The sequence below is a fragment of the Eleutherodactylus coqui genome, chromosome 4, assembly GCF_035609145.1.
Source record: "Eleutherodactylus coqui strain aEleCoq1 chromosome 4, aEleCoq1.hap1, whole genome shotgun sequence".
In the NCBI taxonomy this organism is placed as follows: domain Eukaryota; kingdom Metazoa; phylum Chordata; class Amphibia; order Anura; family Eleutherodactylidae; genus Eleutherodactylus; species Eleutherodactylus coqui.
The window spans coordinates 135398643-135542821 of NC_089840.1; the positions used below are offsets into that span (position 1 = coordinate 135398643).

A 144179-nucleotide genomic window follows, 5' to 3' on the forward strand; every position below is an offset into this window, starting at 1 on the left:
GATACAACTACTTTAATGATTTCCCTTTCGTAGGATGAAAGAAGTAAATTTAGCCAGAGGATTTCTTTATGGAATGATAAATTAAATGACTGTCAGTTCATTGTATAATGAAGTTCTGCAAATTTCTCATTTTAATTCCTGCCAATTTTCAAGATCTCTGCTTGCTATCAGTGAATAGCAACACCCCCACAAACCTGTAGAGACTTAAGATTTCTCACATCTGGGTGTCTGCTGCAGTTGTATCCAGTCTAAACAATCCTCTGTGAACCGCAAAAATCAGTATTTTATATTATTTCTATTAGACCTGATTAACATGGCCGTGGTTTGTGCTTATTTCTCCACGCAAAATTTGTACACGTATTATGCAGTGAATAGAACCCATTGATTTCAATGGGTTCATTCACAAGTGCGTATTTTGCATGTGCAATTCTGTGGCGCAACAAATTATGCAGCATGTTGCATTTTATAGAACATATGGAACTAATTAGACTAATTGGCCATTCCAAAGGCTGGAACTACGGTTGGGTGTTTCTTTGCGTGTGCAAATGTGCACGATTTGCACATGCAAAAACGCAATGCAGGTACACACATATACATATACCTGTGTGAATCTGGCCTTACACATACGCTAGCAGCTACCACTGATGCATTTTTCTGGTGGTTGATGGGCTGCACCTACAAGCGCAGTTAGCACTATCACACTAGTGTTAACTGCATTAATGCAATAGCGCACTTATGGTCTCATGTCCATGGCACTAGCGGATTCCAAGTGTGGAATCCACCCATGCCTGCAGCCGTAGACATGTTCTTACCTGTCCGGATACGGTGCAGTTCTTCTCCGTCCCGGATGGATCTTCTTTCTTCTGCACGGCGGAAGCTTGGCCGGCACGCACATGCAGTGCTGTTTTTTTCTTTAATCCCCTCCTTTCCCGCGGATCCACGGCACGTCCACAGTGTCAGCTGCGACTGTGGGAATCCACAGAAAATAGAGCATGCTGCGATTTTCTTACCCATATGTCATCCACAAATCGGAAAAAGGACATTTAATTACCTACGGATGCCGAATGATTGTCTATGGGCTGATTGAACTGTGGATCGCTCGTGTGGGTGACCCGCACAGATTCTGCAATTCAATTATGCCCGTGGACATGAGGGCTATGCCTTTTATCTACCCTGATACATTGTATCAAATGCAATCAGAGGACAGATGTTTGTGCTCCACAGGTATTTAGCTGATAGAGGATTATCTAGACTGGATACAACTATAGAAAACACTGAGAATTGTTGGGTTTCAGAAGATTTCATGCCTCTGCAGATAAACAAGATGATTCCCATTCACTGACAAGAAGCAGTTATGTTGAAAGCTGTGAGAATTTAAAACACAAAGTATATTAGAAAGTTGCAGAACTTTTCCTTATATAATGATTACACATTATTTACATTAAACTAGAAAACTATTTAAAGACTATGTGGTGAGATTTCCTGCACTCCTCTGTTGTTAGCTGCAGCTTACACCTTGTGATATCACAATGACTTGTGCTAAATTACTAACATGCGAAAAAGAAACTCCATCTGTAGACTGCAACATGAAATAACTTGCTGTTGCGCAATGCATATGGTATAGAGCATATGCTAATCCCTGTTATTCGATGACACTACAGGACAGCATCTACATTTATCTACAGTATAATGTACCAGTGCAAGGAAGCCTGGCACAGCTTGTGCATCTGCCAATGTGTCTGTGCTCCTGCCCTCTCAGGGAGGACTCTGGAGGGAAAGGGAGGGAGTTAGAGAGAGACAGAGAGAAAAGGGAGGGAGTGAAGAAGAGAAGAGTGAGAGAAGGAGAGAGAGGAGGCGCCTATACTGATGCAGTCAGCTTGCAGTATCCTGATACACACACATATATATATCCACAGCACTGAACCTGCACCCTCCCTCCTTGCTGCAGATTTCTGTATGTGATGTGAAGAGAACGAAAGAAGTACCCGCTGCTGTGGCACTGCAACCTGCCTTTAGAATTCAGGTAGGGCTTATGGTTCACCAGTAAATAAGGTTGGCGTTAGATTATATGTTTATACTTGACTTCGCTTTTCATGATTATTATCAGTCATGTGCACATAGCATTGCAGAGCACCTAGTTTGTTAGTAGATTTTGTCCTGAAATTCTGGCTTTTACATACATTAAAATGAAAATGTTTTAATTCAAAAGGCTAAATGACTGGAGGTGTTGAGGAATGCCTATCTTGGCATTGGCAGCAAGGAGGCACAGACTGCTGAGTCTATAGCTTAGCCTTAGTATATATGCTGAAGACTTAGGGTCTTCAGCATGGCCTTAAGAGAAGCATCTGCAAGGCAGGACAGTTCAGATATAATGGTGGTAGTGTTGCACAGAAATCTAAACTAGTGTTCGGGTGACTTCATATTATGACAGCAGTTTTACAAAGCTGGGAACTAAGTCATATCCAGAAAATCTGCAGGAAATGCCATGCAGGACCATAGCACCCAAGTGAGTCTTGGCACTGATTACTATACGCCTGGTTCAGTAGCTGGTTTCAGTTCTAAAAGTGGAAGATGCTAGGCAGAGAAGGAAATTTTGGTCTGCAGGTTTTTTAGGATCAGTAGGAGACGGGAAGTCTACAAATGAAGAAATTAACTTAACATTAAGTAGTGTGTGCAGCGTGATGTAACGGATTCATACTGCAGCTCAGTATAAAATATGTGCTTGTGTTGCTGTCTTAAAGCTTCCATACAAACTATGTACTGTATTGAGTAGGCCAAGAAGTCAATACTGAGTGCATCATGAAGAAAGATAGAAAAGCACAAGAAGAAGTTGAAGACAAACTTAAGAGATCTAGCAAACTACAATAAGAAGAAAATAATCTACCGGCTAGTATACAGGAGTCACAGCCTGAATTTTGACCACATAACATGTTTGAGAGATGCTTGGTTTAGTTTGCAGTAGTGTAGATGGTTTATGGCCCTATTAACCTAAATGCATAGATTGTCTTCCTCTATGCTCACCCAAAATGCCTACTGTGGAACTGTAGTGGTTGTTGTTGCTCTAATGGCACACATGGCCATTTGGTAAAGGAATGTATGAGGTTGGTTATTAAATACTATTGTATTATTCATTTCTAAAGTGAAGGCCTAAAGCATTAGATGAATGTTGGCAACTGTTCTATAGAGTGGCAAAAGCTGGGATGTGCTTTTTAGATTTGAATATTTGAGAGAGTCTATTGTTAGTGGTGGACGAATTACGCGATAGTAAATAAGCATATCTTTCAAATTTCGTGCTTACTAATGTGAAGGCAAGAAAGTTGAATTGAAGTTGGACCAGTCTATTCACTGTCCTGTACTTGGAGCTTCTCCCGACCATTCACCTGCTTATCGTGAAACAATTTTTGAACATTTCTTTCTAAACTAACCATTTTATAGCATAAGGTCTTTCTGAGAAGTATTCAATCTTCAGAAGTTAGCCAGGTGGTGCTTTCTTTTCACTTTAAAAAATCAGTCCTCATAATGAATACAAACTACTACCTGTGGATCCCGGAGACCTCCAAGCCCAGCTTTTTTATACAGATGTCATATGCATTCATAGGAGGGCATTCTCTCTCTCCTTTGTATGAGATGTTTCCTTCAGTATTTTTTCTTTGAAGTGCCTACAGTTAGGGCCCATCTACATTGAACTGGTGGTACACACACTCATGTCTACACAAACGTTCCCAATTAGACTTTTGTATTGTAACAAACATTCAAATTTGAAGTTTTGCCTAATTGTGAATACATGTCATTGTTCTTTTGAAGCATGAGAAAATCATAAGTAGAAAGATGTGATCATTTCTAGTATTTCATCTGTAGACAGTCCAGTCCTGCCATCCCAGCCTCCATTAGTCTTCATCATAAGATATATTTTTGCAAAAATATTGCTGAACTTTGAATATGATAAAAGTAACAGGTTTAGCTTGTTAAACAGATGCTTGATTATTTTTGTCCAAAGTAAGGCATTTGTCACAATATTACACATCATTGGCCTCTCCATTATGTTATATTTAGCGGCCTGATATTTTCAGCCTATTTTTTTCTAATTCGAAATTCATTTTCAAGTGATTAAATGCACTTGAGATGCACATTTCATCTGAGCACAACACATTCATTCAGTTCATTTGCTCTTTTGGCCCTTGATAGTTTTTGACCCATCTGTTGCTGCAAACTCTGAGTATGAGTAGCCTGGGGTGATAGATGCCATATTAAAAGCAGCTTAAGAAATGGACAAGTGGAGCTGGCAACGGAACAAGTCCTGCAGCAGACCACACACATCTGTATGTCCAATATGTTTCTTCTGTTATTTACTATGCTTCGCCAGACTACAAAATATACTTGTGTATTAATCCTATATAGTCTCCAAATGGAGTTGCAGTATATTATAACAAGTGTAGACTAAAGTAGGTATGAGACTTTAATCATGGCTGAAAATGGCATTAATGAGAGACAATACAGTTTATTATAAAGCAAGGTGACCCGTACAACTTGATATGTGTTCATTTTGAATAGGAATTTACATGGTGCGACTGTGGCTTATATTGAAAATAAGATGAATGAAACTCGAGTACAGAGTAGTAGCAGCAGGATGTTAAAAAGTAATGAACCGTGTTTTACAATTTCAAGTTCGTAAGTTTTAGTGCCGAGTCACAAGTAAAAGATGCATTTTGAATTCTGAAAATGTAAACTTATTCTCATGAGTAGGGATACATGGAATGAAACCAACAAAGCTGTAGCAAATGTTCAATTCAATCAAAGAGCAAACTAAATTCAAAGACTATTTACATTTTGATGGCAGGATGCATATGACGATGACGATAGAAATTTGTAGTAAATGCCCTACAACCCTCAACATTCAAGTGACAGAAAATGTTGTTTAAGCTTCTGTACAGTTATGGATGGTATTATTTTGTGACTACACACAATCTGACAATGGGGTCCATGGACCACGTATAGTGGTCAGATGTGTTGGCAATTACAGATATTACAATGAGCTAGCAATCTTCTGGATGTTATGTGATCCTTCCCTTTTCTCTTGGAAAGGGGTAAGATTGGATTCTGGCCATAGCTGTTGGTGAGACGTTTATGGAAAGCTTTTGACAAAGCCTTTTTTAAATTTAATACTATGAACAGGACTTTCAAATAAGAACCTGTTCAATGCCTGATCAGACCATTAAAGAAGATGTATCGTGGTGACCATTTAAAATGAGAACATTTACTAGATGGCGAAATGAAACAAACCAATGGGTGCTACTGCTTAAAGGGAATCTGTCACCTTCTTTTAGCTGTATGAGCTATGCTTATAAGCTAAAAGTAGGTGACCCACTCAATCATGTAGGTTTTATACTTACCTTCCCCATTGTCCCACCCGGTGTCAGCGCTGGAAGCCGCTGCTCAGTGCATTGAGCGCCCCTCTTTGTTTCAAAAATGTTATTGAAAGTTTGTAGAAGAACATAAAATACAGCTTTTATAAGTTCCCCACGTAGGGGGCATCTAAATGTCATTGAAGATACAGATAAAGAGTAAACGGGGAAGGAAAAAATAAATAAAAAAATAAAATAAAAACAGGAAATTACACAAATATAGAAACGTAAAACCACTAGCAGCATCGAGATTGAGCGCCCCTCTTAAGTAGTCTGTCCGTTCTAATTTCATAACTAGCGGGCTTCTTAGCTCAATGCATTAAGCAGCAGCTTCCAGAACTGACACTTGGAGAGCGACAGGGAAGGTAAGTATAATGCTTACATCCCCAGACTCAGCAGGTCACCTACCTTTAGTCCCTAGGTCAGCTTATAGGGTGGAAAAGTAGGTGTCAGAATCTCTTTAAGGGCCCTCAGAAACATGCCTTAGGTTTGACTGTGGGATTCCTCTGGGTTAGTCAGTAGAGAGGACAGCATTAATTAACATATAATGCGTACTTCTTCCTGCTAGACCTTATATAATTTCCTACAAATGTTGGTCTGATCAGAGAAACAACTTGGCTTTATAGATGGGATGACTGTGGGGGACCTGACAGTCTGCTCAACAACTACTGATCCTGTGCTTTCACACAGGAGCGATAGCCGCTTAGTGAATGGAGGGGGAGTCCACCAGAGATCTTTTCCAGCCACCTACCGGCATTCACTGTGGACAGGCAGTCTTTCAAAGACAAACTGCCTGCTTATACTGCCGCTTACTAGTTATTTCATTTTAGTGAGCTAAAACAAAACAACTAGCGACTATTGAGCAAATGTTCACTCAGTACCCTGTTGAGGCCCCCTTTTACATGGAATAACTATTGGTCAAAATCACTCATTTACACTAAAGTTGGCCATACACTGCAGAGAGCTGTTAATCGCCAAACAGCTATCTCCCCGTACTCCATCATATACAATACATGCTCCTTTAGCTCAGCTGAGCATGCATGTGCACTGCTGCTACCAGACATCTGTGGTAGCAGCTTATCTCTCTGAGAACAATAGGATTGAGCATGCTGAAATCCAACTGCCCCATCCTTTTCTTCTCCAACATCCGCAGTTGTGGGGGGTCAAGGAGTTCTCATATACATTAGATGGTCGCTCAGTTCAGCTATCTAATATAGGGACCTCCTCACGATCTCCTAACTGTTGATCCCAATACACATTAGACGGTTGTTTGGTCCCATTAAAATCAGCAGGTTCAGCTCACTTTGATCTGATGTGTATGGGCAGATTTACACAATGGGATCCAAAGACAATCTTTATGATGCTTGCTCAATTGTCCCCAGGTGTCTGGCACTGGTTAGCTACTGGGCATACACCACAGATATAACGATAACAGTTTAAAAAAAAATCTATACTTACCTATTTCTCTCCCGTCAGTCTCCTTATCAGATCTTCGCCTCACCGATCTTCTCCTGGCTCCTACAGTCCCCCCCCCCCCCCCCCAGTCATATCACCTCCAGCAGGCCGGATCCTCTTCTTCCCTTGACAAAGCATACATTGCCATCATTCTGCTTCCTGCAGGGCAATGTACCCGGTCATAGCACTCAGCCGTAGCAGGGAATATTGAATCCTTGGCAGCCTGCTTTAGCGTGACTGCGCATGCGCGGTCTCACCACTAGTGATTCATATACTATATGAAGCACTAGCGGTAAGATATCGCGCATTGCGCGCTAAGGCAGGCTGTCAAGGATTCGGCATTCCCTGCTAAGCAGTGAATGCTATGTCACTCGTAGCATTTACTGACATGCAGGAAGTGAACTGCAGCTAATGGATGCTCCAAAGCAGGCAGAAGAGGATCCGGACGGCTGGAGGTGAGGTGACCCGGGGGACTTGAGGAGCCAGAAGAAGATCGGCGGGGAGAAGATGCGGTAATAAGACTGTCTGTGGAGGGATAGGTAAGTATTGATTTTTGTTTCTAATAACAAAACCCCTTTAATGGCCTAATACCAAATTTATAGGTATAAATAAGGTTCTGGAGGGAAGTGTATTTATTAGGAAGCTAAACACTAAAACAAGGGTCACAATCTCAGATTAGTTGGGGGAAAAATCATAAGCAACATTAGGAAGTTTATTTTACTGAAAGAGTAATAGATGCTTGGAACGAACATCAGCAGACGAGGTTGGAAAATAATAAATGAATTCAAGCTGCATGGGAGTATACATCTATCCTATGAGAGAGATCATATAGGGACAGACTACATGGACCCAGGAGGCTTCCTCTGACATCAAATTTCTGTGTCAAGTTTCTATGTTTCTATAATGGGACAAGTTTCTTCCAAAAATCTGTAAAGATTGTGATTATATATTTTTAAATTGAGTATGTAAGAGCAAGTATCATAAATATTAGAAGCTGAAAAGCTTGTCTATATCATAAATACCATGTGCTACAATGCATGTTACACTTCATGATTAGAGATGAGCGAGCGTACTCGGAAAAGCACTACTCGCTCGAGTAATTTGCTTTATCCAAGTATCGCTGTGCTCGTCCCTGAAGATTCGGGTGCCGCTGCGGCTGACAGGTGAGTCGCAGCGGGGAGCAGGGGAGAGCGGGCGGGAGAGAGGGAGAGAAAGATCTCCCCTTCGTTCCTCCCCGCTCTCCCCTGCAGCTCCCCGCTCCGTGCCGGCACCCGAATCTTCAGGGACGAGCACAGCGATACTCGGATAAAGCAAATTACTCGAGCGAGTAGTGCTTTTCCGAGTACGCTCGCTCATCTCTATTCATGATACCATCACACTACCACACGTGTCAATCTGAAACAAGTGTAATGGGAAATCCTGAGTGCAAAAAGTACTTGACAAGTAGGGTCAGAGCACAAATTTTCCAGCTGATTTCTCATTTATTGATGAGTAGGTACTAATGAAAAAAACGATTCAAGTCCAAAAAAATCAATTGCTTGTTCTGTATTTTTATTGATCAGTATGTACTCTGTAAGCACATACAGTATATCCAAGAATCAATAGTTCACCAATGACCATTGAATCAGAGAAGGAAAACTTCAAGCGACAACAGTGATAGAGTCTTTGATACTAATCATCTCCTCCCATCTTCCCTATAATGCCAAGGCTCATAAATGATGGATGATTATGGATGATTATATATAATATAACTGTATGTTTGTATAGCCATCCGATCACTATACAGCATTTCTAGTAATACTAAATACTATTCTTAGATCCTGATAAAAGTATCATGTCTGGTCCTACCTATATAATTATTGCAATGCATGCAAGTCAAAAGGAACATTCAGTATCATCTTTTGTATTCTATCCAGGGGCGTAACTATAGGGGATGCGGTTGCACCAGGGCCCAGAAACCCATAAGGCCTCTCTTCTTTATATAGGGAGCCTAGTACTATGAATAAAGCATTATATTTGGGGGCCTGTTACAGATTTTGCATTGGGGAGCAAGAGCTTCAAGTTACCCCTCTGATTTTATCATACTGTATGCACAAAAATTCAGGGAAAGCTCTCATCTAATGTGTTTCCGAATATTTCCACATTGAACATATAATATTTTAATATTCATCAAGTAATATTACCCACAAATTCATCACTAAAGCGCTTTCCCGAGCTATAATCCAATAAATTAGCATTACTATATTACATATGCTGCAGTTTCTTTAATAAATATCAGTGATTGGCCACAAACCCCAAGTGCAAAATGAAGGCACTCACTCTGCCTTATCTTAATTATGTTAAAAGGATACTTTGAAATGTGTCCTATGATGGGATTGACTATAATGGAAGGGGGGCACTTTCTGTAGTGTTTGACAGAGAAGATACAAGGTCGAATGTCATCTATAACTTCAACAAACACTAATGGAAAACCATAAGTCAGATCTCCTCAGCCTTCTCATTATACACTAAGTAACATCTCGTAATCTCAGATGAGATCATAGAAATTAATTAGGGATGCGCCTTAATGAGATGATGTATGGTGGCTAAGTTATAGGTCCGACTAAACCGCAGCTGATATCTTTTATACTGTTCATTAATGCGGAACCATTTAATATTTTTAATCACTCAGAGATATTTCATGTCAATTCAGAAATATCCATTTTTACTGCAGGTCAAGGTTTTTGAAGCTTAATTTGGCAAAGAATGGATTGATTCTTAAGCAGATGACAGCAAAGAATTTAATCTTCTTTATCACTTTTATAAAGAGCAATTAGATTGGCAGATAAAATTTCTATCAAACTATGGGTCTAAGCAGACATGCACTAGCTTGGAAGGACTACTATTGCTAGGTAAATTATCTTGCTATCATTAAAGTGGACAACTTAAAATGACCATTTAATCAATGAAATCAGAACAATATATAAAAATGTCAGTGTATCCTTCAGAAGACCGAATGTATCATTCTGAGCTCAACTGAATTCAAAAACGATTCCCACTACTTAATCATAGGGTAGAGATGGTTTAAAATAGTCATTTTTGATATGTCTTGTAGTTTATATAGAACCAAGATACTGAGTAGCACTATACAGAGAATGCCATCACTCACGGCAGCTCTGTTCCTAAGAGGGGCTCATAATCTAATTTCCCTATCTCAAACACAAACACATTAGAATCAATTTCATAAGAAGGTAATTAACCTATTAAGTTTTCAGATGGTAAGAGAATAGCGGAGAACACAAAGGAAACCTACGCAAACATTGGGAGAACATAGATCCTCAATCGCACACAGAAAAAGTCTAATTAGTGGGTTTCCAGCTGCTTGGACTTTCACTGCTCTCGAGATCAGATTACTTTTGGTGCCAGCCATAATTGCTTAGGCATTGTCCATTGTATTCACTGTGTGGATCCCTTAAAATATAACTTTTATTAAATAATTTCTAAAAATGTAATGCCTCACAGACACAAGAAGGAACAAAAGGACAAAAAAGAGGACAAGATGAAATGAAGACAGAAAACTAAAGCCCACTAAGTGGCAGCCCTTAACCCGACTGGGTGAGCGAAACAAGGGGTATTGAGTTACTAAATTCTCCTGACCACCAAAATCTTTAATGTCACCGTAATGGATGTATGTTACACTTTTGGAGACCGATTGGGGGGAGAAATTGCAATATATACCCTTAATTATGCGGTTCGGGGTTTGTGACCCAATAATGGTCCCCTAAAGGGGCTAATTCACAACAATGACTGACTTGTAGTTAGTCGGTTGGGGCTTTAGTGTTAAGTTCAATTACGGTTAGTACCCAGACTGTAAAAATATGAATGGTTCGATGACTAGTATGCTGTTGATCAGTAAGAACTGATCAACAACCTGACTGTTCAATGAAAGTAGGTTTAGTTGGTTCAACGCGTTTCTGTCAAATAATGACTCATCAGGAACCCAGATACAAAGTGACTGTCATCTAATAAATTCGGTAAAAAACACCATAGATAGGCATGTGGCTGTTACACGTCAACTGAAAGGTGCCCTTCAGTATCGATATAGATGCGTCCCCGACAACAGATATTTATGAATTGGTCGCCTATAACTAAGAGACCTCATAAGCAACTTAAAAATGCCCTTTGGTATCAGTATAAAGGCGCCCCAAATAACCAATGTTTTGAATTGGTCGCCTTTAACTAAGAGCTCTCATATATGACCTCCAAGGTGCTATTCTAGCCTCAAGATACAAGCTTGCTGGCTATAGAAATAGAATCAGACCTGGAAGGGTCCCAAGCTACACTGAGGCAATACCCAGATAGAGCCAATGGTAAATGCTAGGCTAACTAATGGGGATGAGCCCCGGTTAGACCCTAACTCATTCTAGCTTGTTGGGAGAGAGAAGACGAGACAGCATCTCCACTCTGGATGGTAGACTGGAGACTAATGTAATCCATGTATGGATGTATCTCTTAAATAAGGCAAACTGGCTACCACCCCTACGGTCTTTAATTGAACTTAACACTAAAGCCCCAACTGATTAACTACAAGTCAGTCATTGTTGTGAATTAGCCCCTTTAGGTGACCATTATTGGGTCACAAACCCCGAACCGCATAATTAAGGGTATATATTGCAATTTCTCCCCCCAATCGGTCTCCAAAAGTGTAACATACATCCGTTACAGTGACATTAAAGATTTTGGTGGTCAGGAGAATTTAGTAACTCAATACCCCTTGTTTCGCTCACCCAGTCGGGTTAAGGGCTGCCACTTAGTGGGCTTTAGTTTTTTTGTTTTCATTTAATCTTGTCCTCTTTTTTGTCCTTTTGTTCCTTGTTGTGTCTGTGAGGCATTACATTTTTAGAAATTATTTAATAAAAGTTATATTTTAAGAGATCCACACAGTGAATAAATTGCGATACTCTGAATCCCTCTGCCTCAGTGATTTAGGCATTGTCCATTGAAATGAACAGAAATGTAGGAAACCTCGAAGTGTAAGCACTCGCTGTGCATTTATGGTCTGGGTTGACCATTGGCTGCAAGTCTCTTTAAAGGGAGGATAAGCACACGTGTGGCCATCTCTGCATTATAAAAAAGAGTGGAACAGGACTTCATTCTCAAGAGTAGTGATGCTCTGAGACATCACTCATGATTACTACTTCTGTGATAGAAATGCCCTAAAAGGGTTGTCCAATATTAAGATGACCTATTATCAGAATAGGTTTTCAACATCAGATCAATGGGGTCTGCCGATGGAGACCCCCACCAATCAGATGTCAGAAATAGCCGTAACGTTTGAGTGAGCATTATGGCCACTTTGTTGCATACCAGGCACAGCGTCATACATATAATAGTAGCTTACCGGGTATAGCAGCTCAGTCCCATCCACTTGAATGGGATTGAAATGGTGTTAAGGCATGTGGCCAATAAAAGTAACGTCACAGGCTGTAGAAAAAGCTACGGCACTCACCCAGTTAACTGATTAGCGGGTTGGCGGACTTTCATAGACTTGATATTGATGACCAACCCTGAAGATAAGTTATAATTATCTTAGTTTCAGAAAACCCCTCTTAAATTCATAGTCCCTTTAATACATGCTTACTATGAATGTTAACATTTTGGTCCATTAATCCCAATTCTGTATGTACATATCTTTGTAGCAGTTTTTTTCACATACAGTTTCTGTTAATACCTTTATATAGTTATAGGGGTTATTTGAGTTATACCAACCATTAGACTGCTTAGTAGTATAAGACAGTCATTAGGCTGCCATTATGTTCAAGGAGCAGTTGTTAAAGTATTGGGCAAACTAATCAGCTATATAATTGACAGGCTTTCAGAGATTCTGCTACAGTAACTGACCAGATCTACACTTTCTCTATTGCATTTCTACGTGGAGCTCAGCTAGCATTGCTGCCAATACATTGTGACAGCCATTACCCAAACTCCATGCACTTATTACTAAATAAAACATTATATTTGCACAAGGAGCGGTTAATGTATGAAGAAAAGCATAGGGAAATTGTAAAGCTTGCTGATTTGCATACCAAAAGACTGCCTAATATGCTTACGCTCGATACTTACTCTCTATATAGTGAAGCTTGACCTCTTATATTCCCTAGAGTTGCCCTGAAACTGCAGACTATGGAGATTTATCAGTAGTGTCCTAGGATACATGCATTCATGGGTTGGCAGTGGTGCAAATGTATCAAAATGGAACTAATGGAATGATAAATTTGTCCTGACTCACTAGGCACGGTACACATGTATTTCTTTCCTAAGCTACTTTATGACTTAAATACATTTCCTTATAAAGGGGTTTCCCATCAAATAAAGTGATGATATATTGCTACAATTGGTGGAAACTTGACCCATATGACCCTAATCAATCCTAATAATGAAGGATATGCAGCATTGGTCTAGTGCTGCAGTCCCTAAGTTTTTGCTGTGCGACAACATCCTGGCCACCCAGCTGTGCTGCAGTTGCCTGGTGGCCAGTGATGTGCATTGAAAAAACTGTGGATACTCTGTGTTAAATTAGTGCTGTGGCCCCTTCATTTATGAAATGGTGGGGGTCCCCAGAGCTTGAACCCCACTAATCATAAGCTTATAGCATATTCTTGTGATATGGCATCCCTTTATAAGATGGGAATAACCCTAAATATATTGTAAAAATGGTGTATGCCTTTGTGCATTTGGTGCAATTAATCCCTTGATGATGCAGCCCTTTTTTTTCCATTTTCGTTTTTTCCTTCCCCCTTTTAAAAAAATTGTAACTCCTTTATGTGTCTATCAACGTCGCTGTATGAGGGCTTGTTTTTTTGCGGGACAAGTTGTATTTTTCAATGGTGCTGTTTAATGTACCATATAATGTACTGAAAAACTTTAAAAACTTGTCACCGAAAGGACCAAAAATAATAAAACTTAGCTTTTATTGATTTTTAAATAGTAAAAAGGCGTCCTTATATTTTCTCATATGTGCTAAAAGTCACACAATAATTAAAAACAGTAGGGCTTAGATATATAGATGAACACTGCTCTGTCCCAACAATCTAGGTGCATTGGCCGGGAATCAAACCCGGGCCTCCCGCGTGGCAGGCAAGAATTCTACCACTTCTACCACTTTTGTATTCCCTGATGTCTTTTTCTATCCAGGGTTACTCAGATTTCTATTTGTCAATGACTTGCACCGCCAGATGTTTATTAAAGTGTGGTGAAGCACTCACTGTCAGTGACCTTGAACACTTTTAGTTCTCTATCACAGGGTAGGCCTGATGTCCTCTGATTAGTCACGGTACAGTGATGTCTGTTAATTTACAGTCAGTAATATTGTACCTGACACACATTTACTAGTACTGTCGTCCCATTTATAACAGTTGCTCATTAATATTGCTTGGGTCGTATTTGTTCTTATTATTTCTAGAACAATATCGCGGTGATTGATTTATATAGAAATCACCCCGATATGTCACCATTAGGTGTTAAGTCCGGAGTATGTTTTTGTATAACGCAGACCCAAGCTTATATTGGCTTGATACTCTATGGTATTCCCTTATGCCTATGACTGATCGCATGCGCCATTCATTTCTTATGGCTCATGTGATTATATACCAAGGTTAATTGCAACCAGACGACAGTTTCAGTGATTATCAAGGATAGAGATAAGTTGTTCCAAATAATAATGGGTTTTCAATATGTTCTCTCTCCTACTTATACATAGGCTCTATTCCGGAGAGATGATGCTCCCACTTGTATAAGTGATTATTACAGGTAGAACGTATATAAGATGAATAAAGACAGTGGCTGCATTAAATGGAACAGCTGCAGTATTCTCCTTCAGGATTTAAATAGCTGCAATAAAATGCTCTGTCCCAACAATCTAGGTGCATTGGCCGGGAATCGAACCCGGGCCTCCCACGTGGCAGGTGAGAATTCTACCGCTTCTACCACTTTTGTATTCCCTGATGTCTTTTTCTATCCAGGGTTACTCAGATTTCTATTTGTCAATATGTTCTCTCTCCTACTTATACATAGGCTCTATTCCGGAGAGATGATGCTCCCACTTGTATAAGTGATTATTACAGGTAGAACATATATAAGATGAATAAAGACAGTGGCTGCATTAAATGGAACAGCTGCAGTATTCATCTATGAGCTACTCATCCTTCAGGATTTAAATAGCTGCAATAAAATGCACATAGATAGTTTGGTGGTAGCCCAGAATGAATTCTAGGCTATCACCTATATCCAATGCCCTTTTGGATAAATCTCTGTCTCTGTATATGCAGTCTGCTGTGATGCACCAACAGCTGCTGACTAGAGTGATAATGATAGACTCTGTCTGTTATAGTTGTAGTTGTATATGTCTACGTGGGTTGCATTATGATGAACATACAACCCCCACATAGATTAGTTCTTATGGAGAGAATCGGCCCATGGAACCTATCCCTCCCTCTCCATCTACGCGTTTCCACAACCTTGGAGATGGTTGCTTCCTCAGGATGGAGCTAACCTAACATGACCAGCCTCTCAGGCTGTCAGGATGTAAAATGAGCAGAGATGATCTCCATCCTGAGGAAGCAACCATCTCCAAGGTTGTGGAAACGCGTAGATGGAGAGGGAGGGATAGGTTCCATGGGCCGATTCTCTCCATAAGAACTAATCTATGTGGGGGTTGTATGTTCATCATAATGCAACCCACGTAGACATATACAACTACAACTATAACAGACAGAGTCTATCATTATCACTCTAGTCAGCAGCTGTTGGTGCATCACAGCAGACTGCATATACAGAGACAGAGATTTATCCAAAAGGGCATTGGATATAGGTGATAGCCTAGAATTCATTCTGGGCTACCACCAAACTATCTATGTGCATTTTATTGCAGCTATTTAAATCCTGAAGGATGAGTAGCTCATAGATGAATACTGCAGCTGTTCCATTTAATGCAGCCACTGTCTTTATTCATCTTATATATGTTCTACCTGTAATAATCACTTATACAAGTGGGAGCATCATCTCTCCGGAATAGAGCCTATGTATAAGTAGGAGAGAGAACATATTGACAAATAGAAATCTGAGTAACCCTGGATAGAAAAAGACATCAGGGAATACAAAAGTGGTAGAAGCGGTAGAATTCTCACCTGCCACGTGGGAGGCCCGGGTTCGATTCCCGGCCAATGCACCTAGATTGTTGGGACAGAGCATTTTATTGCAGCTATTTAAATCCTGAAGGAGAATACTGCAGCTGTTCCATTTAATGCAGCCACTGTCTTTATTCATCTTATATACGTTCTACCTGTAATAATCACTTATACAAGTGGGAGCATCATCTCTCCGGAATAGAGCCTATGTATAAGTAGGAGAGAGAACATATTGAAAACCCATTATTATTTGGAACAACTTATCTCTATCCTTGATAATCACTGAAACTGTCGTCTGGTTGCAATTAACCTTGGTATATAATCACATGAGCCATAAGAAATGAATGGCGCATGCGATCAGTCATAGGCATAAGGGAATACCATAGAGTATCAAGCCAATATAAGCTTGGGTCTGCGTTATACAAAAACATACTCCGGACTTAACACCTAATGGTGACATATCGGGGTGATTTCTATATAAATCAATCACCGCGATATTGTTCTAGAAATAATAAGAACAAATACGACCCAAGCAATATTAATGAGCAACTGTTATAAATGGGACGACAGTACTAGTAAATGTGTGTGTCAGGTACAATATTACTGACTGTAGATTAACAGACATCACTGTACCGTGACTAATCAGAGGACATCAGGCCTACCCTGTGATAGAGAACTAAAAGTGTTCAAGGTCACTGACAGTGAGTGCTTCACCACACTTTAATAAACATCTGGCGGTGCAAGTCATTGACAAATAGAAATCTGAGTAACCCTGGATAGAAAAAGACATCAGGGAATACAAAAGTGGTAGAAGTGGTAGAATTCTTGCCTGCCACGCGGGAGGCCCGGGTTTGATTCCCGGCCAATGCACCTAGATTGTTGGGACAGAGCAGTGTTCATCTATATATCTAAGCCCTACTGTTTTTAATTATTGTGTGACTTTTAGCACATATTCGAAAATATAAGGACGCCTTTTTACTATTTAAAAATCAATAAAAGCTAAGTTTTATTATTTTTGGTCCTTTCGGTGACAAGTTTCATTAAAGTTGAAAAAGGATTTCATTGCTACGGTGACAAAAGAAAAACTTTAAAAAAATTCCAAGTGGAGTAAAATGAAAAAAAAAATGACATCTTTCAGTGTGTCTTGTTTCTACAGCCACAAACTGCAACAAAAATAACATAACTTTATTCTATGGGTCAGTACTATTACTACGATCTCAAACTTGTATAGTTTTTTTTTTTGCTGTACTTCTTTTATTTTTTTTCAAAGACATTTAATTTTTAAAAATTATTTTCTGCCGTCATCTTCTGTGCGCAGTAACTTTTTTATTTTTCTTTTCGACATAGCTGTGCGAGGGCTCATTTTTTGTGAGACATCCTGTAGTTTACGTTGGTACATTTTGATCACGTTTTATTGCATTTTATCTGGGAGAGAGAGTGACTAAATGAGTGCATTTTTGGTGCTCTTTATTGTTTTTTTTGTCGAAAGATGTTCACCGTGCAGGGTAAGTAATGCACTATTTGATAAATCGGACTTTTACGGACATGGCGATACCAAATATGTATTTTTCTTTTATGAGTTAGATTTTTTATTATAGATATGGCAAAAGGGGGTGATTTTAACTTTTATTACTTTTTTTTTTTTACAATTAGTAAAACTTTATTGATCTGATTTTTACTTTTTTTTAGCCCCCCCTAGGGGAGCACAACAAGTGATGCTTTGATAGCTCCTACAGTACAATCTGATAGGCAGTCTATCAAGCCACCTCACGGGGATGTCTTGATAGGCAGTCTGCCGAGACAGCTCTGGGGCCTTTCAGGAGGACCCCGGCTGCCATGACACCCTCACAGCTCCCTACAGTCTTATTGTACAGGGAATTTAGATGCCGCTGTCAGAATTGACAGAACCTTCTAAAGGGTTAATGGCTGCAATCGGCCGCATGGCTGATTGCAGCTATTGCCCGTGGGTGTCAGCTGATCTCTCCTCATACATACTCCGACGCTGCATGACATAAACATACTTAAAGGAGTAGGCCAGGCTTTTTGAACTGTTGACCTATCCTCTAGTAAGTCATCAGTAGTTGATGGACGGGGTTCAGACAGTCGGGATCCCTGTCCATCAGCTGATTGTCTGGCTTGCTGTCAGTGCAACAAGACATCACATCCTAACCTGATCGTAAGAGAAGCAGGAAGTGTAAGAGACGTGCGGTGCTCCCATGGGAATTTAACGGTAATGAAGCCGCCACTTGCACTACCTGCTGTGACCACTCACTGATGCCGACTTCCACGACAGCTCATCAGTTCAAAAATCCCGGAATACCCCTTCAGCAACATCCATACAGGATCTCTTAAACATTTTTTTTAAGTGTTGAAGTTGGAGTAACAGTTGTCTAGAGTGCTAGATTTTCAGCTTAAACCCAATAGTTCATTTTCTGTGGTACTAAGTGATAGAATTCTGTTGCATTTTACTTACTTTCCCAGTACGTATGGCAGCTCATTTCTGGTGCTTGTGTTTTGCTATGGTGGGTCATAAGGATCAGGGGGTAACAGACAGTTTTTACTACATGTGCCTTGTGGTCCAATGTGGCTTTTATGCTCCATCAGCCTGCTACCCCACATACTACAGAGTTGCACACTTTGCCTATACTGGTTGTCACACTAGTTGGGAGAAATAATTCTAGCTCTGCACCATAAAGCTCTAGTGTGATCTGCAGATGTCCTTATTCTACAATAAAGAAATATGTGTCTTCTTCCTTTGATGCTGTTGGTTGCTTGCTGTGTTTGAAAATTCTTCAAACTAATCCATCCTGCATGCACAAAGGTGAACTCAATGTAAAACAAAATCCATTCCCTAGAAGGAGTTGTCGGGAAAATAATGAAACTTTCTTTGCATGATTGTAATGTTGACATAAATAAGTGATTACAATATTAGAGCAAAAGCAGAATTTATTGTGGAAAACTGACCCCTGGAAGGGGGGATTTAATACAATGTTGTACTGCCTCTATCTCGGATACAAGATGGAATACAGGCAGGCATGAAGGCATACAGGTTCTGTATGTTGTCCTGCCGCAAATTGCTCCCCATTTGCTGTAACTGAGCCTCTAGATCATGCAAACTTATAGGCTGTCAAAGTTGGCATCCCAGATGGTCCCATACATGTTTTATTGGCGATAAATCTGGCAAACGGGCAGGTCACAGAAATATGGCAATTTTGTGGAGACATTCCTGTGACAACCTTGTTGTGTATAGCTGAGCATTATCCTGCTGGAAGCCTCTTGGAAGCCACCATGAGAGGAACACATGTGGCTGCAGGATGTCCTGAACATATCGCTGAGCTGTCATTGTCCCTTGTACCACCACCAGGGGTAACTGTTATATGCGATAGCCCCCCAAACCATCATACCAGCAGTGGGGGCAGTGTGCTGCTCTAGGACAAAGGCCGGTTGGAGGCGCTCACCCTGAGGTCTCCAGACATGAACACAGCTGTCAGCAGTGCCTAAACTAAACCTGGATTCATCGATGAAGACAACCCGGTTCCACATCATAGCAGTCCAGTTTTGTTGTTCACGACACCACAGCAAATGGAGGCGACGGTTGGTGGGTGTCAAAGGCTGTACACATAATGGGTGCTGTGAAACCAAATGTCCTTTGGCTAAGTGCCTGGAAATGGTTCCAACAGACACAGGGGCCTGTAACGATGGTGCCACCTGTATCTGGATGGTGGACAGCAAAACAGGGAGATGTTCATGCTTGTCGGACAATCTACTGGTGGTCTGTTGAGGGCATCTTGAGCTCAGTCACCTTGTGTGCCCTCACACATCCACTGTTCCCAATGCCTCCTAACAGTCTGGACAGAATGGCCCAGGTGGTGGCAATTCGTCGATACGATCATGAAGCTTCTCACATTTCAATAATGCGCCCCTTTCAAACTCTGGTAACAGGGTGAAATCTCTTCTCCGCGTTGCAGAGGCGTCTAGCGGTAAACAAGCTCTACACAAGTGGAAGAAGAGGTCACTGCACACAAGAAGCCTCCGAGAGCCTTTTATAGGCCAAGTGGGGAACCACTTTTAGGGCCACAGGTGGAGAGACCGTTAACCTAATCACACACAGCTCTCATCATTTGTATATCTGCCTGAGATGGAACTGGATGCCAAGTTTTACAGCAAAACGACAACCTCTTGTAGGTGCTTGATTTTATTTTTTACAAAGAGTGAATTAAGAATAAAGTACTCATGTGAGAACACAATTTCCTGACTTCTTCCTCTGCAGCCGTTTTATGACTTTTCTTGGCATCTTAAACTATACTATTACTGGAAAGCTACTTTATCTTCTATGTGTCTGATACATATTACTGGTAATTAAAATGCGTGTATAAATAGCTGTCAGTGGATCCGCATAGATTATGACATTAATTGAACCACATACAAGATTCAATTTAGCCATAAGTTTTCAAAAGTCTTGCATCTAGAGACTTGTCTCCATGCATGTGCAGTTGGGTATACAATAGTGTTCTTCAATGAGATTATTGCTAGGGAGTTCAGAACAAAATCTGTTCCCATTATCGGGGCTTTATTATATATCTCTAGTTCTGAGAATCTCCAAATTCCATTATTTACATCCGTTTGTGCTGTACTTTAATATGTCCTGGACATAACGTTCAGTGTAAAAAACTTACTTCATCAGCATGTGACACAGGTGCAAGCAGAGCCCATGCAGGCTTCAAGAGGCAAGAGACAGGGCAGTGTGGCCAGCAGTGAATCGCGTGCTGCTCGCAAATGATTACCATACCGATGCCGTAATTTCTAGACCTTTTTTTGAGCAGACAAAGGAAAGGCGACATTTCTTTTTGCATTAGGTTTCTTTTATTGTCATGTTAATTAAAAATCAAAATCCCTTAAATCCTTATTATTGCTTTTACAAGTCAGTTTTCTTCTAATAAGAAAGGCATGTGAGTGATATATCATTTCCTGAAATATGTCACAGCTTTAACTTTTCTTCTACAACTATTCTATCCCACGCCAGTGTTATCTGTGCCAAATATTGTAGAATTTTTGTATTCTTAGAACTAGAAAGGTAAGTGATCACCACATGTGAGGACAAGGTTGTCATGCCAAAAATATGGAGAATGTGGAGGACTGGACATCTTATACATCAATAAATTGAAATGCTGTGTCCATATACTACATGAACCCCAATTTAGTATTTCATTTTGATGTGTGTTGTTGTTCTATAGCTAGATGATGACGCTGTGGATACATTATGCCCCCATCTTCTAAGAGCTTATAAATGAGCTTGCGTACTATCCCATAAGGAGCCTTTGGCAAAATGAGTCCATTAAGTATAAGAGGGGTAAAAAGGCGACAGACAGTCAGTGTAGTGGAAGACGGGGGTCCAGATTTTACTGTTGTAAGAAGAACACTCTGTGACCTACTGTAATGGATTCAGTGACCTCTCAAGGGAGCAATGATAAGGGATTAACAACAAGGAGGAGGGAGTGTATGGCTCAACATCAATACCCCCATCATATCACTCCAGGGAGATGGTCATTAGAAACAAATTTATTAGTGGAGTCCTTTTAGTCTGGCAGCTTGTGCTTGTCCTATTGAGAGACCAGTCATTATATTATAAGGGCTGAAATTAAATAAAACGGTTTCCTGGTAAATTACCTATAATGTATACTCATACATACAGTCCTATAAAATGTATGTATTAGGTAAACCCTAAACCCAGTTTATATACCGTACTATAGGAAGAAACTGGAAGACAGTGAAGAATGATTTTCAAGGGGTCATGTAAGGCGGACAGCGGTAGCAGTCTAGTCAATGATAATTATTTGTGAAATCAACTAGTACCATCATGAGAATTTTGTATTCTAAACACTGTTTATGTTTTCTGGATGTTCTCGTTAAATTGCTCAATGGATATGCAGAAGAAACGTGAGCCAAAGCTTGAAATATTAGCCTTTTTGGAAAATTGTTTTCTTACTGTCTTGCATCCAAGCAAGTCAGTCTTCACAACGAAGACAACATTGAGGGATTCCAGTATGTTCAGTATGTTGTGATGAAAGGTGATAAACCTATTTGGCTGGGAGTTATTAACCTTAATATGTACAATTTTCAGAATATACTCTTGCTAGAATCAAGTGAATCAACTTAAAGCAATTGTAAAGGGTTAAACGCCATCTCCAACTGCTCATACGTTGGCAAAAACGGGAATAAACAGTATTTAATTATTCCCGAGAGTTATGAGGGTCTGAAGCATCACAGATTTGGCTTTTATACCTGACTGAAATATCACAATCTCTATGGAAATTAGTGGAAGATTAGGCCTGTTGATTTCCGGAAGAGAGTGACCTCATATGCATGACCATCCCTGCATTCTTGAGACTGGTGGGGGTCCCAGGAACCACACCCCAACTGACAAGACATAAGAATCAAAATTTGGAAAAATCATATAATTTTAATGGATCCACATAACATAGCTCAGAGAACGATCCCTGCTACAGTGACATATAGCTTACTAGGTGTTTCTAAGTGACTTCAGATTTGGCTAATGGAGGGCAGGCCATAAGGGTAAAACCCCTTATTAGCTAAACATGTTCCTACAAAAAATATTTTTGTAGAGATTGTCTAATACTGGATCTTTAAAATTGATTAGAAATTCAAGCATGAATTGTTGCCGTTACAACAGAAAAATGTATCCACAAAATAAAGTACTTTATATGATAATTTAAGGATTTTCAGCTATGATGGTTATGTACTGCAAGTAGAGACAAGTCACACGGAATCTAACTTATCAATCCTTTTGCCTGCAGATTAAACGTAACGGTAGAAGGTGACAACTCAACTGGAGTCCATTTGGCTGGAACTAAGTGGGATGTGGAATATTTAGGCTGGGTCCACATGGGGGCTAATTTATAGTGGAATGTCCGCAGCAGGAATTCCGGTGCAGATCAGCTGTGGAAAGCCTGCTTGCCTCCAAACCCGCACTGTTTGGTGCAGATTTTGAAGCATGTTTTATTGTGTATTCTTGTACAGAATTCCACATCTCATGTCAATTTTCACACAGGTTTTGTGCAGTTGATTTCCGCAGTTTATGGGTGAGATTTTCTACAAATACCGCGGAGTTTCTGTGCAGAGGGTCTGCACAGAAATCCTGCTGCAAATCGGCCCCATCTGGACCCCTTCTTAGAGTGTTCTATTTTAACAGCCCTAATGCCATCTTCATGCAGAGATGATTGATTACATGAATATTTGAAAAATAACATGAAAAACAATTACATATTTTGAAACTAGGCAGAAGATCAATTCCTTAATGTTGTGTCTTGTTCCTACAAATGTCTACAGATGTCCCTTATATATTGGGAGCCTAGCATAATACTTTGCCTTCTATCTACACAGTAACATCTAAAAATGGTCTTTCATTTATATGGCAGTGTGTGTATTGCTTACCCGGGCAAGGGATGGCTTCAGGATGCTTTATAATAATAATCTTTATTCATATAGCGCCAACATACTTCGCAGCGCTTACAAGGCAGGAGAAATAAACAAGACCACAGTTACATGAGGTAATCAAATAATGGAAACAGTAGGGGTGAGGGTCCTGCTCCAACTAGCTTACATACTACAGCATTATGGGAAGGAGGTAAGCTGGCAGAGGCAGTGTGATGCTATGGGCAATGTTATCTTCTGGGATTCATGCGGAGGATACTTTAAAATGTACCTCCTTGTAAACACTCTTGTAGACCTAGTACATCCCTTTATGACAGTAATATTTCCTAGCAGGAAGGGTCTATTTCAGCAAGATAATGGACCCGGCCACACTGCAAAAATTGTTCAAGAATGGTTTGAGACACATAACAAATGGTTCATGGTGTTGACTTGGCCTCAAAACTCCCCAAATCTCATTCATAGCCTCTATGAAATGAGCTAGAAAAGCAAATCTGATCCATGCAATCCGCATATCGCAATTTACAGGAGTTAGAAGGATCTGCTGCTAAAATCTTCTTAAAGGGTCTTTCCAGGCAACCCCGGCTGTCAGTACTGGAATACTCCGACCTATGTGTAGTCGCCGCCACTCGTAATTGTAGTTCTCATTGAAATCAATGGGACCCCAGCCTGCAATAACAAGTGCAGCCTTATTGATTTCCATGAAAACTGCGCCTGCAATTATGAGTGCCATGCACTATACAGGTTGGAGCTGTGGCTTCCACTTCAACCCCAGCGTATCATGGCACTGACAGCAAAACCCCTTTAAGCCTAGATATCCCTGGACACCTTCAGAGGCTTGTGCAGTCCATATATTGATGGGTCAAAGTAGTTTTGGCAGCACGAAGGGTAACTATGTAATATTAGACATTTGATTTTCTATATAATTAGACCTTTCGTATAAGACTAGACTATATTTGTCAAATTGGAAATGGTGCGGCTTCTTGAATGTTGCTTATAGTATAAAATCAATGTATCTTTGCTTGTGAGAATCAGCTCCCCGTGCACTGATGTCCTGATGGACTTGGGGTGTCAATGTGGACTTGTGTCTGAGCTGTAGTGTAAAGAATGGGGTAGAATGACAGAGCATTAGCCTGAGCCTCTAATGAGATAGGAGATGGATTAAAAGAATGCAGCTAAAATACAGTTACTGCCCAGCTTTCTGCTGTAACCGAGCCAAAATGAAAAGCAGACACTGCTACAGCAAATAGTAGGTATGCCTTAGTGAACAAAACTGGGTAATCACTTTAATAAATTTGTTTAATAGGTTTTTCTATGTTGTTGTAGCAACACAAGAAAGCAAGGTAAGGAGCTTGTCTGTGACTTTCCATTTTACTTTTCAAGGACACCATATCATTAGGCATATTGCCTAGAAATTGTGAAAAATGCAACCATTAAGGACAATGGCAAAGATCACAACCTGTAATTACTGAACAGCGTGTTGGACATCGATGTACAAGCTGTATTTTAAATGCTGGTGTAAAATCTGCCAAAAACATTTATACTGAATGTGAAATGACATTGTACATGCATACGTTAAAGCAAGCAGGAAGCCTTGACTTTTGCCTCTCAAAGGGGACATCTCTATTGGCAGGAAGCCACCAAGCTCCATGTTGTATGCTTCCCAGACCATCCACAATGTTACATCTTTCCTCCAATATTATAACAATTGATTGGATAGAACCTGTTAAAAGGTTGCAAGATATCTCAGAAATGTTCAGAAAATTTCATACTAGTTAGGCTGCCTGTCCACGGTCGGGTTTTCATTGTGTTCCCCGTGGTGATAATCCGGCCGCGGGGAACGCAGTGAAAGCTCTCCATAGCGTTGCTATGGAGAGCGCTTCCTCCCTGTCTACGAGCGGAGAATCATTGCGATTCTCCACTCGCGGCCAGCAAATCGCAGCATGCTGCGATTTACCGTGATTCTCCGCGGTCAGCCCATCTATCCAGATAGGCTGACAGCAGAGATCCGCCTGCTGGCTCCTGCTCCCGGGCAGCGGTATCCCGCGGCAGAGATCCGCTGCAGAATACCACTACGCTTGTGGACAGGCAGCCTTAAGGTTGCAAACAGATGAACAAATGTTCAAAAGAAAAACTAGATTTAAAGGTTTTTTTCGTTTTTTAAATTCTAAATGCAATAATGCGTGTGATAATGTTTGCTCTATATTTTATAAAATGAAGCTTGAAAAGTTAATTTTGGAGTCAGATATCACAGTTGAAATGTAATTTTCTGATACTTCAGAAGAAGACTTTAAAGGTGGCTTCCCATGGGCGTATGCGCAATTGTGCGCACTTCAGCACGACGTATGTATGCTGTAAATAAGTCTTTTTTGCGCACGAATCTGTGTATTTTACTGCACTTTTTTCACGTGCAAGGTGTGTTTTTTTGTGAACAGGACATTTAGCCTAATGAGTTCTTTCTGCATATCTCCTTGTGTATTGCGCATGCATTTGAGCACCCACCCCAAAGACGACTTTGGAGACCTTCAGTGTGCAAATGCATGCAAAATTAGAGCATGCTGCGTTTTTTTGAGTGCAAAAAGAGTAAATGTGAGCAAACCCATTAAAATCAATGGGTTCTATTCTCTGTGTATTGCACAGGCAAATTTTGAGCATGCAAATACACCCGTGTGAAGCCGCCCTAATAGACATCTATGCATCCATCTTCTGCTTCGAAGAGGAGTGGACAGGCAACAAAGACAGCCAAAGAGCTACAGCACAGATGATCACAGAAGCCCTTTCATTTCAGCGATCGCAGGGATCTCAGAACCTGGACCCCCACTGATCACAATTTTAGACTTGTCACTTTGACATGTTAAATGTTTTTAAAAAGTGCAGTTACTCTTTAGATATGTTTCAGGTATAAATAAGGTTCAGGAGGGAAGTATTTTTATTTGGAAACTAAGCACTAGAACAAGGTGGATAATCTGAGATTAGTTGGGGCAGTCCTGGAAGGGTCTTTCAAGTTGGTGAACAGTGCTGTTCTACCCGTGTTGCACCACAATCCCATGTTGTACCATGCCTCATGTTTATTATGAGTTTTGTATGACATTTTATTGTACTGTGGAAGCAAACTAGAAATGTCTTTAGTGGCAAATGGTTATGAAGTTGGTGGTAGAGTGTAGCGGTCAAGTACTATGAAGGAAATGATACGATGCATTATCACTTCTATGTCTTTGTCTACACTTGGGGATATGCTGTGAAGGCACATTCCTTCGATGGCATTGTACAGTCCAAGGTCAAGGTCAATGCAAGATCAGAAGTAATATCAGATAGTACAGATTACTCATGGGCATCCCTTGAGGTTGCATCCATCTGCAATATTCATAATGGATATTTGCAATAACACTAATAGGTTGTCATACCGCAGATGGAAAGTTGGGTAAGGAAGATTTCAGCAATAAATGATCAAGCGGGAAGGCATTCACTAAGTGGTAGGGGTCTGTCTACATGGAGTCTCTAGTTATGTGATTACTAGTTATGGTCTTCATATGTTTTCACATTTCGAAAATCATCCATGAACATAAAGGAGTATTCCTAGAATTAACATTTATCACCTATCCACAGGATAAATGTCTGATCATCAGGGGGAAACACCAGGGGACCCCCGCTGATCATGAGGGGGTCCTGTGTCAGCTTTCACTGGACCCCCACCCACAGTGAGGAGGAGCTTGAATGGAGCAGTTGCCGAGCATGCATGCTGTCAGCCCATTCATCTCTATGGGACTGCCAAAGAGAAGAATGGGGACCCCCAGAATTCAAATATTTATCACTTAACCTGTGGATAGGTACGCACCAAATATCTGACTGTGTACCTTCTGGAGATGGAGGGTCCATTTGAATCGATTGCATGTGTCTCCCTTTATGTTTACTTTCACTCTCTATTGCACTGACTATTACACTTAGAGAAGAGGGACATAAGGAAATTACAAACCTGTCACAGAAAGATCTGTTCTAGATCAGGAGTGATCTGCTCAAAGAGGTAAATAGGGGATTTATTAAGACAGGCGTTTCATGTGTCATTTTTACTTTGCAGCTTGCTGGAGGAAGATGTGCCAAATGTATTAGGAAGTGCAAGTTAGGTCGTTTGTGTGCCCAAAACTGAAACCTGTGCCAGCTGTGAGCTGGGATAGATGTTTGCTATGATTTACACTGGTTTGTGGTGAAAATTATAGTAAATCTATCAGGTCATGATCAGCCACACCACCGCCCATTAAAAAAATGATGGGGGCTACATAGAAAAGTTTCAGGTTTTTGTTAATGTATAACTTTCTCAAAAATTAGCAGACTTTTTTTTCTCTTGAATTGTGGCACAGAATAATGATAAATCTGTGGTGTTCTGGAGTGGTATCAGTGTACTAAAAAATAGTTGTCTGTGGATGCAGTTTATTTCTACATTTGCTGCCTCTGTCTTTCCTGTTTGCATTTACGAATCTATTCTCTCCCTGTGCAGAAGCACCATGCTGCCTCCTTCCTCTGCCTTCTTCCTGTTCTTTGTACTTCTCTGCTGTTCAGGTAAGTCGATGATCATCAGCTATATTTTCATTTTTCTATTCCTTGCTCTGCTTTTTCTTCATAAGACACTTGCTGTACATAGTTCCTTATTTGTACTGTGTATTATCTTTCTAAAGCTTCTTGCATGTGGCGGTCATGTTCAAGAGGCTGAACAGATGCACACAGAGTTCCTGCGGCTCCATAGTAAGGAGGAGAAAGAAATCTGTGTATATGAGGCCTTATACCAAAACAGAATCGGATTATGTTCTTCTTTGCCAAGAGATGTGATTGGTCAGAGGCAAAAAGTAATTGGATGGAGTGTGAAATATTTAACAAACTGGAAAACCACACATATGCAAAGATTTTTTTCCCAATGGGATTATTTTTTTTGCTCATTTTTTTGTTCATTTAACATTTGACTTGCTCTAAATTGGAAACAATATTCTGCTTGTGACATACAATAGGTCCATATTCCTTATGACTGGCATTTCTATTGTCAGTCAGAAAAAAAAGTTCTTTGAAGTAAATTGTGGTGAGGTGCACACTAGAGATGAGCGAGCGTACTCAGAAAAGCACTACTCGCTCGAGTAATTTGCTTTATCCGAGTATCGCTGTGCTCGTCCCTGAAGATTCGGGTGCCAGCACGGAGCGGGGAGCTGCAGGGGAGAGCGGGGAGGAACAGAGGGGAGATCTTTCTCTCCCGCCCGCTCTCCCCTGCTCCCCGCTGCGACTCACCTGTCAGCCGCAGCGGCACCCGAATCTTCAGGGACGAGCACTGCGATACTCGGATAAAGCAAATTACTCAAGCGAGTAGTGCTTTTCCGAGTACGCTCGCTCATCTCTAGTGCACACCTCTTAATAAATGTAGTGCCCTTTGGACTGTTCAAGAGTCAGAAAATGAAATCTATGCCTGGGCTTACAAGGTTCTGCTTTAATATTCCTAGTGAAGCACACTAACTCCATGTAATTTTCAAATTATGCTGAGTGAGCCTAAAAAAGAGACATTTTATGCAACTTTGGCAAGTTTCATGATTTGCATAAGTTTTTGGTGCACTTTACAACAAAAAACTGGCTTCCTAATAATGAGCACGTGAGAATGTATAAAGAGAACTTCCATTCAAAATATAATATTCTCCATTTAAAGGGGTTTTTCCAGAGTTATAAATTATTCCTGATCCACAGGATAGGGGATAACTTGCTGATTGGTGGGCATCTCACCGCTGAGATCTCCACCAATCCCGAAAATGGGACTAATGTCCCTCTCTGCCTGTCACTGCCTGTTAACTCTCTGCAGTGACATCAGAATGAATGGAGTGCTGGCCAAACATGCGCAGCCACCTCTGTTCATTTCAGTGGGGCTGATGGAAATACCAGAGTGCTTGCTGCTCGGCTAACTCCAGCAGTCCCATTGAAAGTGAATGAAGCGGCAGCAGGTTTGCACAATCAGCACTCCATTTAGTTTCTTTTTCACTGTGAGGTGTGCAGTAAGTCTGCAATGAGGAGGACAGGGGGCAAAGGACTCCATTTTTGGGATTGCTGGGACTCTCAAAGGTGAGACTCTCAATGATTAGCAAGTTATCCCCTATACTGTGGATAGGGAATACCTTGTGATTCTGGTACAACCCCTTTCAGATTAAGGCTCCATTTACACAGGCATACACGAGTTGCACACAAGATTCTTGGATGCATATTGCATCAGACAGCATATGGATATGCGTCCGTGTGCTGTCAGCACAGGGATATGGACTAGAATAGAACATGCTGTGATTTTTTTTGGTTCGTGTGACAATACGCCTGTGTGAATAGCCTAATTGGCTACAGTGGATCCATGTGTTGTCTGTGAAATATAGAGAAAGCACACAGACAGGTAAGGCCACATGTACACGGGCGGGTCGGACCCCGCATGCGGGATTCCTGCAGGGGAGTTCAACCCAATGCCCGGCCAGTGACCCCTGCGTACCTGTCCAGTGGCATTTTCTGTGCTGCGGATATGCCGACCGGCACTCCGTCACGCGTGCATGAGTAGGCGCCGGCGCTCGGTGATGACGCGGATCCCGCAATACTTCCGCAGTGCTCACTGCAGAAGTGCCACGGGACGGACGGCTTCCGCTGACTTCAATGGAAGCCGTCTGTGTGTAGCCCACACAGAATCGCAGCATGCTGCGATTTTCCCCCCGCACTTGGAAAATTGCAATTGATTTCCGTTCATGGCCAGAAAATTATGTTTTCTCATAGCATGCTATGGGCTGGATTTGCTGCAGAATCTGGAGGCGGAATCCCACTCTGGTTTTCGCAGGAGGCCTTACATGACCATGTGAAAGGGCACTAAATCAGAAGTTATTGTGTTTATTTTATATACAGAGGTATTACCATTCTTTAGTTTTGATGTGGTGGTCATTTTTGTGAAAATGACAACTGGGCATGCAGTCATATTGGTTGTGGCAGGTGAACAAGCTGCTCTGAAACTTATATAAAATGATCATGATATACAACCAATAGCAAAGTTTCACCGTCAGTTATGGAGAAGTAAATTCAAAGGTGACAAACAATATGGCTGCACTTCACGGTGTTACGTTTGCAAAAATGGGCACTTAAAAAAAAGTAAATTATCTCTGTATATATCTAGTTTTTTTTAAATCTAGTATCATTTTGGGTGAAAATCCGTTTAAAGCAGGTTCAATTGGTGTTGGCACCGATTATCATGTTGTACAATATTAGCCATATTGACTAAATTTTTAAGCTCTTCGATAATGTTAATAACTGAAATATATACATTCTGTATTTTCAAATACTTTTTTATGTTCTATACAGGCTTAAATTCTATAAAATAATGATATTTTACAGAGCACATTTACTTCCTGTGTGGTTCAGTGCACTATGCAATTCTTTCCACAGCATGCTCTTATTCTAGAAATTTAGGACCCGTGATTATAAATAGTTGAAAGTACATTCATAATGGAAGGACATGTATTTTAAGCACTGATGGATCTTAATGGAACAAGAAGCTTTTGTGATCTATTGGAGGCGTGTTCCCTTCTCTACCGGAACTACAGTCCTTATAGTGATGGCTATTCTGACGTCTGTTACAAAAGCTAGAACCCCATCAGAATAGAATGTTGCTAATTGAAACCCCTTATAATACATACCATGGAGATTCTTGTACATTACAGATTTGTACAATAAAGTTCAATATAACTGTTGCTGTTCTCCGGTAAAATAATTTCTTTTTTCAATTAGCCTTTAATCCAATCAAAGGACCAAGTGGAGGGTATGGCCCAGTATTGGAGGAGCAGCCACAGAACACATTGTTTCCAGAAGGGTCCGAAGAGCCACTCACCCTTGCTTGCCGTGCCAGGGCCATCCCTTCTGCCACTTACAGGTATTAACAAGAGACCATGTGTTAAGAGTTAGGGTTAGTGAGTTAGGGTTAGTGGGTTAGGGTTAGTAGGTTAGGGTTAACCATTTTGTACAGAAAGTGAAGCTAATATGAATATGAACATTGTCCATAACTTCAAGCATCTAAATATGTTCCTCATTGGCATACCTGCAGGTGGAAACTGAATGGCACAGACCTCAATCTTTCAGCAAACTCCAGCTACCAACTAGTAGGAGGGAATCTGGCCGTCTCTAATCCAATACCTTCTAAACATACAGGAACTTATCAATGTGTAGCCTCTAATGAAAGGGGTACAGTGCTCAGTAATGAAGCCTCGCTGCGCTTTGGATGTGAGTGTCCAGAAGTAATCCTTCATATTTTTTCAGTGTATTGGTTGGTTTGTTAATCAAACAATAATCTTTTGTACTTTTTTTATATATATCAGATTTGCATGAGTTTCCATCGGAAGAGAGAGATACAGTTAAAACAACAGAAGGATGGGGAGTAATCTTGCCATGTAATCCTCCACAGCACTACCCGGGTAAGCCACCTATCAGAATTGATCTCCTGTCTGTCCGTCCATGTGTATTGCCACCAACTCATCATGTCCTGTTTCTTAAATTGTGGTACATTTATTTTGGATTCGGTGAAATCAATGAATTCTTAGCTTTATCAGCAATAAAATAGGGGATATTTCTGAGTATAGTCATTAGGACATATGAGATATGGATGAGGCACAGCTTGGAAACGAACGTGGCAGAAATTACCAAACCCTTGCCCTTGTGTATTAACAATCTAAAGGCGTCTAGATCTTATTATATTCTCCCAGACGTGACACTTCATTTACTGTCGTTTTGACTGTAGCCCTCTTGCTATGCCCTTCAATTTGATATAAAATAAATGCAGATAGCAGGAGCTTAGGGAACCAAATAAAGTGTTAGAACAAAGAGTAAAGCAGAGAGAAAGCACTAGTCACCTGCTAATCCTTGCAGCCACATAGCCGGTGTCACATCCCATGCTGTGAGGTGCATCCCTGAACATCTGCTGACCCTAGAGTCCTATCACTGGAAGCCTCAAATATGCCAATGGGTAAATTATGTCTCTGGATTAATGCTCTGCCCTCTAAGAAGTAAATAAAATAATTATTAAAATGTGAAAATAGATATTCATAGGCTTAAGTTACTTAACATTTTTTATGCTTTATGTTAAAAAAAACATCTGTTGTGCCTTTGTCATCTATTAGATATAAAATAATTAGCGAGAATCCCTTTGCTAGCTAGAAAAGAATGAATGTCGGGTTTAATTACAACAAAAGTAAGATCTAGCCGGCACAGTTGGGTATATTTCTGTGATTTTACCAGCAGAACTCGGCAACATTCATTGTAGTACAGGATAACTGGTCACCCTGCCAGTCATTAATGGACAGATTGTTTACTATATAGTTAGTAGATTTGCAGCTCAAAATACAGAGGAAATTACTATCTAGGATGCAACTTCGAAGCCCAAGGGCAAAAGTTATGGCATAGACCAACTTACTCTCTTCCTGTTGTGATACAGGATCTATATATGCTACAGAAATAAATATTCGCTACTGTCATCAGCATGGCATTCTAGCAGGGATAATGTACATCATTATACTTCTTAATAACACATAGTAGGGTTGGATTAGCCAACCAGAGTACCAAACGATCTCAGGCTCCGATGCAATAACAGGCTTCACTTGTCTAGCAAAAGATAACCACATTTGGAGCTGACTTTGGAGTCAATCACTTGCCACTATGGGCCTATTAATTGAATAACAAATAATCCTATTGTACCTTATTGGTGATATACCCTTTGTGGGCATTAATAACAGCGGCATTTATGGTAGGATTGGGCATTTGCAACAGATGTTTAAATAAAGAGGGACCTCAGAATCATTTCCTCTAGTGGACCCATAGAACCCTAACATTGACCCTAGTCTCTTGCATCCTGACCCAAGATTGACCCTAGTCTCTTGTGTCCTGCCTGCCCCCCTATAGATACCCCCATGGGTCAGGAAGCATGACCTGGGTACAAGAAGGAGGAAGGATGGAGGGCATTGATGGCTGACTGTCAGTAGGAGACAATCAGCTGCCCTTTGGATTGCACATTGTGTGCCAGAGTCAGTTACATAACACAGCTGATTGCGTCTGACAGATGTGCCCTGTGTTTCGGGCAGCTGTTGCAGCAAACAGCTGCTTTGATAGACAGAGGAGGTATAAGACATAGATGGCCCTCATGAGCAAAGAACCTGCCATGACATCACGAGCATGTCACTAGTCATATGTAGAGGAGGAGCCAAGCTCAGGGCTATACTGCTGGAGAAATTGTGTGGAAGGAGTCATCTTTCTATAGTTCCCTATCCAGGACAGAATATTTAAAAAGTCTTCACGAGCAGTTAAAATAGATTTATCACTGTGTGGGGCACAAAGGAGGGCAATATTACTGTGTGGGGCACATAGGAGGGCACTATCACTGTGTGGTGTGCATAGGAGTGAACTATCAGTGTGTAGGGGGCATAGGAGCGCACTATCACTGTGTTGGACACAGAAGAGCACTATCACTGTGTGTAGCACATAGGAGGGCATTATCACTGTGTGGGGCAAATAGGAGGGTACTATCACTATGTGGGGTGCATAGGAGGGCACTATTGCTGTGTAGGGGCTGGGCACTATCACTGTGTAGGGGCACAAAGGTCTGCAATTGGCTGCAGCAACCTGTAAACAAGTCACAGGGCAGACCCGCTGGTGGAAATTAATAAAGCAGAAGGAATGTTGTATCATGAAGTATGTGTGCTTTTCCCTACTGTATACCTGTTTTCATGTAAACCAAACCGAGCAGTTATGTATATGGGGGATTTGAGAGAAATATCTTTCTTGGCACCTTTATGGGAGCAGGGACAACTTCTTTCTATGCGTACTATTTAATCTAGCTGTATTCTCTCTAGAGATGGATTCTATCAGTGAATTCAGTGTAAGTGAGCAATTAGGCGGGGAGGACAAATGGCTGATAAATCGGGGAAGTGGACTTTTGTTCTCTAATAAGATTACATTAGAGATTACAATGTTTCTTACTGCTTATTTTGAAAAAAGCAATAATAAGCAATGTAATCTGCACAGAACAACCAACTCCACCATTGCTGCAATGTTAGCAAACAATCGCTAGCAACTAGCACAGACCTATACTGTCCCTGGATGATGCTGTGCTAATTTTGCTTAGGGGGCCACCTTTGCTGCATGTACATCACTGCCTGCAACACCTATTTCTATTCCACTTACTTAATTTCCATACTCTCATTAAAATCTCCACAAAAACCTGAAATATCTTCAGTAAAATCAAGAAAGCAAAACCTTCAGACAATGACTGTAGATCATGTTTTCCACTTATTAGTTAAAGCATCAGGTATTATTTTGTTTCTAGTTGGCTGGAAATAAGAGTGCGGATGACACATCTAGTGGCATACTATGCCTGTATCATGTTATTTTAGAGTATGAATACAAGATTGATCATATTCTGTTTACAGTCAAAGCTGTAAATCATGATGTCATTCAGGGGCTTCAGAGTTTCTGTTAATTATTACATTCTATTTTAAACTATTTCAACCCAAATAGTCATATATTGTATTATTAATACCAAAAACTATGCAGTTACCTTATTTGTTTACAAGCCAATCATGGATTTATATTCCTAGTTCTCAGCTGTGATTTCTCTAATTTCTTTCCTGTCTTACAGGTTTGTCATACAGATGGCTACTAGATGAGTTTCCAGTGTTTCTGCCCACTGATAGCAGGAGATTTGTATCTCAAGTGACAGGCAACTTGTACATTGCGCGTACAGATGTCCAGGATGAAGGAGGATATTCCTGTTTGACAACCAGCCACATCGCTTTTACAACCAAAAGTGTCTACAGTAGCTTTACTCAGCTTAGTATCACTCCAGAAGGTTAGTTACGTCTTAACCAAGAGTTTTAACTTAGTATAAAAAATAGTCAATCATGAAGTAGAATTAAAGGGATCTTATCATTAGATATATTAAAGGGATTATTTCACGAATTGAAAAAGAAAAAAAACTGGGTAGTATTGCACTATATAATTTTAACCATATCAATGCAAAAAGTACCTCTTTTTAGTGTGATGTTTACCTTCTTAAAGGGGTTGTCCTGCGCCGAAACTGGTTTTTTTTTTTTCAATAGCCCCCCCGTTCGGCGCGAGACAAACCCGATGCATGTGTTGAAAAAAAAAAACGGATAGTACTTACCCGAATCCCCGCGCTCCGGTGACTTCTTACTTACCTTGCGAAGATGGCCGCCGGGATCTTCACCCTCGGTGGACCGCAGGTCTTCTGTACGGTCCATTGCCGATTCCAGCCTCCTGATTGGCTGGAATCGGCACACGTGACGGGGCGGAGCTACGAGGAGCAGCTCTCCAGCACGAGCGGCCCCATTTAACACGGAGAAGACCGGACTGCGCAAGTGCGTCTAATCGTGCGATTAGACGCTGAAAATTAGACGGCACCATGGAGACGAGGACGCTAGCAACGGAACAGGTAAGTGAATAACTTCTGTATGGCTCATAATTAATGCACAATGTACATTACAAAGTGCATTAATATGGCCATACAGAAGTGTATACCCCAACTTTGTTTCGCGGGACAACCCCTTTAACTCTGCACCCTCTGCTATTCCATCTCTGCAGTTTCTGTGGACGGGCAGCAGTTCTTTCTCTGTGACCATCAAGCTTTATCATATTTTGCCCATAACATATAAAATAATACACATTCCACCGGTAACACTAAGGACTTAAACAGATGGTTGTTATTTTGTCGAGTTTTGCGGGCGTGAAAATCATGCCTGCAAAACGGGACGAAATTAAACCATTGATTTCACTGATTTCCTTTCGACTAGTGGGATTATCGCGCTTTAATACTATGCACAAGAAAAGATAGGACTTGCCCTGTCTTTCTCGTTTGTAGTTTTTCTACATGCAAGAAAAGACAGGGCCGGACCTATCTTCCTTTTTTTTTTTCTTCAAACTCACACACAATAGCGCAGAGTTTTAGTAGTCAAAAAGTAAATTAAAAATCACCGTTTCATGTGGTAATACGCTCCATAGCGGCAAGTGTATTTGTACATGCGCCAGTCTGACACCACCCCAGTTCACATTCCGCAATATCCTGTTCACTTGGCAGATTATGAAGCAGATTTGACAATGAATTAATAATAATAATAATAATAATCTTTATTTGTATAGCGCCAACATATTCCGCAGCGCTTACATAGACAGGGGGAATACAGAAAGACAAAATACAAACATTACAGAACCACGGTTACATATAGTAATCAGTTGATGGAAACAATAGGGGTGAGGGTCCTGCTCCAACGAGCTTACATACTCCAAGTAATGGGGTGATACAGAGGGTAAAGGGGCTGGAGATGTGCACAGTATGGCGAGGTGGAGAGTGAGCGATGCTATACACATAGACAATGGTCAGACATTTAGCCGTGTGACGGCAGAAACGGTGTGACTGCAGGAGCGGTTTATGATGGCTAGCAGGGATTGCAGTCAGTAGGTCAGGGAGCATGTTATCAGGCGGAGTACAGAGAGGTTTGTTTAGGGAATGCGGTATGCCTCCCTGAAGAGGTGCGTTTTTAGAGCACGCCTGAAGTTCTGCGAGTCCTGGATTGCTCGGGTAGCCTTTGGTAGTGCGTTCCAGAGGACCGGTGCTGCTCTGGAGAAGTCTTGGAGGCGGGAATGAGAAGTTCGAATTAAAGGGGCGCTCAGTCTGGTTTCGTTAGCAGAGCGGAGAGCCCGGGCTGGTTGATGGATTGAGATGAGGGAGGCGATATAGGGTGGCGCTGTACTGTGGAGGGCTTTGTGGATGAAGGTAGCGAGTTTGAATTGAATTCTGTATTTAACGGGCAGCCAGTGCAGTGACCGGCACAGGACAGAGGCGTCCGAGTAGCGGCTGGACAGGAATATGAGCCTGGCTGCTGCATTCAGGATGGATTGGAGAGGGTAGAGTCTGGTACAGGGGAGGCCGATCAGCAACGAGTTGCAATAATCGAGCCGGGAGTGGATGAGGGCGACAATAAGCGTTTTTAACGTCTCCACAGTGAGAAAAGAGCGGATTCTTGCGATGTTCTTGAGGTGCAGCTGACATGTTCGGGCCAGAGATTGGATGTAGGGGGCAAAAGAGAGATCAGAGTCAAATATGACCCCAAGGCAGCGGGCGTGTTGTCTAGGAGTTATGGTGGCGCCACACACTGAGATGGAGATGTCAGGATGAGGTCGGTTAGTGGAGGGTGGAAATACCAGTAAGTCAGTTTTAGAGAGGTTTAGTTTTAGGTAGAGAGAGGACATGGTGTTAGAGACAGCGGACAGACAGTTAGTGATGTTTTGGAGGAAGGGTGCAGAGATGTCACGGGCAGAGGTGTATAGCTGGGTGTCATCAGCGTACAGGTGGTATTTGAGGCCAAAACTCCTGATGGTTTGTCCAATAGGGGCTGTGTAGATAGAGAAGAGAAGGGGGCCAAGGACCGAGCCCTGGGGGACCCCAACAGCAAGGGGAAGAGGAGGGGAGGTAGAGCCAGCAAAGGAGACACTGAAAGAGCGGTCAGATAGGTAAGAGGAGAACCAGGAGAGGGCAGTGTCCTTTAGGCCAATGGAGCGTAGCATACTGAGGAGGAGTTTGTGGTCAACAGTGTCAAACGCTGCAGAAAGGTCAAGGAGGATCAGTAGGGAGTAATCGCCCCTCGATTTGGCTGACAGTAGGTCATTGGATACCCTAGTAAGGGCAGTTTCTGTCGAGTGTTGAGGTCGGAAGCCAGACTGTAGGGGGTCTAGGAGAGAGTTCTCTGATAAATAGCTTACAAGGCGGGAGTAAACTAGGCGTTCTAGTAGTTTGGAGATGAAGGGGAGGTTTGAGATGGGTCTGTAGTTGGCAGCATCAGTCGCGTCCAGAGTCGGTTTCTTTAGCAGTGGGGATATGATGGCGTGTTTGAAAGAAGAGGGAAAGATGCCAGAGGTCAGAGAGAGGTTGAATATAGTGGTGAGATGGGAGATGACCACTGGGGAGAAGGAACGGAGGAGGTGTGAGGGGAGAGGGTCGCTAGCGCAGGTGGTGGGGCGAGCAGAGAAGAGCAATTTGGAGACTTCTTCCTCTGTCGCTGGTCTGAGTACAGACAGTGAGCAGGAGCTAGATGCAGTGCTGACAGGACTAGGGTCAGGGCTAGTCTGGGATTGGGAAGTTATTTCCTGACGGATGTCGTCTATTTTCTTTTTGAAGTAAGCAGCCAACTCTTCAGCACTGAGATCCGTCACTGGGGGCTGCGGTTTTGGGCTGAGAAGGGAGTGAAAAGTATCAAAGAGCCGTTTAGGGTTGTGCGATAATGAGGAGACTAGAGAGGTGAAGTAGACTTGTTTGGCGTGGTGGAGGGCGAGGTTGTAGGTTCTGAGCATGAATTTGTAGTGGAGGAAGTCTGGTGCCGTTTGCGATTTCCTCCACAGCCGTTCAGCACTTCTAGAGCACCGCCGGATGAAGCGTGTATGAGGTGTGAGCCAGGGTTGCCGTGTTCTACATCGAATGGCTCGGGTTCTGGGGGGCGCTGCTTCATCCAGGGCATGTTTGAGAGCGGTGTTGTAGTGAGCGGCAGCCAGGTTGGGACAGGAGAGGAGAGAGATGGGGGACAGAGAGGACTGTAGGGATTCAGCAAAGTCCTGGGTGTGAATGGCCTTAAGGTTCCTGTAGGTACTGTAGGTAGGTGGGTCTGGAGAGATGGTAGGGAGCGTGACAGAGAAAGAGAGGAAGTTATGATCCGAGAGTGGGAGAGGGGAGTTAGTGAAGTTGGAAACAGAGCAGAGACGGAAGAAGACCAGATCAAGAGTGTTGCCATCCCTGTGAGTGGGAGAGGCTGTGAGTTGAGAGAGACCAAGGGAGGAGGTGAGCGAAAGAAGCTTAGAGGCAGAAGGGGACATAGGGTCATTAGTGGGGATGTTAAAATCACCTAAGATGAGGGTTGGAATTTCACAGGATAGGAAGTGGGGGAGCCAGGCAGCAAAGTGGTCCAAAAACAGGCGAGGAGCGCCTGGGGGGCGATAGATAACTGCTACTCGCATGGACAGCGGGCGGAAAAGCCGTAGCATATGTACCTCAAATGATGGAAAAGTGAGTGAGGGTACAGGGGGGATGACCTGGTAGGTGCATTTCGGGGAAAGAAGAGCACCTACTCCTCCGCCACGCCTGTCATCTGGTCTCGGGGTATGGGAGAACTGCAGGCCATTGTAAGACAATGCAGCAGGGGAGGCCGTGTCAGACTGCTGTATCCACGTTTCTGTTAGAGCTAGCAGGTTTAAAGATTTAGCAGTAAAAAAGTCATGGATGATGGGCAGTTTATTACATGCTGACTGGCAGTTCCAGAGGGCACATTTAAAGGAGTCAGGGGAGGCTATGCATGGGCTATCAGTTGGGCTTGGGGATTTTATTAGTGAGCCCGGTAGGGGGTAATAGCTAGGAGCAGTGGAGGGTGGGCCAGGATTGGGAGAGATATCCCCAGCAGCTAGTAGCAGCAGGATAGAGAGGGTTAGCAGATGGCTAGGAGATTTATGAGGGCGGCTGTTATTTTTGTTAGTGGCACTAGGGGGTTTGAGGCTAAGCAAGAAGGTAAAGAGTGCATGAGAGCTGTGCATAGGCGAGGACAGGAGAGAGGGGCTAATGTGTATAGAGTGCCCCAGAGGTGGGCACTTGAAAGAAGTTCTGAAACTGAGAGCAAGAATGAGAACAGAGGTGACAGCATTAGCGATAGCTTTGAAGTGCAAAGTATTTAGGCAGAGTTTGTGGCCTACCTGTCTCCTACCATGTCGAACTGCCATGGTCAAACTGTCTCATACTTTCATTGGCCCGGTTCCCACATAAACACTGTGGCAAACCTTCAACAAGAAAATGTTCTATATATTCTAATGGAAATCCGCTTTGCAGTCTATATGGCACATCTTTCTTAGGCGGGCTTCACACAAAATCATGTGAGATCTGTGCGTTGTGAAATGTACAACTATGAACCCCATTCTTTTGAATAGGGTCATGCATATGAGTGATGTTTTTTCCCGTATCACACCGCCGACCCCATTGAAAGCAATGGGAGAAACTCTGCGATCCTCTGGTGCGGCTGTGACAGGCCCACCTGAGAGTCCCTTCATCCCCCAAGTGATGCACAGCTATTTTCTCATGAAAACTCTTCGCATCTACGAGGATTTCACATGTTGGGGAGAATGATATGGTGGCGAGATTCACAGCCCCAGATCGCGCTTGTCTATGTGAAGTTATCCTTATGCATGCAGTTTTGAAATTAGAGTGTGGATATAAGGCTATGTTCACATGGCTGTCCACGGCAGACTTTAATTGTGGATTTCTGCTAAGGATTTGCATTGGCGCAGTCACAGATTACACTGCAGTAAACGATCAGGGTACCATATCAAAAAGTTATGTGTCACTTTTTTTTTCACAAAGTGGATTTAAAATCTTTGCATGGAAAAATCCATGCCATAAAGACTGTGGCATGAATTCCCATGCAAATGAATGGGACACTTTTTCATGCAGATTTCGTTTCAGTGTAATTACGAAATCGGTGCAAATTTCACAGCAAATTTGCAGCAAAATCGACCTTACTTCTTGATGCAGAGTCTATGTTGAATTTTTCCACAAGCAAAATAACCCCATTAAAATGAGGCTAATCTGTGTGCAATCCTTAGCTGAATTATTGTATACATGCAGATTTTCTGCTGCGGTTTTAATTGAAATCCCTGTGAGGTTTTTCCAATACAGATTTCAATAGTGTAGACATACCGTAACACATTCCCCAATGCTAATCCCTTTTCCCTAACCCTAATCTACATACCCTAGTCCACATTCATCAATGCTAACCCTAATTCACATTCCCTAAATTTTGTTGGTTTATGTGTTTATTATATGTCAACTGTGCAAACTAAGCATTTGTAAAGTTTACTTAAAGTGACAAAAAGTGGACATACATACAAAATATCGAAAGATATAGTTGAATAGGATATTTTCTAGTAAAAAATGTACAGAATAGGCAAATGAAACAAATATCACAAATGCTTATAATTTCCTACTCTGTACATAAAAAATGTAAATGGAGGTTACACAATGTGGAAACCAAAGTGTTGAAGGACTTTTTGCTCAGGTTCATTACTCTTCTGCAGGTTACATTTTTGGCCTATTTGAAGAAGCCTAGAATGAATTGCAAGTAGAGATGAGCGAGCATACTCGTTAAGGCGATTTACTCGAGAGAGCATCACCTTTTTCGAGTACCTGCTAGCTCGTCCCTGAAGATTCGGGGGGGTGCGGGGGGTTGCGAAGTGGATCGGGAGGGAGAGAGATCTTTCTCACTCTCCACCCCGTGCTGCCCACCACAGCCCCCCCTTTTTATGGGTTGTCTCTGAAACCACAAAATAATCTATTCAATGTTCACTGAACGACCTCATATGACACCCCTATTTTGCTATAATACAATATATGCATCTGGGGATGCGTGTGCAGCAGCCTGTTCCAGTGCTAAAATAACCAAAGGGAATCAATTTAAGATGAATTAGCATAACAAACAATTTGTGACTGTAAAAGGATCAAGAAAATCATGAGATTTGAAACAAAAAAGTGAGTTTTATCTTATTTGACAGAAAATGCTTAAAACGACTGCTGTCAGCAGTTGTGCATAAATGTATACAGCTGACCATGGTGGAATGGACAGCATGCAGGATTCTGAGGGTCATGGTTTAAATGCCACTTGTATTTGTCATCATGAGATGCTACTGGGACAGCTGCCTAAATGGTGTTGTACCAAGATTAAAGTTTAGCAACTGTTCAAATTTTGATCATTAAGACCCCACTGATTCTGAGAACAGTGATTCTGTTTCCCTGACCCTCTCATTGCAGGCTTGCTGCACCCCATCGCTGTGAGAAGCAGATTGAATGGAGCTATGTCCACACAAGTGCGTTGGCACTCCATTCATTTTCAATTAGACTGTTAGACTGCTGGAGATAGCTGGGCACAAGTGATTAAGCCCCACTGAAATGACTCGAGCGGCAGTTGCACTTGCGCAGCCACAACTCCATTTATTCTGACGTCACTGCGGGTGGAATATATGCAAATAAGGAAGATGGAACAATTCCTCTGCAACACCACCTATTGGATGGCAGCATTCCTTCAAATCAATGTATGACTCTTTAAACAAGTCTTTAAAACAATGATTGGGAATAGGAAACCAAGCCAGACAGCTGTTTCGAGTTGTTTGCCCCTCACCATTGTGCAGTAGGTTTCTGGCTTGGCTAGTGAGAGGACTGTGATATGGGTCAGGAGGTGTATCATCTCTCCATAAGGAGAGCTCTCAGAAGGTGTGTGGAGACACCTAGGAGATATGGACGAAGCATCCGCACAGTGACAAGAAGAGCGGGCACATGCGACCCCTTTATCTCTGTATTAGTATGGGTCTCAGCAGTGAGATTCCCACCAGTCAGATTTCTATCATCTATCCTATGGTTAGGTGCTAACATTTATCTTTGGAAAACCCCTTTAAGGTGACCTGGCCTAGGAAAATTAAAGCTAGAATCTGATTTTACGGACAGCTCCTCGCCTTTGTAGACCCTTTAGTTGACTAATTTATTTTATTTCACCGATTGCATTAATTCATTGGTGGCATTTTTTAAATTGCTACTAATGAATAAATGCATTACTAAGCTAATTGTCTTAAATTGATTCCCTTCAGTTATTTTGCTCTGGAACAAGCATGCTCCACACACATCCCCTCCTGCAATGTTGGAAAGACCTCTTTTGTCCATGGATAGGTATTTCTGTGGCACTCTGTATATCTTTTTACCCCCATTCATAAATATTGCAAGCCAAACATTAACTCCACAAACCAATCAATACGATGAATTAATTCATTAGATGATATCTATTTATCTTGCAGCGGAGCCACGATTATATGCCCCCAGCATTAAAGTACGTTTCCCAGCGGAGACATATACTCTTTCCAGGCAATCGGTTACATTGGAATGTTTTGCCTTTGGAAAGTAAGTACATTCAATTTTTATGTTTGCTAATTTAGGGATCTGTGACTATATGCAGTAGACTGTAAAAGTCTAGTCTGGTATTATTATCACATGTGGGGAATCTGCTATCATAACTACCTAATGTCATGTTACCTGTGCACCGTTCTACATAATACTGTCCCATAAATATTGACTTAGAATTATATACTTGATTAGATAATGATATATTGTGGTAAGGTTGACAACCAAACTTCTACTAGCCTGGACTGGCTGTATATAGTATTCATTAAACTATGTGGAATATCATTTACAGCCCTGTGCCTCGTATTCGATGGAGGAAAGTAGATACATCACAGTCCCCCCAGTGGTTTGCATCAGACCCCGTGCTGCATATTGAAAGTGTCAACTTTGAAGATGATGGAACATATGAGTGTGAAGCTGAAAATTCTAAAGGCAGGGATACCTACCAAGGTCGTGTGATAGTGCAAGGTAAGAAGTCATTGTATGCTGCCCGTTTATTCTTGCAATGTCTAAACCATTCTCAGAATGAGAGTCAAGTTTTTGAGATTTCTAGCCAGACAGCCAAACTTTTACAAGCCCTTTCATGAGCTGCACCAAGTCCTCTGAAGAGAGTCAACCTGACTTAGTTAACCTATTCATCAATATCCACAGTTTTAAGTGAGCCTTAAAAACACATGACTTTAAGAAGATTGATCACATTTGCAAATCTAAGTCTTCTCTGTTTATCCCCCTTCTAAACTCTCCCTCAGAACCTAATTCCCTTGTCCATTAGTAACCCCGCACTCCATACAATCAAAGGCACTTCATAAAGCACTTTATACAGAGACACCGGATGGTGACCGGCTCATGCAGATTTACGTATGCTACTCTATTTAGAAAAAGATGGCTGGACCATTGTACAGAACAAGCAGTTATACCTCTTGTATCACCCCTATTTCCTCATAGTTTGCACACAGTACCCTCACTTCTACTGTAAAGATCCCCTGCATATAGGGTTACAGGAGTTTACACATTAAATACATTTATCCCGGGGAATAAAATCCTAGAATGGTAGAGTTGGGAGGGATCTTCAGGGTCACCAGCCGGCCCGATATTGTGCTGGCCTGGGGCTATGTAAGGTATACATTGGCCATTGAGTCCTGTAGGGGCTGTAAAGAAGGGTACATTACACAGTGACCCCACTGAGGGATTTCTGACAGAGGACATCTCAGGGACCTTCTGCAGTGACGGGAAGAAGGCAGCATTGGAAGTTCATGTGAGTCTTCCACACAGGGAAGTGTCATCTATGGAAGCATGTATGTTACTTTTTATTACATTCACTCTAATTCAGTGCTGAGTGTAATGCCGGTCTTAAATAGGGCATTTTCAGACTCTGTGCCTCGGGCAGCAGCGCCACCTATAAATACAGCTCTGTGTATAGACTTGACCAATCTCTGCCAGGCAGTATTAATACATACAGCTTTTGGCAGCTAGTCTGCTGTCATAGGTCACATTTTCCCAGAATCACCCATTCCCAATAGATCAGGGGTCTGTCAGCCATTCAGGTACTTGCAACTTTCAGGAAGAGCAGAATAGGCCAATTAGATTCCAGCGTTGCCAGTATGGCTGTCCAGTGTGGATTTGTAGCCTTGTATGTGGTTACTTGCATCCTTTTCTCTTTAATTGACAGCACAGCCAGAGTGGCTGCAAATTATCTCCGACACGGAGGCCAAGATTGGTTCAGATCTTCTATGGAACTGTGCAGCATCTGGAAAACCCCGTCCTACCATTCGCTGGTTGAAAAATGGAAAATCGTTAACATCACAGGTGATGAAAATGAGGCCAAAAACATATATGACTTTTTTTGTTGCCCTCAGGCAATCGTCCATGTGGGAATATGTAGTATGTATGTAGTGAGTACATGTAGCAGGCTCACGTTCAGCAAATCAGAGAAGGCAGGCAATCATTTGGCACAAAAGATATATATTTTTTAAACCTTATTTTTGTTTTCCATAAAGATTAGTCAAACCTAGACGAGAGAATGGTTTGTGGAGTATTGGAGGAGGAGCTCAAAAAACGTATTTGTCTTCCATTTGTTTCATTGTATTTTCATTGCATGCAGGACTTTTACTTCCGGTAAAATGCTGGACAGCTGAGCAAAACCTAAACGGACCCAATTATAGCCATAGGGGTCTATTCGGCGCTGTTCAGTTCCAGCACAAGACGGATCCGCTCAGCCAGGAGTTTCCCTCCCTTGCTCCCATAGAAGGAAAACAGAACCCCCGACAGATGTGAAAGCAGTATTAGGGCTCCTTTTAAGGGCATTGCACACGCTTCAGTGCAGCGTATTTGCGCTATGAGCAAGGTGTCTGCGCATTGTACCATACATTTTGCGCACACAGGGCCTATTCATATTTATGTCCACCCCCCTACCCGACCTATTTAAAAGGCTGCTTAGTCTAATGAGGTCAAGATGTGTTCTTTTTCCAGTGGAATTGCGTAGCGTATTGCACATTGCTGCACACATTGAGCATGTCCTATTTTTTTGTGTGCACTAGAAATCCACACGTGAAAACGAAAAATGTGTACAGATCCATTTATATCAATGCATTCTACTCTGCATATTGCGTGTGCAGATATGCCCGTGTGGAGGGGACCCTTACTGGGTGAAAAAGTCCTGCATACATGGAATTTTGTACTTAATCTGTGTCGGAACCTCCGAACAGAGGGTCCATCGCAGATGTGGAAATAACCTTATTCAACTTTGTATATGCATAGCTTATAGGAGAATTGAGCTCTTCAGCAATTAATTAATACCGTTAATGTCACTTATAAGAAATATGTTTCCGTTCTGGAGCAGGCACGAAATGAAGTGAGCAACGGGCAGCTGAAAATCACCAATTTGAATCTAGAAGACTCAGGCATGTACCAGTGTGTAGCAGGAAACAAGCATGGCACCATTTACACAAGTGCAGAGCTCAATGTCCAAGGTAAGAAATCTCAGAAGGACAGAATGCTGTCTGGGTGCTCACCAGCACTGCCATGTTGAAAACCTTTATCCCCTGCATGATTAGTTTCTTTGTATTATTTTTATCTTCCCAAAGACCACATACTGAAAAGGAAAGTATGAGAAACACCTTGATATAAGTCTAGGCTCAATATTAACATTCAGGAAACTGAAAAAAAAAAGTACAGTTATAGCATCGCCATTGTCTAAGTATATATATTTGCTTTGCAAATAAAATTGGATTACTTATCATGCAACATTGATTTTTTGCCACAAGATGGCACTGCAATATGCCACTGTCCATACTCCTGCAGCAGAGTTTATTTGCTGTTCTTTAGAGATGAGCGAGCATACTCGCTAAGGGCAAATACTCAAGCGAGTATTGTCCTTAGCGAGTACCTGCCCACCCATGAGAAAAGATTCGGGTGCCAGTGGGGGTGAGCAGTGTGTTGCGGTAATGAGCGAGGCGAGAGAGATTCCCCTCCCCCCCCCCCGTTCCCCCCTGCCGCTCCCCGCCGGCACCCGAATCTTTTCTCACGAGCAGGCAGGTACTCGCTAAGGACAATACTTGCTCGAGGGGGAGGTGGACGCTTGTATACACAGTGCAGCACAAATGACACGATGAACTCACATTGAGTGGCTGTCATTGGTTCACCAAGCGTTGCAGTAATTGGTTGAGCCGTGCTTGAGAACCAATCAGAGCCAGCGCCTCCTGGAGGCTGGGTTTTTGACAGTGCCTCTCAGGTGATGTATTTTTTTTTATTTTTGTTTTTTTAAATGTAGCTAGGGGTAATTTTAGGGACAAACGGTAGGACTTCCTACTGTAAAAGTTGCATCGCACTGCACGAAAACTGCGTTTTCATGTGATGCTATGTAACACATTGCAAGGCTCCATAGGGAACCATGGGCTACAAAACATCGCAAATCGCGGCTGTATAGAGCGTGCAGCGATTTTTTTTTTCTCGCAATGTAGAAGCCTACAAACATCCTGATGTGAAGGAACCCATAGGATAGCATGGGCTTCACATACATGTGATTTTTATCGCTGTTGCACCGCGAGAAAATCACACTATTTTGCTGCCGATGTGAAACTGGCCTATTTGTCAGTTTATGTTAGTTCACATATTGTAAACTTGGGTCACATTTTCTGCTGATTCTGAAGAAAGAGTGTAAGAACATTGTGTGGATAGGAGCTCAGCAGACACTGAAGGCAGTCAGTAGATACTTCACTGGACAACACGCTTCTAAAGGCGCCTTGTGTGATTGTTGCCAGGGAGACAAACCAAGTAATCTTGTAGATATGATACCTTTTAATAGCTAACAAAAATACATGATGTTACAGAGAGCTTTCGGATATATCTCGCCCCCTTCGTCAGGCTATCACACATTGCTCTACTGTACCAAACCTTTTTTTCGTTTTACCTAAGGGGCGCCTGCACACAGGCGTATTTTTCATCAGCATTTTGTGAGCAGGAATGGGTCAAAATATGGAAGAAATGCAAATCTTTCCATTCTACTTTCTTTCTCTACGTTCCACTTCTGGTTTTGGCTCACAAAATACTGATGAAAAATACACCCGTGTGAAGGAGCCCTAAGTGGGATTCAGGTCCACATACACTGGTGCATGGACATTAGGATTTAAATAAGTAGGACTGACCCAGAAGCCTTTCAGGGGTTACATAGTGGACATTAGTAAAGATTACAGAGAAATGTGAAACTCTTAGGACTCTCTCTACCGTTTTGCAAGCGTGATATGCAGTACTGATCTTGTATTCACTTCCAATTATGCCTCTCACACACCGCACGCAAAATGGGTACACAAAACAGATTACAGCATGCATTATCTTGGCGCATATTATGCGCGCATACATGCCAATATAGTGTATGTGGATTGTTGGCACACAGCAAGTACGAATGTCATTGTGTTCTTGCTGCGTGTACCCCGCGCAGGAGATGCGCTACAAAAAAACGCTTGTGTTAGAGAACCCTTAGGCTAGTTTCACAGAAAGTTGCACAAATCTCGCAATAATGTGAACCCCATTCTTTTGAATGGGGTCATACACCTGAGTGATTTTTTCCAAACAAATCGCGGCTCGTCCTATCGTTCTGCGTGCTCTCGCATTGCATCTCCCATTGTATTCAATGGACTGGCGGCAACATCGGACCAAGTGCAAGGTACACTTGACGCGATTTTGGACTGTGCATGACAGTATATCTCACGTACGCTGTTTTCACAGTCTTCCTGGTTTATGTTATTTTTAATCACCTGCTGTGTGAGAGCAATGGGATCTATCACGCATATATACGCGCAAAATAGAACATGCTGCGTGCTTTTTTGCACTCGCCCTATTTTCATTTTCGCTTTTATCTCCCCACTTTCAGAAAATCCAACACAATTCCGACACACTAATGTGAGTGGAATTGCGTAAGGCAATGTAAATAATTGCCTGAGAATTACCGCTTATCACTCTGATGTACAGCACCCGTTCATGTGAGCCCTGCCTAAATTACACACGTATGAGAGAACCCTTACAGTAAATGAATTGTAGTAAAGATTAACAAGATAAAAATATTGAAAATCAGTTTTTTTTACTGTTTACTATAATTACTTAAGGCGCAATGTCCATGGGCGGATTTGAATTGCGGAATCCGTAGTTCAAGCTGCCCATAGGGAACCATGGACGTCCGCACTTGAAATTTGACATGTGGATTTGTTTTCCGGTTTCTGCATGGAAAAAATAAATTACAGCAAGCTCAATTTTTAGTGTGGTTAAAGTCAATGGTAGTCAATGAAAGCCGTCCGATCCGCGGGCCGTCTGCAATGTTAATTACATGGGAAAGCAGAAGTTTAAAAAAAAACAAACAACTGTACTGTGCATGTCCACCGGCGCTTCCGCACACATCTGCAGTACAGACCTGAACAGGTCCGCAGGGTGGCTGGCCGCGGGCAGGGTCAGATTCCGCTGCGGGCTCCTGCATGCGGAATCCAACATGCCCATAGACAAGAGGCCTTATGGCTGGGTTACACGGGGCGTAAAGCCTGCGGAAATCTTGCAGAATGTCCGTAGTTGGACTGTACGGAAATTCCACAAGATTTCTGCAGCGGAAAGGCAGCTTCAAAAGCGAGTTTGAAGAGACTTGTCCGCGTGTATTCCACAGCGAGAATCTCTCCCCATAGAGAAAAGAGAGCCCGCAGCAGAAATAGCAATACAATTGGCATGCCGATTTTACTTCCGCGCTGCTTATCAGTTTCACTGACTTGTCAGGATTTTCAAATATCTCGTCCACTTTGCTGCTTAGTCTCGGGTTTAAGATTGCAGGCAGAATTTCCGTACAGAAAGAATGCAAAGAAATTCCGCGGCAATTCCACCCCATGTGAATCCACTTTCACATTTGTTTGTAATCTTTATTACTGATTGTATAAACATGTTCACCACATAACCCCTGAATGGCTTCCGGGTCAGTGAGACTTATTTAAGGTGTGATATCCATTTGCGAGTGTATACGGGCCTTAAAAAGAAATGCATCCCCAATTAAACTATACACAACCAGTCCAGGGACGCACGGTGTCACCTTCCTTTCCTTTAAACATTCCTGATGGATTCATACACAGATGCTCTCATTTTCTTTATTCTTGCTTTTGCTGATTGTAAGGCCTCTCTCACCGGGGTGTAATTAGCTTATGTGCTGCCAATTCATATAACTTTGGTGTGTGAGCGTGCATATTACGGGACAAGGTAGGACATGCCGTGATTTTTTTCTCATGCGTATTTCTCATGCAGTTTGAGAGGCACAATTAAAGTCTATGGGAGATTGGTATTGAATATTATGCATGCAAAAACGGCACATGTAATGCGTAGTGAGCATACACTCGTGTGAGAGAGGCCTAAGGGCTCCCACACACTTGAGTTTTTTATTAACGCAATTGTCAATGGGACTTTCTAATGTTAAAAACGCAAACGCAAGTGTGTGGGAGCCCCAACACAGAATATTTGTTGTTACATAAAAATTGTTATTAGGCTGCTTTCACACTAGCGTTAGGGTCACTTCGGGGTTTTCGTCTCTGTGCTCCATTTTTGGAGGAGAGAAACTGAAATAAAATGTTTTTTTCTACATTGATTTCAATGGGGTTTCAAAAAAATGGAAAACAGATGGAAAGGTTTCCGTTTGCTTCCATTCTGTCAGGTTTCCTTTTTTTAGACAGAAAAATAACACTGAAGACTGCACTATTTTCCCATAAAGAATGGAAGCCTAAAAGAACAGAAGCAGACTGAAGCCTATCTGTTTGCTTTTGTTTTTTATTTTTTGGGGGTGGGTGGTGGGAATTTTAAGCCCCATTATAATCAATAGTAAAAAAAAAAAAGTCCGATTTTTTTCCGTTTTATTTCAGTTACTCTCCTCCAAAAATGGAGCAGAGAGACAGAAATCCTGAACTGACCCTAACGCAGGTGTGAGGGCAGCCTCAGCTGGTTGATTTCCTAACATCACAAATACTGTCAGTTACAACACTGTATCTCCTTTCTTATCTTTGCCATGAAGCTATGGCTCCTGACTTCCGTATGTCACCAGTGAAACCACTGATACCTGCAGCTCGTGGTGGAGAAATCGCAATACATTGTAACCCGCGGGCTGCCCCTACCCCAGCCATCGTATGGAGTAAAGGGACTGAACTTCTACGCAACAGTAGCAGGTATAATGCATGTGATAAAAGTAAAGATTCTTGATGTCAAACATATTTGGGAAGATTTACTATGGAGCGGTGTCCATATCCACAAATACAGCTCTAACAATGACTCTAATATCTCCTGATTGTTCACAGGATCACCATCACTGCTAATGGAACGCTAATCCTGAAGAATATATCCCGTGTCGATGAAGGGAACTACACTTGTTTTGCAGAGAATCTCATGGGAAAGTCAAACAGTACTGGCATCCTTAGTGTGAGGGGTGAGATGGCGATATATATAATAGTACAAGCCTACAATACAGTGCATGTTAAAGGGAACCTCACAGCAGGCTCAAATATATTAAAGCAATGGAATAGCAAAATAACGCTGTTTCCAAAACGCATTTTACAACAACTGATAAAGATATTACACCTGAAGAAATCATAAAACTACTAACGACCACTTATCAATTAGTATGTATGAATGTATGTGTGTGCTTCTCATGCTCCGCCCCTGGTAACATCATCGCAGTTCCTACAACATATAAAAAACACAAAGCCTGACTGACAGAAAAACAACAAAATTATGGCTCTTGGAAGGAGAGGACAAAAATAACAAAATAAGAATACAACTAAGCTGTTATTAGCTCAGACACAACTCAGTGGTCCTGACAGAAGACACTGACCTACCACCACCACAGAGATCTGGTGGGCTGAAGGAACTGTGGTGATGTCACTGCTGTGGGAGGAGCCATTGTGCAGTTTGGTAGAAAGTACTGTATACTGGATAAGCCGACAGCAGCTGCCAGGACCTCTGATGATGCTATCGTCATGTGATCACCTGTGTGGGTGGAGTCAGGGATCACATGACCAGGGGGCTGATCACTGTATCCAGGGGTCTGCTGAGCTGGTGATGTCTGGAAATCAGCATGGATATACCACAGCTGTGTGATGTGTGTGAATCATGATGCATGTAGTAGAGTTGTGTGTGTAATGTGCAGTGTGTGATGTGTGTGAATCAGGATGGATGTAGTACAGCTGTGTGTGCAATATGTGGGGTCAGCATGCGTATAGTAGAGCTGTGTGTGTAATGTGCTGTATGTATAATGTGTGGGAATTAAGATGCATGTAGCAAAGCTGTGTGTGATGTGTGGGAATCAGCATGGATGTAGTCAAGCTGTGTGTGTCGTGTGTGTGATGTGTGGGAATCAGCGTGGATGTAGTACAGCTGTGTGGGTCGTGTGTGTGATGTGTGGGAATCAGCATGGATGTAGTACAGCTGTGTGTCTAATGTCTGCGCATCGACATACAATGTAGTACAGCTGTGTGTGTAATGTGTGGGGATCAGGATGGATGTAGTAGAGCTGTGTGTGTTATGTGTGGGCATCATAATAGATGTACCATGTAGCACAGCTGTGTGGTGCATTGCGCCACCAGAAACACTGGTACTATAATTTCCTAATAATTACTAGTCTTTTATAATATGCCCGTGCCGCATGCAAATGAAGGAGAGGGATCTGGTGTGCTGTGATGACGTCTTTAATATCATCCACAATGTGCTCCAAATCTTGCATATGCGCTAAGGGTTCAGAGGCTGCTGCATGCAAAGATTATCTGTCCCTATCTATCTTTGGCAGATTTGGCGCATTCATATGCACATGCGTCGATCTGACATCATCCACATCAATCCAGCAGGGGAAAAAAAAGTCGGGTCAGCAGAGTTGGTCTGTCCCACCCATCTGCGTACAGCACGGGCACATTTTAAATGATGATTTCTATGGGTATGATATATTCAGCAGCCTATCAAAATCGGATTTGCAAACAGTATTACTTCACTATTTTGTTGCTGTTGGCGGTGTAATATGTTGGAACCTGAGGACAGGTTCCCTTTTAGCAAGAAAAGTGAGAACAGTTTTTATGTATAATGGAGTATATACACGGTAGTAGAGTTCAGTTCATCTAGTGCACCTATTATTCTCCAGCGTTTCTCCAGAGGAATGTAAACTACATCCCATTAGGCTTCCTTCATCTGGTACATCAAGTGTCGGATCCACATCGGATTTTTCCAATGTGGATCTGACACTTTTATCTGCAGCAGAACTCTGAGGCTTGGGCCTCATGTCCACAGGCGCGTCGGGTTCAGCATGTGGGAGCTCGCAGCGGAATCTGACCTTGCCCATGGCCAAGGGCACTGCGGGTCTTCTGCCTACCCGAACTGGTCTTCTATCTTCTTCACTGCGGATGTGTGCGGAAGCACCGACCGCCGCACGTGCGCAATAGAGTTTGTTTTTAAATAGAAGCCTTCCATGCGGGATCCACACTGAAATGGAGCATGCTGAAATTTTTTTCCCGGACCAAGAGGTCTGCAGATCCAATCCTCATGCTTTATTTCATTTGCGGACAAACATCTTTCTCTATGGGCAGCTTGATTTCCAGGTCACACAAATCAAACCTGTTCGTGGATATTGGGCCCTAGGGCTTATTCACACAAATGCATTTGCAATGTGTATTACACGTGCAACATTTGCATGCCTAATAAGCAGTGAATAGAACCCATTGGGTTTGGTGCCGTGTGTTTTTTGTGTGCACATTGTTGTTTTGCAAAAAAACACCCGCAGCATGTCCTATTTCCCTGCGTATTGCATATGAAAAGGGCACATATTTGACTAAACTTAATTGCCCATTGAAATCAATGGAAGCACACATCAATGTGTTTTTTGCACGCGCAAATATGCAGAGCATGTGCACACAAAAAATACAGCAAAATATGCACACATGCATGCACAAACGCAACACCCATGCACAAGTAAATACACTTTCGCCCATGTGAAGCCGGCCTTAGGGTGGCTTCATACAGGCATAGGCACAAATGTGCACACTTCAGCACAATGCATTTGTGCTATGAATGAGGTACATATGCGCGTATTTGCGCATTTTAATGTACTTTTTATACATGCAGGGCCTATTCTTTTGTGCACAGCAGACGAACACGCCCCAATTTAAATGACTATTTAATAGAGATGAGTGAGTATTCTCGCTAAGGCACATTACTCGAGCGAGTAGTGCCTTAGCCGAGTATCTCCCCACTCGTCTCTAAAGATTCGGGGGCTGGTGCCGGTGACAGGTGAGTTGCCGCGGGGAGCGGGAGAGAGAGATCTCCCCTCCGTTTCTCCCCGCTCTCCCCCGCCGCTCCCCGCCCCCGCTGGCCCCCGAATCTTTAGAGTCGAGCGGGGAGATACTCGGCTATGGCACTACTCGCTCGAGTAATGTGCCTTAGCGAGTATACTCGCTCATCTCTACTATTTAACCAAATGAGTTCTAGATGTTTCTGAGTTTCTTCAGGAAATTGCGCAGCTTTTTGCACATCTGTGTGCGCATTTGTGCATGTCCCATAGGCTCCTATAAGGACCATTGGTGCACAAAATTGCACAAAAATGGAGCAAGTCAAAAAAGGAAATGCAAACTAACCCATTTAAATGAGTTCTATTCTTTGAGTATTGCTTGTACAAATTTTGCGCACAAATACGCCTGTTTGAAGTGGACATTAATCTTGGAGTTCTTCTATGAATTTTCACACAGATCCACACACGGGTTTGATCCCATTCACTCGGGCAAATTGGCGTGTGGCTGCCCAATGCAAAAACCTTGTCATGATGATTTCCATAGCATTCAGTAGGATGCTAAATGACATGGATTTTGCTGGGAATTTTTGGTGCACAATCTGCACCAGAATGTCTAGCGAAATTACACTGTGTGAAAGGGGCCTTAAGTAAAACCAATTTTCGTAATTTTAGCTGAAAATCTTTTTATCAATACATACAAATGCTGTCACATACAAGCAGAGTCTAATGGCAGCAAGAAGAAATAGCAGATCTGACATTTGCCAAATGTTTCTAGTTTGTAAAATATCTAAACTCATCAACAAGCGAGTTGCACTCAATGCGGCTCCGAAGTACCAACTTTTTTTTTTCGACACATCCATGTATGACAGAAAAAGTGCCGCAGGGGCCTAATGCCCTATTTTTAATGTATTTATACCAGAAAACATCAATTTATCTTCCCACTGCGTCTGTTCTTGTAGAGTTGGCATCGGCATGACAATGACTGAGGTGTTTTCTGTTTCATTAGAACATACTACGCTATTGTTAAAGATGACTGACAAGTCCCACAACTTTTATCTTACAGCAGCGACAAGAATTACTTTAGCCCCTTCAGGATGCGACATCAACGAAGGGGACAGTGTGACACTGCAGTGCCATGCTTCCCATGATCCTACCATGGATCTCACATTTACATGGGAGCTGGATGGAATGCCCATAAACTTTGAGAAGGAGGAAGAACATTATCAAAAAGTTTCCAGGGTGAGGGCAACCTAACACTTGTTTCCATATAATGCATTCAATTCTAGTTTAAGTACAAACATATTTAGTATATTTTTGGATATTTTGGCTGCGTCCATAAAAGTCCACTCTATCAAAGTAACGTATTATATTATCCCACACGGTGAACATTGTCAGAAAAAAAAAACACAACATCAGATTTTTTGGTCAACCTGTCTCCAAGCAAATTAATGAAAGCTATCAGAAAGTTATATGTACTCAAAAATGGTACCAACTGAAACTACAGGAAGTCCCACAATTAATGAGCCCTCGCACAACTGGGTTGACGGGAAAATAAAAGAGTTACGGTGGCAGAAAGTAATTTTAGGTTTTTCCAAAGATATTTTGTTTTTTGAAAGTAGTACAGCAAACAAAAAGAAATATATATATATATATATATATATATATATATATATATATGTGTGTGTGTTATCGTCGTAGTCATACTAACCCATAGAATAAGGTTCTCATTTTTGCTGCATATCACGCATCTCCTAGTGTATTGGGAACACATTTTGCGCACCCCCTATTGACTTATATGGGGACCTCTGGTGCGCAAATACAATGAAAAATACATGTTCAAATTTTTTCCCGAAAGTATGGAAATGTGAATTAATTAGTTGAAATAAATGGGTATAATGTGCAATTACACGTTCAAATACGTCCGTGTAAAGCCAGATTAACACTATATATCTTGTGTCTGGATAGCTTTCTTGGTATTATGGTGTTCATTACTTTTCTGGCTGACTGTACCATTTTTGCTGTACAATCTGGTAATACGTTGATTGCAACACTGTATAAGAATGCACTTTTTGCAGGATGAATCTGTTGGGGATCTTCACATTATTAATACTAAATTGAGGCATGCTGGGAAATACACATGTACGGCTCAGACGGTGGTGGACCGCGCCTTTGCTTCAGCATCTCTCCTTGTGCGAGGTAACCTCCATGTCTGCATCTCTGAGGTGTCAGCAATATTTAAGAAGTTCCCAGTTCATAATTAAGAAGTTCCCAGTTCATAATCAGTGCTTGTATATTGATATTTGTGTATCTTTGTAATACAATATAAGATATTAAACTGTCATTAAAAAACAGTCCTGGGAAGGGATTGCTAAATCTGGCTAGATTAAAGCAGTCAATGCAGCAGTCAAAACATAAGTAAATCTAATTATAGTGATGGTAAATGACTTGGCAGGTTCCTCGTAGTTCAGAAGAAACTTGATATGGTCCCCTACACTCTCTTTGCCTCCCAAAGCTTTCAAGATATTACAGCTCCAGCAAATAAAGATTAGTCATTGTACCGTGTATGCTGAACAGTTCTATCATTTTACAATAAACTCTATTAATTCTTCATGATTTTCAAGATCTCTTCCTGCAATCATTTAGTGGAAACCTTCATTTTTTAAAATTCCAGTGAATACATAGCTGGCCTGTTCATGTGGTGATTACACAGGTGGTATACATCTTGTTACTATATAGTCATAGCTCTGTGTTGTACTTGTGACCATTACATGACCAGGAGTGATTTGTATCCACAAGAAGCAAAAAATGAAGTTTTTTTTACTGAACCACTGCAAGCAGAGAACTTGAAAATAACAAGGAGTTGATACAGATAGAATACTAGAAAATTGTAGGACTTTTCATCATAGAGTACAATGAATTACATTTCATTGTTAAAATATGGATTCTGGCTTGGCCTTTAAATCCCAGTCATTGTTACAAGGCTTGTATAAAGAGTCTAACACTGACTTGCAGATGGCACTGCAGAGGTATTGTTTCATCTCCCTTAAGTGCATTGTGGAAATCAAAATACCCTTTTTTAATATGTAGCATGATGTGCACTTGACAGACGCTTCCTACTTAGTCTCTTTACATGTGTCCTTATACCACAACACATGTTTTAGGGATTTGTGAGGCACTACTTCCTGATGAAGTGACAGTAATTAATTTGTCTGTAAATATAAAAGGGGTTGCCCGAGTTATAAGAAGTCTAGACAACCCCTTTCCCATGCCTTAAAATAAAAAAATGGTGATATACTCGTACTCGCCTCTCTCCACTTCCACAATGGCACTCGGTCATCGGCTCCATTCTTTGTGGACAGCGGCAGTCCTCGCCGATTTATGAGACATCACAGGAGCTCCAGCCAATAACAGAATTTAGTGTTCAATTGCTGAGCTCTTATTTTCTGCTGCCCCTGTGATGTCTCATAAATCGGACAGGACTATAGCTGTTAACAAACAGAAGGGGAGGTGAGTATATCGCCATTTGATATATTTTAAGGCATAGGAAAGGAGTTGGCCAGAATTCTTACAACTCGGGCAACCCCTTTAAGCAAGTCCTTTTAACATGACGTGTTAGGGGTACATGAGTACTAGAGCTGATCCATGTACACATCTGCACCGGAAACTCAGTTCGGACACTCCAGTACAGACCTAGCACAAAATGCTGAATAAAATAGTGCAGCATGTATTCTACGCTATGTAATCAAATAAAAATTTCAGATGCCATGCTGGAACCAAGATAGACTCTAATATAGTCAATGTATCTGGCAGCATTTTGGTCCAGCATGTCCCATAGAGCTGATTGGAACAGCAGTGAGACCTCAATTCTTAGGATCAGTGGGGGTCCCTGTGGTCACAATCAGACTTATCACCTATCCTGTCGACAGATGATAAAAATCAATTGTGGAATAATCCCTTTTACACAATTACAATTTTACACAAATATTGGTTCTTTAAGGTGGAATATGGATCCAATGACTAAATACAAGAATAATACAAATATACTTATTTGATATATGCTTGCTTCATAAAGGCCCCCCTGGACCACCAGGAGGTGTGGTTGCAAGAAATGCAAAGGAAACAAACATTCAACTGAGTTGGAGTCGAGGGTTTGATAACCATAACCCAATCAGTCGTTATACAGTAGAGGTGAAGGAGCCTGAAAAAGAGGAGTGGAAGAAGGCACGAACAGGTGAGCGTTCCTTGATGTCATTAAAGAATGTTTTACATAAGTAAGGCTGGAGTTACATAACACGTTCTGCTGCATGTACCCTGGTGGTAGTGCGGCACCAGCGGCTGGAGATGTACGATTAATAACAAAAAATTGCAGTTGTTTTAGGTTATTTCTGCTGTGACCTTTAGTGTAAGATACAGGTTGTTCCACTGATATGTAGCAGTTTAGCTTGTAGATGACATATTGGCACTGTTGCCTACATTTCACTGCTTGTGGGAATTAACGCTTGATTAAAATAAATAACTAGATGGTCAATCATTAGCTCAGCATCAGGCAGGAATGTTTTCCAAGACACTGTAAGAATAATGGGAGGACTAGTGTGAGGAAGTTTCCAACATTTGGTGGGACGAGGTAAGGTTTCAGAATTCTGAGCACTACCTACATTATTGTGTATCCAAATAATTTATGGTATCCAACAATGTGCATCTTCATTTATATCTACTGGCTCTTGGCATCAATTGCTAGAAGACATCTCACTTCCTTTCTCAGTTGTGGTCTCCCTCTTCTGATGACCTTGTTCCCTCCCTTTATCCTTCCTCTTCCTTTCCGTTATTAATCTTCCTGATATTTTTCTCTGAACCTGGATATTGTCATTTACAGGACCCATGATGACACGTTTTTTCTTTCTGCCTTTGTCTATGGTCTTTACTCAGCATGATGTTGGTTGATTAAGTTTCCGTTTTCCTTCTTTTGGTTGTTCACATATGAGCATTTTAGAAAAAAAATGTCAAAAATCAGTAGACTATTTAGCTTACATGCTGGAATAAGGACTATTTTGTGTTGTGAATGTTCTGTTAAGGACTTGTTCAGACAAGAGTAGTTTTCACGCTGCTAGCAGCGCAAAAGAATCACCGCTATACAGCTGTAAAGATTGTGTGAACGGGCTGCTTCCAGCTACTTGAAGTAGTCCATTCACACGATCTGAGGTCCGTGCTGCGTTCAGTCAGGCTCCCATAGGAACCTATGGAAAACATGCAGCAAAGATAAGGCAAGTCCTATCTTTGCAAGCACCACATAGCTAGGTGCGGGCATAGCACTCGCATGTCCTACCTTTGTTAGGTGCGCAGTGCGAAAAGTAAGCTAGTCTGAATGAGCCCTTAGATAGAGAATGCTCTTGATCACTGTAGTGTTCCTTTGAACTAGTCTTTTCTTCAAATCTGCGGATTCCAGCTCACTAGCCATTCTATTATGCTGGTCTTTCAAGAGGAGCAAAGCATGAACGTCACTCTGCAACCCTGTTGCTTACTATGAATGGAGCTCGGGTTTGTTGAATTTTCAAACTACTAAATGTCCTTGAAGGAAACTGTCTAGACATGAAGAAAGGCCACCTACACAGTATCATCCTACCTTCTTTCCCAGTTCTAGAACTTTTCTTTGGTTTACATATGATGTCTCTTTTTGTGTACAGATCCTGCTAGTGTGGAGGGAAATGCAGAATCAGCTTTGGTGCTGGGCCTCACGCCTTGGACTGAGTATCTATTCCGAGTTGTGGCTAGCAATATTTTAGGAGATGGAGAACCCAGTGTTCCATCAGCCCTAATAAGAACAAAAGAGGCTGGTGAGTAAATGACTAGAGTTGAGCGAACATACTCTGCCGAGCTTGATGCTCGTTCGAGTATTTGCATACTCAATGGTGCTCGCTACTCGAGCGAGCATCACACCGTGTTCGAGAGAGAGAGTCAATGGGGTTCGTTACTCGAATAGAGCTCTCGAATTTTCCAAAAATCTCGACTCGAATAACGAGGACCAGAGCATTTTGGTGCTTGCTCATCTCTATAAATGACTAATTTTATTGTATTTATTGTGTGCGCAAAAAAATACGCACCTATGCTCCCAGTCACTGAAATGGCCAAATTCTTTAATGAGTGCCACATGTGTTCTTTTCCTGCATAAAAATGCAGGAAAATAGCGCATGCTGCATTTTTTTGCGCAATGCAATTGCACATGCAATATACACTCTTGTCAACGAACCCATTGAAATCAGTGAGTTCTGTTTTCTGCATATTGCGTGTGCAAAAATGTAATGTGCAAATACGCTGTGTGAATCCTGCCTTAGCCAGCAAATGTGATGGAGGAACATGTCAGAAACACAGTACATTCTACACGCCCTTTGTTTTAAAGAAACATTACAAAAATTTGCATTTTATCCAAGAAAGCAATCCTAGTATATACAGTACATGATCTCTGTCACCAAGAATTGTAGTACGCAACCTATTTCTCATATTCCCCTGCAGCACCAATTGTGGCCCCATCAGGGCTTAACGGAGGAGGAGGGGCACCAAATGAGCTCACAATTAACTGGAAGGTGAGTGACTGTTTTATGAAACACATCACATATTCGCTCTACAACTGTTTTTGTATTAGCAAATTTAAAAACATATTGGGAAAATATATTAAACCAAATTCGTTCTGGGTTCAAGTCCGAGCAAGGGCAACATCTGTATGGAGTTTGTATGGTCTCTCTATGGGGCTGATGGAAACAGTAAAGTACAGCACTTGCAAGCAAATCTAGCTATGTAATATAGCATCTGATAGAGGAAGGCACATTTTTAAATACACATATAGAAGTACGGTAGGACTCTATGGACTTACATAGGTGCACTGCATAACTCGGGCCTGAATGAAGCCGTATAGCCACCCTTAATAATATATGCTAGTAAGTTCATGACTACAAGATGAGATACAACAATACCTGATCCTGTTGGGTATATGTAAACCCACTGAGCACCAGAAGAATAATGATAGACCAATAGAAACATTGTTCCCAAGAGGAGACTTTTACTGTAAAACGTATGTATGTTTATTGTAATGGTCTTTCCATTTTTTCAATGTTGGAATTGTGTTGTTATAAGTAAAAAAAAACATATGAATTGCCAAAGTTTTCTTGTTCTTGGTATAACAGCCATTGGAGAGGCAGTACCAGCATGGAGATGGATTTGGATACATCATTGCTTTCAAGAGAACGACTGAGGAGTCCTGGCAGACAGTTAAAGTTCTTGGGGCACAATCTCAACACTTTGTCTATAGAAATGAGAGCATAGCAGCATACACCCCCTTCAATGTCATGATCAAAGCATTTAATCAGAAAGGAGAAGGACCTTACAGCCTAGAGGGCATTGTATATTCTGCAGAGGAAGGTAATGATATTACTTAGTTTTGGAACATTCTTTAGTTCCATGAGTAGCTTGCTCTAACTGTACATGCTGCAAAAGCAAATAAATTCTTGGGATGCATTAACCCGTTTAGGACCAGGCACTGTAAATTTACGGCGCCTGGTCCTGGGCTTAACCCCTTAGTGACGAAGCCTGTTTGCGCCTTAGTGACGGAGCCAAATTTTGGAAATCTGACATGCGTCGTTCAACGTAGCATAACTCCGTAAAGGCTTTACATATCCAAGTGATTCTGACATTGTTTTTTCGCCACATGTTGTACTTCATTTTGGTTGTAGAAAGAGACCGATATAATTTGTGTATATTTATTAAAAGCGCCAAAATTGGGAAAATGTTGAAAAAAATTGTCATTTTTTTCACATTTTCAACTGTAATATCTCAAATATGTCCAAACATACTGTACACATTTTTGATAACATATATATTTCCATCTGTTTACTTTATTCTGAATGCACATTTGAAAAACTTTTGTGTTTTTTTAACCATTTAGATGATGTACAAATTTAACATTACTTTTCAGCATTTTGAGGAACACTTTGTTTTCCTGCACCAAACCAAGTTTGCAAAGGCTCATGAGTGTCAGAATAATAGATACCCCCCCAAATGACCCCATTTTAAAAACTACACCCCTTAATGTATCCACTGAGGGGTGTCATGAGTATTTTGACCCCACCGTTTGTTTTTCAGGAATTAATTAAATTTAGAGGAGAAAAAATAAAATTTCATATTTTTGCAAATATGTCATTTTAAAGACATTTTTTTTTCCTATAGTGCCCATGAAAATGAGGATTTACACCCCAAAATGGATACCCCTGTTTCTCCCGTGTTCAGAGACATACCCATTGTGGCCCTAATCTTTTGTCTGGATGCACAACGGGGCCCAAAATGTAAGGATTAGTCGGTCGCTTTCAGAACTGAAATTTAGCATGAAGGTGATTTAGGCCCCATTGCCCACTTGTAGAGCCCTTGAGCGGCCAAAACAACAGAGAACCCCAACAAATAATCCCATTTTGAAAACTAGACCCCTTAACGAATTTACCTACGGGTGTACTGTGTATTTTTACCCTACAATTTTTGAATAAATCTAAGCAAAGCAGTAGGAAAAAATTACAATTTTCATTTTTTTGGCAGTTGTATCAATTTAAAAACATTTTTTTTTTGTACAGCACACATAGGAATGAAGACTTTCACCCCAAAATGGATACCCCCGTTTGTCCCGAGTTCAGAAACATACCCATTGTGGCCCTAATCTACTTAAAGGACACATGGCTAGGCCTATAATGCAAGGAGCACCCGTTGGATTTCAGGGTACAACGGAATAAATTCCAGGCCCCATTGCCCACTAATAGAGCCCTTGGGCGGCCAAAACGATAAGGAACCCCCTCAAATGACTCCATTTTAAAAACTAGACCCCTTAATGAATTCATCTAGGGGTGTACTGCGTATTTTGACCCCACAGTATTTGAATGAATCTAAGCAAAGCAGAAGGAAAAAATAACAATTTTCATTTTTTTAGCAATTTTGTCAATTTAAAAACTGTTTTTTTTTGAACAGTGTACATAGGAATGAAGACGTTCACCCCAAAATGGATCCCCCCGTTTGTCCCGTGTTCAGAAACATTCCCGTTGTGGCCCTAATCTAATTATAGGACACATGGCAAGGCCTATAATGGAGGGAACACCTGTTGGATTGCAGGGCACAACATTCCAGACCCCATTGCCCACTTGTACGGAATAAAAATTGACACCTTAAAAAAATCCTCCCACCCCCACACCCACTCCGTGCCCTTTTTGGCGTTCCCCAAATCTTAGATAAAAGTAATAATGTGAACTGTGTAGGATTTCCGAAGACAGGGGTAATTACGGAGGCTGGTTGGGATGGGTACATGGGGCAATAAAACCGGGTATTCCCCCTCCTCTCATGCTTTTTGAGGGTATTTCGTGACATCAGTAGCGGGTATGGGGTGTAAAAAGTGGCGCTCTGTAAGTCTCCGTAAGCTTGCGGAAGTGCGGCGGTCTCATACAGAAGACGCTCAACAAGCTGCTCCTGGAACTGCAGGAAGGCGAGTGTTCGCGGGGCTTCTTGTAAATTACGTATTAGAGGTAGCAGTCTGAATAACGCCGGGCTCACACGGCCGTAGGTGGAATCCGCAGCAGATCCCAGCTGTGAGCCGGCCGTGACCCTGCGTAAGGCCATGTAATGTACTGCCCATAACTGCCTATTCACACAGGCGGTCATGCGCAGTACATTTCTTTTTTTGTTTGTATTTCCCGCACCGTCGCTTAGCGACGACACAGGTACCCGCAGCCTGTATACAATGTAGTTGCGTATAGGCAGCAGGTATATCCACGACCATGCGAGTGGATTGCGCAATTCCAACCCGCTAATGTGAGCGGAATTGTGTAATCCAATGCGATTGATCTGCGTATTACCGCGGATCAGATGCATGCGGAATCCATAATTCCTATCCGGTCATGTGAGACTGGCCTAAGGTAGATCGCTACCTTTTTATCACGTGACCGGGGACCGCTCAACGGTCACCCGTCACTGCTCCAGGCTCTCGGCGACCGTTGGTCGCTGGGAGCAAGGAGATTTTAAATTTCCTGTGCTCCCCGACTCCTGCGCATGTGTCCGGTGTTTTGCCGGTGGTCGCATACGCAGAATCCGGGAAAGTTCACGGAAGAAGATCGCGTCGGGGTGCAAATATGGAGGCCTCCGGTAAAAAGTTTCATCTCCTCTCACTGATCGCATCGGTGAGGGGAGATGGACCTTCACCTTTTTTTTACTTTTACGTGATCGCCATTATCCATTGGATAACGGCGAACACATGACCAGGAACCGCTCACCGCGGCTCTCAGTTAAGTTTTGTAGCCAGGAGCAGGGAGATTTTATATTACGCTGGCAATCCACAGCTTTTGCGCACGCGTCCGCCACTTTGGCGACGGGCGTGTGCGCAGAAGCTGGGGTAAGGTCCGTGGATAAATCCGCGGGCCTTAGGTACGTCATTTCATCCTCCGTCACGGATATGATCCGTGGGGGGTGATGAGACGTAAGATTTTTTAACTCTTTTTTACTTTTTACACTTTTTAAAAAAACTTTTTTACACTTTTTTTTTACTCTACATGATCACTGTTATCCATTGGATAACAGTGATCATGTCCCTGGTGACATCCCTTTGCTCCGGGCTACACATGGCAGCCAGGAGCAGAGGGATTTTAAATTTCCCGGGGCTCGAGCCCCTCTGTGCACGCGCCCGATGATTGACATAGGGCGCACATGCGCAGACGGGGACTTCGGGTCCCGGGACATCGGGGAGGACTTAGGTGAGTATTTTCACCTCCCCCCATGGATGCGATCAGAGGACCAGATTCTTCGGGGGCAGTGCGGAGAAGGCAGGTGAGTATTTTCAGCTGCCCTGATGGATCCGATCCATCAGGGCAGCTGAATCTTTACTTTTTTTCACTGTTTTATTTACTTTATTGCGATTGGCACTATCCATTGGATAGCGCTGATTGCAAAGCCGGGGGTGACTGCCCGCATCCTGGGATGACAGCTCCATGCTGTCGGCTACCTGCGGGCACTGACAGCATGGAGCTGTCACGTCCTCAGGCAAGTGGGCATTAATCCTAAGAGGATGCATAAAACTACGTCCTCTAGGATTAAAGCCCACTTGCTGAGGATGTAGTTTCCCAATGGGGCCGTCGTTAAGGGGTTAAAGCTTAGCTGTATGAAAAATTACGGCGACGCTTTAAGCCTCCTTCTGCAATCAATCAGAGGCAGAAACGGGTTATCAACTGTTAGTGACAGCTAATAACCCAGAGGAGAAGGCAGGAGGGGTATTTAACCCTTTCTGCCTTCTGCTTCCCCGAGTACACAGTGCTCCATGAGCGCTGTGTTATAGAAAATGAAAGTACAGTGTAACTTTCACTCTGGGGTCGGGGAGTCATGTGACCACCAGGGTTCCCTGCTACAGCAGAGCTGGAGGGTCATACTAGACCCTGGCAAGCTCTGCCAGTGTCCATGTCACTGCAGGGATTGTTTTCCCCTGTAACTGGGGCTCCTATGGATGCCCCAGCTACAGTGGGAAACTGTCAAATAAAAAAATACAAGAAAACATGTGAATTTTCCCCAGACGGCTTACATGATGTCATGAGGGACATGGATAGTAAAAAACATAATTACATACATCAGTAAGACAGAATAATTGCAGAATAAAACAACACTTATACATAAGAAAGAAAATAACCGAAAACCGACGCCAACCTAAAACGTCGCTATAAGCACCCTGTAAACCAAAACCACGCATATTATATATCAAAATGTCCGAAGCAAAATGAGGAATCCGTTACCATACGTTATTTTAGTGTAAATATTCTATTTAAAAAAATAACTAGAAATGTTAAAATCTTTTTTTTTAGCTTTTTACTCCCAATAAAAGTAAAAAATGGAAAAATATGTCAGTAAAAAAAGATATAAAAAAAATAGCCCTATATGTCATGGAAAAAAACACAGCAAAAATAATTTTGATAGCTAAAGGGAAAAAATAGGGCAGTAAACCACCACATGGGTAAAATCCCTAAAAAGTGTCTGGTCCTTAAGGTACAAGACAACCTGGTCCTTAAGCGACTAAAAGAGGTATAGGGGCGAGGGCCGGGAACATTATTCTCCCACTATATAAGGCACTTGTCAGGTCCCACTTGGAGTGCTGTGTACAGTTTTGGACACGGGTGCTCAGGAAAGATATTGCAGTGCTTGAGTGAGTACAAAGAAGGGCAACTAAATTAATAAATGGAATGAGAGGACTAGAATACTAAATTGGGATTATTCACTCTGCATAAATACATTAGGGGACAATACAGAGATCTCTCCCATAATCTGTTTATACCCAGGACTGTGACAGTAACAAGAGGGCATCCTCTACGTCTAGAGAAGAGAAGGTTTCATCACCAACACATAAGGGGGTTCTTTACTGTAAGAGCAGTGAGACTGTGGAACTCTCTGCCTGAGGACGTGGTGATGGCAAAATACAGAGAGGAGTTTAAGAGGAGACTAGATGCCTTTCTAGAGTGCAATGATATTACAGGATATACAGTAGACATTAAATAACCAGCGGGGTTTATGATCTGGGTCTTGGAGTCAGGTAGGAACTTTCAAACGTTGATCCAATGATTATTCTGACTGTCATTATGGAGCTGGGAAGGAATTTTTCCCCCCAAATGGGCTAATTGGCCTCTGCCTCATTGTTTTTTTTTTTGCCTTCCTCTGGATCAACAAGGGGGTGGAAACAGGATGAACTGGATGGACATTGTTTTCTTTCAGCCTAATATACTATGTTACTATATAGCAGTCCTTTGTGCATATTTGATTGTTGAATTTCTTTTGTGGTGTCACCAATTTCATATAAACTGTAAATAAACAACAAGAAACAGCGATGCAGTGTGACAGAAAATGGAACTTACTGGTATGTCATAAAAAAATGTGATGCTTCCATCGTAAATGGATGTTTCATTTCTTATTGACAGCAAAGTGTTTAATAGCTAAAAAGTGAAGATCATGCTCTCCTCCGTGTATCAAAGAGCTATTAGACACCTTAGACCATTATGGGTACGGAAAAAAATTCATGCTAAATCAAATACCAACCTGAATTGCTTTGATTCTATATGGAGACCTTAGCGACAATATATGTTATCAGTTTGATATGGTTATATGTTGATTTAAATTTAGTTTAAAGTAGTAACTTATGCAAGCACAAATACAAGTTAGAGATTGTAAAGTATAAATTCATATAAGAGTACAAGATAACTCAAATGTCTTTCTTATAATCGTTATATTTCGACAGATATACAGTACTCGTGTAAGTGATACAAACTTGAGATCTGATTATTTTCTTTGTAAATGTAAAGCTGGATATGCCAACATGTTACACACTTGTGTATTCAGAAAAAATCAAATAAAAATTATTTGGTAAAAAAAAAAAAGAATTTGAACCTTCCTCTTTTTAGTGATGTGCGGATTGTGTACTTCTCTTTTGTAGTTTGTTTGTCCCTAAGTCCCTAATTCAGCTTCTTCTTTTTGAATAACTATATTTCATAAAAATATTACATGATAAATTTACATATTTGTATCTAATTTATTTTATGAGCTTTTCGCATTATTACAATAATGACATTCTCTGGTCCCTAGAGCCGAGTGTTTCACCGTCCGATGTGAAGGCAACAGCTCTATCATCATCGGAGATTAAGGTGGAATGGAAGTCTGTGGCGACTGTCAAAGGAGTATTATTGGGCTATGAGGTAATTTATGCACAATAATCAGCACCTAATGACTTTTGTGTACCCACTTTGTAAAGAGATTTTGGGCAATAGGCTAAGCATTGATGGACTGTGTGCTATGCTTGTGGTAGCTTTTTTAATGAGAAGATAATTGAAAAAATGCATTTTCTATAAAGGGTATTTGTGGCTGATAGAGGGGGGTACTTGATCAAAACTTAATTTATTAACTGTGTATCCTTAAACAGATCAGATATTGGAAGGCAGGTGATAAAGAAGGTGCAGCCGATAGGGTGAGGTCGGAAAGCCTGGACACAGTTGCCAGAGTGAGCGGTCTAAAGCCAAATACCAAATACCATGTGACATTACGTGCTTACAACAGAGCTGGCACTGGACCACCGAGCCCCATCGCCAATGTTACTACCACCAAATCACGTATGTATTACATAAAAAGCCAAATAATCATATTGGTGTTGTCTGTATCTTATGATCAATGTCACATCAGATCATACATGATATTTAGATTGTGACTTAAAGACACTAACCCAAGTTGTTATTCTTCAGCTCCGAATCGACCCCCAGGTAATATTTCCTGGACACTTTCCCGTTCCAGTGTCAGAATCAAGTGGGACCCAGTAATATCAATGAAAAATGAATCATCTGTAACTGAATACAAGGTAACTATCGAAAAAGGCGGTTAAAGATTCTCATTTTGTTTTCTGTATTAAATTACAATTACATTTTCTATTTGTGTAGATACTTTATAGGATGAATTCCCATTCAACTCCTACCCTATATGTTACAAGCAAAACACAAGCAGAGCTTCCACTCCCTGAAGGTGCCAATCATGTGACTATTCAGCTACGTGCTACTGGACTTGGAGGTGATGGGGAGCCAGCAGAGGTGCATATTCCTACAAATTCAGGTACCATTGTTTTTATATTGTCTTATTGTTGATTTCAGCCTTATTGTTCCTTATTTCGACTGACTCACTTAGTGCCATGTTTAATCCTGCCACATGGTTACTATTCATATAAAGAGTGCCATCAACTATCTTTGTAACAAACACATGCATAAAACAAAAAAAGTCAATTTACAAATGCAAAAAGTTTGACTTAGGCCAAATGCACACAGCCGGATTTGCATTGTGGAATCCGGAGCAAGCAACCGCCTCCGGATTCTGCAGCAAATACCTGCCATACGCATACAATGTAAAAGCAGGTTTTCATGGCCACGAGTGGAAATCAATTGCGATTTTCCACTCACGAGTGGAAATTTGCAGCATGCTCTATTTTGAGCCAGATTCCATGCGGACGGCTTCAATTGAAGTCAATGGAAGCCATCTGTCCCGTGGCCCTTCTGCAATCATCACTGCGGAAAGGCAGCGGGATCCACATCATCGCCTAGCGACATCGCTGCATTATCTGTACTGCAAATGTGTGACAGGGTGCCGGCCGGCACATCTGCAGCACATATCCGAACAGGTACGCGGGAGTCACCAGCCGGGCACAGGGTCGTATTCCGCTGCGCAATCCGAGCCGGCCGTGTGCATTCGGTCTTAAGGCCAGGCTATAAGCTTGTCTGAAGAGGGGCACTTTAGGCTTATCTTTCCAGTTTTGGAGAGTTAGAGTACTTTTACAAAGGCCAATAGTTGCCCAAGTAATCGCTCGAATAAGTGATTATGAACTATTGTCATCTTGAGTTAACACGGGACCCGACAGGTCAAATGAGCAAGACTTGCTTACTTGTCGGAGTCACTTGGTTTTTAGCTCACCTAAAAATGAAGTGACTATAAGGCTGTATATTGGTCACAGATATTGGATATTATTAATGATATTCATAGGGCATTTTTAGGAACCAATTACTGGATTTTAAAAAATATGGCCAAAGCCTTTTTTACTCTTGGTTGATAAAATAATTTTCAAGGGCTTGTCCAAAGAAGAAAGGACTCTGGCTTTGGCTTATATTCTCAGTCATTGTTATAAGGTCTGTTAAAAGATCAGACATTGACTTGCAGGAATGCGGCCTCCAAAAGGCGGTGCTGTAGAGGCATTGATCCATCTTTCAATTTGCATACTTCCCAAAGGAGAATTGCATGGCCTTGTAAGTCTCCTCCCACATTCCAGGTGCTTTCGCCAAGGAGAAATGTTGCCCCTCCTGAGTTATGTCTAGGCCTCTTACCCAGAGAACAGCTGATTGACAGGGGTTCCTGGTAACAGACCCCCAATAATCTACTCTTGATGTCCTATTCTGAGGAGACGCTATCAATAGTTTACAACTGAACAACCCTTTAAGATGCACTGCACATTTTTTACCATAGTTTAATATTAGCCTTTTATGCCATCACTTATCCATTGTAATTCACTGGATGCAGGTTGATTTTTGGTGTAATATATTTTTTTTTCTACAGGAACCAGCATGATGGTAGAAAATTCAGCTTCTCAGACTTGCATGACTAAAACAGTTGCAGTGTTAGTCCTAATAAGGTATCTAGCAGTTTGAGGCACCACAAGTATAACCTTGAAAATAGAAGATTTGACCTTCAACTCTAGCCTCTCACCTCCCAGAAGATGAAACACAACCATCCCTAAACAGCAAAAGGCAGCATTTTTCTATACAGAGCCGTTTAAAGGAAAAGAAAACTTGCCGGCAGAGAGTAGATGCAAAAAGGCTTAGTGGCAGATGCGTTTTCCTAAAATTGAAGTGGGATTTACGTTTAGAAGGTGGGGTGGGTGCAAGCACTTTTTGATGGGACACATTTGGGGATTTTGTCTTATGAAGCCATGTGTACATGCTTTATAAATAGCATTTTTTCTACAATTGCCTTTGTTTTCATTTCTCTTTAGCTACAGATATCTAAATTATACTGGATTATTTGGTCAATGGGACTAAAACATAAAAATGGCTCCAAATTATAAATGGCCACCTCTAGCTTGGATACAAGATGCTATGGAGTCACAAGTAGCCTGTTAGACTGCCTTTAGCTTGGATACAAGATGTGATATAGGCAGGAATGGAGGCTCTAGTACCCTGTTGTACCGCCTCCAGCTTGGATACCAGATGCGATATGAGCGGGCATGGAGGTATACAGGTTCTGTATGGTATCCTGCAGCATATTGCTCCACATTTGCTGTAACTGAGCCTCTAGATTGTATAAACTAATAGGCTGTCAAAGTTGGTGTTCCAAATGGTCCCATACATGTTGTATTGGTGATAAATTTGGCGACCGGGCAGCCACGGAAGTGTAACAGTGTTGTGGAGACATTCCTGGGAGCCCCTTATGTGTGCGGCCAAGCATTATCCTGACAAAAAATGCCTCTTGGAAGCCGCCATGAGAGGAACACATGTGGCTGCAGGATGTCCTGAACATATCACTGGGCTGTCAATGCCCCTCATACCACTTCTAGGGGTGACCGGCTGTCGTATGCGATGCGCCCCTCCCCCCCCCCCCCCCCCCAGACTATCACAGCAGCAGTGGAGGCAGTGTGGCGCACCACAGCAAAGGTAGGATTAGGGTGCTCACCCTGAGGTCTCCAAACACGGCCGTCGTCAGTGCCCAAACTGAACCTGGATTTATCGCTGAAGACAAACTAGTTCCACTCCGAAACAGTCCAGTTTTGTTGTTCGCAACACCACTGCAAATGGAGGCGATGGTGAGTGGATTTCAAAGGCATAATGGGAGATCCTCTCTACTGGTGGCATTTTGAGGGCATCCTGAGCCCAGTCGCCTTATGTGCCCTCATACATCCATTGGTCCCAACACCTATTAACAATCTGGTCAATATGGACAAGTCAGTGCGTAGTTTGACGATACAACCGTCCAGCTTTTCGCATTCCAATAATGCTCTGCTCTCAACCTCTTAACTGGGCGAAATCTCTTCAATAGTGTCTTAGAGCCATGTCTAGTGGTCAACAAGCTCTACACAAGTGGATAGAAAAGGTCACTACACACAAGGAGCCTCCGAGAGTCTTTTATAGGCCAAGGGGGGAACCACTTTTAGGGAATCAGGTGACAAGACTGTTCATCTAATCACACCACAACTCTGATCATTTACATATCTGCTTGAGATGGAACTGCATGCTGAGTTTTGCAGCAAAATAACAACTCATAGGTGCTTGTTTTTGTTTTTTGGGGGGGAGGGGGTATGAATGAATAAAATACAAGTTATACTAAATGTTCTCTGACAAAACTATGTAGTGGGCTGCATTCCCACGGACGTATATCGGCTCGGTTTTCACGCCGAGCCGATATACGTCCTCCTCATCTGCAGGAGGGGGAGGATGGAAGAGCCAGGAGCAGGAACTGAGCTCCGCCCCCTCTCTGCCTCCTCTCCGCCCCTCTGCACTATTTGCAATGGGGAGAGGCGGGAAGGGGCGGGGCTAATTCTCGTCACTTAGCCACGCCCCTTTCATTGCAAATAGTGCAGAGGGACGGGGAGGAGGCAGAGAGGGGGCGGGAGCTCAGTGCCTGCTCCTGGCTCTTCCATACTCCCCCCCCCCTGCAGATGAGGAGGACGTATATCGGCTCGGCGTGAAAACCGAGCCGATATACGTTCGTGGGAATGCAGCCTTAACCTGTTCAGTTTCTATTGCTCTATAACATGCGGCCCGTCGTTTGCATAGCATGTTCAAGCTGACAGGTCCCTCTAAAAAAGTAATGCCAGACTTGCTATTTTTGTTTTGTCTTACAAAAAACACAATAAAAAGCAATACAAAAGTCACACACACCTGACCAAGGTACCAATAAAATCTACAACTCATTCTGAAAAAAGCGCAACCATCTTAGAATACTAGATGCCAGCTTCTGGGCTAAATCCTGACTGATGGCAACTCATTCCTGCTTAATCAGAAAAAAACACTTTCCCACAGTCCTCTGTATTCCAATCCCTGTACAGTATTTTCTCTAATGAAGCCTTCTTTAGACTTTTTGGGACATCTGGAAGAATGATTGTCTGGAGAAGAAAAGGTGAGCGCTACCATGGGTCCTGTGTCATGCCAACAGTAAAGCATCCAGAGACCATTCATGTGTTGGGTGGCTTTCTATCCAAGGGAGTGGGCTCATTCACAGCCAAAGACCACTCCAATAAATAATGGGAACTAAACATCCCCCAACAATAATGTCTCCCAAGCATTCAGGAGCAATTTGGTGATGAGCAATGCCTTTCCAAGCATGATGGAGCAACGTGTCACAAGGCAAAAGTGATAATGAAGTGACTCGGTGAACAAAACTGTGAAATTTTCTCCCCAGATCTCAATCGCATTGGGAACCTGTGGTCAATTCTCAAAAAGTACATGAACAAACAAAAACACAGAAACTGTGAAAAACTCTAAGCAATGATTAGGAAGAATGGGTTGTAATCAGCCAGTACTTGGCCCAGAAGCTGGCAACTAGCATGCTAGGATGAACTGCAGAAGTCTTGAAAACAAATTGTAAATTTTGAGTCTTATGATCCTTATAATTGTACTTCAGTATATCATAGAGACATCTGACTAAAATATCTAAAAATACTGAAGCAGCAAACTGTGTGAAAACTCAAATTAGTGTCATTCTCAAAACGTCTGGCCACGACTGTACAATTTTACTGAATGGGGTTTTAATAAATCCTATTCACCAAAAGCGGAAAAAATTCACCGCAAATTTTTAAATCTGCAGCATGCTCTATCTGGCAGAAAGTTCACTGCAGGTTTCATTCATTTCAAGGTAATAAGTAAAATCAGAACCAAATTATGTGCAAATTTCATTGGAGATCTTTTTATATTTTTTCCCCCTGTGTGTGAAAGTACTAATATGATAACTCCTTTAAATAAAGAGAATCTGTCGTCATTGTTTCACGGCCCTCTCTGAGAGCAGCACAGAGGTAGTGACAGCCAGCCATGCTGATTGCAGTGATATGCTTGCTGTATGTATGTAGTGGCCTGAAGTCTATATATCTGGCCCCTCCATAATTGTCATACATGTCATGTCTTTTATGTGTATGCACTGTGCAAAGTATCTTGTCATCAGTTATGTGTATTGCACAGCTGCAGCATGTAAGAGGTTAATGTCTGAAAGGGGCTGGGATATGTTTGGAAAAAGTATCAAGTTTGTCTAGTCATTAGGTGTCATATGAATATAAATATGAGTGATTGAGAATTAGGTGTGGTGTTCAGTTGAATCTATCTGCTTCAACGGTTGTGAGAGGAGTAAGAGTGCCATCCACATGGGAGTACCTTCAACCCTCATGTGCTGAAGGGATGAAAGCAGAAGAGAGGTATCCTGAGGTCCCCAATTCCAGGAACCGACTGTGAGGAGTGAGAGAAGAGAGAAAGAGTCAGTCATGCAGTAATTAATGTCCTAAATCTCAAGTGAGTATCTGCGGAGTGTTGTATCCCCCTCCGGTGCTATCCTGCATCCCGAAGTGTGTGTGTCCAGGAGCAGAGTCATACAGAGGGCAACTGTAGGCCCGATTTCATCCTGTATCTTTCCTCCCTGACCGTCTGCTAAACTGTATTTCTGCACTGACGAGTAAAGCTGTATCTTGAAAAGCAAGAAGTAAAGTTTTCTGATCACTGTCTGTTTCCAGTGATTGAGTTTTCCCAAGTTAAACCGTGTACGGCCACTCTTATTTTCTACCGCTGGAGAATCAAGAGTGTGAAGGAATGGTGGCGTTACGAGTGACAACTTCCTCAGTCCACTACACCCATATACAGGTAACTGCTGTCCCGGTGTTGGCTGGAAGAGGCCTAGCGGTGCCTTGGCTGATGTTGCATGCATCCCTCAGGATTGGAGTTTTGTAGAGCCACCATGACAAGTGCAATCTCTACCCCTGCCAGCTCCTCAGTGTCATGCTTTGTGTCTCAGTCGCTGCATGCATCTGTGCAGTAGTTTGGGAGAAACTCGCATTTTATTAGTAGCAGCCACACACAGAGGACTACAGGAAGTTATCCTCCATAGTCATTAGCTACAGACCAGCTCCACCCATCCTACAGCCTCTTATTTACAGTTCTCTGTCTATTAGGCTGGGTTCACACAGGGCGGATTTGCCGCGGCGAAACCGCCTGCGGCCGCTAATCTCGGCATTAGTCAGCCATGTGGACGAGATTTCTCAGAAACCTCGTCCACACGGGACGGCCAATCCGCTGCGGTAAGTCCGGCTAATACCGCGGCTGCGGCCGCCGCAGCCACGGCTTCAGAAGATGCAGCATGTCTATTTACCTTTCCTTTTTTGTTTATTTTCGTCACGGCCGCGCTCTCCTCTATGGGAGCGCCAGCCGCAACGGAAAAGCGAGCGGCCGGGCCGCTTCAAAGCCGCCACGGCTTTGCTGCCAAACCGCGAGATTTCCGACGGGAATACGCCTAGTGTGAACCCAGCCTTACTGTGCATAGAAAGATAGCTGACAATCAGTGGCTGGTGGGTGGGGCTGGCTGCAGCTCATGAACATCAAGGCCTAGTCCTCTGTGTCTGGCTGACAGTAATAAAACTCAAATTTTTCCAAATTGCTGTACAGACACATAAGGCAGACATATCACTGTAATTAACAAGCCTGTCACTACTTTATGCTGTTTAGAGAGAGCTGCAAAAAGATTGTGAGAGACTCCTTTTAATGATGTGAGAAAAAAATTACATCATTGGTTTAGATGGTCACAATTTTATTGTGTGGCTAATTTAGCCGCAATATAATGCTCATGTGAATAATAGAATAGTGTGCAGTCTAATATGCACTTAGGAGCTACTGATTGTTATTTAACATCCACTTTCAAGTATAGTATATCTTTAGTATAGTTTGTGTATTATATCCTCTGTAGAGAAGAGAGAGAAGATTTAAGAAGATCTAGACAAGCTTGAACAGTGGGCATCAACTAACAGAATGGTATTTAACAAGGAGAAATGCAAGGTCCTACATCTGGGCAAGAAAAATGAAAAAAAAAAACACATACAGAATGGGAGGAATAAGCAGCAGCACATATGAAAAAGACGTGGGTATATGAATAGATCACAGACTGAACATGAGTCAACAGTGTGATGCAGCAGCAAAAAAAGGCAAACACAATTCTGAGATGTGTTAAGAGAAGCATAAAGTCTAGATGACTTAAGGTAATTATACCCCTCTACTCTTCCTTAGTCAGACTGCATCTGAAATACTGTGTCCAGTTCTGGACACCCCGATTTAAAAAAAAGAGATCGACAAACTGGAGAAAGTTCAGAGAAGAGCTACTAAGATGGTGAGCGGGAAAATCTATTATGATCATAGAGACATCAGATTTTGTATCTCCCAAAGGCCACTCTACTTGATTTCTGTAGATTCTTGGTGATACCTATGGTGGGTAATGACAGTTGACACCCGCCTAAAAAAGCTGCAATCAGTGCTCACGGCTGATAATCCTTGGGATGCCGGTGTCATTTTGGTAGTCATGGTAGCCCAAGGCCTTCTGAAAGCCCCCAGAGCTGCCATGAATGATTACCTATGAAGACATGCATGTTTCACATCTTGATAGACTGCCTGTCAGAATACAATATAATGCAACACTATGGTGTTCTGCAAAAAATGAGCCTCCGCACAGCACCATTGAGCCTCCGGAGGCACAGCACCATTGATGGAAAGCCTTACACTTCCGAGGAATGCACAGTGTTCTTATCAATAATCCAGATGTTTGGGCAATTATATTATTGGACCAAACAGAACTTTCTGTATCATTAAATTGATTCAACAGTAGCTTAATTTTTTTTTTGAGGAGGTGGCCGATTGAGTTGACACTTTCTAATAATTAGGGCAGGCTCACGCGACAGTAATTTAATAGCCTATTCCGTGCACGATGTACGCACGTGTAATATACGGTGAATGGAGTCAATGAACGTTCATTGATTTTCATTAATCCATTCACACTTGCGCAAAATACATGTGCAAAATAGAGCGCAGCATGTTTTATTTTAACACATTACGTGTGATAGAGCCCTATTGTTCTCTTAGGGGGCGTGATAAATGCTGAACATATGCAATTACATTGCGTATGTGCAGCGTTTATACGCAACTTCGCTAAGTGTTAGAGCGGGAAATTAGAAAAAAAAAGAAACAAGTCAGACTGCGCATGACAGCGTGTGTGTGATATGCTGCTATGCTCAGTGAAAAATTGCTACCCTACGTGGTGATGGGCTGGCTCAGATATCGCTTTCCAACACGCTTGTGTGAGCCCGGCCTTAGGGCTTCCACAGACGAACGTATGCGTAAATATGCTTGCCACAACATATTTGTGGACTAAGTAAATGACTGCACAAGCGCTGACGTCACCGCTAAGGTCATTAGCGCTCATGCAGAGTATTTGAACTGACAGACTTCACTGCTGGATCATGGAATTCTTGACAGCTTCTCGCTCAGCACTTCACCTTCTATGTGAAGTGCTGAGCGGGGAGCGTTTACACAGAATGACAAGCCCGCGATCCAGTGATGGTTTCTAAGCTGACTGAACGTCCACAATAAAAACCTGTGAACAAATAGTGAATTTTTTTTTGCATTTATAATGCATGATTATTAGAGATGAGCGAACACCAAAATGTTCGGGTGTTCGTTATTCGGAACGAACTTCCCGCGATGCTCGAGGGTTCGTTTCGAACAACGAACCCCATTGAAGTCAATGGGCGACCAGAGCATTTTTGTATTTCGCCGATGCTCGCTAAGGTTTTCATGTGTGAAAATCTGGGCAATTCAAGAAAGTGATGGGAACGACACAGCAACGGATAGGGCAGGCGAGGGGCTACATGTTGGGCTGCATCTCAAGTTCACAGGTCCCACTATTAAGCCACAATACCGGCAAGAGTGGGCCCCCCCCCCCCTCCCAACAACTTTTACTTCTGAAAAGCCCTCATTAGCATGGCATACCTTTGCTAAGCACCACACTAGCTACAACAAAGCACAATCACTGCCTGGATGACACTCCACTGCCACTTCTCCTGGGTTACATGCTGCCCAACCGCCCCCCCTCCCCCCCCACAGCGCACACCAAAGTGTCCCTGGGCAGCCTTCAGCTGCCCTCATGCCACGCCACACTCATGTCTATTTAGAATTGCGTCTGCCATGACGAGGGACCGCAGGCACACACTGCAGAGGTTGGCACGGCTAGGCAGCGACCCTCTTTAAAAGTGGCGGAGCGATAGCCCACAATGCTGTACAGAAGCAATGAGAAATAGAATCCTGTGCCACCGCCATCAGGAGCTGCACACGTGGGCATAGCAATGGGGAACCTATGTGCCACACACTATTCATTCTGTCAAGGTGTTTGCATGCCCCAGTCAGACCGGGCTTTTTAATTCATAGACACAGGCAGGTACAACTCCCTATTGTGAAGTCCCTGTCGACCCACAGCATGGGTGGCTCCCTGGAACCCACCGGCGGTACACAGAAATATCCCATTGCATTGCCCAACACAGCTGAGGTAGTAATGTCGTGCTTAATGCAGGTGGGCTTCGGCCCACACTGCATGCCCCAGTCTGACTGGGGTTCTTTATAAGTGTACAGATGTAGTAAAAACTCCGTGTGCACCTACAGCATGGGTGGGTGCCAGGAAGCCACCGGCGGTACATAGAAATATCCCATTGCATTGCCCAACACAGCTGAGGTAGTAATGTTGTGCTTAACCCTTTCCAATCCAATTTGTATATGGTTTTCCTAGGGGGCTTACTCTTTTTCTGCTGTTATACAACGGCGCTATATGCTGGCTAAAGCCAGTACTGCATGAGCTGACACGTAGGATAGGCTCCGACAGCAGAGAGGCTGGCAATATACAGTAAGAGAACCCCGACGGACGTCTACCAACAACGGAGCTGTACAGCCTTAAACCCTAATGTCTTCACAGGTCACACAGTGGACTGGAAAGGGTTAATGCAGGTGGGTTTCGGCCCACACTGCATGCCCCAGTCAGACTGGGGTTCTTTACAAGTGGACACATGTAGGTTAAACTCCCTGTGGACCCACTGCCTGGGTGGGTGCCAGGAAGCCACCGGCGGTACATAGAAATATCCCATTGCATTGCCCAACACAGCTGAGGTAGTAATGTCGTGCGTAATACAGGTGGGCTTCGGCCCACACTGCATGGCCCAGTCAGACGGGTTCTTTAGAAGTGTACAGATGTATTAAAAACTCAGTGTGCACCTACAGCATGGGTGGCTCCCTGGAACCCACCGGCGGTACATAAAAATATCCCATTGCATTGCCCAACACAGCTGAGGTAACGTCAGCTGTAATGCAGGTGGGCTAAAAATTAATTTGATTACACTGTAGGCGAGGGCCCACAAAAATTGCTGTATCAACAGTACTAATGTACATCCCAAAAATTGGCCATGGCCAGCCAAGAGGGCAGGTGAAACCCATTAATCGCTTTGGTTAATGTGGCTTAAGTGGTAACTAGGCCTGGAGGCAGCCCAGTGTAACGAAAAATTGGTTCAAGTTAAAGTTCCAATGCTTTTAAGCGCATTGAAACTTATAAAAATTGTTCTGAAAAATTATTTGAGTGAGCCTTGTGGCCCTAAGAAAAATTGCCCGTTCAGCGTGATTACGTGAGGTTTCAGGAGGAGGAGCAGGAGGAGGAGGAGGAGGAATATTAGACACAGATTGATGAAGCAGAAATGTCCCCGTTTTGGATGGTGAGAGAGAACGTAGCTTCCATCCGCGGGTGCAGCCTACGTATTGCTTACGTATCGCTGCTGTCCGCTGGTGGAGAACAGAAGTCTGGGGAAATCCAGCCTTTGTTCATCTTGATGAGTGTTAGCCTGTCGGCACTGTCGGTTGACAAGTGGCTACGCTTATCTGTGATGATTCCCCCAGCCGCACTAAACACCCTCTCCGACAAGACGCTAGCCGCAGGACAAGCAAGCACCTCCAGGGCATACAGCGCTAGTTCAGGCCACATGTCCAGCTTCGACACCCAGTAGTTGTAGGGGGCAGAGGCGTCACCAAGGATGGTCGTGCGATCCGCTACGTACTCCCTCACCATCCTTTTACAGTGCTCCCGCCGACTCAGCCGTGACTGGGGAGCGGTGACACAGTCTTGGTGGGGAGCCATAAAGCTGGCCAGGCCCTTAAAGACTGTTGCACTGCCTGGGATGTACATGCTGCTCGATCTACGCACATCCCCTGCTACCTTGCCCTCGGTACTGCGCCTTCTGCCACTAGCGCTGTCGGCTGGGAATTTTACCATCAGCTTGTCCGCAAGGGTCCTGTGGTATAGCAACACTCTCGAACCCCTTTCCTCTTCGGGAATCAGAGTGGGCAGGTTCTCCTTATACCGTGGATCGAGCAGTGTGTACACCCAGTAATCCGTCGTGGCCAGAATGCGTGCAACGCGAGGGTCACGAGAAAGGCATCCTAACATGAAGTCAGCCATGTGTGCCAGGGTACCTGTACGCAACACATGGCTGTCTTCACTAGGAAGATCACTATCAGGATCCTCCTCCTCCTCCTCCTCAGGCCATACACGCTGAAAGGATGACAGGCAATCAGCCGGTGTACCGTCAGCAGCGGGCCAAGCTGTCTCTTCCCCCTCCTCCTCATCCTCCTCATGCTCCTCCTCCTCCTCCTGTACGCGCTGAGAAATAGACAGGAGGGTGCCCTGACTATCCAGCGGCATACTGTCTTCCCCCGCCCCCGTTTCCGAGCGCAAAGCAGCTGCCTTTATGGTTTGCAGGGAATTTCTCAAGATGCATAGCAGAGGAATGGTGACGCTAATGATTGTAGCATCGCCGCTCACCACCTGGGTAGACTCCTCAAAATTACCAAGGACATGGCAGATGTCTGCCAACCAGGCCCACTCTTCTGAAAGGAATTGAGGAGGCTGACTCCCACTGCGCCGCCCATGTTGGAGTTGGTATTCGACTATAGCTCTACGTTGTTCATAGAGCCTGGCCAACATGTGGAGCGTAGAGTTCCACCGTGTGGGCACGTCGCACAGCAGTCGGTGCACTGGCAGCTTAAAGTGATGTTGCAGGGTGCGCAGGGTGGCAGCGTCCGTGTGGGACTTGCGGAAATGTGCGCAGAGCCGGCGCGCCTTTACGAGCAGGTCTGACAAGCGTGGGTAGCTTTTCAGAAACCGCTGAACCACCAAATTAAAGACGTGGGCCAGGCATGGCACGTGCGTGAGGCTGCCAAGCTGCAGAGCCGCCACCAGGTTACGCCCGTTGTCACACACGACCATGCCCGGTTGGAGGCTCAGCGGCGCAAGCCAGCGGTCGGTCTGCTGTGTCAGACCCTGCAGCAGTTCGTGGGCCGTGTGCCTCTTATCGCCTAAGCTGAGTAGTTTCAGCACGGCCTGCTGACGCTTGCCCACCGCTGTGCTGCCACACCGCGCGACACCGACTGCTGGCGACATGCTGCTGCTAACACATCTTGATTGCGAGATAGAGGAGGAGGAGGAGGGTGCTTTAGTGGAGGAAGCATACACCTCCGCAGATACCAGCACCGAGCTGGGGCCCGCAATTCTGGGGGTGGGTAGGACGTGAGCGGTCCCAGGCTCTGACTCTGTCCCAGCCTCCACTAAATTCACCCAATGTGCCGTCAGGGAGATGTAGTGGCCCTGCCCGCCTGTGCTTGTCCACGTGTCCGTAGTTAAGTGGACCGTGGCAGTAACCGCGTTGGTGAGGGCGCGCACAATGTTGCGGGAGACGTGGTCGTGCAGGGCTGGGACGGCACATCGGGAAAAGTAGTGGCGACTGGGAACTGAGTAGCGCGGGGCCGCCGCCTCCATGATACTTTTGAAGGACTCAGTTTCCACAACCCTATACGGCAGCATCTCAAGGCTGATGAATTTTGCTATGCGGACGGTTAACGTTTGAGCGTGCGGGTGCGTGGCGGCGTACTTGCGCTTGCGCTCGAACACTTGCGCAAGCGACGGCTGAACGGTGCGCTGAACTACACTGCTGGATGGGGCCGAGGACAGCGGAGATGAGGGTGTGGGTGCAGGCCATGAGGCGGTAGTGCCTGTGTCCTGAGAGGGGGGTTGCATCTCAGTGGCAGGTTGGGGCACAGGGGGAGAGGCAGGGGTGCAAACCGGAGGCGGTGAACGGCCTTCGTCCCACCTTGTGGGGTGCTTGGCCATCATATGTCTGCGCATGGTGGTGGTGGTGAGGCTGTTGGTGTTGGCTCCCCGGCTGAGCTTTGCGCAACAAAGGTTGCACACCACTGTTCGTCGGTCGTCAGGCGTCTCTGTGAAAAACTGCCAGACCTTAGAGCACCTCGGCCTCTGCAGGGTGGCATGGCGCGAGGGGGCGCTTTGGGAAACACTTGGTGGATTATTCGGTCTGGCCCTGCCTCTACCCCTGGCCACCGCACTGCCTCTTGCAACCTGCCCTGCTGATGCCCTTGACTCCCCCTCTGAAGACCTGTCCTCCTGAGTAAGCGTTGCACACCAGGTGGGGTCAGTCACCTCATCGTCCTGCTGCTCTTCCTCCGAATCCTCTGTGCGCTGCTCCCTCGGACTTACTGCCCTTACTACTACCTCACTGCAAGACAACTGTGTCTGATCGTCATCGTCCTCCTCACCCACAGAAAGTTGTTGAGACAGTTCGCGGAAGTCCCCAGCCTCTTCCCCCGGACCCCGGGAACTTTCGAATGGTTGGGCATCAGTGACGATAAACTCCTCTGGTGGGAGAGGAACCGCTGCTGCCCAATCTAAGCAGGGGCCCGAGAACAGTTCCTGGGAGTGTTCCCGCTCCTGAGCAGGTGTTATTGTAGTGGAGTGAGGAGGCTGGGAGGAAGGAGGAGCAGCAGACAGAGGATTCGGATTGGCAGCAGTGGACGGCGCAGAACTGCGGGTAGACGATAGGTTGCTCGAAGCACTTTCTGCCATTCAGGACAGGACCTGCTCACACTGCTCATTTTCTAATAACCGTCTCCCGCGTGGACCCATTAATTGGGCGATGAATGTGGGGACGCCAGAAACGTGCCTCTCTCCTAATCGCGCAGCAGTCGGCTGCGACACACCAGGATCAGGAGCTCGGGCTGTGCCCACACCCTGACTTGGCCCTCCGCGTCCTCGGCCGCGTCCACGTCCTCTAGGCCTACCCCTACCCCTCAGCATGCTGTATTACCAGTGATTTGATTTCACAGGCAGGAAATAAATTGGCGCAAGACTGCAGGCCAAATATAATTTTTGCCCTTTTTGGAAAACGAAAGGCCCCACTGCCTCTAGTGAATGAATTATCTAAGTTTAATAACTGTGCTGTGTCCCTGCTAATGTGTCACAGAACGTGAGGGTAGCAGAGTTATTATAACTCTTGGAGAGCAGGTATTTTTTTCCCAATTAAGGAAAGCAAATGGCGAAGCCAGCAGTAAAGCGTAGCTGGGTGCGTCTGATTTAGCAATGTTGTTCACGCAGCTCACACGTGTCCACCGCCCTTAGGACGGACAGAGGCTGGACAAATAGATTTGTTTTCAGTTTTTTTCCACCAAAAGGCAGCACTGCGTATATTCAATGAACATGAGAAGTTTAATAACTGTGCTGTGTCCCTGCTTATGTGTCACAGAACGTGAGGGTAGCAGAGTTATTATAACTCTTGGAGAGCAGGTATTTTTTTCCCAATTAAGGAAAGCAAATGGCGAAGCCAGCAGTAAAGCGTAGCTGGGTGCGTCTGATTTAGCAATGTTGTTCACGCAGCTCACACGTGTCCACAGCCCTTAGGACGGACAGAGGCTGGACAAATAGATTTGTTTTCAGTTTTTTGGCACCAAAAGGCAGCACTGCGTATATTCAATGAATAACAACTGTGTTGTCGCCCTGCCTATACAATTCTTTCCCTGCAGTATCAATGGAGGGTGCAATGGTCTGCAGAGGCGATTTTGAGAAGCAAAAAAAAATGCAGCACAGCTAACAGCAGCCTGGACAGTACTGCACACGGATAAATATGGCCCTAGAAAGGACCGTTGAGGTTCTTGAAGGCTACACTCACTCCTAACACTCTCCCTGCCTATGCAGCACTTCTGTCCCTAATGCCAGGTGCAACGGTCTGCAGAGGCGATTTTGAGAAAAAAAAATTTGCCATTGCTAACAGCAGCCAACACACAGCTATCAGTGGCCCTAATAAGGACCTTTGGGGGGTCTTGAAGCCTACACTAACTACCAATTCTTTCTCTACAGCAGCTCCGGTACAAACAGCACTGTCCCTCATCTAACTCACACCGCATCTGAGGCGAACCGCGGGAGGGGCCGACTTTTATGTTCGGGTGACACCTGATCTTCCCAGCCACTCACAGCAGGGGGGTGGTATAGGGCTTGAACGTCACAGGGGGAAGTTGTAATGCCTTCCCTGTCTTTCAATTGGCCAGAAAAGCGCGCTAACGTCTCAGGGAAGGAAGTGAAAATAACCAGAACACCGCATGGTGTTCGTTACGAATAACGAACATCCCGAACACCCTAATATTCGCACGAATATCAAGCTCGGAAGAACACGTTCGCTCATCTCTAATGATTATTGCTCAAATTTGTTTAAATTTTGAGCAATATTATAATCGTCCTGTGAAAATGGTCCATAATGGTCCTTTTAGATGAGCCAATTATCGTTTCAATGAGTGAGTGATGTCATCGCTAACTCATTCGCTCTTGTGCAGCCCATTTATACAGCAGACACATCGTTGGCTTATTGAAACGAGAACCGTTCATTTTTTCACATTCACTGTATAAGTGACTGAGAGGGACTGAATGAGCGCTGTTTATACTGAACGATAAATGAACGAGGCGACAATGGTTTTATACTGCCTAAGGGCTCTTTCCCACGAGCATAGGCGCTTTAACGTGCGCCCGCGGGCGCTGTAAAACCCTGAGTGAAAGGGCGCACAAATCTAACGTTTGTGCGCCCGTTCAGACGGCAATACCGTTGCCTCCCCTTCCCTCCCCCTTGCTGGCTCACCTTCTCTCTGCTTCCCTCCGGCCGCTGTCATTGGCTCCCATAGGAGTCTATGCAGTGGCCAATGTATTTTGGACACAAAGATAGTTCCAGGACTATCTTTGTTGCCCGGGGTAAAAGCACCCGATGCTATATGGAATCCAATGTATCAGATCGTAGCGTATATCGTCCGGCACTGAAAACGGTGGCCGATATACGCTCGTGTGAATAAGCCCTAAAATGAAAGAGGAGTATGATTCTCGTTCGTCTCGTCATTCACCCGTTGGCTCGCGTTTAGACTGAACGATTATCGTTCACTTTCGCTCATTTGAACAATTTTTTGGAATGTTACTTGTTCCGTATAAAAGCACCTCAGGAGAGGGAGCTGTCTTACCAGATGTCTTATTACATGTTTCATACTCCTGTAAGGGTGCCTTCACACTTGCGAGAAAATCGCACATTTTTTCACTGATGCAAGAGTGAGTGAAAACACAGATATAACCAGTGATTTTCAATGGTTTCATCCCCATTTGAGATGTTTTCACTCATGTGAAGTGGAGTGAAAAAATCGCGGCATGTGCTATCTTTCTGCGTTTTACATTTTTTTATCTCCTATGTTTCCCTATGGAGCCTCCCTTTTATCGCATTGCAAAGCACAAACTTGCGATTTTCGTGCGATGCAGTGTTAACAGTATTAAAAACTCCTATTGTCTTTCTTACAAATTCACAAATCCCATGAAAAAAATGTGCAAGAAAATCGCAAGTGGCAGCGATGCTTTTGCAAGAAAGAGCAGCGCTAACACTCAAAAATTGCGGGAAAAAAGTTGTGATTTTGCCGTGTTTTTCTCTCAACGATATCGCAATCATCAGTGTGAAGGAGCCTTAACAAGACTGCAAAATCTGTCTCCTTTACATATGGCGAGAAATCGTTCAGATTCATGCGATCAGCGACAATCTGAACAATTATCGTTCCATCTAAACGCACGCATGACTGAAACACCAAATAATAAATTCATTTATCGTTCAGTTTCTGCGTGCATAAAAACTGAACGACAGATCGCCGTGTAAACAGGTAGTATCACTTATGAACAACTGCCTGTTTACTGTGAATTGAGGCGGGTTGGAACAATCCCGATTGCTCCACCTCCATTCACTAGCGATGATCGTGGCTGTGTAAAAGCACAGGAATGATTATCGCTGGTACAACCTGTCAGACATCTGCCTCTGACAAGACGTCCCATATAAAAGGGCTCTATGATGTACATGGATTAGATGATGTCACAATGTAGAATTATGTAAGACTGAGTGTTCATATTGCATGTCTGTACAGTTGGTAACTGATTGATCACCGAAGTAGACATGCTTGTACTTCCCTCCTTGTTTATAATCTTTGTTGCTATCACTTCTTTTGCCCAAGATTGGGAAGATTTTGTTACTGTCACAATACCATCAATACTGGAGAATGTTTCTATCAGGACAGTCATAGAAACCACAGAATGTAGTGTGACGTGTGGAATAGGCAGCAAGATAGAAAAACGTTGCCTTGTAGACCGAGCCGGCATTCAGAACGACTGTGAGGTTGTGAGGGTGGACTGTCTCCGAAACTGGCTCTGTGGTATACAGATCTACACCGTCAAGACGGGGGATAATTTCATCATGGACTGTCAGATTCCACCCACTGGAACTTTAGGTGGGCGAAAGCTTTACTATTGGAGAATAGCTCGTGCGACCGTGACCACTAGTGAGCGCTATTTCCAACCACTGAAAGTTACCAATTACACCTTAGTATTTGAATCCATACAGGAGGAAGATGCTGGAACTTATCTCTGTGATGTGCAAAGAGAAGATGACCTGAAGTTAGTTAAACGCATTTACTTTGGAGTTAAAGTCATCGCCACTGGCATTATGGATATAGATTTTTACAAGTATGTCATAAGCAAACAGCAGCTGACGACTTTGGCGGAAGGACTTACTACACCAGTTGTAGAGGAAAAGGTTGAATTGCACGGAGGAATATACAGCTATGTTGCGATTGGGAGCTCTGTGGGTCTACTGGCAGGCATAGCTGTTTTAGTGGTGAGCCGATGTACATTTAGATCCAAAAAGGTAGAGGACATCCAGAAAGCTTGCTGAATTGTAAGAGCCACAATCTTCTTCCATACAAGATATGTACTCGGTGAACACCTGTTGGACCTGTCAGGTTCACAAACTCGCAGAAAATCAATCTAATTAGTGGAGAACAAGTTTTCCTTTGGCTGAAATAGCAAAAATAAAAATGCAGTTTTAAAAAATGCATTTCCTTTATGACTTTGTACTGCGCAATATCTAACTTAATTATGTGATATGCGAACTTGCTGTTAGGCTGTGCTTATACCTGGTGTTTTCTGCAATACTTTTGAACCACAGCAAAAAACTGCAACAATAAAAGTATGAGTCTTTGAAAAACTGCATGTGGTTTCTAAAAAAACACATGCAGTTTTTAACAATGCACACGGTTTTTGAAAAATGTATGCTTTTTTTTTGCTTTGGTTTAAAAATGCAGCAAAAAGAAAAAAAACACCAAGTGGGGAAGCAGCCTCAGACTTCATTCACATAAGTGTATATCGGCCCTGTTTTCACGGCCGGCCGATATATGCTACACATCTCATGCATTGGTTTCCAATGCATCAGTTCAGATGGGCGTTTTTCCAGTGTGTAAAAATGGCTGGCCGGCAAAGTTATCTCACACAGTGCGCATTCTGGCTGGCCGTTTTTTACGCTAGCTCAAAAAGATAGTTCTCGACCTATCTTATCTGGCCGGAATACGGCAGCCAGTCCCATAGACTCCTATGGGAGCCTATGAGAGCTGCCAGAGAAGGGAGGTGGGAGGGAGTTTAGCAGTGGCTCTGCTAAACACCCTCCCTCTCCCCTCCCCACCCCTTGTCGGCTGTCGGCAAAAGTAGTAGGTGGTAGACGATTAGCACACTAGCTCCCAAACCATCCAGCTTCCTCCCATTGCAGACAACCGGCAAGAGGCGGAGAGGGGGAGGAAAGGGGTGGGAGATTAACAGAGTTAAACTCTCTCTCCCCCCCGACCTGATATACTCCCTGGACCCGAGCCGTCTGAATGGGCGCATAAACGGGAGATGCGATTTTCAGCCGGACGAAAATCACAGTGCCCGTGTAAAAGAACCCTCAGAATGCTTTCACACGGAATAATCACTATTAAAAAAGAAATCACTGGATCCTTTGAATTTGAAAGATTAACGCAGCCAATGATTGAAGGATGAATGATAATTCATTCGTTTATCGTTCATTTCATCCAATCAAAAGAATCATTGTTGGCTCGTTTGTTGATCATTCGGTGTAAACACTGATTGTTCAATCGTTCTCTGGTACAGCTTCAATAACAGTGTGGTGCCAAACTAATTTTCCATGACCCACAGTGTACAACAGACTTCATACCACACATCATCTGCATCCACACAAGTTGCGCACAGCTATCTCTTAACACTCAAGCCTACATCGTGAAATATACACTTGTTCAGCAGTCATCTGCTGAGGTTCCACGATGGTGGTTTTACAAAGTAAACCCTTGATTAAACAAATCCCAAACTCAAAAGACAAAAGTCCAGTGAAATCCTGGTACATCCTCGAATATATAAGAGGAGCACCAAGTTGCGCAAACAGGGAGAATGAGACATTGAAAAGCCAATGAAAGTGAAGAACAGCGAGCGGCAAGGTTACAGCAAGTGCCCCCTATACATAGATATTTATACATAGTTTGCAGTTCCCGTCCTGGGACGGGCTTCTACTAGTAGTTAATAATGAAGAGAAAATTTTAGTAGTTCAAAACTGAAAGTGGTTGTAGATTAGAAAATGATGACTGCTTTCCTTAGTCACCATGTTTTTGCAGCCCTTGCTGAGAGCACCATACGGTAGTGCCCATCGCATTGATTACATTGATATGGCTGCTGTGCGGATCTGTGTAGTAGTTTTGGAGAAACTTTCATTTAATTAGTAGCGGCCAGACCCAGAATTATTCCTGCATATTCATGAGCTGCAGACTAGTCACACCTACCCCGTCCTCCAGCCAATGATTGGCAGCGCCCTATTTAGACATCGTAATAGTCAGACAGCTGTCAAACATAAAAGGTAGTGAGTGGGAGGAGTTAGGTAGTCTAGTCCAGGAGAGGCATATATTTATATTCCACAACACTTTTGCTCGATTCAACCCAAACAACCAATCACGGTGAATCAGCCAACCCAAACAACCAATCACTGTGAATCAGCCAACCCAAACAACCAATCAAGTTGTGAATCGAGCAGAAGTGTTGTGAAATATAGATATATACCCAGGGGAGCCTGAAATAGAGATCGGGGAGGATCGAGGAGACCATCTTTACTCTAAAGTCAGTGTGGTGGGAAGGAAAAACATCTAAAGTGTAAGTACCATAGCACAAGTCCTTCTGGAGAGCTACAGTAGTAGAAGAGAGAGCTATAGAGAGAAAAGGAAGAAAGCTCAGTAGGAAGAAACAGAAGCCAGAGTCAGAGTAAAGAAGCAATCCAGTAACAAATTAACCCTTTTTAGACCAAACCAGCTGACTGAATCTATAGTGAATGATGCGTGTGGAATTTGTGTTCTAATAATGCCTGTCATGATCTACTTCATGTAAACGTAATGCGAAAGCTGTAACTGCTACCAAGAAAAGAACTGTCTCTACCTCAATAAAGTGTTAAATTGATTTCATCCTCCAAGTCTGCTTCCTGAAGTGCTTCCCACCATTCATAACATCAGCACTGAGGTACCACAATACATACAGTATAGCCAGGACTACTACCTCCATTTTTCTTTAGTTTCTCTTACATTTGTTATTTTTTTTATTTTGCTCGGAACGGGTCCCTTCACATGGAGTTGGAGCTCCAAGTCATAGCAAAGGCAAAATTGCTAGGCTTTTATTTTGGTATGATGTGTTTTTCCCCCAGAGGGGCTAAACCAGAAAGTCTAGTAGCTCAGTTATTATAGCTGCTGCTTTGCAGTGATTGAGTTACAGGTTCAAATCTGACCATGTGCAGACAACCTGCACCTGGAGTTGAAGGTTAAACCCTGCACAAGGTTAACCTCCACATGACATTGGAGCTTCAAATCTGATATAGGGCAAACTATGTATTGCTTTTTGGTGTTTCTTGTATTATTATGTCTCCCCACCACCACCACCACCACCATCCTTCCTTCTGTCCAGCAGATGGCACTGATGTGTTTATTACATTGATCATTACACCACCTGCAGGTGGTACTGATGTCTGTATTACACTCCTCAATACACTGTACTATCTCTTCTCTCCAGCAGATGGCACTGATGTCTGTATTATACTGATTACTACATCCTGTGTCCAGGGATAATCATGTCGTGTTAGACCCCATTTACACTGAAAGATGACAGCTCAAAAATCGCTCAAACGACAGTTTGAATGACAGTTTTAAGCGATCCTCTTTGCATAGTCTCTAGTGGCTAATTAGCTACTAAAGAGCTATGCAGGTGGAGTAGGACACAGCCGCTATCACTCGGCGAACAATACAGCTGGTTTGCATAAGCAAACAGCTGTATTGTTCTCTGCATTTACAGCTCACGTCCCGCTGTGAACTACCAGCAGGACATGAGCTGAAAGAATCCTAGCAGCGCTGCAAATTGTGATAACAGCCTAAGAGTTCATCGCTCAATTCTAGAAAACTAGAATTGAGTAAGGAATTAATCATTGTGCACGAAAACTGCACAATGTCCTGCATTTAGACGCAACGGTTATCACTCAAAAGATACACACTAATGTGTGTATTATATTATTACTCTGTAATACCCCGTGTCCAGCAGGTGGCGGTGACTTCCGTATTATACTGATTACACTGTTTTCTACTGTGTCCAGCAGCTGGCGCTGATGTTTGTATTATCTTGATCATTACATTGGGTTAACTTTTATGTCTAGCAGATGGCGCTGATGTCTGTAGAAGGCCTCTTTCACATGGGCGTTGCGTTTTTCGTCTGGCCAAAAAAAAACGCATGACCAAGAGAAAGCCATGGCCAAATCTTTTCTTGCTCATTCACATGGCTGGGTGCAGCGCATATACGCTGCAGCCTGAAATTCCGTCGGCTGGTTGGAAATTGTTCAACTGCCTCAATAGAGCCAGCTGAGAAGGTTTAGCCTCACTAGCTACTGCTCCCCCTCCTCTTGCTGGCAGCTCCAATAGGCTTCTATGGGAGCTGCTCGCTGATCACAGACAAAAGATAGGGAAAGACCTATCTTTGCCAGTCGTATTAAAATTCGGCCGATTTTACGGGCTAAACATCACCCATCTGAACGAATGCATTAAAATCCAATGCTTCAGACGGTCGTGGTTTTCTGCTGAAGTTTTAACGCTCGTATGAATAAGGCCTTATACTGTTATCTCCTGTTTCCAGCAGGTGGCGCTGATGTGTGCATTAGGCCTCTTTCCCACATACGACAGCGATATCACATCTGTGCGATATAGCCGCTTTTTCTCATATCGCGATTTTGTGTTGCTACAAAGTCAAGCGACTTTGTAGCGCTCTTTTGCCAGAATCTTTTGGGGGGCTTGAAATATAAGCCCTACCTGCATTAAAAAAAGAGAGAGAGAGAATATATCACCTAACAGGCGCTGTTGGCTCCCCGCCTGTCTTCCCTGAGGCTCTGGCAGGCTTGCTTGAAGTTTCCTGGTTTGGAGGTTCAAAATTCCCGCCCACAGAAAGTGCTGGCTGTGATTGGTTCATCAAGCGCTGGCTCTGATTGGTTCTCGAGTGACGTGGCTCAGCCAATCAGAGGCAGCACTTCCTGGAGGCACGGTTTTTCAAAGTCCTGACCAGGAAGTGCTGAGAAAAAACAAGCAAGTCTGCTGGGGACCTAAGGAGACGTGCGGTTGAGCCGGACATTGCCTCTTAGGTGATGTATTTTTTTAGGCAGCTAGGGCTTATTTGAGACAATTTACTTCCACCAGGCTGTCCTACCTGGAAGCCGGGGCAACGTGAGCCGCTCAGCTCTACTTTGGCGGTCCAAGGAGACGGAAACATGATCTATTTTATTTTAAAATTGGCCCAGCTGCTGTAAAAATGTTTATACTCCTGATGAAACCCCCATAAGCCATCAGTGGAAATTGCTGATAGATATAATGTGTAGACCGTGATATATCAAAAGTAAGGAGTATCCAACGGTGCAAAACTTTTAATCCCAACCGATTGCAAAAATGTTTTTTCAGTTGAAAAACAGGCATTTAAGAAGAAAAAAAAAAATCTGCTCCAAAAAGGTGCAAAATCTTTAGGCTGTCTTCACACAAGATGGAATTACTGCAGCACTTACAGTACAAGTCCTGGGGACACTTTTGAACTCGCCTTCACATGGGGCAGAAAGTTTCCCTAACAAATCTAGTGCTTTTGAAAACTGCTGTGGATTCTAAACCCACAAGAAGTGTATGCTGCGGATATCAATTCCTGAAATACAAGGGGGTTAAATAGCGCAGCAGATCCACTGTAAAAACTGAGGCCAAATCTGCACCATATAAGTTCAGATTTGGCCAATGCAGTTTTCCAGCATAATTGCTGCGGGTACTTCGGTACAGAATGACACCAGCGATTGTGCGGTGTGAAATTACCCTTCAGGTGTCCGATCTACTTTAGGAGAAAGTAATGAAACAATTACTTCACGGTGAAGTTTCAGTTTGTAGCAGGATTAAAATAAATAATTGTTTAAATTCATACATCAGTGATTTATTCAGTATTCACAAAACTAAAGATGAACTTATTAGTCAACAGAGCAAAAATGTAGGCAAAGATTTTTATTTCCCGAGCAGCTAGGGTAAAACAGAAATCCATGGGATCAAAATGTATCTACACAGGAGAATAAAGATGGCAAACGTACTAAAACAATAAAAATAAAATAATGGTTACTGTAAGAAGTGTCCAACGAATTCTAGCATCTTCCTTTCCAGCGTAGCATCAATAAGGGCTCAATCACATCAGCAGTCGGGGGTTCTGCTTTCCTGCTCACCTTGGGGAGTAAGAGAACTGCACCACCTGGCCAACACACCCTATTGATCATACTGGGGTGCATTCGGTTTCTGGCTGGGCTTCTGGCTTTTTACAGGACTAAATAACGCAGCATACAGTTTTTAAATGGAATTTAGCGATGGATGTTTTGATAGGATTCCCCCAACGCTGATGACAAGAGGCCCCAAGCCTTGCTGGTCTTGAAATGGATAAGATCACGAGTATTCGTATTCTTCATACAAGGCTTTCTCCAGCTGAAAGTTTAAAGGTGGCGCCCAATATGGAAGAGATCCAAGTGTGTGAAGTGCAGGAAAAGTCCACAATGGAGTAAACTGTCTATCCAACCTCACCTAAATACACGGGAAAATGACTGCAATATAAAAATAGAAGTGGCATTTTCTATCCAGAGACATACAACAGAGAACAGTGTCATTCTAGGATCACCGAGTTGGGCTGCAGGCAGTCTTCATGGCAACAGACTACAAACTGATGGCCCTTTTACAATGGATAACAGTTGGCCAAACGACTGCACGAGCACCGAAGTCACGGCTAAGGTGGTTAGCGCTCGTGCAGAACGTTTACACTGACAGACTTCTGCATGCAGAAAACTGAACAACGTACCGGCCGTGTAAACAAGTAGTCGTTCATCTATGAGCAACTGCGTGTTTACTGTGAATGGAGGCGGGTGGCTGGAACGCGTCACCTCCATTCACTAGCATGCTGGTTTCTGTGTACAAGTACAGGAACGATTTTCGTTGGGACAACTGTCTGGTATCTGTAACCAACCAGCTGTCCCGTATAAAAGGCCCATAGGAATTTCAGGTTTCAACTCTCACCCTGCTCTTAAAAAATGTATGTACAGGCAATTTCACAAAACTGCTGCTAGAGTCACAAATATGTCTGCTATGTAAAATAAAGCAAGATAGACGGAGGGGAAAAAAAAAAAAAAAAAAAAAAAAGAAGACACGAGTTGTCCAGATAAAGGAAAACTCAAGGTGTCACTGGACACGGCCAGATCAATAAAAGTCTGTAGAATTCCCCATATTGGCAAGTAGGAGACAGGTCGGACCCAAAGCGTCTTCTTACAGCAGCTCAGAGATAGCACCTCCACCTGAAAGATAAACACACAAGTAGAAGGTGACACTGGAAGGGCAGGTTCCATCTTTGCTTAGCTTTGGCTATGAAGTCATCAAATGTAACGTTTTATGTCCACTTCGTAGATCTTTGCCATTTTGTTTTCATAATATTTTAAATTTGTGTTAGTACATTCTTGGATTTGTTACACTTGATGATTGTATAACCAACATAACTGAGAGGCGCAGCATCACTTAATAATCACATGAGCAGGAGGGATGAAGCAGCAAAGCACAGAAGCATCTGGCCCTCCGTGGGGGTCACAAACACGACATGTGGACAAGAATCTATGCAGCGACACGTCTACACGGCAAGTCCTTCTACTGGGAAGCACAAGCAACTAGAAGCCGTCTGAATACAAACCTCCATATTTACATCCAACTGTTCGTCCCCAAGTCAAATACATCGGGGAGATTCCAGAAAGCTCATGCACCCAGATTTTGCTCTATAATGCGACTTTTTTCAGTCTAAGTGACATGTATTTATGAAAGCTGTGCGACTATATTTTATTATTCACGCCTTGTCATTTTACCTTTAGTCTAAATTCGTGGGCATGATTTAGGCCGCCTGCACACGGGCGGGTCGGACCCCGTATGCCGGATTCCCACAACGGAGTTCGACCCGATGCCTGGCCGATGACCCCAGCTCGTGGGCAGGAAATCGTGTATTGCCATAGCATGCTATAGGCGGGATTTGCTGCGGAATCCCACTCTGGATCTCGCAATGTAAATCCGCCCGTGTGCAGGAGACCTTAGCTGGTGCAATGGTTTAGAACTTTTTTTTAAATGTGCGACTTTTTAAAGAAGTTGCAGCGCTAAGGATGAGTATTTCCAACACTAACCATGGCATAACAAAGAAGGTATTTAACACAGTGTGCGACTTAGGATAATGTGATTGTTCTCAGTAAGAGAAAACCAAGTAATCTTGTAGATATGATAACTTTTAATGGCTAACAAAAATACATGATGTGTTCAGGGTAGTTTCACACGGGTGATCACGAGATCATCGCAAGAAAAATCGTGTCTTTGTTCCTGTGATTTCTGAGCACTGCTTTAACTCTTAAAAACCATCACTGCCACGCATGATTTTCTTACAATTTTTTAGCACAAGAGTCATTAGGACTTTTTAATCTTAAAAACGCATTGCAGGAAAAAACACAAGTTTGTGTGTTGTGCTGCGATAAAAAGGAGGCTCAAAAAGGGAAACCATGGTTCAATTTTCCCCCAACTATATATGATGAATTTATCTTAAAAGGGGAAGTCCAGGCTAAATGTTCTCCAGATACACCTCTGACAGTTAAAGGATTACATTGGCAAAATCTGTGATCTCCGACCACTACTGATTTGATTGAATGGTTTAATTAAAATGGAGAGATCCCACAATAACTCATGACTTACCCATAGATTAAATGATAAGTGTCTGATCAGTGCCAGTAGAACCGCTATGATCAGACACTTGTCACCTTGTGAATAGGCAGTTATTTTCCTGTAATAAGTCCTTTAAACCTGAACCCCTTTGTTGTGGCTCAGATTTCTGTTAATGGAACTCAGACACAAAGTTCTAAAAAAAACTGCCACTGCTCTGATTAGCTCATCACTTAGGCCTCCCTCATAAGGCACTTTCTAACACTATTAGCGAGGTATCCTAAGCGCCGTGCTAACCGCAGTCTAACGCTCCCATTGTTTTTAATGGAGCCTAGGAGACATCCGTTCAATTGCAACACTTTCCAGTGCCACAATTTTCGAGTTGGTTCCATTTTTAGTGTTCATCAATGATGAAGTATGCCAAACTCTGCTGTCGGCCGGAGGGAAGCCTTAAACAGATGAATCAGATATCTTGTACTCGCCTATTAATGATCAGACACTCCCGAAGCACTCTGCCCAATCATGCAGACTAATGTTCAACAGCGGCACTATTCTGTCAGCTCCCTACACTGATTTCTATATTTATTGCAGGGAAAGAAAAGGAATGATCAGTTTTTAGTCAGAAGCTCCTACCGAAGCCAGGGTGAGTGAGTAACCCACTAGACACGGAACATTGAATGACCAAAGAGGGAAGTTGGTGTTAATTCCCTCTCAGCCATGGACTCTTATCAATGCCTAGACTAGAAAGCAAGGAGAGTTTTGGCATTAATTCCCTCGGTATTCTAGATTACTCCTTTTTTCTGGTAGACCACAATGGAGGCAATATTTTCCGTTGCCAGCAGACTTAGCAATGTTATAGGCCGCCTTGCTTAACACTATCACTATATGCAATCATTCTTCGGGGTACTATAGCATCTTTATTCTAAACACTGTGAAACGATGTACCCAGATGCTATGTGGCCCTGTGCATCTTGCTGCCTGTAAGATCACATCATTTCCCCACGGGGGTTAGTTGCTGCTTACACATTTACCTCCCAGTGACCAAACGTTAGCAACGTCTGCATGTGACGCATATAATGTCCTACTTTCCAAAAATAAACCGATCAACTGTATTTTTACACTCAACTTGCTAAAAATAGCCATCCGCAGTGTCACATCTCTTCTGAGAAGGTAATAGGTTACCCAAATTAGTCTTCGTAACAAAGAAACACAGCAAAACACAACTGCACTCAAAGATATGCCTACACAGACGATAGTCTGGAGATGAATCATTGATTTCTATGGTAGTGTGTTGTGGTTATGCTCGGTGACCTATGAAGAGATCATTGTGCAGGGAAGGGGAAGAGGGAAGCTGTGGATCATGACTTTTGTGAATGGTAGATTCTATGCTATGTACAGGAGTCACCTTTCATTGACTGTTGACAATGAGATACCTTGAGACGTTTCATATACAAAACAGTATTAGCCTATTATTAGGTTTAGTGATCGCTGTGAAAACTGATCAGTTTCAGCTAGCCAGTGGATGGCCAATTTAAGATATTTATCTGGGTCAAATCCTGGGCGTGCATCCCTACACTCTGTTGGGTGTTTTATTTGAGGTGAGTGCTGCTGTGAAAATTTCTGAACTATCCAGTGGATGGGTGAAAACTTGAAAAAAAAAAAAAAAAAACATGACGTAACCAGAATACCCCTTTAGGGGTATTATGTAGGTGAGGGAGGGGGGGGGGGGGGGGGCGGAAAACTGTGGCGGTTGATTTTTAGTCAAAATCCGCAGCATATTGGCTTTGTATGAGCATACCTATAGATTTCCTCCATCAATCCAAATACATACCGATAGGCGTATGGCTTTTCTTACAAAGGACGATTGTCATTCAAATTCCCACAGGAGCATGATAAGTAATGTGTCTGGTCCTAGCAGTTCTACTGCTGCGACCCCATAAATTACAAGACAGGGTTCCTGATGCATGGGGGGGGGGGGGGGTGTCGCAGCAAATGAATGGAGCTGTGGTAACGTGTGCGTACTACTGCTCCATTCATCTCTGTGGGATTCCCAGAGTTGGCTCAGCACTTGTACTAACCCATCTCCAGCAGTCCCAGAGAAATGAATGAAGCTGTAGTGCACATGGTATGCCACCTACCCTTTTATTCAAGGGCACTCAGGATACCCATTCTTGTGATTAGGTGGGTGCAAGCGATTTAACCCACACTGATCAGACACTTATTTATTCTATAAGTAGTTATTTTTGTGGGATATCTCCATTTTAATCGTCCCATGTAGGACAGGGGTACTCTACCTTTGTTTCATCTAAAGATCCCTTTCAAGATTTTAATTTTATACATTTTAGTTCCTTTCACTGAAAACCTCATTTAGTGTTACATCAATGAATGGCCATTACAGCCGCACTTTTTGTAAGCTTGGCTTACTAATAGGTTTGGCATTGGGTTTACAAAACCATTATATCTAAACCACATTTCTCTTCTATATTAACAGTGTGTATACAAATCCAAGGGAACAGCACAGAGGAGTAAGTAGAGGTTACTAATTTACTGCAGTCAAGGGAAACAAGGATGATACTTGAGTCTTAAACCAATCACTAACGGGGGAACAGTATGAACATGCGACTGATGAGAATTACAGAACAGAACTGGTAGAATGTGTGCTGAAATGCAAACAGATAAAGAAATCTTGAAATTGAAATATATTAAAATTTTTACTGACACCCAATATCTTGCTTTCCCTTACAAGCATTCCAAAATATCCTTCCAGAATTTATTTACTCTTTCCTGTGATCTTGCAAATGGTTCCCACCCGGCGTGAAAGGTTTAAGACGAGCGTACGAGGAGACAGCGGCTGCATGAAGCCAGAGCCACAGGAAGCAGAGGTGAGGTCGGCACCTATTTGTATAGTGCTTACCTGTCAGCACTTGCGGCAGCTCACCGGGAGCTTTGCCTTTCATTGCTGAATCCAGAGGCATGCCCCTGTCACCTTTGAAGATTTTCGATTTAAATGGAGAGTCTCTCTCTTTACCTTTAGCTCCTTTTGGTCGTCCGGATTGCTTCTTCTTGGATTTACTGTCCCCCTTAACTCCCAGCAGCGGGTGAACTTCTGTCAGTGGAAAAGTTAAAGAAAATAAAGATTTGTAACATGTTTAAAAATAGAAAAAAAAAAATTGTTAAGAGGCAAAGAGAGCCCCCTGGTGGAGGAAACAACAAAAAAAATTCAGTCACCTAAAGTCATGAAGTCAGTCCGTTTTCTCAACTCTAAACTTTTACTTTAATCTTTTTGTTCTTGCCGCACGCCTGTGATACCCTTCTTTTTTTTTTTCACTGGCATGACTGTATAAGGCCTCATTTTAAGCCCCATTTAGGGAAACATATACATTAGTGTATAAAGCATCAGCATCTCTTAGTATATGAATACACACAATGCTTTGTGTCGCTATGACACAGTGCCAGAACAGACAACCCAAGGGAATAACAATGGTGAGCTATAACTGGCACAGCTGACAGCCTTAAGGGTTTAACCCTTTGCAATCCAATTTTGGATTCAGGGTTTCCTAGGGGTTTTTTCTCTAGTACTGCGGTATGGGATATGCTAGAGAGGTCCCCGACAACAGAGCAACCAGTAATATACTGTAAGAATACACTGCCGGACATCTTCTGACATCGGAGCTGTACAGCCTTCAATCAGAATGTCTGAAGACATCAGACAGTGGATTGAAAAGGGTTAAAAGTCCCCCATAATTTCAGTGGTTAATGTCATCAAAAGTTCCAGAAAAAATGCCAATAAAAGTCAGCTAACAGCTTACCTCCACAATTACAACTTCTGAGTAGGTATCAAGCGTCACACTTCGGGTACGTTTACATGTAGTGGAAATAGTATAGAATTTCCACAGCGGGAAATTCCACATCCAAAACAGAATCAAAATCCGCACCACTGGTGTATCCGCAGCTGATTTCAGAAGGTACAGTTTTCTCCTCACCTCTGCAATCTTGGCGCTGTCAGCACTTCTTGGGACTGGCGGCCTGTAGTGATGGCAGCGCTGAAGGTCAGATGATACGCAGCCGATTTTGCGTCAAAATCCACACCAGTGGTGCGGATTTGGGCTCTGTCCTGGATGTGTAAATCCTGCGGAGTTTGCCACAGATATTTGCGCTACATGTTAACCCTTTCCAATCCACTGTCTGACGTCTGAAGACATTCTAATTTAAGGCTGTACAGCTCCGATGTTGGAAGATGCCCGTTGGAGTTCTCTTACTGTATATTGCCAGCCTCTCTGCTGTTGGAGCCTATCTAACGTGTCACCTCCTGCAGTATTGGCTTTACCAGCATATAGCGCCGTTGTATAACAGTAGAAAAAAAGTAAGTCCCCTAGGAAAACCAGGATACAAATTGGATTGGAAAGGGTTAACATACCCCTAGATCTACGAAATTCTGCCAGGTGATGTTGAACAACTGTCTCCACAAACCCCTTTAGTAAGGGCTATTTGACACGAGTATATGGTAGGGTTTTGCACATGTAATGCACTGTATCAATATCGCTTTGGCGACCCTTTTGCCTCTCCCATGAATTGCGTATATTACACATGCAAAAAAAACCCCAAACAAAAAACACAGCATGTTCTATCTTGGCACGCATTACGTGCAAATACAGGCAAAGAGAATACATGGCGATAGGCAGCACGTATGCAATGTCATTGCATACTGGCTTAGTGCCCGCTCGTATATCTAGCAGCAAGATATGCTCATGCGAGCTCGGCCTTAATGTAAATTGTTTTTCTTCCCATATTCAAAAAGGTTTTTATCTTATTGTATAGAAGAAAGGAGGAAATACATACACTATTGCAGAGAAACCCCTCCGAGGCACAGAAAAAGCAGAGGTGCATATATAAGAAAACAATAAACAAATCTCTGTAGGGGAAAAGTGACCAAAATATCTATAATCCAGTATATTATTCAAATCTAAGAACGGTTTTCAGATATGAAGAAGGTAAGGACTGAGTGAGACATAAGAGTGCCCAGCGACACCACAATGACCAAGTGGGCAAGGAGGAGGATATCTGGATACAGCAGGAAGAGTGGAGCTGCTTGGAATGTCACCTATAAGGAAAGAACCTCATGCACAAATGGGGAAGAAACAAAAAGGAAAGAGAGAAGACCATGGGGGACAGGGAAGGCAAACACTGGGTTTTTGTTTAATTAAAAAAAAAAAAAAGTTCTATTAACAGCATGGCAGCACCTCAGATGACAGAGACATGTAGCAGCTATCCTTGCCTGCAGATTATATGGATGTTTCTTAAAGCCTTGATAGTTTGACTACTTAGTTGCTATAATTCTTAATTTCTAGAGATATATAATATGTGTGTGCAGTGATCTCCCCCACATATTTCTTCACTAGGAGTACAAATGATGCCCCATATAAGTATATAATATGCAGTGATATCCTATAAGTCTGCGGTGTAGTGGCAGGTCATGTATCGTATGCACTTGGCATGAATACCGAGGATAGGGTGTAGAGTAGGGTCTCCAGCCTGTGGCTTTTCAGGCTCTACAATTCATGCTCTGAGATGCAGTAAAGTCTTCAGTACGTGTACACAGATTTCATGCCTTGGGCTTAAGTGTACAGGATGCAATAATGTTACATTTGTCTATGGTTTATAATAAGTATAGAGAATGAAGTGCTGCACAACAAATCCTAGAAGCATACCCGACGTGTCACCTATAAAATAAATGCCCTACTTTTACTTTATGCGGCTGCAGCGGTCTCTGTTGTTCCATGTACATGCACGGTAAAGGGGGAAGTCAGACCTAGTCTGCGCAGGCTTCCTCCTCCCACCATTAGTTATGGTGACAACTTCTTTGTTATAGGTAATCTCAGCTAGATGGCAGGATGAGGAAGCCTGAATCAAATATATTCAACTCCTTCCGGCTCCACTTACAAGGGAATCTTAGTTTTTATCATCTCAAAACCCAGAAAATTCAGATTAAAATCATGTATAGCCAAATAATAAAGCTGATACAACTATACATTGTACACCAATGCTACCTTACCCCTGCAAGACTACACGAAATGAGTAGAGTGTAGAGATGAGCGAGCATCGCTCTTCTCGAGTAACTGCATTCTCGTCCGAGCAGGCTTGGGGGGGGGGGGGGGGGTAAGCAGGGGGTAGCGGCGGGGAGAGAGATAGATCTGTAGTTTAAGTAAATAAAGAAGCAGCCGGGGATCATTCCAGCCACCCGTCTCTTGGTTTATAGTTCTGCTAAAAGTGACTAACAGGAGAGCAATTTCTCATCCATTGCTCTGTTGCCCGAATTTGCAATTTCTAGCAAGAGTTCGGGTGATAATTACCTTGTGTAAAGATACATAGGAGTCGGAGCGTAAGCAGTTGCTCCGACCCTTGTGTAGTGGTTAACACTTGTAATTGCAGGCGTGCAATTACGAGTGCCAGTCACTACACAGGGGTCGGAGCAGCCCTTCCACTCAGGCGCTGTCTGGATAACCCCTTTAATTATATTCAGGCAACACTGGAAGGAACTTGTCTCATGGTTCATGCTGTTCAAACAATTGATAAAATACTAGATTAAAGCAAATACTCTCCTTTAGAAAGAACCGCACACAAAAAAAAAAGCAAAGCATAAACCTGTCATAATCGTATAAGTGGTAAGGGTAATAGAGCTCAGTATGGCACAACAATACCATGTGTCAATTCTAATATGATCGAAATCATCTACTTGATGATCCAAAATAAAATATAAATTAAATGACCTTATGCATTTTTGTTATACCATCATCAGTGGTCCAGTTCTCTACAATATCTACTGGGCTGACCTGCCAATTAGGTTATCCAATTAGTGTCATTACATTTGGCAGTTAGCAACATCAGGCTTATGGATACTTTCAAAAGCGCCGATTGTAATTGTAAGACTGTATTAGTAATAGGGTCTCCCATAGTGGCCCAAATAGAATTAGCGACCACTCATTGTGGCTTCAGTAGTAATAACAACCCCCCTATCGGCCACTGGCTGGCCAGCATCTCTACAGACATTCCACTAACCCAGCTGGCAGAAAAGGTCCGGCGGCAGCAGCTGCTGTTGATCCTTCCCATCACGACGGCGCATGCAGACACTGGGGGAAAAGGTCAGCAGTCACAGACTCCGTACTGCCGCTGCTGCAGACTGGCTGAGTGGAATGCCTATTAGGTTGCTGTATGGCCAGTGGGACATGTGAAATGAGGTGGCGGGCTGGATTCAGCCCACAGGCCCTTAATTTCACACGCGTACCCTATGTCATAAGTACTACTAGTGTTCCAGGTATACTACTACTCTATTTAACATCCTAACTATCTAAATGCAGAGATACTCGCACTCTCCTTCACAGCATAAGTCTGTTCATTGCTATGTCAACTTAGCATTAAAGTCAGACATCACAGCCCTAGCTGACCACTAAAAAGACCTGTGATGTGAAGAAGAGTGTGCGTTTTTTTGCATATAGATAGTTAAAAAGAACATTTAATCGAGTTAGGGTCTGTATACATAAAACTATTATCACGCGAATGACGTCAGTTAGCTCGTTCGCTTGGGCAGCCTGTTTAGACACGCAGATACATCGTTGGCTCATTCAAATTAAAAAATCATTCAGAATCGTTCAGTCTTTCACATTCGCTATATAAGTGAATGAGAAGGACTGAATGAGCGCTGCTTAACCAAACAATAAGTGAACGAGCCAACGAGGATTTTATGCCTTCATAAAATGAACGACAAGTGAACAGAACAATTATCATTCAGTGGTTGGCACACGTTTAGACTAAACCACTATTGTTTAATTTCACTCATTAGAACAATTTTGTGAACGATAATCGTTCCACTTAAAAGCGCCCTTAGAGCTCAGTGTGGTAGCCTGTTTGTGGATGAGGCCGTTATCAGTGCCAGACTTAAATTAATAAAAACTCATGCTAATGAGGAGACACTGAGCTCTTGACAGAGAGATGGTTTGTTAGGGTCCTCTTACATTGACATGACATTCACCATGCGGGATAAATGCTCTACTTTAATAAATCAGACTTTTATGCATGCGGCGTTACCAAATATGTTTTATGTTTAAATCCTAAATACAGGAAAAGGGTTTGTTAAATAAATATCCTATTATTTTTTATGATTGAAAAAAAATTCTCTCATTCATTTTTAGTCCCCTTAGGGAACTTGAGCTTGCGATCATTTCATAGCTTATAACATGTACTGCAATTCTTCAGTATTGAAGTACATGGTATTTCAGCTCTCACAGTATTAAGACAGGTCTGCCTCAATAGGTGAAAATACACGACACCCCTGGGGGGCTTCAGAAGGTTCCCAACTGCAATGACAACCAAATGGCACCTTGTGATCCAATCTTGATGGGGCTGTTTAAATGCCACTGTCAGAATAGAATGCTGATTGTAGCTGTTAGTGGCCAAAGATCAGCTTCTTCTCCTGTGCTATACAAACCCTGCGCACCCAGGATCTACTTATTAGTCTAAACTAACAGCATTTTTTTCATCAAATACAATGAAACATAAAATCTTGAATAAGACCTACTATGAATAAAATACCTGTTATCTCTGAGCATTCAGTGCAACAGAAATAATCAGCTCAAAGAGAAGTCTGTGCAACCAGATTCCTACAGGTGTCTGACAGAGCAGATTCTCCCACTTACCATCACTGGGTACTCCTTGCAACTCAACAATTGTTGTCTTTGGTTTTTTCTTTGGGGGCTGTGCTCCATCTGAGGTGGCCTGTCGCTTTTTCTCTGTTCCTGTCCCATCTTCATTCAAGGACATCTGACCTGCATCTGGAGGTGGCCCATAAGGATTTTCCTCTGGATCCTCTACTTCTGGAGCAATGGGAAGATATAAAAGTGCTTTTGTATCTTCCAATTCTTCATCACTGCAAAAAAGCAAAATTGCATTTTTTACATTTGCTGTATTGTGTATAAATATGGTGAAAAACAACTGGCATATTCATCAACATAGTTATACCAACAACCTGGCAAAATTGTACTAAACAGAATGTCCCAGACAGAATAAGCCTCACTCCCTTGGCAAGTCGCCACTCATTAGTTGCCCTTAGCTAAACTGGAGGGAAGTGGAGTAGGCAGAGCCATATTGTCTAGATTTCTGCAAAATGCCTATTGGCTCCTATAGAAAGTCTTGCCGACTGAACACTCCAAAACAAATTCTCTGTAAAATACCAGTGTTTATAGCCACAGCATTTGATAACTTATCTGCTGCTTTATCTACACAGCCAGTCTACCCATCAATCATACAAGCCTGAACACCTACCTGCCTATTGTAAAATTGGGTTTACACACACCATTGTGTTAAAACATCATGCCCAAAAGGATCCTCCCACCTGGATAAACCCAAACGGATATAAAATAAGCCTGACAGCCAGCTGCCTGCTGTGAGTGTTGCAGCTTAAAAAAACAAGCGGTTATGGCCCAGCAGGCTGCAAAGGAGCACACATTACCCATACAACGTAAAAAGGAATATAATACATATATTAACCCTTTTACATGGGATGATTACGGGAATCTGAATAGTCGTCCCGTATAAATGCATGAAGTGACTGTACGAGAATCGTTCAGCTTTTGCATGCAGAAAAGTGTATTACGTGCCGTTGAGTGTAAACTGCAATCAGTCACTTCTAAACAACTGTCTGCTTACTGTGAATGGGGGTGGTTGGAGGAAGAACACTCCTTGGCCTACAATGTCTCTGTACTAGCAGCGCTGTGAGTGATACCAGCGATACTCGCTCCTGTGTAACAGCATAGAACTGAGTATCACTGGGATGAGAACCGGACATAGTTTGCTCAACAGCTTGTGACATGTAAAAAGTCCATAAGTGTCCAATCTATCAGTGCGAGCTGCTCTTCAGTAGCTTTGTTTCAAAGAGTGTGTTCCTGAGTGCAAACCCTATACGCATATGAAAAAAGGTTGATTACTACAGACTACGGGCCTTTTCTCTCACTTCCCTGGTGCTGGCATCCTAGAGCCAATAATGACAACATTTTATACAGTGCATTTAAGAAAACGAAACACACAGCAAGATATAGATTAATAGATTAGGTTTACAAATAGAAATGCCTCTAGAAAGTGTTTTTAGAACTATGAGGCAGATTTATCAGTGTATTCACTACCTGAAAGTGCTGCAGAATATGTTGGTGCTATAGAAAAAGATTCATTTTGGTTTTTATTTATTGCCACCAGTTTCCTGCTGCAAGTACTTTTAAAAATACATAAATATGGATTTGGTAAAGTACTTGCAGCAGGAAGCTGGTGGGAATACACTGATAAATCCCCCTCATAGTTCTAAAAATAGTTTCTAGAACCATTTCTATTTTTAAGGGCCCTTTCATATGGAATTACCCATTAGGCGCAGATGCCCGACAGGTTGCCCCAGCAGTTTATCACTAGAATGATCATCGCTAGTGAATAGAGGCGGAGCAAGACAGGGATATACCAGTCCGCCCTCCTCCATTCACAGCTATCAGGCAGTCGTTCATAAGTGACCGACTGCCTGTCTACACGGGCCGATCCATCGTTTAGTTTCCTGCATGTAGAAACTGAACAGCGAATGAGAAGCGAACAAATTCTCGTTTGTCATTCAGTCGGGGCATGCATTTTTACTGAACGATTTAATGGCCCATGTAAAAGTGCCCCAAGTTTAGGGGTTCAGGGTTTAAGCTAAATTATGATTTAAAAGCATGCCTTTTGTAAAACTTATTACTTTTGAATACGGTTTGCACTGAAAGAATATTCTAGGTAAAGATCTGATGTGTTTCTTCCAGGAAACAACGCATTTGTTTTTAATTTTGAGTACCAATAAAGCAGACTCAGAGCCTGCTTAGGTGCGCCACTTTCAGATGATAATCTTATGTGTATATGGGACGGGGCGGTGTCCTCCCACTTCCCCCTAATAGCACATGTTTGGAGAAAATAGGATCTCCATGTTGGATTTCAACATGCTTGATACTTTACAATCATGGAAGCTACTGACAGGTGTGTCTATGGGGGAGTCGGAAGGCCTAACAATTGGTCTAGCTGTCAAATGATATGCCTCACATTAAATTTGTAATTGAGCTTTCTGTTTGATAAGATTGGAAATTATATAATGGACATATTGAAATGCACACAACAAAAAATGTTTGCAAACTGTAAAAAGTACCTGCTGCAGAAAGCTGCAATACGGTCCACGCTAGTCACATCCACTTCTTCATCTTCTGCTGCATCTCCTCCTGAACATTAGGAAAACAGATATAAAATCACAGTTTGTGAACATCTTTAAAGTGTAATTGTCGCAAATTCATAATTAATAAACTAAACCCTCTAGGGTCATTATAATGTAAATTACTTCCTTTCTGTCCAGCATGGTATGTATGCTTTATGCCAGCTAAAATGAATGGGAGTAATTTGACAGAGGAATGACGTAACCTAATAGGCCATGTTCAAACGCGTCTGATTTATAAACTGCTAATCTGCGATGGCAGAAAACCAAGGCTTACATTCCACCACGTGATTGGTCTGGCTGGTGGTGGCTGATAGTAAGGAGCAGAGCGGACCATGCGGTGTAACCAGGTATGTGCTCTATATAAATCATATATAAGTTATACAGCTGGAGCTGAACTTTTGCACCCGGCCCCCAAGCCCAAGTGCCTGGATCCCCACAGATCTACACTTCTGTCAAGTTAAAAGTTATTCAAAATAACTTACACTTTTAATGGCTTGGTTGCCATTCAGTGGTTTTATAAGATAATATCCCTCCTTACACAGATGAGTCACATAGACAGAAATCAAGCTCAGATCATTGCCTGTCACCCAATTACCAGTTTGTTCAGGTTCACTCTTATCTTCATCTTCTATATCAAACTCAGATTCCCGCTCCTCATACTCCACATTCTCGTCTAACTCCTTGAAGTCTGGAGCAAAGGCACTCCAATTTTCCTACAGCAAAATAAAAAAAAAAAAAAAAGCAGAGAAATAAAGATGAGGAAACATCTGTGACAAATTAATTCTAATGAACACATCTCCCTGTATAATGTGTCAGTTAGGAGAGGGAAAAAAAAACAAAAAAAACTCTAAACCTATTATCAGTGACAAACACTGAACCAATGAAGCAAAGTACATTGATCTAAGCAGACAATAGGCATGGGAGCGCCAGTCAACAGTTCCAGTGACTATTGGCTCCTGTGCTTTTACACAGATAAAGGAAGCGAAGCAGCTTCTGGCCGCCAGTCTCCATACACAGTAAACAGTAGATATTCCAAGATTGAGCAACTCCTGTTTACACTGAGCAAGAAGCCAACGGAATGACTAGTGACTACTGAGCAGCTTCGCGCCCAACTGGAAGTCATGTGTGCAAGAGCTGACAGTAAGGCTGGGTTCACTTGGGGCGGAACTGCCGTCACGGCAATTCTACCCAAGGCTTCTAATCCCGCGATTAGCCGGCAAAGCAGACAAGATTTTGCTAAAATCTCGTCCATACGCTGCGGCCAACCTGCACGAAAACAGACAAGCAGCACGGAATTAAATTCTGCCGCATGTCAATTCCTTTCTCGTTTCCGCAGAGGCCTCTCTATGGGAAGGGGGGGGGGGGGCAGCTGCAGCAGAATGCCAACAGCAAAACTGCTCCAAAACCCGGAATTATGGGCCCCAAGTTTTGAAGCTGCGCTTATCCTGCGGTTTTTTGGGGCGGCCATGCTGCAAGAATTCCGCTGAAATTCCATCCTATATGACCCCAGCCTAATACTGACAAGTATTTTTTCTTAAAAATCTACTGTGTGATTTCTGGCATTTCTCCTTCAAATTAATAAATAAAAGACTATGTTACCATTCCACGTGTCAGAGGGTGTGTCCCTAAATATTCTCACACACAACCAACTGGTAACACTCAGCCTCAATTTACTTATAGGAGGAAAAGAGCTTATGCCCATGAGCGCCACAGGATACACCTGCGGATTTATGCTGCGGAAGTACCGTGGTGGTAAACAAAAACGCGCTTGCTGGTAATCGCAGAAAAACGCGCGTTTTTACGTGGTCTGCTATGATACTATATTAATGGAGATCTAATGCGACATAAATCCACGGAAAATAGCTGCCTTTTTTACCACACACGCAAATTCGCGGTAAAATTCTGCATGTTGGCATTGGCTGACAGAAAAGCTATTAGGTTCAATAGAACCTAATACCTGTGGAATTCTGCCTCGGAAACCGCGGTACAAATCTGTTCATAGGCATTCAGCCTAACAGAGGAAAGGCACATTGTAACTTTAAGAAAAGATACTCCAGTATCATTTCATGAAGTTTAAAAAGAAGCTACCAAAAAAAAAAAAAAAAAAAGACAGAGGTCCTCTTCTTTAGAGGGATTCCGTTAGCAGTTTTCGCAGGTGTATGTAGGGGCAGGCTGTCAACATAGGACAATATATTAATGTAGGTGACCCTGTGGGATCACTCTTCTGCCCTGAGCTTCATGCTGTTCGCTCTTATATACATTGTTACAGTGTAGTAAACTGCAATAATGTGCTCAGCGAAACGTCTCATAAAAAAAAACACACAAGAGTCTATTTTAAATGTTATATTTAAGCAATTTCATAATATATTATTTGAAAAGGCTGCAAAGTTGAGGCGCACAGTAAAAATACACTTTTCTATTCAGATTTGTCATCACAGCACATACCACTTGGTTTTGTGCCCATATAGAAACAACGCCACTTGAAATTGATGCAATGATTGGTCTGACAGGATGCCACTAGAAATTTAAAAACAGAGATTAAAAGGACATTTAATTAACATGTAAACCACTATTATTAATGAATAAATCTACAATTGAAAGAAACTTACTGCAACATCTAATAACAGTTCACCACGAGTCCCATGCAGGATTTTCACCAGGTTTCCAATGCTTTTCTCCCAGATGTAAAGCGCATGTTGCCTTGCTGAACCTGCCACAATGTATTCACCATCCCCGGAAAAGCAACACTTCTTCCAGGGAGTCCTAAGAGAAGAGAGCAAAACAAAAGCAAGTGTGCTACAGTTGTATCAGGTCATCAGCATCCCAAATCTCTCTTCAGTTCTGATAGTTTGTAGCAATGCATCATCTTAGGTCAAATGTATCGTATTCTAGAGCCCCGAGTTTGCAGAGAATTGCTTAAGACTTGATACAACTGCAGCAGGCTCTCTGCTGAGAGAAATATTAGGTCGGTGCAGGGTCTTTAGCACCTGCAGCCTTTATTTCTGATAAATACCTGTTTACTAAATCTTGAAGTTTCTGCATGGGTTCAGGCTCTCCATCCCTGCCACATGTCAATATTTCCCGTCCGTCATATACTCTGATAATTCTATCAGCTGTGTTTATCAAGAAACAGCTAGAAAAAAAAAAATAGTCAAAAGTGAACAAAAAAAAACAACATTTTTTTAACATACTGTATACCAATTTTGTAATAGCACACATGAGAAATTTAGCACAGGTTTAACAAGGCGAGGCAAATATGATATGGACACCGCCAAAAGATGTGACACATGCTGTATTTATAATAACCACTCACTATTAAGGGATGGGCTGAAAAACAGAGCAAAAACTATAGGAACCAAATATATGCACACTGATCTTGCTCGTTACAGGTGTTCTCTCATTTAAGCAATCCAGGTTAATGGTAGCCTTTCCCAAGGTCATTCCGCCCATGTGGGGTTTCAGAATAAAGTCATTTTGAAGTTTGACATAAAAAATGAGCTCCAAGTCACGGAGACCAGTGGCGCTGGCCCTCCTCACCTGCAGCATGCACAGGGACCGCACTCTCCCCTTTTGTGTATATGGACAGAGCTGTCACTTTACATGCTGTGGGTTGGTGCAGGTGACATGTCTCATGTCCGGGACTCCGAACCCAATTCCTGAGTCAAACATCAAGGTGTTTATTCCGAGACGCTGCAGCATTTTAGAATAAAACATACACTGGGCAACGTGAATACCTGTCCTGGGCTCATGCTGCCTGTTTCGGCTCTATGAACTTAGTGACAAGTTACCTTTAACCCCTTAATGACATAGCCTATTTAGGGCTTAAGGACGCAAGGATTTGTGGCGGATTTTCTTCTCCATTTATCAAAAGTCATAATTCTTTTATTTTTCCGTTGACGTGGCCAAATAAGGGCTTGTTTTTTGCGTGGCGAACTGTAGTTTTTGATGATGCCATTTTTGGGTACATAGACTATATTGTAACCTTTTTTTTTTTTATGATAGCAGGGAGAGAAAACGCATCAATTCTGCCAGAGATTTTTTTTTTTTACAGCGTTAATCATGCAGCATAAATAAGGCAATCCATTTTTTCTGCGGCTTGGTACGGTTACAAAGATACCAAAATTCTTACATTTTTTTAGGTTTTTCCACTTTTCTAAATCGCTGCATTCAAAGTCCTGTAACTTTTTTATTTTTTGATGTACGGCACTCTTTGAGGGCTTATTTTTGCAAAACGAGCTGTAGTTTTAATTTGTACCATTTTGGGGTACATACGGCTTTTTTGATCACTTTTATTGTGTTTTTAGTGAGGCAAAATGATAACAATTAGCATTTTGCCTCAGTTTTTTAGCGTTTTTTTAACGCTTTTTTCCGTGCACAGTCAAAAGCATGTGCAACTTATTGTACGCGTCGTTACGGACGTGACAATACCAAATATGTGGGGTTTTAAATTTTTTGAATCTTTTTTTGTACGCTAATCTGAGGAAAAGCATAGAAAAGGGTTTGTTTTTTTTTACTTTTCAATTTTTTTTGACTCATTTTTTTACAACATTTGTGTCCCTCTGGGGGGACTTTCACCACAGCCCTGATGATCGCTGTGATAAGGCATGGCAGGGCTTATTGCTTATACAGCGATCTCAGGCACTGGCAACATAGGATGCCAGTGTCTGGCATCCTGTTGCCATAGCGACAGGTCGGGCTCTCGTGATAACATCGCGAGAGCTGGCCGAAGACAGAGGGAGCGTGCTCCCTCTGTGAACTCTTTCCTTGCCGCAATCTACTCAGATCGCGGCAGGAAAGGGGTTAACAGCAGGGGGGCGTATCTCTGATGCCCCCCCCCCGCTGTTGCAGCGGGACGCCGGCTGTGACTGACAGCCGGCTCCCGCTGTGGGATCATAGATGATCGCGCTATCCCCAGGACGTAAGTTTACGTCCTGTTGCGGGAAGTACCCTGCTCCCAGGACGTAAACTTACGCCCTGGAGCGGGAAGGGGTTAAGAGACAGACCCCTCTTCAGAGCCGAGTCCCAAGCAGCTCAGCTGCAAACTTTTGAGAGCAACCAGCATCCATCAAAAAGGAGGGGAATGAGTCATCAGAAAACATCCTATAGTAGAAGCCTGGTTTTAAATGTTAAACATATATAAAAATAAATAAATCACCAAAACGTTTCAGTTTGCAATATCACCATCTAGATGATAATAGTCATGTGTAAAAGGGCTCTAAGTGTGGGGATCACTCCCTCAGATCCAGGTATGCACTTTAAATGATTGGACTGGAAAGCTGATAAATTATTAGAATCTGCCAGAACTCCAGTGCTGTAAGGTTTATTAAAATGTATCCGCAATACAATATAAATGCTCAACAACGCGCTTCAGGAATATAACAACTTGTTACCTTTCTCAGGAGAGTATTATAACTGCAACATTTAGAGTTGTATCAAACCATCACTCCAAGTTACCAATAACTAGCTTGGAGTAATGCGGTGTGATACCACTACAACACCAAGACATATAGACAGATGAGCATGCAAAACTGCTCACCCATAAGGTATATGATATAGGGATTTAGGCAGTTCGACTTACCTGCCCTTGCGGGCAAATTCTATAGATTTGATCGCTGTTGTATTACTGGTCCCAGTTGTAACCCGGAAAGACGCAACCAATGCTTGAGTGTTTGTTTTCAACACCAAGATCTGAAGGAGAATTGGAATAAAAACGTATGTGTCAATTTGTGGCTACTGTTTGCTCTGTAGGTAATAAGTTCTGGCACTTACTTTTCCCTTTGCATTTCCTGTATAGATATATTCTCCTCGCCGATCGAAGGATGCCACTACGTTAAGGTCAGAATCATCATCCACTGGTAAAACTACATGACTGGAGTCTGACAGTGTTAGCATGACGGGTGCAGACTTCATGGGACACACCAGAACTTTATCCCTGTTGAGAAACACACATGTAAAGAAAGGAATTGACTACATTTCTAAAATCCATAATATTGTTCTCAAGGGCCGATGAGGTTTTTTTTGTTTTTTTTTTACTTAGGTGGCAAAACCAACTAAGGTGCTCTTTAACCCTTTAAGAATGCAACCTTTTTGGGGGCGTGGCCAAGCAGCTGAACTGACCGGCCGCATGTGAGGAGCGCTCCTCCACATACCGGCAAAAAACCCTAATCCTGAGGACATCCTGAGGGTCCCCTGACCCAGAATAGCACCGGCGGAGGGAGGAGAGGATAGAGACCCTGACGGCGCTCCCGGACGGCCACAGCTGAGGTACCGTCAGCGGGGAGAGCGGAGACCCATAGCCGCCGCGGCCGTACTGCGGAGGACACCGGTGAGCGGCGGGGACTCCGAGCCCGACTTTGCTCCGAGAGGGGGGAGAGAGGAGGTGGACAAACCCCCGGAGGGACGTCTGTGGCACCGGAATAGCGGGCACCGCCGGCGGGAGGAAAGACCGAGAGGTCGCGGCTCCGGCGGCCATCTTGTGAGAGGCAGAGGCGGAGGTGCAGGGCCCTGAACACCGGAGTGCACTGCTCCCGGGCGCGGCACGGAGTTGTGCGGAGAGGGGGAAGAGGAGGTTGAGCTCCGGAAGGTACAACTGAGAGGTGGGCATAGGAAAAGCTGCTGGCGGGAAAAGACCGCGAAAACGCGGCTGCGGCGGCCATCTTGTGTGTGGCACCGAAACAGAAAGGCCCTAAAAACAAGGCCGAAAGCTACCCCCGGGCCCAATATAGTACCGCTGCAGGGGAAGGGAAGAGGACAGAGACATCAGAATTACATAGAAGGCACAGGCAGCGCAGTGCACAACGACCCCAGACCCGCAGCGAAGTGACCATCAAGCGAACAAGCGCTGCTAGCAAGCAAAGCAGTGAGAAGACACATTTAAGGGGACATAGAGAGAGGCCTTACCCCCCCCCCCCCCCCCCCCCCCTCCACTTACAAGAGGACTAAACACCATACAATTCGGAGAACCAGGGGAAGGGGCAAAACAGGGGCAGCAGCAGACCCCTATAGAACATTCAATTTCTATAGCGGAAAACCAAACAACCGCGACATGGGTCCCACTAGACAAAACTCATCCGTAGACAAACTTAAAGTCTTCGCAAGAGGAGAAACCCGGAAGGAGCCCAGCCCTGAACCCGCTGCGCCCGCTGCGGCGGGAGTTGCAGCAACAAAGCATACCAACCCAGATCCAACTGAGGGAACGGTGCAAACACTGCAACAATTGTCTGAACAGCTTCTGACCGCAATACAAACATCTACAGCCACGCTCACCAGTAAAATTGATGAAGTTAAAATGGATGTGAGTCTGCTGAGACAAGATCTCCAAAATCTAAGAGAACGTGTTGCCAGCACAGAGAACAGAATATCTACCCTAGATGATACTGTCGCCCCAATGACAGATGCAATACGAGATCTTACGCAGAAAGCTGAATACTGGAGACAAAAAGCAGACGATCTGGAAAATCGGTCGCGAAGAAATAATTTGCGCATAGTGGGGCTACCAGAGCGGGCCGAGGGGCAAAGACCTGAAGAATTTATAGAACGCTGGCTTCGAGAACTCTTTCCCAATGCTGGACTATCGCAAGTCTTTGTTATTGAACGTGCGCATCGAGTGCCCATGAAGCCACCAATACCAGGAGCCCCACCCAGACCCCTACTAGCAAAGCTGCTCAACTCCCGTGACAGGGATATAATCCTACAAGCTGCCAGAAAGGGAGGGCCCCTGCGACATGACAACGCCACAGTGTCCATTTTTCCGGATTTCTCGGCTGATCTCCAAAAGCAGCGAGCAACATTCTTCGGAGTCAAAAAGCAACTAAGAGATCTGCAGCTCCCGTACTCGATGGTGTATCCGGCTCGACTGCGGGTGATTGACGGGGACCGTACCCGCTTCTTCTCCACACCAACTGAAGCAGGAAATTGGCTGAACACCAGACGACGACCAGAAGGGCCGTAATGTATACATAACCATTTATTTTCCCCTCTCTAGGTGCAGAGACCAATACACAAAGATGAACATTTCCCTTACAGTTCCTAACTGCACACTAGTGACTATCCTCTAAACACGCCACAAGAACACTCTAGCCAAATGGCACAGAACCGAGACTTTCTTTATCTGTGGCAGACAAGTAATCTACGACTCCCAGGAGAAGATGACGAAGCTTCCCTTCCTACGGCCCCGGCGGGATTCACCCGTTTTAACCCCCCCCCATCCTCCTCCTCCACCGACCCCCCTCGTCGCTGTCTTGCGGGGTGATTTAGAACCCCCTCCCCATATGCTTCCTATCCTCAAGGGGACCCACCCAGAAAATGACAGCCTAACCAATGCCGGTCCACACAACTGATTTAACAACACAACAATACCACAAGTATAGTCTTGTAATAAGCTATACTATGTAGGTACCCCCTAAATACAGGTTGCCACGAATACGTATGTGATAGAGAAGATAATCTTCGAATCTGTTTAATTACAGGTTGATTGAGAGTTACAGTTGATAGTAGTTTATCAAAATGTTTTTAAGTTGTATGCATCAAGTGCTCTATGATGATATTGAAAATGTGCTAAAGTACTGTTACATGATATATGATAAAAATGCAATTGAGTGTCGGGGGGGGTCGCCTGGCGGGCAGAATAACATGGGGAATAGTATCCGGATCAGATTAACATCTCTTAGCCAATGGCGGAGATAGTCTTTGTATCCTGGAACGTCAGGGGCATGGGGTCTACTAGGAAACGGGCAGCGATGAACACGTTGCTGCGCTCCTGGCGACCACACGTCCTGTGCTTACAGGAGACCCACCTTACACCTGAAACCACAAAAGTCTTGCTGAAGCCATGGGTACAATGGTCCGCGCATGTATACCACACATCATACTCCAGGGGGGTGTCTCTACTAATAAGAAGAACACTTAGATGGGAGGTGGAACAGATTAGGAGAGACACAGAGGGCAGATATATTTTTGTAAGAGCTAAAATCAACAATGACCCATATGTCCTACTATGTTGCTATAACCCGCCGCCGGCAACAACAACCATTCTAGCAGACGGCATTCAATTTGCATCATTCTCTCCAGACGCAACAGTTGTCTGTATGGGAGATATGAACATGGTGATGGATCCCGCCTTGGATAGATTTGGGGGTGGTGCTCGGGGGGAGGGAGATGCGAACAAGACCCGCCTGGCCTCTATTATCTCGGTAACGGGTTGGCTAGACTTATGGCGAACATTTCACCCGCAGCAAAAAGAGTATACCTGCCATGCAGCCCACAACCACGCTCTCAGCCGAATAGACTATATATTCGGGTCCCCTTCACTATTCCCTAAAATAGACTCAATAGAGTTCCTACCTCGAGGTATCTCAGACCACTCGCCAATATGTATGACCCTTAAAAACCCAGGCCCAATCACAATCAAGAGACCAAGGGTGCACCCATTCTGGCTTTCATTATTTGGACCTAATGACCGCATACCGGACCAGATCCAAATATACTATGAGGCACATGAGACGCATGGAGATACAAATCTAGTATGGGAAGCATTTAAATCATACCTTAGAGGCTGTTTAAGGTCCTCAATTTCATTTGTCAAAAGAGCCACGGCACGTGAGGGTGAACTTTTAGCAGAGCAATGCCAACAACTAGAAAGAGATTATATAGCTGACCCTATAGACACTAAAAGAGATAAATGGCTTCAGACAGGCAGAGACTACTTATTATACCTGAAAGAGAAAGCCCAAAGGAATCTATTCTTTACCCGACAGTCCTTTTTTGAACAAGGAAACCAATCCAGTAAACTACTTGCTTATATGGCGAGACAGGAAACCGCCCCCCCAACCATACTGCGAGTTAAATCAACCGAGGAGGTAGTGCTTACAGACCCGAAAGAAATCCTAGATAGATTTCAGCAATTCTACAAAGACTTATACCAATCAAGGGTAAATTACACAGCGGCAGAACTAGAGACCTACTTAAATGACATAATATTTCCAGAAATACAAGACGACTATAGGTCCCTACTTGACTCTCCCATTACAGTGGAAGAGATTGAAGAAGCAATAAATGAGATGGCTAAAAACAAAACTCCGGGAATGGATGGGCTACCAGTGGAAATATACCAACATTACAAAAAAGAAATAATCCCACACTTGTTTACCCTATACAAATACATCCTTGATAAGCATCACCTCCCAGAATCGATGCTAGAGGCCAACATAGTCCTCATACTTAAACCAGACAAAAACCCAGAGGAGTGCGGCTCGTATAGGCCGATTTCTCTATTAAACACGGACTATAAAATCCTTACTAAAATACTAGCGACCCGACTAAACCAAATAATAGGGAAAATTATACACCCGGACCAATCCGGCTTTATCCCGGGTAAATCGACATCGGACAATATCAGAAGAACACAAGTAATCACACAGGTGGGGTGGAGGTGGAGAGCAGACTGGGCCCTGGCCTCACTAGACGCGGCTAAAGCGTTCGACTCCGTCGAGTGGCAGTACCTGATAGAGGTGCTGCGTAAATTCAGGTTTGGAGAAACGTTTATAAAATGGGTCACCATCCTGTACAAAGCCCCGACCGCAAGGGTAACGGTAAACGGCCTGGTCTCCACTTCCTTCCCACTACACAGGGGGACACGACAGGGATGCCCACTTTCCCCCCTTCTATTTGCAATTGCAATCGAACCCCTAGCCCTGAGAATTCGACAACACAACTCATACAAAGGCGTTCAAATCGGACCCAGAGAGGATAGAATAGGCTTGTATGCGGACGATATAATATTGTATATGTCAGATCCTAGAAACACCCTACCACTGGCCATATCTCTAATAGACAGGTTTGGAATTTTTTCAGGCCTATGCATTAACTGGCAAAAATCCGCTTTCATGCCCCTAAGATCAGAGGGATGGCAGACGGGGGATGTATTTTGTAACTTACAAACCACTCCCGGATTTAAGTACCTTGGTATACATATCACCAGAGAACACACCCAGAGCCTCGAGTTAAATATTGCTCCCCTGCTGACAACTCTGCAGCAAAAGTTGAAAGGCTGGAGCACCCTACCACTATCTGTAGCAGGCAGAATAAACCTCATAAAAATGATAATACTCCCTAAATACTTATATTGCCTAGAACATACAGAAACAACTATACCACAGAAATTCTTTAAAAAAACTAACTCATTAATAACGTCATTCATATGGGGAAACTCTAGAGCCAAACTACGACTAGATACCCTACAACGCCCTAAAGAAATTGCAGGAATGGCGTTACCAGATTTTAAACTATATTATCTGGCGGGACAGGTCAGGTATCTCCGTCATTGGCTGTCGGGTGCGCCTCTCCCTAACTCCGAGCACCATCTCATGTACTTCCTCGAGGAGACTTCGTTGTGGATCCTCCTGGAAAAACCAAAATTGATAACCAAACAAATGCTGCCAGTCCACAGACTGGCAGTGAACGTGTGGCAGATATGCAAATCACTAACAAGACAAGAGAACACCCCCTTGGAGACTCCCCTGTGGGACAACAGGGCATTACCACACTTGATGAATTTGCCAGGTAAACAATTCTGGATAAACTCAGGAGTTACCACACTAGAGCATGTTTATAGGGACCAAACACTGGTTTCCTTTGAACAAATGCAAGAGCTGTACCAGATCCCGAGGGCGGGATTTTTTAGATACTTGCAACTCCGACACGCATTGATCGCACAGTTTCCAGGACCTAGACAAATATTTTCACAGTATCCATTAATAGGTGTACTGCGAACACAAGGACCCAAAGGCCTGATTTCAGTGCTGTATACCCATCTACTACATGCTAAAATTCCTGACATACCAATGACAGTAATGCAGAGATGGAGAGAACTTATTCCCACCCTCACTAGTGAGGATTGGGAAATGGCCATGTCCATATACACCACAGTATCACCGGCGGCAAATAACAAACTAACACAACTATATATCTTACATCAGTGTTATCTAACACCAAGCAGACTTCATAAAATGAATCGGATAACCACCAACCGCTGCCACCGATGTGGAATGCCCAATGCAAACTTCAACCATTTGATATGGAACTGCGTAGATATCCAGACATACTGGAGAGAGATTATAGAGTTTCTAACACAAATATTGGGAATACCAGTACCACACGACCCTGCGGTGTGCCTGTTGGGGATCTTAGACGAAGAACAATGGCAATATCATGACAGGATATTTCTTACAAAGGTTCTATTTTACGCCCGGAAGGCAATAGCCTTACGCTGGATGGACAGGCGCCCCCCGACACTCACAAAGTGGCAGAGCATTGTTAACGCCGTTCTGCCATATGAAAAAATGGTATATAAAAATAGAAAATGCCCTGAAAAATTCGATAAAGTGTGGGAAAGATGGTGTGGGTCACCAAGTACGGTGTACACACAGAACCAGTTCCATAACTTGCTGAGAACAGTGACGCCTAGAAACACTTAGATGGGTTAACAAAGGAACACATCCTCCGCCGACACCACAAAGAAATTATATTACCAGAGGAAAATGTAACAAAGGAATATGTCAATAGAATGTACTAAAACACTTGTTAGGAATGTAATGAGCTAATGATGTAACCAAAAGTTTTCTTTATTCAGTTGATGTACAAAATACAATGTTTTCAATAAAACGAGTTTAAAAAAAAAAAAAGAATGCAACCTTTTTTTCTCTCAATTTTCATTTTTCCCCCCCAAACTTTATAAGAAAATCCTAACTTATTTATTTATCCATCATCATAGCTGTCTGATGACTTGTTTTTTGTAGGACTAGTTGTATTTTTCAGGGATACTATTTAATGCACTATATAAATGTAGCAAGAAACTTAAAAAAAAATTTTAAGTAGCGCGAGATCGAAAAACAAAAGAAATAAAACAAAAACAATTCTGCCATTCTTTGGAGAGTTATTTCTACAGCATACACACTTCAGCAAAAATGGCGTGAAAAAACTTTATCCTATTGTCAATACGATTACGAAGGTACAAAATGTAAACAGGTATTTTTTTTGCTCCACTGCTTAATACATTTTCTGCTGCCATTTTGGAATGATTACATTTTGCTGTTAGAGATGGTGAAGTCCAATTCTGACATTATGCATATTTTCTCTTGACATTCACCATGCATCATAATAAGCAATACATTGCTTTAATAGATCAGACTCTTACAGATGCAGCGATAACAAGTGTTTTTCTTTTTGTTTTATTATAAAAATGGAAAAATCGTTTATTTTTTTAATTCATTATTAAAAGATAAGTTTTTACTTTATTTTAATCATTTTACTTTTCTTTAGTCTCCACAGGCATGGCTTCATAGGCAATTTGCAATGGCAGCGCTAGGAGCCTTCAGAAGGCAACCAAACAGCACGCAGCTCTCAGAATTGATGGCAGCATTTAAACAGTTCATACTCACGATCAGTGCTAGTGTTGATCTTGACTGCTGCAGGCAAGTGTCGGCTGTCAGATAGCCGGCACCCGCATTGTATCAGGCAGGATTGACTTTCGATCCCGCTCTATATAAACCCTGAACCTTCATTATGTAACTGAATGTTCGGGAGTGTTAAGGCCCCCTGTCCACTAGCTAGCGATATTCCACCGCCCGGAAGCAGGTGAGAGAACTGTCAGTTCTCTGCGGTGAGCCTATCTCACAAATAAGCTTAACGCGGAGAAACGCGGCAAATCGCAGCATGCTGTGATTTGAGTCCCGCGAGTGGAAAATCGCTATGATTCTCCGCTCGTGGACAGGGGGCTGCACTTTCCATAGCAACGCTATGTAAAAAGCGTGCACAGTGTTACTCTCTGCCGGATTATCACCGTGAGTAACGCAATGCAAGATCGCCCGTGGACAGGAGCCTTAAGGGGTTAAATAGTAAAACTAACTATAAATGTCCTGTCAGATCACACTACACAGAACAGTTTTTCAATTGGAATTTTAATTTAACTACACCCGTATCTTGAGATTGTTGTTACATACTTGGTATTGTGCAGGGATTTCAATTGACTTGTCTGGTTCTCTTCCTATATGCAAATTCTATTCAGAATTGAAACTCTTATTTCTTCTTTTACATGAAGAAGTGTAAGGGGCTTGTTTTTTGGAGGGTGAGCTGTATTTTTATTAGTATAAGGTTTACGGTACATATGAACTTTTGATGACTTTAATTTCATTTTATTTGGTAAAGTTACAATCCAGACCTTTTTTACATCATTCACTTTGCAAAATAAAAGATCTAATAAAGAAGTATGAATTCTTGTTTAAGGCTGGGTTCAGCAGGGAAGGGAGGCGGGTGGGGTGGGGAATTGCCGCGGCTTTTTATCCCAGGAACGCTGCAGCCGACCTGTTGCGGCCAAGCCGTGCTAAAAATGACACGCTGCGCGGAATTCAAAGAATCAGCATATCGATTCTTTCCCAGTTCTTTCCCCGCTCTCCTCTCTATGGGGAGAGACGACTGCAGCGAATGCAGACGGCAAAGCCGCTCCAAAATTCGCGACGTAGAGCTGCGGGTTTTGAAGCTGCATTTTTCCTGCGCAAATCTTGCGGTATTTTCTTGCGGTCATTCCGCAAGATTCCCTGCCGTGTGAACCCAGCCTAACAGTTTGAATATTTACGGACAGTGATACCAAATAAACATTGTATTTATTTAACTTCTAGGGAACTTCAGGGTTTGATCTCTTGCATGGTACACAGCAATACTTAAGTAGACTGTGTAGTGTATTGTAGATTTAGCATTATACTTTAGATGTACTTTATTAGCAGACCAAAAGTTCAACCAGCTGCCATGAGAACAGCTTTGCAATCACTACTGACCATGGTATTTGAGGTGTTAAATGATTGGAATCAGAGTTATCTGGCCACTGCCGGGGTCTGCAGCCTTATAAAGATTGATCCAGCTCTTTAACCCCTTAATGACGCAGTCTTTTTTTTCCCCCAGACATTTTCGTTTTTTCCTCATTTTTTAAAAATTCATAACTCTTATTTAGCCTTTAAGAGTAGCTGTATGAGGGCTTGTTTTTTGCGGGGCGAGTTGTATTTTTCAATGTCACTATTTAACGTACCATATAATGTACTGAAAATGTTTTTAAAAAATTGTAAGCGGAGTGAAATGCAAAAAAAACTAAATCCTGCCATCTTTGGGAGAGGGTTGGGTCTTGTTTCTAAGATGTACACATTGCAGAAAAAAATGACATGATAACTTTATTTTGTGGGTCGGTTACTATAAGACCAAATTTATAGTTTTTCTTTTTGGCTCTACTACTTTTAAAAATCTTTGGAAAAAAAATGAAATTATTTCTTGTGGCCATCTTCTGAAAGCCAAAACACTTTTATTCTTCCATCTAAATAGTTGTGCGAGGGCTCATTTTTTGCGGGACGTGCTGTAGTTTCTACTGGCACTATTTTGGGGTACATATGACTTTATGATTGTTTTTTTATTACATTTTTTTCTGGAGATAGGGTGACGAAAAAAAGCACAACTCCGATGTTGCATATTTATTTATTTTTTTCTGACGACGTTCACCGTGGACAGGTCACAGAGCAAGTCTAGAACAGTCTCCCATACAAGTCAATGAGCTCCTCCTGTCCATTGTGCAAATGGCCCAAGAAGCTGCTTTAAAAAGCATCTGTCTAAATGCTGTTAAATGTAGCCAAGTCTTACACACATACCTAAATAAACAATGTAGTCAAACACATGTCCTTTGAAAAGAAAATATATGTTACTTACTGATCCCGCGGGTGGAACTGGACTTTCAGGATTGGAGAAGGGAATCTAAACCGTTGGTCACAGTCTCCAGTAAGGATGTCCCACAAGGATACAATGTTATCAGTGGAAGCACTTACAAGCTTATGCCCATCTCTACTCCAGCTGTAAGATAGAAAACAAATATGTATAAACTTGCATAGGTTACCCTACCTCCCATCCTCTTGCATGGAGGCTAACAGTGTACACAGGCTTCTTAAAGGGGTTCTGACATGAAAAACATTTTTTTTACTTACCTTGCCTGGCCAGAACCGATCGCCAAGAATGTCCTCTCTATCCCGCATCCTCTGCGGCTTCTTGAAGAGGAGCTGGAGCAGTCAAAATGACAGCTTCTTGCTCTGCTCCGTCCGCCAGCCACTTCTGAGGTGAATGGACGGGCTGCCCACAGCAAGCACGTCACAAGCAGTGCTCGCTGTGGGCGGCCCGTCCGTCCTGGCTGAACTCCCAAGTGCTGCGCATGCGCAGTGGAGAGGCGGCCCATCCTGACTCCTGTCAGAGGGCATCTCTCTTCTGCACCTGTGCGCAATCCCACCCGTCGGATGAAGACGACTGCCTGCTGGGAGATAACCCCCACAGCACAACAACAATGGAAAACAAGCTAAGTATTAGTTTTAATGCTTTAACAGACCAAAAATCGTGGGTTCCCTGTGTCTATTAGGCAGACCAAGGAGCAATGGCTGCTTAAGCATAAAAACTTTTTTCGTGTCAGAACCCCTTTAAGCATTGGAAAGAGGACCCGTTTATTCATAAAATTAGTAGGGACACCAGCTTGTGCACATGAATTTCTCCAGATTCTCTGAATCTTTTGATGACATTATGTACTGTAGATGGTGGGATATTTAAAGTCTTAATTTTATGCTGAAAAATCTTTTTATAAAATGTTCTACAATGTTCAGACGAAGTTTTTTACAGATTGGTGACCTCCGACCATCTATGCTTCTGAGAGACCCTGCCTCTCTAACATGGTGTCTTTATACACAGTCATGTGACCTAGAAAATAGACCCTCTAGCTGTTTGCATTAGTACCAATTACTTTCCCAATCTGGTGTTAACTCCGTCCCAACTTTTTTGAGATGTGTTGCGGCCATCAATTTCTAAACAAGTTAATTTTTTGTAATAAAAATGGAAAAAATATCTCCCTTTCAACTGTGAATAAAGCATGGTTATGAGATTTCCGAAACAGTGCATTCTTTTTTTCTTAACTTCTATTTACATTTTACACATTGTCCCAACTTTTTCAGAATTGGAGTTGTAAATAAAGCTTTAATGCATAATGAAGTTATATTTTGTGATTCACTTAGTCAACATGTTTAAGAGCAACACAAATTACAATGAAGGTGGTGTATATTTTCATTATACAGTTAAAATTTAATTAACAGAACTTGGGAAAAAGTTGAGACATCACTTAAATAAATGTGTGCTTGAGACATGCTACATGCATGTCACAAACACACACACACACACACACACACACAGCTCTGCTACATGCACGTCACACACACAGCTCTGTTACGTTACTTTCGCATATGAGCTGCACATGATTTACAAACTTCAGCAGCTCGCTGAGGAGACATGTTCGCTCACAGCTCTCGCATATGAGCGTCGTGTTTTAGGAACTTCAGCTGGTGGCTAAGGTGAAATCGTGGCTTGTCGCTGTGTCATGTAAGCTGCATTACCTTCACGGCAGTGTTGAACCCTGTGTGCTGACATGTCTGCACGACAGCGACGGTTAGTTTCATCACTGGACAACGGTTGACGATTAGATGAAGGCTGGACTGGTGTTGGCGGTATTGGCACTTGAGATGACATGATATCGTGTTCAGGAGATGTGAAGATAGTGGTAAAGGAGTATGCTTCAATGTTGTTGGTCACTATGCACTGAAAGCTATGTATGTGGACATTTGTGAGGTGTAATTTTTTTGTGCAGCAGTCTGACAACCAGGTACAAACTGACAGACTGAGTACTGCTGTATACATAGCAAATGAGGCCACGGGGGTTGTGGGGAATGTAGTCTGCCCATAACGCCTCATTCACTGCAGGAGGATGATAAAGGACCTCTGATAACATCCCTGTCATGTGATCAGGGGGCAGAGCTAAGAGCCGGTAACTATCATCACAGGTGCTGTCAGGCTCTGCATGTAACTCACATGTCACACACACACACACACACACACAAATTTGATGGACAAGCGGTCGTTAGTAGTGTGAACAGTCAATGAGCGACAGAAGCAAACAGAAAAGTTTCCGTTTGTCCCTTTTTTGATGTTCATTTAACTGATCACTTTTCAAATGAGCATGTGCGAAAGGCTAGAAAGACTAAAGAACACAATACAGATATAAACGGAAGCAAACAAACTGATAGAAACTCTCCAGTTTTTTTTAATTCCGTTCTCTTGATGTGGAAAAACAGAAACTACCATTTCTGTTTGTATTCTGTTCTGCTCTCTGTTCGATTTGAAAAAAAGATTATTTTTTATCATGTTGAGTAGTTCAGAAAACAGGAAAAAGTAAGAATTTTTTTTTTTTTTAAGCTAAATTATATTCTGACCTTTCATGCAAAATACTCACCAAAGAGAGCACACAGGATGAATATGAGCACTTAAAATCTTAGCAATGCCCCTCGTTAGAAAATCCCAGATGACGATACGACCATCATTGCAGCCTACAGCAAGCAGCGTTCCCCACCTATTAAATGTGCAGGTGAGGGCCATGCTGATGCAATCCAACGTGCCATCTGCCTCCTACAACACAAAAACAATTGACAGAACACAAGTACATGGCCAACAGACAAGGCTAAGAAATTCTAAATATTGGAAGATGTCCAAAAGATGAAAATATAGACTATTATGGCGCTGTCTTTATACTATAAACAGATTATCGCAGAATGCTCCAATTCTCTACCGATTCCCGCAAGGACAGCAATGGAAGCCGTCCGATCCACGGCACACATGTAGCTGACATATGAACACTATGAACGTTCATTTATCCCCATAAAGCCGATCATCTGCCATGTGAGCAACAGTCGACATGTTTTATCAGTCTGCGTTGATTACGATGGGCCAACCTTCCATGCCAAACTACATGGCCAACTGAGCACTTGTTTTAACCTCAATAAACGTGCTGAGGAACAAAGACTGGAAGATTGAACGATAGAGTGCCCTAATCTTGTCCCGTTTAATTATAAAATATTTAATGCAAAGTTTGAAGACAACTGTTAGAGGGGTCTCCAAGTAAAAGTTATAATTGTGATGAAAATACTAAGATATGAGATCATAATCAGTAATGTCATTTTTATTGCATCCCCTGCACAACTTTCAGTTTATTTGGGTTTGGGTTTTGTGCTCTGCGCTTTTTCACTACCTGTTGAAGGTACTGAAAACAAGGGCACCTTCTGCTCCATCAATAACTACTTGGAAACGGCTGACCCCCTCTGTGACTAGTTTGAGTACCTTCTTCTCCCAGGTACTAGCATCAGCTTTAAGAATGCCCTCAGAAACATTTCAAGCCATGAACAGCTTCTTGGTATTGTCTGAAATAAAGTAAGACATAGCCCTACCCTCCGATGATGCCGTTGCTCATCCAAACACATTGGGGGGCTTACGTGGTTACTTCTAATAGCGGACCTCGTGCCTCATTATGCGACTGTAACCCCTTAGCCTGTTTTACTCCCAAATAATACCAACAGAAGCCACAGGTCGTGCAGAAAAAAGCGCCCTCACACAACCTCATTGATGAACAGATAAAGTTATGGAAGTCAGAAGAAGGTGGCAGAAACTCATATTTTTTTCTATTATCGTTGTAATCATACTGATGCATAGAATAGAGTTATTATGTCACTTCTGCTGCAGGGTGTATGCAGTAAAAAAGCTGGTGCAATTGTGTTTCTTTCCATTTACTTCACTTTTTTAAAAGTTTTCCAGTACATCATAGGATACATTAAATGGCAGCATTGCAAAATACAACCCAGCCTGCAAAGTAGCAGCCTCCAGACCGCTACATCCATGGAAAAATAAGACTTTTTTTTTATTAAGCTGCATCATTAAGCGGATAAAGAACACAAAGCAATACTATATATAACAGAAAACAAAAAAATGTATATTACACAAATTAACTTGCAAGCACAACACTGCATGCACTTACCTCTGGGTAATTCTGACCAAAGGATTCTAAAAGGAAAAAAATATCTAGTTATATATTGATAAGGGCATCCGTACAGATATTTCCCCAAATAGAGAAAAACTGCAGCTGCACCACACGCTTTACTATATTACAATACATGGATTTATTTGTGGCAACTGGGACGTTTTCTGGAAATTAGGAGACAGCATATAGGAATGGAAGAGAGACTATAGGGTGCTGAAAGATAAGGAAGAACCCGCCAACCCCTACATAAGAAAGAGGTTCAATTAAGGGCTACTTCACATTAGCACTATGGGTTCTGAAAAACAGAACCACCATAAAGGGAACCGAAGGAACCCCATTGACAATAATGAGGTGCTTTCAATTTCCCAATGGCCATCCAGCAATTTACAGGATGAAATTCCACTGCATGCAGCACTATTTCATAGCGTTTTTTCACAGAAACCTCCCAACTCTGATGTAAACAGGCCCTTATTCATATGTCGTACTGATGTATGTAAAAAATTAAAAACCACATCTTGTATCGTAGCTAAAGGGTGGTTCTACAGGGTACTAGAGCCTCCATGCCCCCTGTATCACATCTTGTATCCAAGCAAGAGCCAGTACAACGGGGTACTAGAGCCTCCATGCCCACCCGTATCACATCTTGTATCCAAGCTAGAGGCGGTACAATAAGGTACTAGAGCCTTCATGCCCGCATGTATCACACCTTGTATCAAAGCTCGAGGCGGTACAACAGGGTACTAGAGCCTCCATGCCCCTGTATCACACCCTGTATGCAAGCTAGAGGCAGTACAACAGGGTACTAGAGCCTCCATGCCCGCCCGTATCACATCTTGTATCCAAGCTAGAGGCAGTACAACAGAGTACTAGAGCCTCCATGCCCACCTGTATCACATCTTGTATCCAAGCTAGAGGCGGTACAATAAGGTACTAGAGCCTTCATGCCCGCATGTATCACACCTTGTATCAAAGCTCGAGGCGGTACAACAGGGTACTAGAGCCTCCATGCCCCTGTATCACACCCTGTATGCAAGCTAGAGGCGGTACAATAAGGTACTAGAGCCTCCATGCCTGCCTGTATCACATCTTGTATCCAAGCTAGTGGGGGTACAATAGGGTACTAGAGCCTCCATGCCCCTGTATCACATCCTGTATCCAAGCTAGAGGCAGTGCAGCAGGGTACTATATTTATATACACTACCTTGTAGTGTTGGGATGGGGTTTGACAATGAGTGTAACACCCCCCCCCCCCCCCCCCCCGTGTGTGTTTATGACCCACAGGCACATTGGTGAAGCACCCACACATTGCCTCCCTATGGTAATACTACAGCATGTGTCCGCATAAGGTTTTTAATAAAGAAACAGCCAAGAAACCATGTCAAACAGCAAGAACTTCTTTTTGTTGTGGTTTTCCTGTTTGGCACTGTTTTTTGACCGATTCTTTATTAAAAACCTTACGTGGAACATGCTAAATGGCAATATGGACACATGCTGTAGTAATACCCCTCCTACAAGAGGTCGTTTCTCCACAATAAATGATGCTTTTGCTCTGATACTGTAATAAGTTACTTATATCAACATCACAATCACAGAGAACGTTTCATCCATCCAACAACTTCTAGGGGAGGCATGTTACTACAAGTGTAGAGAAACTACGCATTTGAAAACTGTACATCCAGAATCACAAATACATCCCGTAAATGTATTTGAAGTTACAGGAGTATCTCCATCTTCTAAGACTGATACGGCATACCGCTACAACGTGCCAAGATAGCTGAAGGGAGACCTAATAACTATGTATAATATATAAGGGGTCAATTGAGAGGTCTCTCCCATCATGTGTTTATGCCAGGACTGGAACAAGGGGGCGCTATAATTACTATGTATAGATACAAAGATTTCTCCCATGATCTATTTATACCCAGGACTGTAACCAGGGGGCGCTATAATAACTATGTATAGATATATCAGGGGTCAGTACAGAAATCTCTCCCATCATCTATTTATACCCAGGACTGTAACAAGGGGGCGCTATAATAACTATGTATAGATATATCAGGGAAGTACAGAGATCTCTCCCATCATCTATTTATACCCAGGACCGTGACTGTAACGAGGGGGCACTCTAATAACTATGTATAGATATATCAGCTGTCAGTACAGAGATCTCTCCCATCATCTATTTATAAACAGGATTGTGACTAACAAAGGGGCGCACTTTGCGTCTAGAGGAAATAAGGTTTCTACACTGACATAGGAGGTTCTTTACTGTAAGAGCAGTAAGTCTATGGAGTTCTCTGCCTGAGGACGTGGTGATGGCGAACTCACCAGAAGAGTATAAGAGAGGCTGGACGCCTTTCTTGAGTGTAATAATATTACATGTTATAGTTATTATTACTTCAGAAGGGTCGGGTTATTCTGATTGCCAGATTGGAGTCAGGAAGGGATTTTTTTCCTTTAAATGAGGAAAATTGGCCCCTACCTCACTGAGGATCTCCCCCTCCTCGGGCCCAGCGCCGGGGGTAACAGGCTGAACCGGATGACATTGTAGCCTCACATACTCGGTTAGGGGTAACGTTATTTCTGCAGCCCAGCATGTCCACCCTGAGCCTCAGCCGTAGAGCAGTGGCTGTGCGGCCAGCACTGGTAGTACAAGGCGCGGATCAGTACAGCACAGCCCGATAGTCTCTCTGCACCCCGCTGCCATCTCCATCTCCCACGACGGGGCCTCCATCCTGCCAGCCTTCATACATCCCGCTCCTTTCCTCCCCCATTGTTGCGCTCACCTAGCAACTCCAAATTCATGGTTCCGGTTGTCACCTAACGCCTCGTAGCTTCCCCACCGCCCCTGGAACGGGGCGGAAGCCTCCTGCGGCTCCGGCCGGCAGCGTCAGTCCCGGAGGATAAGAGGCTGCTGTAAACAGCCCCCAAACGTTAGCAATTCAATATGGCAAACGCAGGGCAGCTACAGATCCGAAAACAGGCAGCAGCGCAGTCAGCCCGGGGCCTTCAGCCTGTACAGCGCGTATTATTGTCCCCAGCACAACAGTAGCACTGGCTGAAAGGTTCCACGTGTGTTACACGTTCTTCAGCATTGTTATGTACTTAAAGGAGCCTGTCAGTAATTTCACCTTTATTAAACCGAGGACAGGATGGGGAAGGAGTTTGGAACCCAGGCCCGTGGTTTAATAAGTGACTGATAGGTTCCCTTTAAGACGTTATGTACAATCAGACCTCCAGAAAGTAGTTATCAGGGAAAGATAAGAAAAGCAGACAGTAGTCAGGACCATCCTGGAGGGGGACAGAAAGTAATGCAACATAGGGAATGGGTCACTAAGCCGGTTCTGCCTCTGGACTCGGAGGTTCTGTTGCAGATCCGGCTGAAAACACGTAAGATAAGCACTGCATGGGCTGCATTGTCTTCCATCCAAAAGCTGTGCCAGATAGCGGGTCAATAGGGTTCGCCCAGCGCCGTCGTTGGACGGAAGCGGTCGTCCGCGAGGATTCCTTTTTTCTGCTTCCCGAATGCTGCAGGAAAGCTAAATCCCTGCTGCAGATGTAAAACCACCTTAACTTCAGGGAGGTACATGAGGCCGAATCAGACCTCCATCACCCCCTGTGATCCGGAAGAGCAGATGTGCCAAGTACAAGTGGTCCGGGGGATGCAGGAACACACAATGCGGATGACTTTTTCCAAGGTTTATTAAAGCCAAGCAGTAATAAAATGTGAGGATGCTGTCACTATCTGGGGTGGGGGCTCCCCAAATGGAGCAGGAAAGGGGAATCCCCTGGCTGACCAGCTCTGTCTTATGATGGGACTAGACAGCACTGAACGGACCCCATTGACTATAATGGGGTCCGTGTGGTACCCGCTCAGCTGCATGCAGCGCTATTTCTTCTGGCATTGCGCAGATGTGAGACCACCCAGACTTCTGCCACAGATCTCAGGGGCCACAGAGTAAAAGCCCCCCTTCTCAAGCAGTAACACATGTACCCAAAGCAGTGGTATGTATACTAAACACATACATTAGTCATTACTAGAGATGAGCGAGCGTACTTGCTAAGGCAAACTACTCGAACGAGTAGTGCCTTATGCGAGTACCTGCCCGCTCGTCTCAAAAGATTCGGGTGCTGGCGTGGAGGGGGGGAGGAACGGGGGGGATCTCTCTGGGTGCCAGCATGCCGGCGCCCAACGTGACTGCCTACATCCTGCCAGCCGATGCAGCGCTGGTGTAATTTATGCCCTGAAGGATGCAGGCCTGTCACAGTGGCACGTCACTTTGTGTTCTGCCACATTGTCCTTCCTGCCATTTTTTGACCGTTGACCAATAAAGGTAATGATTGTAATGTACCTATCTTATACATACATAAAACTCTAAATCTGTTTGTTTGTGTCGTATACAAATCCACAGTTCTGGGCCGATTTGATATTTTGCATGAGCGTTCTTCAGCACCAGGCAACGAATAAAAATCTAAAACTCACCTAGCAACCAATCACAGCTCAGCTTTCATTTCTTATACTGCTTTGGTAAAATGAAAGCTGCGCTGTGATCGGTTGCTATCGGCAACACAGATTTTCTTTTGGACGGCTTCCAGTGCGGTGCGAGGCTCGTTGTGGCCCACTCTGTATATTCCAGGACTGCTAGTCATAAAATTGCCGCACAACGCCGGTATATCACCTATTTATGATATATACCACTACTTTGGGTATATTTGTTACTGTTTGAAAAAGGGGGTTGTTACTCTGTAGCCCCTGAAACATGTTGCAGAATTGATATTATTTTATTGATTGACTCCAATTAAACTTGGAAAACGTCATCCGCATTGTGTGCTCCTGCATCCCCCGGACCACTTGTACTTGGCACATCTGCTCTTCCGGATCATAGGGGGTTGATGGAGGTCTGATTCGGCCTCATGTACCTCCCTGAAGTAAGTGACCCACTAACCCTATGTTGTATTACTTTACGTATGTCCATCTATGATAGTCCTGAACACTGCCCGCTTTACCTCGTCTTTCCCTGATACCTGTTGACCCCGGACCCCTGGATTGGACGTCTGTGACTGCTGATATCCATTATGGACATCTGTGCTCAACTGGGATTTACCTCAATTCGTTGAGCTGTTTAATCAAGGCTTACCAGGCTGCTGGGTGTTGTGGTGCGCCCTGTTTTACCTGTGGCAACCCACCACACCAGGTGAGTGCCTGTATTCTCTGTCTTGTGTCTGATTTTGGGAGAGCTGTCCACTTTTCTATGTGTGACCTATATATCTAGAAAGTAGGCCAGCAGGTGGCTGGATATGTTACTTTGTCTTCATGTTTGACTTCCAATCACTGTCAGCAATGAAGTAGCAGTATCAATGATAAAGACTCACCTAGTCGAAACGTCGCCATTTTTATGGAGCAATACATCTTTTTTCTATTTTACTACACCATTGATGCTGCTACTTCATTGCTGACTGCTGGATTCGTTTGGGACTGGAGATCCGTGGTCCCACAGGTGGCTTTGCATTTCCCTTTGCTGGAACCTCTGCATATGACTTGCATTATAAATGTGTGCTGCGGGACTTTTCACTTGCAACATTGATGACTTTCAATCACTAATACAAAAGCGGAGTAGCCGGTTCATCGTCCTTGGTGCACGGCAATGCACAACCTCCAGCAGAATCCACACGGAGGCAGCCGAGAAAAATCACACAAGGTTTGTGCATTGTGAGTCACACAAATCTCGCACGAATATGAAACTCATTCTCTAAATGGAGACAGACATAAGTGATTTTTTCCCGCTTTGCGGCACGTCCTAGCTTTGGGCGTTCCCTTGGAACACCGTGCCCATTGTTTTCAATGAGGCTGGCAAAAGCATTGCACAGTGTGCGAGGTTTCCCTCTGAAAACACTTGCAGATCCTCCGCGTCCGCCGTGCTGGAGGACCGCTACTTCCCTGAAGTGATGCGAGGCATGTTTGACACAAAAACATCTCACATCCATGGGGAAATCGCACGTTCCCGAGCGTGATATTAGCCCGAGTTTCACGGCCTGATATTGTGCTCGCCCATGTGAAGTTAGCCAAAATCTTCACCATTTGGTGCGAAATCCCCACCACACCCCCCGCATTGGAAGAGGTAGAATCTGCAGGGCAAATCCACTGCAGCTAATTGACATACTGTAGATCTACATTTCACCCACATGCCAATTTCCGTATGGATTTTCTCCACAGCGTGCGGATGAGATTCTGAAAATTTCATTCACAGTGCTACCATTGTACATGCTAGAGATGTTCAGTGTGGAGAGTCCGCCTCATTTGAACATGGCCTAAAGCTGCCCCCGTGGAATTCATCACCAAAGTCACTGTGCACACACGCACTATACTCTATAAGAGCGCGCAGAGATAAGTCAGCCAGCGTAGACTTCCACGGGTGACAGGGCAGGAACAGAGAGCGGAAGAGTGTAAAAACTACATCCCCAGACTCCTCAAAACCTGGCTCATGTGCACCCCAAGGCTAGTTTCACATGGGCGATTGCGATATCACTGGGAGAATATCGCAGCAACATCGTGATGTTTTTCCAACAATTTTTGCACATCTGCTCTGCTTTTGCTCACAAAAACATCGCTACCACTTGCGATAATTTCTCACGTTTTTTTCGCACAATTTTTTTGCGTGAAAGCCAATAGGACTTTCTAATGTTAAAAACGCATTGCACGAAAATCGCAAGCTCGTGCTTTGTGATGCGATAAAAAGGAGGCTCAATAGGAAAACATGGGAGAGAAGCAAAACGCAGAAAGATAGAACACGCCGTGATTTCGTTTTCTCTCAACATCGCATGAGTGAAAATATTGCAAACTAGCGTACCCGTCGCGCGTTGCTGCGAAGACAGACATACATACATACATTCGTTTTTATATATCTAGATGACGGCAGCAGCGACCACTGAGGTTTTGTAGGCCGCTGCTTCCCCCTTGCAGGCTGAATAAAATAGCCGTTGTGTGGAACATCCAATTTATCCGGCTGCTGTGGCTTCTTGGGAAGATAGCCTAGTACATGTTTGCCCACTTCCAACTCCAATGGAGACTGACTGTAAATGGCTGGCGTGCTCTAGTATTTATGGTTTCAAGCTGTACGTGTCATTGCATACAGTCTATCTATCTATCTATCTATCTATCTATCTATCTATCTATCTATCTATCAGGGTTATTGCATACAGTCTATCTATCTATCTATCTATGACATCAGGAAATGAGAGAATTAGATTCCGTACGTAAAATTTGAACGCTAATTCTTTGGCGCTTTGAATTGAATAATCGAGTTGGGACCCATTAACTTTTCCTATTTATGACATAATCAATGCTCGTGCCAAATTTTAAGTTTCTATGACATTGGGAAGTGAGAGAATTAAGTTGGGATGAGACATAAGGCCTTGCCCATAAGCATTCCCCAACCTCCAAGAACTGAACCTACCTACCTGAATGAGATTTTGTAGGCCGCTGCTTCCCCCTTGCGGGCTGAATAAAATAGCCGTTGGGTGGAACATACAATTTATCCGGCTGCTGTGGCTTCTTGGGAAGATAGCCTAGTACATGTTTGCCCACTTCCAACTCCAATGGAGACTGACTGTAAATGGCTGGCGTGCTCTAGTATTTATGGTTTCAAGCTGTACGTGTCATTGCATACAGTCTATCTATCTATCTATCTATCTGGGTTATTGCATACAGTCTATCTATCTATCTATCTATCTATCTATCTATCTATCTAGGTTATTGCATACAGTCTATCTATCTATCTATCTATCTATCTATCTATCTATCTATCTATCTATCTATCTATCTATCTATCTATCTATCTATCTATCTATCTATCTATCAGGGTTATTGCATACAGTCTATCTATCTATCTATCTATCTATCTATCTATCTATCTATCAGGGTTATTGCATACAGTCTATCTATCTATCTATCTATCTATCTATCTATCTGGGTTATTGCATACAGTCTATCTATCTATCTATCTGGGTTATTGCATACAGTCTATCTATCTATCTATCTATCTATCTATCTATCTATGACATCAGGAAATGAGAGAATTAGATTTTGTAGGCCGCTGCTTCCCCCTTGCGGGCTGAATAAAATAGCCGTTGGGTGGAACATACAATTTATCCGGCTGCTGTGGCTTCTTAGGAAGATATCCTAGTACTTGTTTACCCACTTCCAACTCCAATGGTAATTGGCTGGCGTGCTCTAGTGGTTCCAAGCTGTACGTGTCATAATACAGCCTTAATGACATCACAATGCAGCTTATGAGAACATGTTGGGGCATGTTCGCGCGTTGCTGCGAAGACAGACATACATACATACTACGTTTTTATATATCTAGATGACGGCAGCAGCGACCACTGAGGTTTACCGCTGGGGTATGTCACTCTTATTACTAATGGGGGGAGTGTCACTATTATTACTGCTGTGGGATGTCACTATTATCGCTGGGGTGAAGGTGTCACTATTACCGCTGGGGTATGTGTACATGTGGCAGAAATGGGCAGGGCTCTTTCAGAATAGACCGGGTGCAGATTTTGACTGCTTTTTAGATGCGGAAATGCTGCAGAATTTTCCACAGAAATCTCCGCTGAGCACATTCTGCAGTATTTCCGCGTCCAAAAAGCAGTCAGAATCTGCACCCGGTCTATTCTGAAACAGCCTTGTCCTTTTTAGAACGACGGGGGTAAAATCATACGTTGTGATAAGCCCCGCCCCCTGACGTGTTGGCACTTTGCGATACATAAGTGGGTTTTGGGTTGTAGTTTGGGCACTCGGTCCCTAAAAGGTTCGCCATCACTGGCCTAGTACATGTTTGCCCACTTCCAACTTCAATGGAGACTGACTGTAAATGGCTGGCGTGCTCTAGTATTTATGGTTTCAAGCTGTACGTGTCATTGCATACAGTCTATCTATCTATCTATCTATCTATCTATCTATCTATCTATCTATCTATCTATCTATCTATCTATCTATCTATCTATCAGGGTTATTGCATACAGTCTATCTATCTATCTATCTATCTATGACATCAGGAAATGAGAGAATTAGATTTTGTAGGCCGCTGCTTCCCCCTTGCGGGCTGAATAAAATAGCCGTTGGGTGGAACATACAATTTATCCAGCTGCTGTGGCTTCTTAGGAAGATATCCTAGTACTTGTTTACCCACTTCCAACTCCAATGGTAATTGGCTGGCGTGCTCTAGTGGTTCCAAGCTGTACGTGTCATAATAGAGCCTTAATGACATCACAATGCAGCTTTATAGAACATGTTGGGGCATGTTCAAGGGCGTCCGATGTTGATGACATCAGTGATGACATCACAATAGCAGGTGGCTTACTTATTCGATCTACGTGGGGGGGGGGCGTAACTTTCGACGAAGCTCGCGCGCCATTTATCGTAGGATATTTGTACTATGCCTATAATCTTCCCAGGAGTGTACTCAACAACTTCCCAAAGTTTCATGGCGATCGGATGAATGGTGTAGTAGCGCATAAAGGACAAACACGCACGCACGCACACACGCACGCACGCACGCACGCAGACAGACATACATTCAATTTTATATATATAGATAGATGTGAAGGAAACCACTGAAAATCTTTGGTTTCATAATTCTGCGCTTTTACTTACTCTTGCAATGTGCAAAAATCGCGCAATTTTATCGCCCATGTGAAACCCTCCTAAGGGTGCCTTTACACTTGCGATTGCTGCATTTTCTTTACACAAATTTCAATAGGACTTTCTGATATTAAAACCACATTGCACAAAAATCGCAAGTTTGTGCTTTGCGATTTTTGTGTGATGCTTTTTTAACAGTAGAAAGTCCTATTCACATTTACGTTAAAAGAGCAGCAATATCGAGATCGTAAGTGTAAAGGCACCCTAAGGCTGCAGTCACACAGGGCGTAAATCCTGCGGAATGACTGCAGCTGGACCGCACGGAAATTCTGCAAAGTTTTCCGCAACGGAAAGGCAGCTTCAAATCCTGCGCTGTTTTGTGCAGGTTTTGAAGTGACTTCGCCGCCTGTATTCTGCTGCAGCCGTCTGTCCCCATAGAGAGGAGAGACGGCTGCAGCGGAAACGGCGTTACAATTGACATGCCGCGAGTTTGAATTCCGTGCAGCTTGGCCGCAACGGCTTCTCTACAGCGTGTGGACGAGATTTTTGCTGCTTAGGCCCCGTGTGAACCCAGTCTTAGAGGGGTTTTCCCAGGAATTAAAATTTCTTCACAACCACTTTGTCCTTCCGCGTTGCTGCTGACCAGAACATGTGACTGCTGCAGCCAATCACTGGCCAGGGCATTGAACTTCTGTAACCAGTGATTGGCTGCAGCACATAAGCTGATGGATGCAGCTCCTCCAATCAACTACTGATGGACTATAGAGAGGACAGGTCATCTGTTGAACTACCCTTGTAAGGGCTTTTACCCACTAACGTTTTTTTAATGCTGCAATATTTTTTTTTACTGCAAATGTCAATGGGACTTTCTAATGTTAAAATCGCATCGCACAAAAATCGCAAATTTGCGTTTCTGCGATTTTAGTGCGATGTGATTTTAACATTAGAAAGTCCCATTGACATTTACACTAAAAAAACGCAGCGATATCACAGCGTTAAAAAAACACTAGTGGGTAAAAGCCCTTAGGCTAACTGCAGGATGTGGCGATCCTTTTCTATGGGGAACCCTTGCATCGCAGCGCGTGCATATAGTATGTGGTGCTGCTGCCGGCCCCATTGAAAACAATGGGCGATGCGATACGAGGGCACGCCCATAAAATAGGGAAAAAAACTTCTAATGTGTATGACCCCCTTCAAAAGACCGGGGTTCATATTTGTGCAAGATTTATGCGGTTCGCAACGTATAAATCTTACACGATTTTCTCGGCCGTGTGAAAACGGCCTTAAGGTGCCTTTATATGGGAATACTGTCGGGTGCATAAGTGCCAAACTGCTGTTGTGGCAACGTTTGTAAAACCTGTGCTTTTACACAGTTGTTCTGTGAGCGGAGGAGGAGCGCCAACCTCCATTCACAGTGAGCAGGCAGGCGTCACAGAGTCGGCCGCTCCTGGTCACACAAGCTTGATTTTAAGGTGAGCTAAAAAGAGTGATTAGTCGCTCAGTGCCCTGTAGGTGGCCGCTTGTAAACGGGGCGACCATCCCCCGAATTCACTGTTTCCAGCGATTATGCAGGTGATATTCGCCCCGTGTAAAGCCACCTTTATATTTAGTAGATAATAAATTCAGTCCAGAAAATCTAGTGGCTTTTATCAGAAGTTCTTCCATTTATAACATTATGCTATGTTTTGAGGGTCCTTTCTCACGTCTGCATCCATCTTCTTTGAGATTCTGAGTTCTCCTTTAGAGCCCTACTCTTTTGGAGGAAAGACTTGACAATTGACTTGACTTAAAGGGGTTGTCCGCCGCCCAAACTGATTTTTTCCCCCCCCATTAATGCCCTGTGGAGTAGAAGCATCACACACAACAGCCTTTCCCATAAAAATCGATATTCTGCTTACCTTTTCATTCCTTTTCTTCCCTTTATATAGTTTGCCTGAAGAATTCTTCAAAGATGGCGCCGCTGGGTAGTTCCCATGATGCACTGCTGCCTCTCTCTCCTCAGCGTGCGCTCTCCCGATGACACCGGTCACATGACTGGAGGACCGGCGTCATAATGCAGACGCACGCTTCACTGCTTTGAATGGAGCCGGCAGCCGTCCGGCCCCATTCAGAGCAATGAGAGGGCAGGGAGAGCAGTGCGATCTCCTGCTCCTGCTGGTGACAACTGTAACAGGAGATTCCTTCATCTCCCTGGCATGTCCCCTCATCACTGGATACTGTCACAGTGTCCAGTGATGAGGGGACATGCTGAGGAGATGAAGGAATCTCCTGCTAACAGCTGTCACAGCTCTAGCAGGATCGTGATCTGTAGCAGCACTTTCAATAGCAGAGAATCGCGATCCTCAGCTATTGAAAGTGAAAGTAGCACCAAGCATGACTGACACACACACAGCCCCCTCCACACATGCACCCCACAGTGTCCCCCTCCAGTGCCCCCCCTCCCCCGCAAGCCACCAGCTGACAGCTCCGACCAGCAGAGCCCCCCCCCCCCCCCCCGCAAGCCAACAGCTGACAGCTCCGACCAGCAGCATCCTCCCCCCCCCACTGGCTGACAGCTCCGACCAGCAGCTCCCCCACCTTCCCCCTCACCCCCATCCCGGGACTACTGACTGACAGGTCTGTCACCCCTACACCTCCCCACCCCCACCCCTGACTACTGACAGCTCGCAGCACCCCTCCCCCGTGAGAGACTCCACTCCACTCCCCCTCCTCCACTCCCCTTACCTGTCAGCTGAAGATCCCGCGGCCGCGCGTCCCCTGCAGGCAGACCAGAGCTTCCTGAAGCAGCCAGCAGAAGAAGATCTACTGCACATGTGCGGAGTAGAAGAAGCGCGTCCCCGTGCAGAGAACACCTGGAGCTGGCCCGACAAGAAGAGGACAAGAGACTTGTCGGAACCAATGGCAACCGAGGAGCAACACAGGGGGGGGGGGCACTCCAAAAGGTAAGTGAATAACTTCTGTTTGCCTAATTTACAATGCACAATGTATATTACAAAGTGCATTGTATTGGGCAAACAGAAGTAATGAGACCTAATGTTTATGGCCGGACAACCCCTTTAAAGGGGTTGTCCCGCGAAACAAAGTTGGGGTATACACTTCTGTATGGCCATATTAATGCACTTTGTAATGTACATTGTGCATTAAATATGAGCCATACAGAAGTTATTCACTTACCTGTTCCATTGCTAGTGTCCTCGTCTCCATGGTGCCGTCTAATTTTCAGCGTCTAATCGCCCGATTAGACGCGCTTGCGCAGTCCGGTCTTCTCCCTTCTGAATGGGGCCGCTCGTGCCAGAGAGCTGCTCCTCGTAGCTCCGCCCCATCACGTGTGCCGATTCCAGCCAATCAGGAGGCTGGAATCGGCAATGGACCGCACAGAAGACCTGCGGTCCACCGAGGGTGAAGATCCCGGCGGCCATCTTCGCAAGGTAAGTAAGAAGTCACCGGAGCGCGGGGATTCGGGTAAGTACTATCCGTTTGTTTTTTTTTAAACCCCTGCATCGGGTTTGTCTCGCGCCGAACGGGGGAGCTATTGAAAAAAAAAAAAAACCGTTTCGGCGCGGGACAACCCCTTTAAGTGAAAAGGGGATTCCTATCTTGGACTTTTATTCAATTTTTCTTAAAGGTCTGATGTGTTACCGTGTTTCCCTGAAAATAAGGCACCCACTGAAATTTGCAGAAGTCCCAAATATAAGGCACCCCCTGATAGTAAGGCATAGTAAAGTGTGCAGGCAAGTCAAGAGGCCTGTCCCCTGCTGCCATCCCCGTTGTCTCCTACCTCCAAATGTATAGGTAGATCTGCAGACAGACTGCTGTTATCCTGTCCCTGCTGTGCTGTACGAGTGTGCTGTTGTGAGCTCCCCTTGGTGGCTGGAAAAGTCCATACTGTACGTTCTGTTCCTGCTGTACATGTCTGCTGTGATGAGCTCCCCCTGGTGGCCGGAAGCTGCAATACCATCCCTGCTTACAAGTGGTACAGGAACTTCTGTTTGCAGACAGGTACGTTACTTTACAGCCCTTATTTTTTTATGGCTCTGTGTGTAAGTCAGGCAACCTGTGTGTGATTCTTAAGGCTGGGTTCTCACAGAGCATATTTCCAGCGGAAATCTCGCAGTTTGGCCACAGCGATAAACAGCGAGATTTCCGCCGGGAAAGCGCTGCTTCAAAACCCACGGCACTCAGCCGCTTGTTTTGAAGCGACCTGACTGCACGCTTTTCCATTTCTGTGGCCCTTGAATCCGCACCACAACACCAGCTTCTCCTAGCTTTGCCGTGACAGATTTGCTGTCCCATGTGGACGAGATTTCTGAGAAATTTCGTCCACAAAGTTGGCCAATTGAGGGATTAGCGGCCACAGACGGATTTGCCGCGGCGAAATAAGACACCCCCTGAAAATAAGACGTAGCGCATATTTGGGAGCAAAAATTAATATAAGACGCGTCTTATTTTCGGGGAAACAGGGTAGTAGCACTTCTGGGTGGCCAGAGGGATGCAAATGGCAAAGTGCTACGCTGATTCTATAACTCCCATAGAAGTCAGTGGAAGTTACTAAATTAGTACAGCAAAAACGAGATACACAGTTTCCATATTTCACTGTGCTATGCCGTTTGTGTAACTCCCATTGACTTCTATGGGAGTTATTCAAACAACAAAGATCAGCCATGGTCGAATGTTTCTGCCATTCTGGCCACTGTTTCTATCTGCTTGGCCGAAATGGAAAACCCCTTTAAAGACTTTCTCGTTCACATGGGCATTTTTATCGCACAAGTTTTTTGCGCATGCATGGCAATGTGATGTGTTTTTCTCATCTTTGAGGCTGCATTCACACGGGCTACAAAATCATCGTTACTTCAAGACATGATTGTGAAGCTCATGGTTTCCAATGGGTTCTTTCAGGCTACAAAACATCTCATGTGAAAGAACCCATCAGACACCACGGGCTTCACATACATGTGTTTTGTAGTGAGATTTTGCTGCCCGTGCGAAAGAGGTTTTAGGGCAATTCCACACGCGGGATCGTGATTTTGCTGCAAGAAAATCGCAGTAAAATCAAATTTTTTATTCAGTGCGTTTTGTGAGTGTCAGCTCTGCTTTTTTTTAGAGAAAAATCTCCCACCGCTGTCACCTGCGATAAAATCGCGCGTTTTTTTTATCACAAAAGTCAATGGGACTGTCTATTGTAAAATTGCATTGCGTGTTTGCAGCGTTGCGATGCAATAGAATGCAGGCTCCATAGAGATACAATGTGAGATTTAAAAAAAGAACTAAATAAATCACAAAACGCAGAAAGATAGAACATACCACGATTTTTATCTCCTAAACATCATATGAAAACAACGCAGAGAAAGCAGGTCGCCAGCAGCACAAATTGTATATCCCTCCAAGGGCTGGGCATAGATTATGCAGTAGCCAAAGAAACAGGTGAATGGATCCTTATCACCAAAATCACATGCAGCAATGAAAAAAGACTTCGGCAGCATCCAGGGTGCAAATTGATATCCAAAGTTTGACAAAGGCCAACATGGCCAAAACGTTGCCTGTTTTTCTGTGATGGGGGAATAAAACTTTGGATATCAATTTGCACCCTGGATGCTGCCGAAGTCTTTTTTCATTGCTGCATATGAAAACAATGCAAGTGGGAAAGAAAGCTTTGACAATCATAATCTGCTTTTTAAATGACTATCGCAGCAGGCGAAAATCATCGCAAAAATGCGTGATTTTCTCACCCGTGTGAAACTATTTTAAGAGAGCAACTCTGTCCACATAAATACAGCCTAAGGCTTTGTTCGCCGATATACGCTACGATCTGAGCAGTAAAAGCTTGTGAACGGGTGCACAAATCTAAAGTTTGTGCGTCCGTTCAGACAGCATGGGCCCCGATGCATATATGCCGAGACTACCATGCCGTCGCCCCTTCCCTCCCCCTCCCTGGCTCACTTCCTCTCTCCGCCCCTCCAGCTGATTGCAATGGGAGGGGGTGGGGTGGGGCAGAGCTAAGCTCCACCCCATCCTATTGCTGGCTGCAGACAAGGGGTGGGAATTTAGCTCCTTCCCCGCCCAATTGCAATTAGCCGGAGAAAGTTTAGCAGTCACGCTGCTAAATTCCCTCCCCCCCCCCCTTTTTCTGGCTGCTGTCATTGACTTCCATACTAGCCCATGCAGCGGCTGACGTATTCCAGCCCAAAAAGTAGTCCCAGGACTATTTTTTGGGCCCAACGTAAAAACACCCGGCGCTATATTGGTCTGGCTGGGCGCTTTTACATCACGAGAATACGGCCATGTGATCTGATGCATTGGAATCCAATGCATCAGATCACAACGTATATCAGCTGACTGTGAAAACGGCGGGACGATGTACGCTTGTGGGAAAGAGGCCTAAGGTCTCCTACACACGAGCATATATGCATTTGCACAAGCTTCAGCACCAAGTTTTTGCGGAACGAGTAATGCTTTTTTTGTGCGTTTATTAGCATGTTTTACTGTACATTTTCAGCATGCAGGGCATGTTTATTGCCGTGTATCAGACAAGACGCAGCGCTTGAAATGGTTAATTATTTCCAGACGTGTTCTTTTTCCAGTGGTATGCTGTAGCATATTACAGATCTCCCTGCATGTTGCGTGCACTATTGCGTATACTGCACTGACTACTATGGGACCTTTGATGCGCAAAAAAAAAAGAATGCTGTGAACAAACCCATTGAAATGAATGGGTTCCATTCTCTGCGTATTGCGCGTGTACATTTTACGCGCGCAAATATGCCTGTGTGAAGCAGCCCTTAGGCTTTATTCATACAAGTGTATGTAAGACAGCCGATGTACGTGACCATCTAAGGCATTGGTTTCCAATGCATTCATTCACATGGGCGAATTTGCGATGCATAAAAACATTGCACCATTTAAAAAAAATAGAGCACACACAATCAAAATCCGCGCCTGCTATTATACTCTGGGGAAAAAGATAGTTCTAGTTGTATCTTTCAAGCAATATACGCCGGCGGCTCCCATAGACTCCCATGGGAGCTGGAAAAAGGGGAGGGGGAGGCAGTTTAGCAGCGTCCAGCGCTGCGAAAAGCTTAAAGTGCCTGTATTTAGGCATTTGAAGTTATTCTAAGGATTTATGCCGAGCGAGGGTTTCCCAGGATGCAACGTATTTTTTCGCTAAAAACATCACACCCAGCCGTGTTAGTGGACAAGAAAACGCTAATGAAGCTCGGGACTTAATTGTGGAAAATCATCCATTTATGCGAATTCACGGCGCGTTTGAGCGAATATAAAAATGCATACGCTCGCGTGAAGGAGGCCTTGAGGAGATACATTTACACCTGACTGATTTCTTCCAGAAATGACTTCAGCTGACACTCCGGGCCAATAATCTGCATGGGACTGTTCTGCCAGCAGGTGCATGACCTCTCCAGCCCATTCATATGAAGGATGCAGTCGCAGAACTTTCTGGAACAAATCCCCACCTTTGTATTTGGGTTTATCCACAAGGATTGTGAAAAAAAAAACTTCTGTTGTGGATTTGCGTCAAAATCACATATGGATTTCATGGAGATGTTGCTGCAGATTCCACCCCATTTGTAAAGAACTAGAATCCACAGTGAAAATACTCGTGCACTGACATCCTGCGGATTTAAAAATCGACTCCGCAGTCAATATTCACACAGATGTATACTGGAAAATCCGCAGCTTACGCGCTCCATCCATGTGAACATACCCTTAGGCCCCCTTCACACAAGCGTATTAGTATTCATGCCTGCATTTGTATAGCCTTTTTGTGGAACGAATGTTGCTTTTTTATGTGCGCACGGCGTATTTTACTGTACTTTTTGCACCTGCAATGTATGTTCATTAGCATACAGCAAACAAAAACACACTGATTTATGTGACTTATTAGTCTAATGAGTACCAGATGTGTTGTTTTTCTAGCAGAATGACACAGCATTAGAGATGAGCGAGCGTACTCGGAAAAGCACTACTCGCTCGAGTAATTTGCTTTATCCGAGT

The 144179-nt window shown here is 43.3% G+C and overlaps 3 protein-coding genes across 6 annotated transcripts; 2 read left to right on the forward strand and 1 right to left on the reverse strand.

Moving 5' to 3' along the window:
• The first annotated feature begins 1842 nt into the window (after positions 1-1842).
• Positions 1843-70787, forward strand: CNTN2 (contactin 2). The gene is made up of 23 exons (XM_066600157.1): positions 1843-2023; positions 27963-28024; positions 31241-31382; positions 31554-31729; positions 31825-31920; positions 35133-35342; positions 43379-43481; positions 43774-43949; positions 45151-45287; positions 46321-46450; positions 51007-51157; positions 51287-51414; positions 55319-55494; positions 56331-56451; positions 58328-58486; positions 59937-60086; positions 60763-60833; positions 61431-61665; positions 67882-67991; positions 68216-68402; positions 68532-68644; positions 68724-68892; positions 70378-70787. The coding sequence occupies exons 2-23, from the start codon at positions 27970-27972 to the stop codon at positions 70467-70469; spliced, it is 3087 nt and encodes a 1028-aa protein (XP_066456254.1). The 5' UTR covers positions 1843-2023; positions 27963-27969; the 3' UTR covers positions 70470-70787.
• A 15383-nt stretch (positions 70788-86170) lies between these two features.
• On the forward strand, positions 86171-86944 carry TMEM81 (transmembrane protein 81). The gene has a single exon (XM_066601586.1). It carries the CDS (start codon positions 86171-86173, stop codon positions 86942-86944), a length of 774 nt encoding a protein of 257 aa, XP_066457683.1.
• Positions 86945-92618: 5674 nt separating this feature from the next.
• RBBP5 (RB binding protein 5, histone lysine methyltransferase complex subunit) lies at positions 92619-138918 on the reverse strand. 4 transcript variants are annotated; one of them, XM_066600161.1, is made up of 14 exons: positions 138897-138918; positions 126524-126549; positions 124952-125124; positions 122347-122487; positions 112375-112537; positions 112184-112293; positions 109619-109738; positions 109215-109368; positions 109051-109122; positions 107201-107318; positions 106543-106612; positions 104033-104262; positions 98257-98448; positions 92619-93955 (listed from the first exon to the last, which is right to left on the reverse strand). In XM_066600161.1, exons 3-14 carry the CDS (start codon positions 125092-125094, stop codon positions 93927-93929), a joined length of 1542 nt encoding a protein of 513 aa, XP_066456258.1. In that variant the 5' UTR covers positions 125095-125124; positions 126524-126549; positions 138897-138918; the 3' UTR covers positions 92619-93926. The 4 variants fall into 4 exon arrangements, with proteins under 4 accessions (XP_066456258.1, XP_066456256.1, XP_066456259.1 ...); XM_066600159.1 differs by lacking the exon at positions 138897-138918 and adding an exon at positions 129313-129529; XM_066600162.1 differs by lacking the exon at positions 138897-138918 and adding an exon at positions 129313-129528 and having other exon boundaries at positions 98371-98448.
• Between the last annotated feature and the right edge of the window lie 5261 nt (positions 138919-144179).

Bases quoted from the DNA above. Each gene is read 5' to 3' on its own strand.
- CNTN2 (XM_066600157.1), top strand. From the start codon at position 27,970: ATGCTGCCTCCTTCCTCTGCCTTCTTCCTGTTCTTTGTACTTCTCTGC. The intron at 43,482-43,773 runs GTAAGTACATTC...TATCATTTACAG, and splicing joins GAATGTTTTGCCTTTGGAAA to CCCTGTGCCTCGTATTCGAT. The intron at 45,288-46,320 runs GTGATGAAAATG...GTTCTGGAGCAG, and splicing joins GAAAATCGTTAACATCACAG to GCACGAAATGAAGTGAGCAA.
- TMEM81 (XM_066601586.1), top strand. From the start codon at position 86,171: ATGCTTGTACTTCCCTCCTTGTTTATAATCTTTGTTGCTATCACTTCT.
- RBBP5 (XM_066600159.1), bottom strand. The intron at 109,739-112,183 runs GTAAGTCGAACT...TTTTTTTTCTAG, and splicing joins GAATTTGCCCGCAAGGGCAG to CTGTTTCTTGATAAACACAG. The intron at 104,263-106,542 runs GTACTTTTTACA...GCTTTTTTGCAG, and splicing joins ATTGCAGCTTTCTGCAGCAG to TGATGAAGAATTGGAAGATA.